At 34.5% G+C, this 144,179-nt stretch overlaps 3 protein-coding genes and 1 long non-coding RNA gene across 5 annotated transcripts; 1 reads left to right on the forward strand and 3 right to left on the reverse strand.

The window, feature by feature from the left end:
- Window positions 1–710: 710 nt before the first annotated feature.
- Window positions 711–75,327, reverse strand: LOC145327013 (uncharacterized). The gene is made up of 16 exons (XM_080170489.1): window positions 75,276–75,327; window positions 26,493–26,703; window positions 25,903–25,955; window positions 25,517–25,560; window positions 21,513–21,568; window positions 19,982–20,046; window positions 19,328–19,360; window positions 18,906–18,964; window positions 18,408–18,460; window positions 17,170–17,232; window positions 7,622–7,668; window positions 7,147–7,209; window positions 6,748–6,810; window positions 3,602–3,696; window positions 1,755–1,815; window positions 711–858 (listed from the first exon to the last, which is right to left on the reverse strand). Exons 2-15 carry the CDS (start codon window positions 26,539–26,541, stop codon window positions 1,794–1,796), a joined length of 765 nt encoding a protein of 254 aa, XP_080026615.1. The 5' UTR covers window positions 26,542–26,703; window positions 75,276–75,327; the 3' UTR covers window positions 711–858; window positions 1,755–1,793.
- LOC145327011 (uncharacterized) lies at window positions 51,892–54,697 on the reverse strand. Its single transcript, XM_080170488.1, has 4 exons — window positions 54,314–54,697; window positions 52,966–53,993; window positions 52,379–52,695; window positions 51,892–52,126 (listed from the first exon to the last, which is right to left on the reverse strand). Exons 1-4 carry the CDS (start codon window positions 54,414–54,416, stop codon window positions 52,072–52,074), a joined length of 1,503 nt encoding a protein of 500 aa, XP_080026614.1. The 5' UTR covers window positions 54,417–54,697; the 3' UTR covers window positions 51,892–52,071.
- A 4,287-nt stretch (window positions 75,328–79,614) lies between the features above and the next one.
- LOC145325599 (uncharacterized) lies at window positions 79,615–82,281 on the reverse strand. Of its 2 annotated transcripts, none has more exons than XR_013881526.1 (4): window positions 82,233–82,281; window positions 82,009–82,089; window positions 81,068–81,696; window positions 79,615–80,709 (listed from the first exon to the last, which is right to left on the reverse strand). It is a non-coding gene; the product is annotated as an uncharacterized LOC145325599 (long non-coding RNA). The 2 variants fall into 2 exon arrangements; XR_013881527.1 differs by having other exon boundaries at window positions 82,016–82,089; window positions 82,233–82,279.
- Window positions 82,282–134,018: 51,737 nt separating this feature from the next.
- Window positions 134,019–142,544, forward strand: LOC145326624 (uncharacterized). Its single transcript, XM_080169994.1, has 11 exons — window positions 134,019–134,105; window positions 134,194–134,266; window positions 134,844–134,886; window positions 135,105–135,151; window positions 135,252–135,384; window positions 137,969–138,039; window positions 138,406–138,497; window positions 138,726–138,838; window positions 139,576–139,685; window positions 140,334–140,441; window positions 142,437–142,544. Exons 2-11 carry the CDS (start codon window positions 134,243–134,245, stop codon window positions 142,542–142,544), a joined length of 849 nt encoding a protein of 282 aa, XP_080026120.1. The 5' UTR covers window positions 134,019–134,105; window positions 134,194–134,242.
- The last annotated feature ends 1,635 nt before the right edge of the window (window positions 142,545–144,179 follow it).

Raw genomic sequence — 144,179 nt, forward strand, 5'->3', positions numbered from 1 at the left:
GAAAGACAAACAGTAGTAAGCATTTTTTGTCTGTTGTAAAAGATCTTGCTAACCACTTAACCAATATAGTCCAACTTTGCAGTGAAGCTTTTTATAGGTCCAAGGATGGTTTTAGGCTGTTTTATCTTTATAAAAAGCCTATGTATGGTTTTAGTCTATTTTTCTGCCCTTCCATATCCCTACTAATTTAGAGGCTCTAGATGCTAGGGGCGCTAGTCCAAGGAAGGTTTATAACTATTTTGGGGGAGGGTACCTTCCAAGAGAAATCACCAAAAAAATCGAAATTTTTATTACGCAGAGATAGGTAACGTATTATTTTTTTAAATACATTTAAAGTGCCACTAGATGCCTCTAGGGGCGTTCCGTCCTAGCCCTTATAATAAAGTAACAGAATCTATGTGTGTTTTTCTGTGCCGAAAGATATCCCTAAAACTGACCCGATATGATTCTCCATTACAAAATTGCTTCTCAAAGGTCCTCTTTATGACTTTTTGGGGGAAGAGTACCACCATCCTCCTACGAGGAATCGCCCCAGAAAAGAAATGCAAAAATATTTTAAAGTGTCGCTAGCGACCGCCACTAATGTAGAAAACATTTTATAAAAAAAAAATATTTAAAATTTAAAATAGGACTTTTCTGGCATAGAAAACATTTCAAAAAGCAGCTAGAAGCCTCTAGGGGCATAACCGCTTGTTTTTAGAACAAAAAGATTTTACTGGTATCCTCTTTATTGTTGATATATAACTTACAGTCTAGTTATAAATAATAATAATTTAGTACAATATTTTATATTAAATAATATATAAATAATTATAAATTAAGTCCACTGGAAAAACTTGGTAGGAATGCATTCAACTTCTGAAATTAATAAATTTTAGTAGCAAAGCTTCTCTATAATTTACTCTAAGTGTCCGACAGTCAATCAATAATGCTGTGAGGGAAACTTGATTTTCTCGGCTGCTATTTATGATGGACAGCAAAATTTTCTGATAATTATTACCTGTACCAATGATCATCCAGAATATAATTTACTTGGTCCTTCTGGTATGGTACTTTATAAGTATTGTACTATACCTGTATTCCTGATTACATAACCTGTAACATACCTCTGGGTATCATGGCACCTTTCTAAATATTGTCCTATACCCGTATTCCTGATTACCTAACCTGTAACCTACCTCTGGGTATCATGACACCTTTCTAAATATTGTTCCATACCTGTATTCCTGATTACCTATCCTGAACTCTACCACTGGGTATCATGGCACATTTCTAAGTATTGTTCTATACCTGTATTCCTGATTACCTAACCTGTAACCTACCTCTGGGTATCATTGCACCTTTCTAAGTATTGTCCTATACCTGTATTCCTGATTACCTAACCTGTAACCTACCTCTGGGTATCATTGCACCTTTCTAAGTATTGTCCTATACCTGTATTACTGATTACCTAACCTGTAACCTACCTCTGGGTATCATTGCACCTTTCTAAGTATTGTCCTATACCTGTATTCCTGATTACCTAACCTGTAACCTACCTCTGGGTATCATGGCACCTTTCTAAGTATTGTACTATACCTGTATTCCTGATTACCTAACCTGTAACCTACCTCTGGGTATCATGGCACCTTTCTAAATATTGTCCTATACCTGTATTCCTGATTACCTAACCTGTAACCTACCTCTGGGTATCATGGCACCTTTCTAAATATTGTCCTATACCTGTATTCCTGATTACCTAACCTGTAACCTACCTCTGGGTATGGCACCTTTCACCATTCTTCATAATTATTCTACAACAACTCAAACTGAACCCTGAAGTAAAAAGATCTCTTAAAGAAGTTGTATCAACTTTTTTGCTTTTTATTTAAGATAGCTAGCCGGTCCTTTCAGTAAGTAGTAGATGTAAAATTTTTCATAGAATTCAGATATGCAATCGGTTTTTTTGTAGACCTCTTATTTTTTAAGTAATTTAAGTTTTTAAAAAAAATAATTAAGTCGGTTTTAAGGTACTAAAACGCAACAAAATAAAAGAAGAAAATGGCCAGTATGAACAAAAATAGTAAGATCTTTAATTTGACACCTTACTTTTAAAATTCTGTTGAGTAATTATTGAAAAAATCTATTTTTTTAACCTCGGTTTAATAAAAACTTTAGACCTAAATATTTTCTCAAACAGACATAAAAAACATGGGTTCATATATACCTTTAGAATCAGAAAAATATTACGAATCTATTCTAAGCAAAATTGAAAAAGTTTTATAAAACTATAATAAAAAAAATAAGTTTATTTTAAGAATCATAATTTTCGGCTTTAAAGGGTTAGCTTGAACCAAACCTGAACAAAACCTAAACAAAAGACAATGCAATGTAGCAGATATTTTTTAAACACAAGAAACAATAATGTATTTTAACTGCATTGTTTTGAAGTTTATAAACAGACTGATGCATATTTGTTCATAATTTTTCATTCTTTACATGTTCTTTAATATCACTATATTTATTGTAGTATCTATTGTATATATTGTATGAACGTTCTCCTTTTTTTCTGGCAATTCTATAGGTTAATTTTATAGATTAAGCTTCCCGATTCGTCAATTTTTGCGATTTGTGATTGGCTAGTTTAGTAGTTACAATTCTTAAAATAACCTTTTTATTTTTTCTATTTTTTATTACAATTTTTTTAAACTTTTTCAATTTTGCTTACAATGGATTCATATTATTTTTCTCATTCTAATGGTATATATGAACCCATATTTTTTATGTCTGTATGAGAAAATATTTAGGTTTAATGTTTTGATTAAACCGAGGTTAAAAAAATAGATTTTTTCAACAATTACTCAACAGAATTTTAAAAGTAAGGTGTCAAATTAAAGATCTTACTATTTTTGTTTATACTGGCTATTTTCTTTTTTTATTTTGTTGCGTTTTAGTACCTTAAAACCGACTTAATTATTTTTTTTTAAAACTTAAATTACTTAAAAAATAAGAGGTCTACAAAAGAACCGATTGCATATCTGAATTCTATGAAAAATTTTACATCTACTACTTACTGAAAGGACCGGCTAGCTATCTTAAATAAAAAGCAAAAAAGTTGATACAACTTCTTTTGAGAAAAGAATTGAGGTAGGTTTAAGATAGACAAAATTGCCCCTTTTGTATCAAAATTAAGATTAAAATCAATAGTGGAAAGTTGGGTCACTGCTAGTTTATAAAACCAAATCAATGTTTTTAAGCCAATTAATGAGAAAACGTGCCAAAAAAAAACTTTAGGGACAAGCATATTCAACCATCCAATGCCTCCTCCCTTCCTGGGTGAGATAATTTGTATTTAATTCTCAAAGTTTTGGTAGAGAATCATCATATAAAAGTAAAAGGATGTTTGAGTGTGTAGCTAAGAATCTCACAAACGCTAAACCGATATGGTTCTCATTTAAAATAAAGCTTCGCTTTGGTTCTGGTTAAGTTTATAACTATTTTGGGGAAGAACCCCCTCGAGATAAATCACCCCTAAAAGACATGAATACTTCCTCCCCACCTTTACTGAAGTGAACCAAGAGACCCCTAGGGGCGTAGCCAGTAGCATTTAGAATAAACATACCTTTTCTTATAGAACTTTGGTTTTGGTATGTCCATAAGTGGAGGAGGCTGGCGGGGGTGCCGGGGACCATGTATGTTGTTCACATCGGCTACAGGCTGAAATTAGATTTATAAGTTAATTATATTATAAAACTTTGGGTACTAGTGGGGTGTCGGGGACCATGTATGTTGATTTTTTAAGATAAGGTGATGCAACCAATAATATTCAGATTTGGGAGGGGGGGGGGAGATTGGAGTGGTGTCTTCACCCCTCTGGACACAACCCACTAGGGTCCTACCTCCTACACGGCCCTTGACAGGGAACTATACCTTCCTAAAACAGCTAATGGGGATGTGAAGTTAAAAAGTCACCCCTCCACCTCCTTAAAATAATGGGGGAGGTTAAGAAAAAATTTTCTGTCCAGCTATTGGTTTATAGAACCTAATAACATCCCAATACTAAGATTCCATGGAAAAAATTTTTTTTAGCTAAAAAGTTCGGACAATACTTGTCTGGAAAAAAATTCAATAAAGTACCCAAATTTTTACCCAACAAAAAGATAACAGGATAATAAAACTTTGGGTACCAGTGTAACATACAGTTTAATTTACATTACCTCTCTGGCTAAAAACAATATTAGTATAACAATAATGATGATCTCATAAGAGGCAAAAAAACATAAACATAGGATATTAGTTAGAAAAAACATTCTATTCAATTTTTAGTCATAGTCATTATTTTTATTTACAATATTATTTCCAGTTTGGCTTCGAAACCAATTGATATCCGCCGGATTAGAATTGTATTACAGTCAATTTTCTACGAATATCAAACAAAAAATCATGAAATTAATAACAGTTTTTTAGCCCGGGCCTTCAACCCCTTGGATCTAACAAAACTGGTGTTAACATATAATTTATCATTTTATTATCCGCGGCAAGATGTCTAAAATACGATGTGAAAATAACTATTCCCTGTCAATGGCTAAAAGTTTTGAGATTATGTCTACTGAACATCTAATACAGATTATTACGTTTGGGAGTAGGAAGATTTTTTCGTCAATTCTATTAGTCTTAAATAATTCTCAGGGATCTTAAGGGATAAGGCAACGAGTGATGATTTGAAGGGATAAGACAATGGGCGTTGAATTGATTTACATCACAAAATTAAAAGTATTTTTGTTAGGTAGTACTATCTTATATTTATCCTCTAATTTGATGTTATTCTTGAACGCAGCTAATCTATGAATGGATTCTCCATATAGAAAAACACCTCTAAAAAACCTTTTTAAAAGCGAAGCTTTTCTATAATTAGGGTCGGTCCTTCCGTCTGTACGCAACGGATAGCTTTTTTCGTTAACTTAGGCATGTTAGAATTGACCTATCAATATCAAACTTTGCATGGTGATTCCTGTAGTAGTTAGGTACGATTTTAAAATACGTCAATTTTAAACATGTTGATTTTTTACTTTTTTAACAACAAATTTTTATGTGATCTAATTATCCGATTGATCTGATTTTTGGTATACTGATTCCTGGGACAACAAAGTACAATATTATAAGCAAAGCTACTCTATAATCAAGTCCTAAAAATGTAAGTATGCCCATAAACATTATTCTGTATCAAACAGTTTTTCAACAAAGAAGTTGTATCAACTTTTTTTTTTATAGCTAGCCGGTCCTTTTAGTAAGTAGTAGATGTAAAATTTTTCATAGAATTCAGATATGCAATCGGTTTTTTTGTAGACCTCTTATTTTTTAAGTAATTTAAGTTTTTAAAAAAAAAAATTAAGTCGATTTTAAGGTACTAAAATGCAACAAAAAAAAGAAAGAAAATGGCCATTATGAACAAAAATAGTAAGATCTTTAATTTGACACCTTACTTTTTCAATTCTGTCAGGTAATTATTGAAAAAATCGATTTTTTTAAACCCACGAGAATAAAAACTTTGAACTCAATTTTATCATTTCACAAGTAAAAAAATATGGGTTCATATATACCTTTAGAATCAGAAAAATATTACAAATCCATTGTAAGCAAAATTGAAAAAAAAAGTTTACAATATAGTATATAAACTACAATAAAAGGAATTATATGAAAATATCATATTATATTGTACAGGCAACGTCTTAACTTTTGAATTGAGTATAAAAATGGGAAGGGGGTATAGAGGGGGTAAAGAGGGGGTAAAAAAGGGAAGACGATAGTGTTGCCAGAACAAAAAATACAATTGGCCATTTTTTATTTTTTTTATTTTTTTACTTTTTTTCAATTTTGCTTACAATGGATTCGTAATATTTTTCTGATTCTAAAGGTATATATGAACCCATGTTTTTTATGTCTGTTTGAGAAAATATTTAGGTCTAAAGTTTTTATTAAACCGAGGTTAAAAAAATAGATTTTTTCAATAATTAATCAACAGAATTTTAAAAGTAAGGTGTCAAATTAAAGATCTTACTATTTTTGTTCTTACTGGCCATTTTCTTCTTTTATTTTGTTGCGTTTTAGTACCTTAAAACCGACTTAATTATTTTTTTAAAAAACTTAAATTACTTAAAAAATAAGAGGTCTACAAAAAAACCGATTGCATATCTGAATTCTATGAAAAATTTTACATCTACTACTTACTAAAAGAACCGGCTAGCTATAAAAAAAAAAGTTGATACACCTTCTTTACTCACAATTTTGCTTTGACTCTTATACATTTATATTCTGATTATTCAGTTCTGACACTATACAAGTGTTAATGTTCGTTTGTCCTACCGTTTCAATGATTCGCTTTTATGGATGTTGTCATCCTTGTTTGAAGAAAATGAGGGATACCTATCCCATAGAAGAAAATTTCTCTTCTTCCAACTTTTCACTTTCTCATTATTTAACAACAAAATGTAAGTATTGGGTTTAACCGCCCAAATTCCCCCCTTCTTATCCTAATATTTCAAGTAGTAAGGGTTTTTATCTAAAGCTTAAGATCTCAATAACTACAGAACTATTTGGGTTCTCTTTTTTAGGTTGCCTAGAGGCAGGATCCAACACAATGTGCCAAATTTTTTAAAACAAAGTGAATTTCTAAGTAATAGCATTATGAACATGCGTTAAGCTTCAAATAGGTCCCGTGATGGTTTTAGGCTATTTCATATTAGATTCAAGTTTGTAAAAAAGTGTTACCATTCCAGTGCCGATTCCCATAAACAGATTCTGCCAATATCTCCAGGGGGAACGACACATTGCCTGAAATAAGAAAGAAATAGCAATTATTTTTCAAAGCTATGCTTTTCTATAATTAGTTTCTATACGTCACAGTTAGCTCTTTTTGTTTATTTAGGCGTGTTAGAATCAAACTTTGGATGAGGACAACAATGATAAGTAAGTACGATTTAGAAAGCATAGCAACTTTATAATCGTTACCAGAAAGTCCGTGCGTCCATTTCATCTGATTTTTAGAACAAATTCTAGGGTAGCATCTCTATTATCAAATTCGAAAATGTAAGTATGTCCTTAAATAGAAAGGTTTTCTTTTATTTTTTGCCCATCTGGTGGCTATTGGTAAGGGAAAGGTTTATTTACCTTTTGTGTTGGACATGGAAATTCTTTTAAACATTCCACAAATTCTCTATCACATTCGCATAACTATATATAATAAATAAATATAATCAGAAAATTTTATCCTTTTATAAAAGTAACAGGTTGTGTTTCTGTCTTTCTGTTTGTGACTTTGTCTATTGTTTTATACTTAAGATTCCCACTGACAACAGGCAAAAATCTCAGAGTACCACCTTGCGAATAAAACAGGTAGTAATTACTAGAGGATCTTAAGGGATAAGCCCATGTACCTTAAATTGATATACATCCCAAATAATAAGAAAAAATTTTTCCGTAGTCTAAAAGTATTGGTTAAAAATTTTGGAAACTTATAGTTTGGAAACAACTAATAAAAATTCCAAAAAGAGCCCAGCGAATAAGACAACGTGGTTATATAAAACATTTGGTACCAGTTTAATTTACAGTCCAATGTCCCCTCCCTCTCCTGTGACTATTATACCTGATGTCCACAACTGCCAGGACCATTGCTGCGCGAGTTTCCAGTAACTTAAAATAAAACATAAAATTAATTAAAAACAAGGATGACAACATCCATAAGAAGCGATCACTGTTAACAATTTTTAAAAAAAATATGGCGGTTAATCAGTTAACAACCAGTAGTTTGTGTACCATAAAGGCTCCTTTTTTAATGTTAATGCGAAAATATATTTAAAATGCAGGTGGTGCTTTCTCTCAAAGTACTTTAATATTAAAATGAATTAAAAATAAAGGGTGGTCGTTTTTCTAATGCCTAACCCCTGCATAGGGCACTAACCTAACCTGACCCAAAATCGTACAATAAACTACTATGAATAACAGAGGTGGATTCTTTAAAAAAAAAATTGACCTACTAATCGCTTAGTGGGGCAAAATTGTTTTCGTGAAAAATCCTCCAAAATCACATAAAAAATCTACAAAAATTAAATAAAATCTTATGTCCATAACCCTTCTATGATTTTGTTTATTTTTTGTAGATTTTTATTGTGATTTTGGTGGATTTATCACGAAAACAATTTTGCCCCACAAAGCGATTAGTGGGGCAAACTTTTTTAAGAATCAACCTCGGATATAAAAGGTGAAAAAAGTCAAAACCCTCTCATTTTTTAATATTACAAAATATATTATAAATTTTTATTGTTTCTTTATATTAACGTACAGTAATGCAATTTTATATCAATTACAAAAATCTAGTGAAAACTATACCTCGTTAAAATATTTGATTTTATCAAATAATTCGCCAAATTTTGTATTGATTATCAATTCTTTAGAATAATATTTGGTAAGATTTAGAAATTAAAAAGACACTCTACCAATATGATATTATCCTTATGATAAAGTAACATGATGTGTGTCTGTTTGTCTGTCTGTTCCGATGGATCTCGCTAACCGCTGAAACGATCGGGTTCTCCTTTACAGGGTAGCTTCTCATAGGTCCCGGGAAGGTTTATAACTATTTTTATAACTCCCCAGAGAAATGGACAAAAATAAAAAAACGCTGCCCTGCGGAAATTTTTGCAATGAACTAAAAACATAACTAACGCCATCTATCGGCGAAAAAAATATTTTTAATCAATAACTAATTTTAAAACATATTAAAAAAGACAAATTTTATGAGTCCCTAGAGGCCTTTAGGGGCGAAGCCACTAGTGTCAATATAAGTATTTTTAAAAAATTAAAATAAATTCCATTTCATTAAAATTCCTAATATAAGTGAAAAAATTCTACCAATAACCAAAAGAAAAAAATCAAGAACCAATGCATTTTTTTCTTTATTTAAAACGTAACATCTCCTTCAACTAAAAGGTACGGGGGGATAGTAGACATAACCTCCCCCCCCCCCGGTCCTGTAGTCTATATGCTAATCTATAAATTTTTGAAAATCCTAAAGTGTCCTTTGAAGATCAGAATTGCAAATTATTTGGGATAAAAAAGGATAAGACAATAGACGATAACTTTATATAAATCCCAAATTTTAATACACAAAATTACCCATCATTTTAGATTGAAATTAGTGTTTGAAACGTTTGCACACTCAACTTATTGAACCAACCAATCAAAATTCAATAAAAGTCTCCAAAGTTGTTAAACCAACTAAAAAGAAATGTTATCATAAAATTTTTAGTGTATTAAACAGCCAAATGTCCCCTTCCTCCTTGATAAAATATCCTTTTATAAGTACATTAATTAAAAAAAATTAATACTGTACATTAAGAGATATAAGTTTTCCGGAATTGTAATGTAGGGAGTAGATTTGAAATCTGCATCAAATTTTAAGGATTTTTTTATAAAATTCGTCTAAAAGCGGAAATACAAATTAAGTTAATTAATTTTGGCATCTGTGATTGGTGGATTTAAAAAATCTGCGCTCTGATTGGATGTCGTACATCATTCAACCAATTAGAGCGCAGGTAGTTTAAAATCCACCTATCCTATCGGTCAAAATTAATTAACTTAAAATGTATTTTCGCTTTTAGATAAAGAATTTTACAAAAAACGAATTTTATAAAAAATCCTTAAAATTTGATGCAGATTTCAAATCTACTCCCTATGTGGTATCCGCCGAGGATAAATGGCAGACACCGGAGTTCAATTAGATTACGGCAGTGTGACAGACGTGGACACCTTACTATAGAGAAGCTACGCTTCTCTAGCATTCACTAGATAATGATCAACATCTATTTCAGTTGTCACTTTATTGAAGGTTTAAAGGATACTAAAGCTATATACAACAAACAATGAATACATGGATAGGAATAAATAATCATAACATAAAAGCATTATAACACATATACAATAGTCAGTTTGGGCAATAATGATCCCCCATCCCTGGAAAGGGTGGGGGAGAATTAAGAATACAGTTAACCATAATAAACATGACAGATTCAATCATTAATTTTAAGCATAGGGAGGGGGTTGTCAGACCCCTTCCCCAGGACTCGGGGGAGGGCCATTGACCCTCCACCGAACCCCAGTTCAGGGGTGCCATAGGCATGGCTCACGGTTGCCGAATACCACAACTCTCCCCTCGGAAGGCTGGGAGAGGGTTTCCCTACCAGACTTCCGACAGTGGTTGAGGCCTTCGGTCCGCTCCTTAGGGCTAAGATATATACAAACGATAATGATTCAATGGAATCCTAGTGGTGAGTGTTTTCTCAGGGTTGATGGGCTCCCAACGTGGGATAGAAGGCAGAGGCTGGCTTTGGTTGGACACGTTGTTCGGCGCCGGCAGGTGTCAGGTTGGCAGGTGGCACCGTTGTTGCTGGAACGGTCAGCAGTGGGGCCTGCTGGTTGTTGTTGGCAGCGGCTGGGGCGCTGGCTGCCAGGTTGATCGTCTGGGCAGCGGCCTGTCCTCCTGAGGGGCCGCGGGGTCTGCCAGAGGGCGGTCCTGGCCTACCTGGGCGGTCATGCCCGCTATCAGCTGATTGCATAGACACCATTTCCTCGGCTGCTTCCCTGCCGATGGGAATGGCATCCCAGTCTACTGAAAAGTCCCGGGACTTGGCATGGGTGAGCCTGGCTCTAGCCAGAGCTTTCCTATACAAAGCTGGATGGTACAGGAACACTTGTGACATCGCATTCAGGGCTGCTCGGACGCCTCCTTGTGCTGCTGCCAGAGAAATGATGGTTAGGTCCCCCAGCAGTTTGAGGATCAACAACAGCAAGCACAGTATGGCTGCGCCATCTCCCCACTCGTGGATAGCTTGTCTAAATCCAGCCCAGACATCCAGGGCGGCCTCTCCTTCCTCCGCCAGTCGGTCAATGTTGTAGGACACTATCCCATGGTCTCCTGTGGCCGAACAGCTGCCTTGCTGAACGCAGGAGCCATAGGATAGGCCGGTCAGCATGGCGCTCTTGTATGCTGGGAACGCCAGCAGTTGTTGCCAGTCATTCAACTCAGCCTGCGAATACAAGCCCCCTGAACTGAAGTCATCTAAGGGCTCTGTCAACAATTGCTTAGGCGTATCCAGCGGGGGTGGCCTCTTCTTAGGAGCGGGGGTTAACTCTATCCAGCCTTCCTCCGCGTGCACAGTCAGGGGGTATGTGGAGGAGCAGGGGATCTTGGTGGCGTGCTCACTATATACTCGTGTCACAGCGTCTACAAATCCTGTGGGTTCTACTGGCACTTTGTCCCAACACTCCTTGTGTTCGCGGACAACGTATTTATGGCGTTGGCAGGTCAGCTGCAGCAGGATGTCTCCCCTCAGTACCGAGAACGTGCTCCCCTGGACACGCACCGGGTGGGCCGGGTCTAGTTGCTGGAGCTTCCAGCAGTTGGCCGCTACTTCTTCTGCTGCTGTGCTTTTCATGCGCGTTTCCAGGGTAAACCCAATATAACCTGCATGTATTTGGGCTTGTAAGGGGACGTCAACATCCCTAGCCGACACTCTGGGCAGCGCAGCCGCGGCTGGGTCAGCTGCCACGAACAACGCTGGATGGTTGGTGGCATGGGCCTCGAAGTCGCAGTTCACAATCGAGGTGGGGTTGGTCATGTTGATGAAAAACTGGGCCTGATGGTCAACCAGGTATGCATCCATCACTAGGCTGGGCTGGAGGCTGCGGATCAGCCTCAAGGGGCAATCTCTCCCCAGGTGGTCCCACACGTAGGTTGCTTCACCAGTGATGCAGGACAGCTCAGAATGGGGACACTCCAGGGTCAGGTGGTCAGATTGGGACTCCACCCGTCCATCCTCTACCACGTAGGTCTCTTCCTTGACCAGCAGCCGTCGTTCCTGGAGCACTAATTCATTGCGGTACAGCTGGCCCTCAAAGTGGACGTCCTCCCCTTCACAACCCACCCCCTCGGGGCTGTTGACGAGGGCGCCCACCATGTCGATGGTGAAGAACAGGGGATGGTTCAGCTGGAACGTCAGTGGCTGGGTCTTGCCTGGCAGCGTGTAGACTCGGTTCCTGGCCAGGTCTCGGCACGCTTCTGGGTCTATCTTGGTTGGCCTCATGAGGGTGGGGACCGAGGTCACCTTGAGGTGACCCCATACCCCACACCTGAATGTCCACTGGGACACGGTGAGCTGGCAACTGTACCCGGTTGTTTCCCTCACCTTGACCTGCTGCAGTACGTGCACTTCATGGCCCAGGGGCACCTCCTGGTGTAGGGGCTCCGTGTTACACATCTTTTCTTTATTGTAGGATGTGACATGGGTGGGGTTGGCACAGTCCCATCCCACCAGGACGTAGCTGGTTGTAGGCCACACGGCTGCCAGCAGGAGGCCCCACAGGACCATCCACCAATGGGAGAGGCTTCCAGGCAACCATCTACCTCGCACACGCGCCTGGGGATCTTCAGCTCTGGTCACGGCTGCTTCTTGTGGCTGGACACAGCTGGGCTGCTCCTGGCTAGATACAAGTTTCCATTGAGCGTTATCTTTGTGCGGCCGGGGCACCCCGATACCCTCCCCAATGACAGACTGGCAAGCGACTGGCGCTTGCCTGGGTGTCGGCTCCCCTAGCCCCAAGTGCTCCCTTCCCTTGTCCAAGGCATGCCCAGTGGCATGGGGCTGAAGTGCATGTGGCACAGGCTCGCCCTTACTCACTTCCCTCCCCTGCCCTAGGAACTCAGGTGCATGTGGCACAGGCAAGTACTTATTTTCCCAAATTTCAATCTCCCCAGCCTCTGGTGCAGGGGGCACAGGCAAGGCTGGGGTTTTACAATAGCTTGGATACAACACATTTAACAAATTCAACTTATCCTGGTGTTGGGCAGCTGGGTTCCTTCGGCTGGCAGGGGGCTCTGGATGGCATGTAGCTGGGCTCTCCCTGCAGGCTGGTGGCGCTGGCTGACTGGGGGTGACGGGTGTCACCCCTTTTTCTGGGACTGCTGGCTCGTTCCAGGACTCAGGTCTCTCGGTGGCGGCGACGGTTGTCGCCCCAGACATCAGGTTGGAGGCTGGCTCGTCCCAGGATCCAGGTATCTCGGTGGCGGCGACGGTTGTCGCCCCAGACATCAGGTTGGAGGCTGGCTCGTTCCAGGATCCAGGTATCTCGGTGGCGGCGACGGTTGTCGCCCCAGGCACCAGGTGGGAGGCGCTGGATAGCACCCCCCCGTCATCCCAGGTGGCGACGCCGGGTGGCGTCCCATACATCGATGCTGAGGCGCTGGCTAGCGCCTCCTGCCTCTCTCGTTCAGCGGCCGCCAGGGCCTCCCCGTACACCGTCTCAGGGACGCTGGATAGCGCCCCTCCACTCTTGCTGGGTAGGCTCAGTCGGGCAGGTTCCATCATGTTGAGGCTAAAAGGCTGGGGCCTCAGAATCTCTGGCTCGGCGATGTTGTTGGGTTGTATCAGCTCTGGCCCCAGGTGGTTGAGGCTGAAGCCTAGGCCAACCCGGTTGGGTTCAGCCGCGCCGCCCAGTACGTTGATCCTAGCGGAGACAGTCCCAAACTGCGGCATCCCATCGGCTCGGTCCGCAGCTTTGGGGGCGGCTGCTTGCTGCGGTGGTGCTGGGGGCTCCCTTCCATGTGGGCCACTCTGCTGGGCTTCCCTGGAGGGGCGCCCTTATCGGCGGTGCGCCTGCGGCTGGCTACCTGGGCCCAGTCAGCTCTACAGTCGGCCGCCGTGTGACCGTCATAGTGGCAACGCTCGCACTTGGCAGAACGGTCACGGCGTGGCTGGGTGCGTCTCTCCTCTAGGCTAACTTCCACAGGCGTTGGGCAGTCTCGAGCTCGGTGGCCTCTCCCCTGGCAGCGGAAGCAGCGACCTGGAACCTTGTCATCTGGAGCGACCTTCCCCATCTGGTGGAGACCCGGAGCCAAGGCGCCAATCTCCATTGGCTCCGAATCATCATACTGGGGCAACTGGATGCTGGCGGATCCAGTCAGCCCGTCAGTAGAGTCTACTAGGCACACACCTTCTTTCAGTTGCTTTGTGATCATGGTGACGGTAAACATGGCCTTACGAGTGTACTCAGGTACACTCGTAATTTCATGTCCCATCATGATGCGTTTTACATTGGCGTTACGAATTCCACGATTTAATTCGTCCACCAACAACTCAAGATCCTCATGGCTGTAGGCGTCCCGATACAGGGCACATTTAGTGGATATGTACGCCTGTATCGGTTCTGTCGAGTGTTGCTTGTAATCCCTAAACGCTTGTTTAAGCGTTTGGGATTCAAAAGCAGGACGAAATAGCATTTCACACTCGGCCTTGACCTGCTCGTAGGTCAAGGCTTGGCCTGCCTCACCAAACAGATGGGACGCCATTTCCGCCGCTTGCCCTACCAGTGACAGTAGGAGGGCGTTGCGGCGGTTGAGGAAATCATGAGGTGGCACGCGCTAAGCCGCCCATGACATCTCGAGTCTGCGGATATGTGACGACCAGGATTGCTTGGGCGGCCCTCTATACTCCGGCAGATTGCTCAGCATCAGCTTGCGGTACTCGGCTGGGGCCGGCTGAGGGTCATCCTGGAGCCATCCTGGGGCTTGCGGCTGGTCCATCGGGTCAACGGTTCAACGGCGGGGCACAAAGTTATACAGTACTAAAAAGGAATGGTTTGTCACTTGAGGCGTTCTAGCCTAACAGCCAACACTGTTTGTATCACTAGGTTGGTAGTTTAGTTGCAAAGGTATAACTTAGCTGTACTTATCACTAGTTAGGTGCTGAGGTTGTAGGGGTAGATAGATGTTGAGGGTCTGAACTGCTGTCAGGAACTGATTGGGTTTTCCTTTATCACACTGGAGCTAGAAGGAGAGAAGCTTGTAATTCTTTATTTGCTCAAAATACCCCTGTTAAATGCTATGGAGTAGCTCCGCTCCGGTGTGTGTGTGTGTGCGTGAAATCTCCTGGCCTTGCAACGCGCGTACGCACCGTCAAATCCGCGCACACGGGGAAAAACGCGCTCTTATCCCTCAACTCGCTCTCTCATTGGTCCGTTTGTCCGTTGAATTTATGATATTTTCCGCACTTTGTTGCGCTACCCGTGAATGGCGCTCTGTGTTCCCGGTCGCTAGCTCCACACTACAGACGGACTTAGGCTAGTGTGGGTAGGAAGGGGGAAGCGCGTGAGGGGACGGAGGTAACTCCGTCCCTTCCCCCTGTGAGGGAGGGGGTAACTGTGTGCTGGTGTAATAGTGCCTTTTCTTCTTAATCCTAGGCTTATCTATTATATCACCCTGATTGTATTTGCCTTCAATGGAGAGGGGCTCCTCCCTTTCCCTTGGAATAAGGGGTGTATTGTTGTTGTGCTGTAGGCTTGAGGTGATTTGATTGTATATCAGGGTCTTTATTATATTACATCTAGCTTCTATTTTTGTCCTTATCACAATTGCATAACAGATTTGTTTACTAACCCTGTTCTATTTTTAGCTGTTATCACAATACACAATAAATCCAAGCCTGTTCTATTTTTAGCTTTATCACAACACAACGATTTGTTTGCCAAGCTTTGCTCATAAATCTATTGTTTAGCCATCACACCAGGGTGGTAATCCCTGCAATGTGACATAATATCTGTTTTTCTAGATGGGTGGCTGCGTTGTAGCCTCTCAGGATACTTGGAGTTGACGTAGTTTTTCTCTGTTCTGGTGCACTACACTCGTATGTTGGCTCGCAGCTTGCAGCTATGTGGCGTGTTTCAGCCTATCGGCGGCAGGGAATGTCCCGTCCTGCTAGCGCCGCTGATCCAAATCCGGCTGATGGCGGCAGGGAATGTCCCGTCCTGCTAGCGCCACTGGTTCGGATCCTGCTATTTCTTGCAGTAAAGTTGGCCTATTTTCAGCCGTTTACACTTATTTGGCTTATTTCAGCCGGTCCGCAGGCCTGTTTCAGCCCTTTGGGCGCTCAATTCTCCGCTAGATATCGGCGCTGCTCGCGGTTCTTCGTCAAATTTCGCTGTCTCGCTTCCACAACTGCCGGATGCAGAGTTAAACTTTGCTATCCAGGGTGGGTAATTCAGGTTGCTTGCGTCAGTTTTGCCAGTTTCACTGCTGGGAGTACCTTAGCCTCAGATGCGCGTCTGCTCTACACTTGTGGTTCGCCGTAATCTCACACAGCTGTCACCAAAAGTTGTGGTATCCGCCGAGGATAAATGGCAGACACCGGAGTTCAATTAGATTACGGCAGTGTGACAGACGTGGACACCTTACTATAGAGAAGCTACGCTTCTCTAGCATTCACTAGATAATGATCAACATCTATTTCAGTTGTCACTTTATTGAAGGTTTAAAGGATACTAAAGCTATATACAACAAACAATGAATACATGGATAGGAATAAATAATCATAACATAAAAGCATTATAACACATATACAATAGTCAGTTTGGGCAATAATGATCCCCCATCCCTGGAAAGGGTGGGGGAGAATTAAGAATACAGTTAACCATAATAAACATGACAGATTCAATCATTAATTTTAAGCATAGGGAGGGGGTCGTCAGACCCCTTCCCCAGGACTCGGGGGAGGGCCATTGACCCTCCACCGAACCCCAGTTCAGGGGTGCCATAGGCATGGCTCACGGTTGCCGAATACCACACCTACATTAAAATTCCGGAAAACTTATATCTCTTACTGTACATACATATTTGAAAAGAATCCAAATTTCTGCAATGGAAAAAAAACTAAGTACTGTTGATGTAAGACGAATTTACATACGATCATCAGTGGATTTAAAATGAAATTTCTTAATTTTAATAAATCAATTTAACGTTAATAATTAAACATATTGTGATTAGATTGTTAGACTGTGTTTCAATTGATCAAATTAGGAGATTGACCATCTAAACTTTCTATAACTATTATCATATTTTTATCGCATCGTATTATAGACAGGTTTTCACGGATAGTAAAATTAAAAATTTAAAAACACTATTACTAGTTCTGTTAGGCCCGAGGGGCCGAAGTGTCTGGGAAACATTAAAACGTTTATTAATTATACTATTGTTATTTCTTTGTTCGTGAAAATTGTCTATAATACGAAATAATCAGTATAGGTCAGAACCGGTTCTAATCCAGCGGATATTATTCTGTTTGGAAGCCATACTGTATAAAAACTTACCACAGTAGGGAGCTCCATGGTTACAGCTCCATTTGAAGGAAACAAAATATGGCAGTTGAGAATCTAAACAAAAATTTTCATTAGAAAACAAAAAGTGCTTGATTTCCCTTAAAGTGTTTGTTAAGCACTGACCTCCCCCTCCCCCCCACCGCCATGTGAGGGCACGAGTGGTAGTTTTTATTTCCCGTGCCTAACCCCTGCGGGGCCTATACCTAACGCTGTGGGGCTAACCTATGTCCAACAAAACCTAAAATAACAAATGAAAATCTCCCCCCTTCCTTCTATTTTCAAATTATATTCTGTGATGCTCAGCTGGCTAAAATAACTATACCCCTTTACCCTATCCCTCACCTCCTACCGGATGAAAAAACTGACAAATAAATAAGGTCTATATTAGCAAGCTAAATTGACTAAAAATTTCCCCTGTCAAATGTCCACTATATCCTATGTCTATTTATTCACTTTATTTTTACTGCGCTAGTTAAGAACATAGTTGTTCTAGGTAACCCAATATTTAATAAAAAACCCATTAAGAACAATCTTTACTTGTACTTTAAGAGTTAAAACATATAAATGACTTAATTTTAAACCTTGTCGCTTCAGGCTAAAAACAATTATAGGTAACAAGTATAAATATCTTTAGTATACATATCCAGGGAGGAAGGGGACAATGGGTTGTTTTTTACACTAGTTCCAAATAGTAACGTTTTCTTATTCATTAGCCAACTTTGGGGACTTGATTTTTGATTGGTTGGTTAATTACGTTGAGGTCCAAACGTTTCAACCACTAATTATAATATATAGAAGTGATAACTTTGTGAAATATCATTGGAGATGTACATCAATTTATCGACCATTGTCTTATCCCTTTAGATCCCTGATAAATATCTTTACATGTTAAATACAGATTTAGTTTAACCAATAGTTTGGAATTTGGATTGTATACACTTTACCAGTGCAATTAACCAACAATTCCGTACTTTTCCCCAAAGTACCTATCGAGTTCTGAAAACCTCTTCGGGGATGTGGGCTAGCGGGGCCTTCAGTGCCCAATATTACCTAACCTAGCGTGGTCTAAAGCAATACATAGACAAATTTATTTCAAAGTTTCTTATTCTCGAAGGACAGTTCTGCAAGTCTTCCAAAAAATAGATAAAAAGAATTGAAAAAATATTCACTGATCCTTTAAAACTTTAAAATAATATTTTTTTCTTTAAATCTAAATATCGAAATTTTACCTATGAATTTACATTTTGCTTTGCCGTAACACCAGTCATGCATCTTACAACATCTGAAAATTAGAAATAAAATATGTAAAGGAATTTTGCGATTATATTTTCCCTTAGATCAAGTCTGATGTATGTATTCCCCCTTTGCTTATTTTTGACAAATTCTCAAAGTTCAAAGGAGTTGGGATAAAGGAAAATTGACAATTTTCTTCTTCAAACTTAAGGTGGGAGGTTATGTGCTCAACAATATACCATCTTTTGTATCCTAAGGAGTGTCTCTATCGTGACTGTAAAAGTAAGAAAAAGGGAAGCGGCTTGACCAATGACCAGGTGCATTACAAATTCATTACAAAACATAACCTGAAGTATTAAAAAAGGACGTGCAGTAAAAATGTTTGTCTAATATAATCAACTAGCGATTGCGCCTCTTGCATCTAGCTATAGATTTTCTCGAGCTCTTAAGCTTTATACAAAAACCTTACTACTTTATATTAAAGTTAAGTTTACCTGTCAATTCCATCTACAGTCTTTCCTGAACCCAGAAATCCACAGTAACAGCCATATCCCTATTTTAAACAGAATATATTTATATAGTGGTCACACCCCCAGCCTCTAGGGGCTCTGTATTGCGAAGAGGCAAAGAAAAATAACTTAAATATCAACATAGAATGGCCTAAAACCATCTTACCGCGTCATACTTTAATGACTTTAGACGTTTTCCCTGAAACTTCTCTCTCTTTTATTTTGGATATAAATTGAATATAAGGGAGATGAGTTTTTTCTCGTTTGTCAGGTTAGGTGAGGCAATTTTGGGTAGGGCTAGGGCACCGCAGGTACAGGCAACCCCACCTCTAACCCTCACCTCTTATTTTCAATTAATTTTTAAAATAGGAGAGGGGAAGTTAATGATATTATTGTATATTAATTACCTTGTAAATTAAGGGATTACAGCCAGTTCCACACTAAAAAATAAAACACTAGTTAATTCGCTTTATAAAATAGCCTAAAACCCCCTCAAGACATACGGACAGACGGACGTAAAGACAACTATAAAGAAAGAAATTTTATTTGAAATAAAATCTTTAAATTGAAATATGAACAAATCATAAATAATACCTTTGTGTTGTTGAAAAATATAAATTTATTGAAATTTAATTTTAAATTTTGGTAAAAAGTTAACATAATATTAAAAAAGTTTCAGCTAATAAAAGTTAACATTTGTAAAACTTTAACAATTTGATCAGAAAATATTTTATTGATAAATTTTACAGGTAGGCGAGAAAAATTGTCAGGGATGGAGGGGACATTGAGATGTTTGCTACACTAGTCCCTAATGTTTTATATTAACCCTTTCTTATTCTTGTATTGAATTATTATTGGTTGGTTCATTGAGTTGAGTTTCAACCACTAATTGTAATCTACAGAAGTGCCAATTTTGAGTATAATATTTGAGGATGTACATCAATTTATCAGCCATTGTCCTACCCCTTTAGATCCCTGATTACATTACATACAGAGGAGATTCAATTCCTTGCAATACTGCCCTATTGTTGGACGTATTCATCATTGTTTAAAAATGCCACCTTTATCATTTTATAAAGTTCCACCGCTCCACGTTTTGATGTGTTCTTGCTAAACTCTTCATCATCTGAAAATATACAGATTTAGAGACAATACCTTCGTTATTAATATTATCAATGTATGCCATCAAACAACCAAACTTTTGATTGCACGACGTTTGACTGTAAATTATAACTGTGCATGAGGCCTATTTTTGACCATTGCATATCCCCTCTTACAGTCCTAAATTTGATGCAATTTTAACGTCTTGAGTTATGAAGCAGTGTTAGGCCAAGATTCGAACCCACCATAAGATAGATAGATATCATGACTTTAATATGAATGTACAGCATATTGGGAAAATAAATGGTAATTTCCCCTAAAAGTTCACATCAAGCAGAACCCCCCCCCCCCTACCCCTATTTAAAATAAATTGAATTAAAATATGGGGGAAAGAATTTGTTTTTTTTTTCAGGAAACTATAAACCAGCGGTTCTTCCCTGCACCCATGAAACCTAACCTAATCTGACCTAAAGTGCAAAACAGGCACATGAAAAACTACCCCCCAACCCCATATTATCAATATCTTTCAATATAATGGTGGATGGAGGGGGTTTATATGCTCGACTAAACACTTTGAGAGAAACCGCCAGATAAGTCTTATATAAAATTACAAAACCTATACATATGCCAGAAATAGGAATTCTCATTAATTTTGTAATTAGTACTAAAGCAGACTTAACCAGGGTTAGGAATAGTTATTCTCGTATTTATTCGAAACCGATTTTACTATCCGGTGGATTAGAACCGGTTCAAATCCATACGAAAAAACTATGGTTAGCATCGTGTTATTTCCAGTTTTCTACGAATATAAAAATGTACAATTATAAGATTAAAACCAGTTTTTAGCCCTTGCCTTCGGTATCTCGGGGCCAAAAAAACTGGTTTTAATCTTATAATTGCACATTTTATATATGTGGAAAGCTATTTATAATATGATGCGATAAATAACTATTCCAGTATGGCTTCCAAACCGATTTATGTCCGCTGGGTTAGATTAAAAACTAGTTTTGTTAGCCGTGGCCCAGAACTGAGTAGCCCTGCAGGTTTAGGTTACTGGAGGTATAAGCTTCCTGCAGGGATTAGGTATATAGGGAAAAAAACTCCCCCCCTACCTTAATTTTAATTATTTCTATTTTAATTAAAGTGGAAAATTGTCTGTAATTCGATGCTATACATGAATTTTCAGTATGGCTCCAATCCGAGAACCGATTCCTATCCACCGGATATTAATCGGTTGTGAAGCCATACTGGAAAGTAACTTTACAAAGTGTCTCAAAAATCAGCCATGTGACGTCATAAAAACGAGGGAGATGAGAGGAGAAAATGGGAAGAAAACTCCTAAAAAAGAGATGGATAATCCATCATTTTTAAGACGTCACTGGATGAATTTTGAGAGACTTTGTAAAGTTACTACTGAAAAATATTTTTGTTTATAATCTTGGATAATTCAATCATCTTTTTTATCTTGAGAATGCTAGTCCCTGAACTTACCAAGAATCTCATTAAAAATTGGATCCAATTTGTCACTGTCTTCTTTTCTTGCAGGTCTAAACAAATTATATAATTATTAATTGCTAAGTATATACATTACGGATAGTACATACATTATACATAACTAGCGGCTGCGCTCCAAGAGGCCTCCAAGAGGAGGGAATTGAAATCGATAACCGAATTTTTATTGTAGGTTTAAAAAGTAAAATTAAAAATTTTTTCGGGGTGGGATATTTTTAGGGGCGATTTCTTTCAAAATAGTTATAAACCTTCCCATGACCTATGAAAAGCTACCCTGTGAAGGAGAACCATATCAGTTTAGCGGTTTAAGAGATCCTTCGGTAAAGGCAAAAAGATAGAAATCCTGTTAATTTATCATAAGGATTAATATCTATTCATTTTAAAGCAAAAGTAACATGACGTATATTTGTGTGTCTGTCTTTATTTAGCGAAGGATCTCGCTGACCGATGAAACGATATGGTTCTTCTTTCCCATAGGTCCAGAAAAGGTTTATAACTTTTTTCGGGTGGGTACCACCACAACATAGACATCCATGGTGGGGGTATAGTGGGGTGTCTACCCCCTCAAACTTTGAAACCCCTCATTTTACCCCATCAAAATTAAAAAATACATTAATTGAAATACAGGTATAGGAATGGTTTATTACTATTTTGGGAAGGGTACCACCACCATTCCAAGAGAATCGGCTATTGAAAAAAACTTAAGAGCGGATTTTATAACCCCCCTCCCCCATTTTCTCGAGTGCCCCTAGAGGCTTAAGGGGCGTTGTCGCTCGTATATATATAATATTTACAAATACAAAGTAAAACGATTTCTGTCTGTTCTTATGTACCTAATTAAAATAGTGTTTTCTTTTAGTAAAAATATTCAACTTAATATTTAGCCTGCAGTAATAATATTTACTTTAGTGATTGATATTTTCAATATTTTAGAAGGACAAACATCTCTATCTAATATTAAACCTATAACAGTAGGGTATGGGAGTGGATTGCTGTTTACTTAAGCTTGTATCATAATAATATCCACCAAAGAGCATTAAATCAGGGAGTAAGGGAGGGTACAATGGGCAATTAATTCAATTTAAGAGTTTTTGAAGAAAGGCCATGAAAACCAGAATAATCCCGAAAATATGGTGGAAATTGTAAAGTGATTGTTGATTAAATCTAGAAAACCATAAACTAAGAAAAAAGTTCCAAGAAAAAAGGCAATCATTTGAAAATAAGATTACCAGTATTACAGACTGACATAACCATTCTGTAATTAATTACTAGAAATATCTCCCTGGATCTCTTCAGATGACAGGGAAAGAGAAAAGAGATTTGGGGGCAAGTGATGTGAACACGGAAAAAAGGGGCAGGTAGGCGTGTAGCTGGATGGGCAAGTATATGACCCGCACGCCTTCCTGCCCCTTTTTATCCTGTTTATTTCCCCCACCTCCCTTCTCCATTTCCCTTTCTCGTCTACTTTTAAAAAGGAGTTGGGGATGAAGGGAGTGAAATATAGTATGGGAGGGGGGCCGTGTATTTATATTTGAACTACTCTCTGTCTGCAAAACTATATATATTCAAAACTAACATAGCGAGTAACGGCATTTCTTGCGCAAGTCCCCAAACTCAGTCAGAAACTGCTAAATTCTTGCACATTCCCTTTAAGCCAGTCCCCAAAGTCTGAGACTCCTAAAGATTGAATATTCGATCCATTGTCCCCTCCCTTACTCCCTGGCATTAAATGCTTCGAGCTTAGATGGGGAAGAGGGAAGGGCAGGTTTGGGATGGAAAATTTGTCGTCTATATAGCTTGTTAATGAGGACCTCATTTATTAATCAGTTCATACCAGTAATAGTGGAGGGGATGGGGGTAACGTTAGTATAGCAAGCTGCGAGTATACTCTATCAGAGTACATGAAAATCTGGTGCAACATCCAAGTATTAATATAGGTTATAAATATTAAAATTTAAGCAATTAACTGAAAATGGAAACCATATGTGTAATTTTGGTATTTCACTATATAGAAAAAATGAAAATAAGAATTTTTACTCAAGTTAACAAGAATCAAATCAAATTATCACAAATGTTTATAAATACTTTTATGTAAGAGGAGAAAATTGATGAAATATAAATAAAACATTCGTTGAAAAATATTATGTAACCCTTCAAAGCAGTGGCGTGCACAGCTATCCACCAGGGAAGTGTAAACCATTAGGGGGTGAAAAATCGCCCTTGCCAATTTTAATTTTGATAATTGACACCGATCCTACACCCCCTCCCTAAATAGATACAAATATTTTTATAAAAAACTATTTCTTCGAAAAAAATTCGTAGAAATTATTCATTTATGGTTTTTGACAGGGAGGGGGGGGGGGGAGGCATTGAAAAGTTTATGATACTAGTACCCAAAGTTTTATAATAACGTTTCTTATTCGTTGACTTGCCTATTTTGGGGACTTTTATTTAATTTTATTAATTGGTTCAGTGTCCAAATGTTGAAACCACTAATAATAATCTAAAGATGGGGTAAATTTGTGTATCATCATTGGGGATGTTCATCAATTTATAGGCCATTGTCCTATCCCTTTGATCCCTGGTTGTTGATTACCTTTAAAGTAAGAATAACAAATATTCTTTTAATATTATATATTTTTTTTCTCAATCATAAATGAAAATTTCTTGGACCAGAAGTTATTCTAGCGAAGCAAATTTCTTTTACCTTATTTACGTATTAGAAGTAAAAGTATTTTTATTGCTTACATAATATATAGAAATATTTTTAGAAGCACAGCCACTCTATAACTTTAGATTATTGACGGTCAATAAAAAGCTTGCCTGAAATCAACTTTTTAATTCACATGGCAATAAATTATAAAAATTAGACTTTTGATAGTGATGTATAATTGGACACCAATGGATATAAAATAAATTTGAATATATTGACAGGGGAATTTTTTTTGGTCAATTTAGGTTGCTAACATGGATCTCGTTTATTGGTCAGTTCTTTATCCAGTAGAAGGGTAAGGGGGTTGGATGGGGGTATTGCTATTTTAGCCAGCTGCGAGTATCAGTTTATTAGAGTACATGAAAATTTGGTGCAACATTCAAGTAATAATATATCCATTGGAACACCTTACTGATTTTTCTATATTGGTTTTCACATTTTTAATAAACTTCAATATTACTTGACACGTTTTAATGGACTTGTTGAAGCCTTTACCTTTTCACCCATTTAAGATTTACACCCCCCACAAATAAGGTATGGCCAACAAGCAAAATAAATCTAAAATAATATATGGGTGGAGGGGGTAAGGTGAACAAAATGATTTCCTACAAAGTGATACCCCCCCCCCCAAAAAAAAAAATAAAACACAAAAAACTGAGCTGAAATTACCAAACTTTTTAAAAATTAATTCATTAGTCACCCCCTTAAAAAATCTCAAGCTATGCGAATGTTGTTTTTTTTGCTGTTGTCCTTATGTACATAATCTTTCTTGTTATATTGGTATTATTGCATACTCTAAATATTTTCATAACAAAGTTTTTCTTTTTATGAAAAGAAATACTTAGCTTTAGTATATAAACATAAAAGTAGACTGTACAAAAAGGCATATGTATAATTTTGTATATATTTACTTGCACCTAATGAACCTACAGGCATATTAGGTAAGGGGGGTGATGGGGGTAAGTATAAAACCCACTTATAAAATTGAAAAAAAAACATTAAAGGCAGGAGGTATCCTCCCCCCAAAAAGTTTTTAAACCTTCCATGGACCTATAAATAGCTTCATTGTAAAGGAGAACCTATCAATCCAGAGGATAGCAAGATCCTTCGGTACAAACTTAGAGACATCTTGTTATTTTTATATGAGAATCTATTCTTTAATCTACCTATCCAATTATCTATTTTACTTCATATCTATTTATCGAATGATAATCTTTCCAAATTCCACTATCTATTATTCTATTTTCACATTTAATTCATATTTTCCTACCTTTTACTGTATTCTAGTGTTCTCTGCTGGCGATTATTTGAGTCCTAGAACCATAAAACATATTAATTGTATGTTTATCTCAAATAAAAAGAAATAATATTTACAAAAAACGAAAGAAAATGATAGTAAAACCACCTTTGAAAAATGGATGTTTTGAGAGGGTAAACTTGTCGTCAATTTAGGTTGCTAATTCCCCTTTCGTTTATTGGGATTGGATAAAGTAAGGGGATAGTAAAGATCGTTATTTTAGCTCGCAACAAGTTTTACTTTATTAGAGAACAGTAAAATATGGTGTAAGATCCAAGTAATAATAAATCCATTCTTTATAAAGACTTTAATATATTTAATTAAAACCTTTCTTGAAAATTTAGATAAAAAAGTTTTACCTGAATTTGTTTATGTTGTTGAATATCGCCAGGAAATACGACAGGAAAATAGCCTAAAACCAGATAAATTATTAACATATTTGTGATTGATTAATGACTAGAGGCCACCAGAGGTGGATTCTTAAAAGCGATTAAGCGATTAGTGGGGCAAATTTTTTTCAAGAATCCACCTCAGGGCTCTTCAATTTGGGTAAGTGGTGGGGAGGGGTGAGTAGTCGACCTCCACCCATTTTTTTTTGATGTGCTATCCTACTGAGGGGTTTTTAAAATAGTTTTAGAACCTTTCCAGAACTTATTAAAATCTTCATTGTAAAGAATAACCATGTTGGTCCAGCAGTTAGCAGGATCAGTTTCTATTGACAAACGGACATCCTGAAACTTATATGAAAGAATTTCATGCCAAATGTAATAAGTTTTAAGGTAACAAAAAAGCTACAGTTATATCGTACCTTATTATTGCATGAATCGTCATACAAGAATTACTATAAAAACAGCAACCCAAAAACTTTTGTGGGTGGTAATATCTTATTTCTTTTAACAATTTTTTTGGTAGGGGGGGTGGAGCGGGGATATTCATTAATCACTGTTACCTGAAATTAAAATGAGGAGTAGAGGAACAAGGTGAAACACATCCATCATGAGAAAGATTTAGTTTTATATTCTTTTAATATCTGTACAGTTCCATTAGGCATGCAGCTGATGAAATTGTGTAGAGGGCTAGTTTATTAGTCTTTTGGATGTTCTTATGTGTACCATACTTGATTGTGTTGAATACAGTGAAGGGTAGAAGGTTGTAGGCATCTGAAACAAACAAAGATATGATAATCAAAAAAAATGACTATTTTGAATTTGTAGTAATAAAGGCATACCATTTAATACAATAAGGTATTATACAGTAAAAGTATGGATCTGAAGAGATAAGCCATTCAATAATGTCTGATGTCAATCTGTACGCTGTCTGTCCGTCTGAAGCTTAATATATCAGTAACTGCTACACCGATTGGGCTCCACACTTCAGGAAATATAGCTACTGGTCCTGCGGTGGTTTTAAGCTTGTTCATGAAGGGGGGGGGGGGGGAGATAGGTTTTTGGGACACTAGTAATAAATAAATCAAAACCTCCAATTATGATAGCCAATATAACCCCTCAAGAATTGGACTGGTTTGTACAATCTAATCAAGATTCAAAATAAAAAATTAATGAATCAACGTATTTTAAAAACTTTTAGGAACTAATGTTATTTTCAGTACAATGTTTTCTTTAGATTTGTATTTGCTATGATAATAATTGATGTAGAATATACGTGGATATTATGACATGGGAAAAATTGTCGTCAACTTAGTTTGCTAACATGGAACTCACTTATTGGTCAGTTCGTTCATCCTGTAGGAGGGGAGGTTGAGAGGGTAAAGTGGGTCGATGGGGAATATCTTTATTTTAGCCAGCAGCGAGTTTTACTTTATTAGAGAACATGAAAATCTGATGGTGTAAGATCCAAATAATAAGGTAGCCATTATCCTAATTGCTAATTATTGGAACTATAAAAAACACTCAATTTGAAAAAAAATCTATAAAAAAAACAAATTACAATATACATGAAATATGTATTTATATTCTAATCATGCTCTAAACAGGGATGACAACATCCATAAAAGCGAAGCTGTGAAACCAAACGAACATAAACATTCGTAGAGTGTCAAATCTAATAAGCAGAATATCAATTTAAAGGTATTAACAAAATTGTAAATTAAACTTGTTGCAAAATGCTTAATTACAGGACTTGTTGCCCTAGGAATTATTGTTCCAAAAATCAGAGAATAGGATAATTATAAAAAGTCACAAAAAATTTTGTGTAAAAAAATCTGCATGTTTCAAAGGGACGTACGAACTTTCTGATAACGATTATAGAGTTGCTTTCTAGACCGGACATATTGTTAGAGGATTCACTATCCAAAGTTTGAAATTGATAGGACATTTCTGACATGCATACATTAACGAATAGACCTAACCGTTTAATACGGACGGACGGACGTAAACAACCTATTTACAGAAAAGCTTCATTTAAAAAAAGGAGTATTTAAAGTAAATAGTTTTAACTTTAGCTAATTTAGATTTATGACATAATACATGTAAAATACATTTTTTAAAACATGAAATTACAATTTTAAAAGTATACTCGGAAGTTTTATTTTTTCAAATCAAAATTCTTAAAAATTCTTTTAATATTGTAATCCTCATCATTATAAAATGTTTTTATCTGTCTGTTTGTAGCGTAAGATCTCAGAGAAGCTTTTTATAGGTCAATATGAGGTTTCTAACATGTTTGAGGAAGAGTCCCTTCACCCTCTCAAGAAGAGATATCACTAGACCCCACCACCACACGAATTAAAAACGGAAAAAAAGTTGAAGGTCGACTTAGCCGCTAATTTTCATGTAAAAGTAAAAAGATATCTATCTGTCTGTTTGTCTTATTATCTAGAAAACCGCAACCCCCCCCCCCTTAAAAAAATTCTTCTTTTTAAAACTGAAAGTGGAGGGTCGACTTGCCCTTTACTCCCATCTTCTTTTAAATGCCCCTAGAGGCCTAAATACTTTTTTTTAGTTCGATTAAGACTTAAATAAATGAAGCTTATAGAGTATCCCTTTTAAATTCATTTCTGACACGAAAGGAGAGTTAATTTGGCTTTTAAGTGGTAATTTAGATATTTAAAGCTTTTTAATAGCGTAGCCTTTTTGTTAGTGTCGGTTCGTCCGGATAGCTGTTATCGTTAATTTAGGCATGCCATAAACGTGGAATAATTATTTATTGCATCGTATTATGGACAGCTTTAAATAAAAAAATTATAAGATTAAAACTAAGCTGAGAAAACTGGTATTAATATAAAATTTTTTATTTCAATATTCGTGGAAAATTGTCTGTATACAATACTATACATGATTTTTCAGTATAGCTGGGAACTGGTTATAATCCAGCGAATATTAATCGGTTTCGAAGCCTTACTGGAATGATAATTCCTGTAACAATTGGGTATAATGTAGGAAGCATAGTAAATCAATAATCTTTACCATAAAGTCCTCATGTAATTTTAAACGTTTGGATTTTTTACCATTTAATAAACTTTTTCCTCGTGATATAATTATCCTATGCACTGGATTCCTGAGACAATAAACACAAATAAAGTGATACGCGAAGCATATCTTAATCTTTTATTGTAAGAACATTTGGGGAGTGTTAACCGCCTCCAAAAATATTAAAGGAATAAGGATAAAACAATGTCCGATAAATTGATGTACATCAATGTTAATACACAAACTTATATTTCTGTAGATTATAATTATTTAGATACTCAACTTATTAAACCAACCAATCAAAATGAATTAAAAGTGTCCAAATTTGTTAAACCAATAAATAAGAAAACGTTATTATAATTTCTTGCTTTCCATCCCATTCAAATTAGTTTCCTATTATATTTTAGAGAATCGTTAAAATTATCCTCCAGTTTGATATCCCTTTTTCAATGAGTGGATCTAATTATGGAAGAAAAAACATTTCTATCTTGAAAATTTTGAAAATTATCATAATTTCAAATTTTGCATTAATATGCAGTGCAGGTATATAGGGATAAGACAATGGATGGTTAATTTAATCCATTTCATTTTTTGTACACACTATTAGTTTCGATAAAGCATTCTTGTCATATTGAACCCCCCCTCCAAAAAAAGAAAGAAAAAACTGTATTTAAAAAAGATTTTAGATAAGGGTTTTTATTGGGTACTGGGTATCCATTTCTGGGTTAGGAAAAAACTAACCCTTACTCATTTCAATCAAAAAAAATAATGGGTGATGCAATGTGAGATAAAGCAGACGAAATTTATTTTTATTATTACAAAAATTAAAGTGAAAAAAACGTCCAGTTAAAGAATTCCTTTCCTATTATGGTATACTTGTGTTTATTTTAAGTTTTGTTCTTTGTTCTATACAACACTGTTTAATGTTCTAGGAGCTTTTTACAAATAGCGAATTATAAATATAATGTTCGTTAGTCCTTCTGTCATTTTAACAAATCATTAGGAACAGAAAACAAAATTCAATATCATCATTGTTTACGGGAGATTTCGTTGTTTAAAAACAAAATTGTGTTTATTTTAACTCCAGTATGGCTTGAAACAGATTGATAGCGGTTGGATTGGAACCGGTTCTCAGCCATACTAAAAAAATCATATATAGCACGTTCACAGACAAGTTTCTATGAATATTAAAATAAAAATCAGAAAATGAAAAATGGTTTTAAATTTTCAACTTAATATCCGCGGAAAGATGTCTATAATACGACGCGATAAATAACTATTCTTGTTTCCCATTTGCTAGGCTTCTACGGATAATGCAATACTTGTTTTATTAAAAGCGAAGCTTTTCTATAATTAGGGTCGGTCCGTCCGTACGTCTGTAACGGATAGCTTTTTTCGTTAATTTAGGCAAGTTAGAATTGTCCTATCGATTTCAAACTTTGCATGATGATTCCTGTAGTAGTTAGGTACGATTTAGAAAGCGTAGCAACTCTGTAATCGTTACTAGAATGTCCGTACGTCCATTTTAAACCTGTTCATTTTCAACTTTTTTAACAGCAAAATTTGTATCAGATAACATTATCCGATTGATCTGATTTTTTTAAAACTGATTCCTAAGACAACAAAGTTCAATAGTATAGGCGAAGCATCTCTATAATCAAGTCCTAAATATGTAAGTATGTCCATAAACATTATCCTGTATCTAGCAGTTTTTCAACAAATTTACTTATAATTTTGCTTCGACTCTTATATATTTATATTCTGATTATTCAGTTCCGACACTATACAAGTGTTAATGTCTGTTTGTCCTACCGTTCAGTGCTTCGCTTTTATGGATGTTGTCATCCTTGCTAAATCTATATTTGTGTAAAATCATTGCGCGTATAAAGTAGAGCTTTAGTTTGTCAACACTATCCATTTTAGTTGCTTTAGACCCCCGCCATTTTAAAAAGACGCAAAAAATTCTCCCCTAATATTTTTTATAGTTAAAAAATTAAAAATTTATATATTTGTATTGGGGGAGGGTCAGGTATAAGACAATGGACTATTAATCGATGTATAAGATTACACCTTCTGTAGATTAGAGTTACTGTTGGACGAGTTTGGGCACTGCTAAATTTATAACCCAATCAAGATTTAAAAGTCTTAAAAAGTTTCAAGCTAACATATTTATTAAACTTTGGGGACCAAGTCAATTTTAAAAATCTAGGGCTTCTAGTTTTGATAACCAACCAATCAAAATTCAATTCAAGTACCCAAAGTTTTTGAGCCAATCATTAAGATAACTTGGTTATAAAACCTTGGGTACAATTGTGGATTCTTCTAATTAAAGGGTTGGGAGAAGAAACGGCTAAAAACAAAGGTGCTGGGATATTACTATTTTTTTCTATTCTCGTCAAGGTCACTAATGTCAATCGATATCTAATTACTTGGATATTGTACCAGATTTTCATGTATTTTGATAAAGCGATGCTAGCAGCTGGCTAAAATTACGATATCATCCCTTCTTATTGGATACACGAACTAACCAATAAATGAAGTCCCTATTAGCAAGCACAATTGAAAAAACATTTTTCCCTGTCAATATATCCACATATATCCTATATCCATTATAATGTCAATGTTATTAATGCACTTTTTAAATTTCATATGTCAAAAGAGTTATATAGATTTATAATTACTTTTTTTGTACCGACTTTTTAGTTGTACAGCTACTACAACTATTCGTCTATGCGTTTGTCTGCTTTTGTATACCTTCCCAAAAACGTTGAAACACATTTACGAATAAATTAACTTTTTATTATATAATAAAATATTTAGAAAAAATGACTACTATCTATTTATCCCATCGTATTATAAACAGCATTCCAAGGATAGTAAAATAAAAAATGATAAGAATAATTCCATTTTTGTTGGTTCAAAAATGGCTCAGAAACCGATAATATCCGCAGAATTAGAATCGGTTCACAGCAATTCCACGAAACAAAAAAATAAGATAAAATCATAACATTAAAACCAGTTTTGTTAGACCGGGCCTTCAGCTCCTAGGGGCTAAAAAAACTTGTTATAATCTTATAATTTTCATTTTGATATCCGCGGAAAGCTGAGTATGATACGATGCGATAAATAACTATTATTGCTCAGAGGTTTTTATGTGCATAATTGTCCTTGTTTAAATGCACTTATTTTTAACATTTCTAATAAAAAAGTGAAAAAAAGTTTTGAAAGTAATGAAAAGGATTATTTCATACTTTAAAGAATTTTGACAAACAAACTCCTTCTTTTGTTAAGTTATTTTAAAAATGCACTTTTTATTTATTTTTAAAAAAGGTGAAAAGAGAACGGAAGTAAGAATAAAAAAGTTTATTTCTCGCATCGTATTATACACAGCTTTCCGCAAATATAGTATGTAATTGATATGTAATTGTACATTTTTATATTTGTAGAAAACTGAATATAATACGATGCTAGACATAGTTTTTTCGTATGGATGAGAACCGGTTCCTATCCACCGGATTCGAATGAATACGAGAAAAACATTTATCTATAATACAAAGTAGAATGATGTCTGTCCGTCTGTCTGTCCGTCCGTCCGTCCGTCCATCTGTCCGTCTGAAGCTTAAGATCTCGGTAACCACTGAACCGATTGGATCCTACTCTTCAGGGTATATACCTACTGGTCCTGTGGTGGTTTTAGGCTATTTTCCTGGTGGGTTGGACAACCCCCCCCCCCCCATAAAAAAATCCCCTCCCGTTTTTTTTGCAGAAGATTTCCTTGGTCCTGGCTAAAATAATGATTAACCCAATCAACACCTATACCCCATTCCCTTCCTTCCTACTGGTAAAATAAAAAATCTTGTTATTCAAAACATTAAATCAACCAATTATTATAGTGTCTCTTAAAAGTCATGGCTAAGGAATATTTATTCTCTCGGATCACTCCCTAAAATAACAACAATTATAAAGTCTAGAATAATAAATAGTATGATTAGGTCAATCTTTTATGGACTTACACAAGGACGTACTACATACACGCAAAAAGTGACAGTCGATAGAGCGGCATATTGTCTGATAGATGTAAATTTGATATTGTCTGATAGATGTCTACTTGAATTTGATTCCATAATCTAAAGTACAATCTAAAAAGCGAAACTTTTATTTAATTAGGCTCGGTCCGTCCGTAACTATTAGCTCTTTTCGTTATTTTGAACAGTTTAGAATTGTCCTATCGATTTCAAACATTGCATAATTATTTCTATAACAGTTAGGTACGACTTAGAAAGCGCAGCAACTCTGTAATCGTTACCAGAAAGTCCATTGAAAACATGCTGATTTCTTACTTTTTTGACAACAATTGTTTAAATACGGATTCCTATTACAACAAGGTTCGATGTTATGAGCGAAGCATCTCTATAACCAAGCCCTAAAAATATAAGTATGTCTTTAAACAGTATAATTAAGTAGTTTTGCAATAAATTTAGTTACAATTTTGTTATGACTTAGGCATTAATATTCTGGTTAATTAGTTCGTTTGTCCTTCCATTCCATAGGTTCAATTTTATGGATGTTGTCATTCTTGTTTTTATAAAAAGTGTAAATACCAGTTTACAATTACAAAGTTTTTCAATGGTTATAAATCAAATATATCTAGACTAACTGCAACGCCCCTAGAGGCCTCTAGTGGCACTTTAAATGTTTTTACTTTTATTTTAAATATGTCATTATTTTCTATGTTGCGTTCAAGTCTCTACGTAAAAATATATTTTTCGATTTTTTTGTGATTTCTCTTGGGAGGGTGGTAGTACCCTCCCCCAAAATAGTTAAAAAGCTTCCCGGCAAGAGATCGGATATTGGGCTGTTTATTACATTAGTCCCCAAATTTTTTTATAATAACAATTTCTTATTCGTTAACTTAATAACTTTGGAGACTTTTATTAAATTGTGATTGCTTGGTTTATGAAGTTGATTGTCCAAACGTTTTAACCACTATTTGTAATCTACAGAAGTAGTAATTTTGTGTATCATTAATAGGAATGTACATTGTACATTGTTTTATCGGATATTGTCTTATCCCTTTAGATCCCTGAATAACAATACTTTTGATCTACAAAGTATGACTTTAATAAATAAGAAGTAATCATTGCTATTGAATTTATCTTATCTAAATCTTAATCAAAATCTTAAAATTATCCTTTTCAAAGGCGTCCCTTTTAAAGCAAGGCTGTTATACAATTTATTTGTTGTTTTGTAATCAAAATTGAACGTTTAGAAAAGAGAGTAGGATATTTGTGTAGATCCCTTAGTTTAAATCGTGTAATGCTTCGCTTCTAGCATCAAGGGGTTATAAAGGAACACAGTAATAGTGTCTGACTGATTATGACGTAACAAAAAAAATTAGCCAATGAGAGGCCACTATATATTTTACCATTGGTCAATAACGGCCTCTCATTGGCTAATTTTTTTTGTTACGTCATAATCAGTCAGACACTATTACTGTGTTCAAATTAAAAATAATGAGATAGAATTAGACAGCTCTAGATTCAAATGTAGTTTTTTTTCTGGAAGCTAAATTATTCAGTGGCGTGCGAACCGAAGGGGGCATTTGGGGCAATTGCCCCCCCCCTAGCGACCAAAACGCCCCCCCCTGCCCCCCTAGCCACCGCCCCCCTGCCCCCCCCCCCCTAAATGTTGAAAAATGCCCCATTTTGCCCCCCCCTGGTCAACAAAAATGCCCCTTTTTGCCCCCTACCCTACAAAAAGCAAAACTATCCCAGTTTTCAAAAAAAAGATCAAGAAATACTCAAAAAAAATTTTTTGGCGCTTCGCGCCAAACAGACAGTTACTATTCATTTAACCTTACCAAATTTTTTAATTAGTGTAGAAATTAGGTTATAATCTTTTTTCACTGAACATAACAAACCAGGTAATAGGAAGTATTTTATTTGGTATAATAGAAACTTTTTACCAAAGAAATTTTGTACATCCCCAATGATGATACACAAAATTACCCCTTATATAGATTACAATTAGTGGATGAAATGTATGGAAACTCGACTTAATTAACCAACCAATCAAAATTCCATTAAAGTCCTTAAAGTTGTTGAGCCAACGAATAAGAAAATTTTATATGAATTATTTGGGATTAGTGTAATAAATAGCCCAAAAACCCCTCCTTCCCTGCATATTTGAAGAAAAAAAATTGCGCTTCGCGCACTTCCAAATGGTTTCTGTTTTTTATCACATGCATTGTATATTTCGTTTTTATTTCTATAAACAAATATTTATTCAAAAAGTTATTTTATATAAAAAAGAAACAGCGTTGATATTTATCTAAGCCTTTTTCTCAACACTGTATGTCTGTCTAAATGAAAAACTATATATGATGTCATAGTATTTTCAGGATAAGTTTATAATTTTTTTGTTTACATACCCTTACAAAAAGACATGTTTTTATGGCAATTTTCATTAAAAACCCTTAAAACTAACTACACTCTATATTCCTAACTTGATAAAATACGCCACTCTTTAATTGATTTTAGTTTTACATATTAGGTTAATTTTTGGTAAATTATTTCCAAAATGAGTGTTTTATCTCCTCCCCCCCCCCAAAATTTTTTTTAATGGGGTTATTCATCATTCCTGCTGAGATTTTATAACATCCCCTTCCACCCATAAAAAATGTTTTGTGGTGGGGGGGGGGGGGTAGGTTAAATTATATTCTGTACTTTTTTTTCGAAGATGCTTTCTAGCTCCCTTCCCTTTTGTCATTGCAGGGTGGGGAGAAGGGATGGGGGAGAAGAGATGGGGGGGGAGATGGGGGATATAAATGGGAAATAGGGATGGGGAAGAAGGGATAAGGACTAGAAGGCCCATAATCAAATAATTCCACCCCTTAAAACGCCCTTATTTAAAATTAGTATATATAATCAAAATGCCCCCCCCTAAATCAAAGTCATAATCAGTCAGACACTATTACTGTGTTCAAATTAAAAATAATGAGATAGAATTAGACAGCTCTAGATTCAAATGTAGTTTTTTTTCTGGAAGCTAAATTATTCAGTGGCGTGCGAACCGAAGGGGGCATTTGGGGCAATTGCCCCCCCCCTAGCGACCAAAACGCCCCCCCCCTGCCCCCCCCTAGCCACCGCCCCCCCTGCCCCCCCCCCCCCTAAATGTTGAAAAATGCCCCATTTTGCCCCCCCCTGGTCAACAAAAATGCCCCTTTTTGCCCCCTACCCTACAAAAAGCAAAACTATCCCAGTTTTCAAAAAAAAGATCAAGAAATACTCAAAAAAAATGTTTTGGCGCTTCGCGCCAATCAGACAGTTACTATTCATTTAACCTTACCAAATTTTTTAATTAGTGTAGAAATTAGGTTATAATCTTTTTTCACTGAACATAACAAACCAGGTAATAGGAAGTATTTTATTTGGTATAATATAAACTTTTTACCAAAGAAATTTTGTACATCCCCAATGATGATACACAAAATTACCCCTTATATAGATTACAATTAGTGGATGAAATGTATGGAAACTCGACTTAATTAACCAACCAATCAAAATTCCATTAAAGTCCTTAAAGTTGTTGAGCCAACGAATAAGAAAATTTTATATGAATTATTTGGGATTAGTGTAATAAATAGCCCAAAAACCCCTCCTTCCCTGCATATTTGAAGAAAAAAAATTGCGCTTCGCGCACTTCCAAATGGTTTCTGTTTTTTATCACATGCATTGTATATTTCGTTTTTATTTCTATAAACAAATATTTATTCAAAAAGTTATTTTATATAAAAAAGAAACAGCGTTGATATTTATCTAAGCCTTTTTCTCAACACTGTATGTCTGTCTAAATGAAAAACTATATATGATGTCATAGTATTTTCAGGATAAGTTTATCATTTTTTTGTTTACATACCCTTACAAAAAGACATGTTTTTTATGGCAATTTTCATTAAAAACCCTTAAAACTAACTACACTCTATATTCCTAACTTGATAAAATACGCCACTCTTTAATTGATTTTAGTTTAAAGGGGAGTAAATATTTTTAGGTGCACTTCACGCACCGCCCTTATAAATCCTTGGAAACACCAAAAATTTAAATGAAAAATTAACAGAGTTTTAAAGTGCCATTTAAAGAGGGTAGGATATGTTGATATAACTTTTTAGCTTCTCTATAATTCACTATGGCTGTCAGTACGTAAAGCTAAGGGGGAAATGTGATTTTTTCAACTGCAATTAAAGATAGAAGGCTAAAACTTAATGTTAACATTCCCATCATTATGGAGTATAATTAACTATTAAAAATTTATGGATGTCAGACTGCTTTTCAGGACGTTTTTGGCTATTTTTGTATCTTTTAAATTTCGGGTATAGTCCCTTTTGTGACATTGCCTCTTAAGGTGCATTTTGTCGTATTTTCACAGTAGCTTTTCCCCTATTTATAGCTCCTGCGGGGCCAATTGTCTAACCCTGCGGGGAAATCACCTGACCTAACTTAACCTAGAATAACCTATTAAAAGCTACTATGAAAATACAACGAAATGCCCCTTAAGAGGCATTGCCACAAAAGAGACTGTACCCCAAAGTTTTCCATATTTCTAAGAGATTTTTATATCTGTAGATGAAAGGACAAGTAATTTTTTTTTATTTTTTACATAGTTCTTTATATCTTTGGTTTTTATGGTATGATAAATTTTTTTGTGGATTATAATATTAAAAAAAATTTCGAGCATCCAGTATGTAATTTACTTTGACTGTCATCACACAATATGCAGGAAAAAGAATTTGTGACTTTTTCTACCTAAAATATATATTTATCTACTTGTCTGTATTCTTATTAATGATTTTTTGTGCTTTGCTACTTAAAGATGTTGTCATCCTTGTTGTCATACAATAAAGAAATATTGAACATTAGTTTTACATATTAGGTTAATTTTTGGTAAATTATTTCCAAAATGAGTGTTTTATCTCCTCCCCCCCCCCCAAATTTTTTTTAATGGGGTTATTCATCATTCCTGCTGAGATTTTATAACATCCCCTTCCACCCATAAAAAATGTTTTGTGGTGGGGGGGGGGTAGGTTAAATTATATTCTGTACTTTTTTTTCGAAGATGCTTTCTAGCTCCTTTCCCTTTTGTCATTGCAGGGTGGGGAGAAGGGATGGGGGAGAAGAGATGGGGGGGGGGAGATGGGGGATATAAATGGGAAATAGGGATGGGGAAGAAGGGATAAGGACTAGAAGGCCCATAATCAAATAATTCCACCCCTTAAAACGCCCTTATTTAAAATTAGTATATATAATCAAAATGCCCCCCCCTAAAGCAAAGTGCCCACTTTGATTTAGGGGGGGGCAAAATTTTACAAAATCTTCAAAATGCCCCCCCCTAGACGGAGTGCTTCGCACGCCACTGAAATTTATTCTATCATAAAAAACATGAAAATAGGATTATTTTTGATTTTTATATAATCCTATTATTTATTGCCATAATTTTCATTATTCGCGTTGAATTTCCACAACTTTACCAATGATAATAAACAAAATAACTCCTTTTTCATAGTATATTTATGGTTGAAAAGTTTGGACACTTTAAAATTGGAACCAACCAATCAAAATTAAATAAGAACCCAAAGTTTATTAACTAACTTTAATATAGCGTGTTTATAAAGATTTAGATATCAGAGGTGGATTCTTAAAAAAGTTTGCCCCACTAATCGCTTAGCGGGGCAAAATTGTTTTCGTGGTAAATCCACCAAAATCACATTAAAAATCTACAAAAAAATAAACAAAATTATAGTAGGGTTATGAACATAAGATTTTATTTAATTTTTGTAGATTTTTTATGTGATTTTGGAGGATTTTTTACGAAAATTTTTTGCCCCACTAAGCGATTAGTGGGGCAAATTTTTTTTAAAGAATCCACCTCAGTATAAATTACAGTCCAAAATCCTCTTCTTCCTGACTTTTACAAATTCCTTCTTGTCTCGTAAAATCAGTGTCTGTGCTATTTTTCAAATATTTTATCCCTATCTTTGAATTTAAAGAATTAATGTCTTAAATCATGTATGATTACTATAATCAAACAAATTTAATTTATGTTTTTTTAGGGTGATGTAGGAATAGTTAAATAAGCTAAATAACTAAAAAACATTTGAAAACATTTGAAGCACAATTATTTTAGAGTGTCTGATTCCATCTTGTCAAGAGGTCAATGGGCTGTTTATTACAATAGTCCTCAACGTTTTATAACGACGTTTTCTTATTCGTTGGCTTAATAACTTTGGGTACTTTTATGTAGTTTCTCTTGCTTGGTTTATTAAGTTAAGTGTCCAAACGTTTTAACCACTAATTATAATCTTAAGAAGGGATAATTTTATGTATCATCATTGGGGATGTACACAAATTTATCGGCAACTGTCTTATCCCATTAGATCCCTGTTATAAATTAGTTATTTATCTTACTTTGGTAAGAATCAAGGACGTCCAAGCTTTTTTTTGTATCTTAGAGGGGGGGTTATTCACGTCCTTTTGGACGTCTTAAAAAAGAAACCACACAGGAGTTTAAAAGTAATAGGACGATTTCAACCTGACTTATTTTGTATTTCTGAATTTAAGTGTGTTTTATGTGCGTGTGGTGCGTATGTGTGTGGGCGTGTGTTTGTGTGTGTGTGAGTGTGTGTATCTATAAGTACGTGTGTGTGTGTGCGTGAATGTATGTGTGTGTGTGTGAATTGTAAATATAATTAAACATGACAAGAGTTGACTAAAACAAATACAAATTATAAACAATCTCTCCCCCCTCAATCCACCTGCCCTACAACAATAATAACTACAACCATTATAATCCCATCTAACCCCCTCTCACCCCACTTAGTTTAGAAATAAATTGAAAATAATGTTTTTTATTTACCAATGCCTAACCCATGCAGGGTGCCCTAACGGAATGGGGCTATCCCACACCCAATGTAACATAACCTAACCTTTAAGTAATATAAAAAAAACTACCCCTATCTTACTTTCAATCAATTTCAAAATAAGGAAAGGGGGGGGGGGGGTTCTGTGCTCGACAATTCCCTTTGAGGATGATTTGTCAACTTTTTGACGTCAGCATCTAATGTTTCCATTTTTCCACTTTTTACAAAGTTGTAGAGTAGCTACGTTGTTAACAAATCTGTATATCAAATACCACATTGACAATTATGAATTATGTTTCACATATTATAATGGATTTAGAATACGTGGATATATTGAAAAAGACAAATTTGTCGTCAATTTAGGTTGTTAGCATGGACCTCATTTATTGGTCAATTCGTTCATCCAGTAGGGGATAGGGAAAACATGGTAGATTAGGGGGTATCGTATTTTAGCCGGATGGGTATATCACTTTATTACATGAAAAACTGGTGCTACATCCAAGTAATAATGTATCAATTCTCGAATAAGCTGTATTTGTTTATTTTGGAAATTATTCAGGAGGGAAGGGACAATTGAAGATGAATTTAATCCCTTATTTCATACACAAAACATTTACAAACTACCAAAGGTAGAATTACACAATTAGTAAATGGAGGAAAGACCAGTTAGGGAGGGGAAATTGGGCTGTTTATTACACTATTCCCAAAAGTTAAATGTTTTAATTAATTGGCTTAGCAACTTTGGGAACTTTTCTTTAATTTTGATTTGTTAATTTATTAAGTTTACTAGCGGCTACGCCCTTAGAGGCCTCTAGGGGCATTTTAGGAGAGTCGAATTTTATAACTTAATTTATTATTTTAGATTTAAAAAGAAAAAGTAAAAAAAAAATTTGGGGGGGGGATTTTTTTTTTGGGGGGGGAGCCGGGGTGCCCTCCAATTTTTTATTTTAGTTTAAAAAGATAAAAAAAAAAATTGTTTTCAACCAATAATTGTAATTATTGGTGATATACACCATCTAATGGTCATTGTCTTATCCCTTTAGTTCCCCGAGGGAAGACTAATTTATCGTTTAATTTGTCCTTTCCCTATCCTTCTATTCCTGGGAATCATTTGATCTATCTCATAATTGTGTTCAAAAGGATTTATTCTAAATTAGGATGTGCTGAATTTTAATTTCCAAATGTGTACGCAGTTTCCGCGGTGTTTCCTCATCCTATCTCAATATTTACTACTAGCTAAAAAAAGCTTCAAACTACCAAAAAAATAAGAATTTTGAAAATTAAAGTTTTGGATGTATAAATCGTTTATACGTTCAAAATTTTGAAAGTTTGAAGCTTTTTTAGCTAGTTTTAAATATTGAGATAGGATGAGGAAACACCGCGGAAACTGCGTACACATTTGGAAATTAAAATTCAGCACATCTAAATTAGTGGTTAATACCAGGGGTCTCAGGGGAAAAGACATTAAAAGAAAAAATGATTTACACCGGCGATTATAATAAACAAAAATAAGACCTTCTGTAGATTATAATTATTGGTGGAAAAGTTTGGACACTGCTGGTTTGAACTAACCAATTCATTAAAAGTCCCGGATTTTTTATGCTTTTTATGTATCAGAGAATGTGTTGACTGTTTAGTAGCGAAGCTACTCTATAATTTGAAATGTCCGCCTGTCCGTATGTATGAAACATTTTAGGGGAAATGTGATTTTCTCGGCTTCCATAAAAGATAAAAAGCTGTAACTTCTTGTCAATATGCCCATCAACATGGAGCATAATTAAGTATAAAACATCCGTAAATATAATTGGATCATATGAAGAAAATGAAGTCATTCCTAAAAAGGACAGAAATTCCCTTCCTTGGGTATAGGAAGGCTATTTACTTTCCTTTTTCTTACAAATTCTCTGTAAGGAAGGTGATTTCTGTCCACTATCTTACAAATTCTCACTAAAGGAAGGTGACCTCTGTCCACCATCTTACAAATTCTTCCTAATTCTTAGAAATTCTTCCTTTTCCTCACTATTACAACTATGCTTAATAAATCTACCTTATTTACCCAAATTCTTACTTATTCTCAGAAATTCTACCTTAATTAGACAAATTCTCCCTTATTCTAAGAAGACCTACCTTATTCAAGGAAATTCTTCCTTATTCTAAGAAAATCTACCTTATTCCCTCAAATTCTTCCTTATTCTAAGAAATACTTCCTAATTCTATGAAAATCTACCTTATTCTAAGACATTCTTCCTTATTCTAAGAAAATCTTCCTTATTCTAATAAGATCTACCTTATTCTAAGAAATACTTCCTAATTCTATGATAATCTACCTTATTCTAACAAATTCTCCCTTATTCTAAGAAGACCTACCTTATTCTAGGAAATTCTTCCTTATTCTAGGAAATTCTTCCTTATTCTAAGAAAATCTACCTTATTCCTTCAAATTCTTCCTTATTCTAAGAAATACTTCCTAATTCTATGAGAATCTACCTTATTCTAAGACATTCTTCCTTATTCTAAGAAAATCTACCTTATTCTAAGACATTCTTCCTTATTCTAAGAAATTCTTCCTTATTCTAATAAGATCTACCTTATTCTAAGAAATACTTCCTAATTCTATGAAAATCTACTTTATTCTAAGACATTCTTCCTTATTCTAAGAAAATCTACCTTATTCTAAGACATTCTTCCTTATTCTAAGAAATTCTACCTTATTCTTAGACATTCTTCCTTATTCTAAGAAATTCTTTCTTATTCTAATAAGATCTACCTTATTCTAAGAAATACTTCCTAATTCTATGAAAATCTACCTTATTATAAGACATTCTTCCTTATTCTAAGAAAATCTACCTTATTCTAAGACATTCTTCCTTATTCTAAGAAAATCTAGCTTATTCTAAGAACTTCTTCCTTTTCCTTACTAATTCTCTCTTATTTTCAGATAACCTAGCTTTTTCTAAGAAGTTCTTCCTTAATTCCCCTAATTCTTCCTTTTTCTCAGATAATTTTCCTAATTTATATTGGGATATCATAACTGAAATAGAGGTATAGAGAATATATAAATTCTGCCTTTTCCCCTTCCTTATTCTCTCAAAATCTTGGTTTTTCTCACATATATTTCCTTATGTTTATTGGGATATCAGAACAAGATGTGTAGGATAAGTTTGAGTTGTATCTTTTGACCTGAAATGTTTGTTTGTACTTTAGTAGGTGGAATGTTCATAAAGTACATTTTAATAGGAACCCCAGTCAGAAGTATGAAATTATCTTAAGAAATAATAGAAAATTCAGTATATTTTTTGGTTGTATCTTTTGACATTTAGTGTTTATGTTTTTATTCATAAAATTATTAATAATTAACATAATTTTGCAGAGAAATAAACCTAATAATAACAGGATAACAGAAAAAGACAAGTAGTCTTTACAATCTTTCTCTAGCCAACACATAAAATATTAGACCAAGACCAAAAAAGTAATAATTTCAAAACAAATTAAAATATTTTGTATATTTTACTGATAATTTTCTTCAATAACTATATGTTATTATCAATCCTTTTATAAAAAGTAACAGGATGTTTGTCTGAGCTCCCAAGAAAAATTGCCTAAAGAAAAAAATTTCCCCCCTAACCATCAGAAAAAAATCTTTTCCTTTTCAAAAATAAAATCCCAGGCTTAGAGTCAGACATTTTTATTTGATTAATTACCCAAAGTGTCCATAGAAGCCTCTAGTGGCGTAGCTGCTAGTCTCAACCAATGTAATGTTTTTTTTCTTCACATTCCTATTTATGTGGTACAAACTCTATAGAAAGTTGGCAACTTATTCTTTTCGTCGGTAAAATCAAACAGCTGATAATTATGAAATCAATTCAAGGGCAATTAGAGTGGGTCAATTTTCAATTTTTTTTTAAATTTTGAATTCACCACAATGGATTTATTATTACTTATATCTTACACGAAACATTTCATGTTCTTTAATAGAGTGAACTCTCTTGCGGGCTAAAATAACGATCTTCCCCACCCAATTCTTTACCCTATTCCCTCCCCTCCTAATGGAAAAATGGTACACCAAATAAAATCGAAGGGAAATTGCAACCTAAACTAACTAAAATACTATTAATCCACGTGAATAAATATAGAATTAATTGGAAGTTGAACCATAATTTTGTATCCTCTTAAAATATCATTGTTGTAGATGGTTAAAACATTATCTATCCCCTCTCCCCTTTACCCTATCTCTTTTCCTTCTTTATGGTGAATAAACTGACCAATAAACAGGTTAGCAACTTAATTTGGCGACAACTTTTCTATGTAACTCTATGTCAATAAGATAGGGTACTTATAGCTTTAAAAATCGAACCATCCTTATAAATATTGACCCAACTCGACCCAATTTGTTGCTTTTAAAGACCAATACTAAAATCTAAATACAAAAAGTTTTGACATTAAGAAATATTTTATTTTTTGGTATTAAGTAATATGAATATTAAGAAAAATTCATTATCCTTTATATCTTTTGAACATATATTTATAATTATAAAAATATCCGAAAATCAACAATTCTTTAGCTCTGATGTTGGTCATCACTCATCCCCTCACTAACCCATATGTTCTATTATTCATTTTCTTTTTCGTTTTAAATACTTCAATGAAAACCTCACATTATTATTTCATAGCTTGAATTCCAGAAAAATCCGTTTGGAACGTGTACCTACTCAATTTTGTCATATTGTCCGAAGCTCGATCGAAATAAAACGCGGAAAGACTCGGAACGAGTAAATCTGTTCCATCTAAAGTAACCCAGAAGTTTCGAGAATGGTAAATTTAAAGGATTTATAGGAACAGAATAAGTTCTTTGTCTTATGTGCTTCATTCGAATCGTTTAACAAATTTTCGTTCATCAATCTTAAATAAGCACATTTTCGATAGAAAATTTTCGATAAAAATTCACAGTTGAACGCTTATTCGTACAATTGAAACGTTCGTTTGTCGATTTTTTACGAAAACGTGCTTAATTTTGAATCTTAGGTAATTCTGATTTACATACCGGACGAGTTCTTATATTCTATATTGTCTTTTCCATTCTGATTCTAGAAATTCGTAAAATTTGCTAACTTTAAACTTCGGAAAAATGGCTGAATCGTATCGCAACCTTTACAACAGAGTGTTCAAACGAGACCACCAACCTTCAAAATGTCTTGTTTTTCATGGATTTTAACGATCATACGAAAAAACGCAACTTATATGCAGACGTCGAATTATTTTGATCTTGAATAACCAAACATCATCACCTTGCTTGGTGTAAAACCGAGTGACAAAAACTAATATATTTTATTTGCCTATGTGAACAAATCTCCGAATTGAAATGAAAAAATACTCTTTAGAAAATCACACACGGCTACAAACATTATAATTTTAAGATCTTCAGACACACATTCAACTACTCTGAATACAGAAATAAACAATTTATTTAGGTAGGCTGGTTCATAACTTTATTAAACTAGGAATGTAATCAAATATTTTTTGATACTAGTTAATAATTCGCGTAGTGCCACGTCTAGATGGCACGATAATCCTCCTCATGTCGATTGATATCTTGAAGCATGGTGGACAGCTCGGCAGCCTGTGCGGCAGCTGGCCTTTCAGCAACGGGGCGACAGTGACGCAGGTTACCCTCCACCCAACCATGGTGGTATAAGCACCTGGTCAGTGCCCTCTTTAACTCGATATTGTCAGTATTTGTAGCCCTACTGATCATTTCCTCCTTTATAAGATCCAAACGACTTTGCAAGGCATTGTATAACTCCTCGTTAGCGGTGAATGACATTTTAACTGTGTACTAGTGAGCAGTGTATATCTAACTCCCTACTCGGCAGGTAAAACTAGTTTCCTCAACTAGGTGTGGCGAACAAACAGTCAAGCCACACGGGCAAACACGGCTTAACTATTCAACCATATAATTATCTTCTAAAGACCACGTTTAGTTACAGGAAAAAAGAGATAAATAAATTATCTGAACAGAAACTATAACGGCCGGGAAAGAAGTAATATCTTAATTAATCTGATGAAATATAAATGTAATGATTTAAAAAACTGCCGTTATAACATGAATTTTTAGGATGTGTCGTTGGATGTGTGAACGGATCACCCCACAGTCGTTTACGAACGAAAAACATATCAAGGTTGCTGCTGAAGTAGCTAGTCTAAGACAACACTTCACTTCCAGAATGTACTTTTCAAATATTGCTGAAATTGATACCGAAACCCGCGGAAAACTGGCCATGAAAAAACATCGAATTATTTCTCGAAAAATTCTATAAATTTTACTATGAAAAAATTTCATAAAATAAATGACTAACTCATTCTTGTTGTTTCACTTATATTAATTTTCTTGAACATAATAAGTTATTACAAGTATTGGGATGACTATGACATATATAAAAAGGCTGTGATGACTGTATTGTTTTTGCACTGGTATAAAAACTTGTTTAAAAAACGCTTACTGATTGAAAATAATGCTTTTATACTGAATTGTACGTTATATCACAAGAAATTTTCGTAAAAAACCTTTATCATTAAGATATAGATTATTAACAAAGATCCAAAATGTACATGATTTGAATATAATAAGTTTCCAGATTTCTGACATAACTGATAAAACAGGTACTAGATTTAACACAGTATGAATTTTCAATGGCTAAGGTCCTTTGTTTCTTTCATGGTAATGTCATTAATTTAAAATAGAAAAAACCGACAACTTGTCGACGAAAATATCCGTCGATACATGTCGTGATTCGAATGGGTCGAAATATGTCATTCAAAACGGAATTATATCATTATCTGCCGCCGAAAAAATTTTTTTTTTTTTTTTAAAAACAAACTTACTATTCTAACCTTGAAAAGTCATGATAAAACACAAAGGACTTAACCTATAAGGTCGAATATTTACATAAAATAATAATTAAAACTCAACGGAAAAATCATTGATTTGGCTAAAACCAAGAACGAAAAGCGTCGGTGTTTCTTGTGAAACGTGTGTTGACGATTCCGTCGTCGACGAATCTCGCCGTTCGCTGTCCTCCTGTGAACGGAGAATTTATCACAATATTGTGAAAAAGCCCAGCTCTATTTGTGTGGCCGTTTATCACCGGCTGGCATGGGAATAATCTTTGTGCTGCCGACGTAGGCATGTCTTGGGGCCGCTGTGTTATAATGTCCTCGTGCCTGCTTGGGGACGGGCGCCGCGAGACTTGGGGATGGGAAGCCGACCTAGAATTTTGCGCCCCGCGATAAATTGGTTGACCGGAGTTCCGCGCAAAATCCGTTATTTGTGGATCGTCCTGCATTGTAATGCACCGCGACAAAGCCATTTGATATGGCTCCGTCATTTGTCGGTACATACGGGACATTTCAATCGACCGCCACTTCCCCTTATCCCTCAACGCCTCGTCCGACAAGCCGGCCTCGCACGCTGCGGAAACCCCAGACATTTTGCAGGATTTTCGGCCCACAGGGCCGAAATATCCTACTTGACGGCACAATTGCGTAATATCGTTCAAAAGAGTCTGTGGCGAAAGTTGATACCTGCCGTCAGCCACAATTTGTCTACCACCTGGCAGCCACATGGTAGAAGTTCTACAGAACAAGAAATTTTCATCCAGGATCCCTTCTCCCATAAACTGGAATCCACATCTGCGGTAATACTTCTTAATCAGTACCACGGGACACAAATCTCCGCCCTCTGAAGCCAACAGGTTTGTACATCCTTCATGCTCTTGATCATTCTTCCTCTTTGGGTAGATCACTCGCAGAACTTCCACCCCGCCTATTTGATCTTGGCTTATATGACAAGCCCTCACTTGATCAAGATCGGCGAGGCGAGTAAATGTGTGGAACTGCAAAATTATTGCCACCGTCGCTCGGAAAAAAGGCAGAGGAATGTCCCAGATGGAGTCATAGTCGTAAACTATCTTGCGCATGATTGCTGTGAGAACACCCTTAGGAATGGGCGTGGCTTTTCTGACGGGGGCGCGTTCCGTTGCTGCTCTTCTCACTGCTCCTTCCAATAGCCGCGACACACGTTGTGAAAACTCCGAAACAGGCTGATCTATTATATATGACCATGCCTTCAAACTTCCACAAACTTGTTTGAGAAAAGAGTAAGGCTTCCTTATATCCTCCAGATAATGGATGAAGTCCTGCAACACCCTTTCCTGGAACGTGGTTGCCGGTAGATTCCTCTTGCGTAAGTAGGCGAGAAACACCTCCACTACCTGTGAATGTACACTCGTGGTAGACTGGGCGCGGGACGACGTGTATAGTTTGGCATCTCGGCTCTTTGTCGGCGATAAGTTCAGGCCTCGTGCTGCCCTCATGATTCTCAGAGCTGGCCTTTGTGAAATCCGAGCAGGAAGACCCTCTCCGACTAAAAATATAGATTAAATTAACTATAAATCTAAGTAAAAAACGGACTTCTTACACGTTAAACACCTCTTATGGAAAACGTTATTCATCCAATTGGATGCAAAGAAAAACCTGCGTCGAAACCAATCATTGTACGTCAACAAAAAACTTTTTGTTCGTTGTATCATAGATCTGAGATTAAAAGCTATTAATCCTAAAGCCGAAAAAACATTTGATTCCTGTCTTGCTACCCGATTTTGTATCATATGAACAAATATACTTGCCTCTCATAGGTCTCTGTTGCCCTCTGGCCCGATAAGCTGGATCAAATCCGACGCGACCCATTTTAAACTGATTGCCGCAGATTCCTCTAATAAAAAGTCTGAAATGGGTATACAAATATGAGAAATCAAATAACAAATCTCCGAAAGACTAGTTTAATTTGTAAAAATTCAATATACACAAATATGAATCCATTCGGAATCTACTAAAAAAGGCCAAATATTAAAATTGTAAACCCATTTCTTGAAACAGCCACAAATATATATTAAATTTTCAAAGCGTATCACAGACTAGAATAATTTTCAGATTGCACTTTCATGGAAAGACCGAACGTTAATAAGATAGGGATGAATATAAAAATATTTATAACAAACCAAAAAGTCCAAAACAAGCAGGATTTCTCTAATAGGTATACATAATCTAATCTGCTCAAACAAACTAGCTGAATTTAGAATAATGTGTCTAAAATAAAATAAAAATGCTTTTCATGTTCCTATGCTTTTTTGGACTTGTATGGTTATTACAGAACTCTAGATTTACAAGTCAGATTAATACATAAATTAAAATAATTATATCTGCAAAGAAATGATATCATTTTATTGGGTACGAATGAAAAATATCTTTGAGTCCTACTACATCTTTCCGTCATGACGAAAAAATAAAAATTAACCTCCCCTTATGATCTAATACAGTCTTATCTGTATATTTACTCAAATTATTTCAATGAAATATCGTGGCCCAATAAATGAAACATTTCTATTAGCTGAAAATACACAACTCAGGTCTTAATTAATAAAGCTATCATAGAAAAATTACAATTCCCTTTAAACATACAATCTGCTGCTTCTGATGTAAAAAAGGTCTTAAACACAAAAATTCTTTTTATGAAAGACTTAAATTTTCCAGCTTCAATAAACTGCGACCAAAAACAAGCAGACTGCCAAAAGGGAATAACAAACACGATAGTGGCGGACGGTATACTCAAGATCTTATGTAATGCTGGAACTATAACTTTAACTGGAGGACATATGTACATGACACGCCTATTATCCAATTCTTGTATAAAAAAGTCAGTGCCTAATGCCGTTTTATCCGGCAACTTTGAATAAAACGCCGAACATTTTGTATTGGCCGCGCTGGCCATGAGATCGATTTCCGGCATAACCATAAATTTTTCACATATTAGATTATAATCCTCGAGGGCTACCGACCACTCGTCGGTGTTACTTACTTTAGATCCCTCGTCAGCGATTTTTAGCAACAACGTGCTCCTCCTTTGCCATACTGGCAAAAGGATAATGTCAAATTGTAGCTGGACTAACTTGATATTTATCACATGACGCTGCAGAATTTCTACTCTAGAGCCGCGGTTCAAAATACTAACTAAACCGCGATTGTCCGTACACCAAACCACTGTTTTGTGTCTGTTTTGCTGGAGAAATGATTCCTGTTCAAACATTTTCACAACTGCCAACAACTCTCGCAGTGTACTAGACTGCTGCATTTCGTCGTATTCAAATGGAAACTCTTTAATGAAACGAAGTTGCTCCGCTTCAAATACATAAGCTCTGGATTCGCTTGAATCAGAGACCATGATGGATTCTATCTGAGAGATGTCTAAAGGATCTACAGCTTCCAGCAAAACTGCCTGCTTCGCAGGTTGGATAATGTTGATGACAACATTACACTTGTTGACAGGTTGTCCGTTGAAACTGAAATAAAAAACAAGAATATTTAAGTGTATATTCATATTTAACTAAACGTCAAAATGCAACCGAAATTAAACAAAACATTCGTAAAATGCCAGAGGAAAAATAAGACATAAAAATTTTTAAAAAATGTTTCGAAAACTAAAAACTCGAATGTACACACCTTATTAGATAAACCTTCAACATCTCGAATTCTTGTAACATTCTATCGTTTATAGCTAAAGACCCGGACCACCCATGCTCCTGAACAGTCAATCCGAGTGTCTGCTGGCATGCTCTAGTCACCACTCTCATTATACTCCCATGAGAATGGAGAAGGTGACAACATACGCCAAGGATATGCGCTAATTCTTTGGCGTATATTACGCCAACCTTGTCAGCCTTTGAAATGGCAGCGTTAATGTCATTTGTGAGAATTATTATCTTCATTAGGGGAGCACTGATTCTCATAGAAATTGAGTCTAAATTAAAGCCCAGGTAACACAAAGAAGTAGTAGGCCCGACACATTTCGATAAGTTTAATGTCCAGCCTGTACTCTCGAACACAAATTTTATGAACTTAAGGCTAGCCAATCCTTTAATTTTAGACAGGGCTGAATTGAACGAGTCATCAACAAATGTTGACAAGTCTATGCCTCGAGCGTGGCAGAATCTTCGTATGGGGACTATCAGAGAATTCATTATGTATGTGGCTGGTCCTGACAAAAAATATTGCATTCTTATGGATCAAATTTTTAAAAAATATGTACAATTTAAATTCGACGCTCGATCATTTCTTAAGAAAAACACTACCAAAACGTAAAAAACACAAACTATACACTCGTTTTTTGGTTTTTGGTATGCATAAGGTTGTCAAATACATTTCATATTGTACTGATTAGGACAATAGACATCGCTATCCTTAGGCGTTTTAACGCTTGCGCATCGAAATAATACCATTGATTGAATTAGGAAATAAAACACAAACTAACCTGTGCCGAATGGCAGTGTTAAAAACTCATAGAACTCCCGCGTGCCAGAGGTGTTGACAACCGCAAAGCCGAATAAACCACGGAAATCTGGATGTAATGCCAAATGGCAATACATCGCTGAGATGTCCAACACGGACATCCAGCAGCCGGACGTGACTCTGGGAAGAACCATGGAAATATCCTCCATTTTCATAGAAACTTTTCTTAAACAGTCGTTCAGTGTACGTGACAAATCTAAACACTGACGTAATTTCACGTTACCCTCACTATCCAACTTTGACGCCACCGTCAAAGGGTTGACAAAATATGGTTTATAATCGACTTTCCTAACAATGTTCTCCTTGACCCATTTGTCTGTCTTTGCCTGAACGAATTGCATGTTTTGCAACGCGCTCATGTTGTTCCTAAGGTCTGTAGCCTCAGGAAGAGAAGTAACTATGTCCGGTTTATAACCGTCTTTTAATAATTCTAAAACGGAATCACTGGCGTTTAAAATCTGTGTATAAAATAACTGGGCCTTTGGATCATGGATCCCTCCTGCAACTGGACCGAAACCCAGATCTTGCAACCGGTCAATTTCTTTGTCAATAAAAGCCGCAAATTCTTGGTCAGATATGTCACTTAAAGAACTTGCGACTAAGTCACTGGTAACAATTTTAACAGAAGTATTGTCGTCGATTTCAATGTTACCATTGGAGTTAAAGTCAATAGTTTTTGTGTCAGGTACATTATCGTTATCGATTGGAGCGATAACATCGTCAATGAGGAGCTCCTCGGCTTTGGTAGATGGAAGTACTGCTATGGCCGGGGAACTCGAAGCCTCGCTTCAATCCTTCTTCTTAGGAGCTGTGCACTGGGAGGCTCTATGGCCTTGTTTCTGGCTGAAAATATAATTATCATTAAACCGGCTGAGTTTAACAACTAAAAAACTCTGTGCTAAATAGTAAGTTAAATTGCGAATATATATATATTTTTTTAAAAAACTAAACTATGTATTTTTCGAAAAGAAAAACTTCTTTGATTATCCATTGGCATATCCATTGATTGCCCGCGCAAAATCGAGAATTATCATTACAACTCATTCAAACTGGCAGCAGAAAAGAAAAAATATGTTAAAAAATTTAAACGCTTACCAATTGTGGCACGTGCCAGTGAAGCGTTTCGCAGATGGCCTGGCCTCTCGCTCTCTGTCCCGTCTGCGCTTCTCACTTTCTTCATGCTCCTTGCGCAAAGTATTTAATCTGGTGAGCCTCTCACCCTGCAGAACTTCACGATTATCGTTGCAGGCAAACTTGACAACCACCGAGGGGCTGTTTGTAAACGTCAAGCTCATGTAGAGACTCATGAACTTGAGCAGCTCGATGGCCATAAGCGAAAACTCCATACTGCGATGGACGGTGGCGTGGGCCTCAGGGGGCAAATACAAATTGTAAAGCTCGCGAACTGCATCCTAAATTATAGTTTAAAATCGTAACAAATTCTTATAACACTTAAACGGTATTTAAATCAAATATGGTGGTATACCACAACAACCTCAAATATTACTTTGTTTAGATAAACTGCTCTAGTGCTTATTAAGATCTATAGTATTAAAGATAACCACAAGTCCCACTACCACATAACTTGTGAAATTAAAAAATTATTCGAAAAAACTGTAAAAAAGGAGAGAAGACTAAGACTGTGAACGATACTCTTTGTCGAATAGTTGTAATAATGTTACCTCGATATAATTCTGAACAGACAATAGATCGAGGCCAGTCTTCTGCATCAACCTCAAATAACTGGAGTCACGGCAATTCTGCGCATTGACCTCAGTTATTTTTCCCAGTCTGGTTTGTTGCGTAACAGCATAATGTACTAGGCAGAAACCGGGCGGCTTCGTTTTTGTAGGCACGCCTGCGACAAGTCTTCTGCTTGGTAACGCGACCATCTGCCAACCTTGGGGAAACGGCGTAGCCTGTTGAAAATTGGCTGCTTGAGGCGCTTGCATGCCAGCCCTCTGCTGCTGTTGAACTTGCTGTTGCTGGACACCGCCAACACCATTGCTGGTCGATGGTTGGGAAGCACTGGTGCTCTGCTGGTTTTTCTGATTTCTGTCGCTGACTAGCATGCGAATCACGTCAATAAGAGCACTGTTTGGTACCTGACCCGAATTATCGACAGACAAGGGCCTGTCAGCTGCTGATCCTCGGTCATGACATGTACCGCGTGGAGGCATGACAGACTGAGCTGATTTTGTCGGCACTCTGGGTAGTTCCTCCGACCTATGGCGTATGCGTTCGCCGTTTTGCTGCGGTTGTGGCCTAGCTGCCGCGCCTCCTGCCATGTATGGTGCCGCATTTATGTTAACGTTACTAAAATTCATTGCCTGATTCTGAGATGGATAATGAACTGGGCCAGGCCGACACTGTGGTAGATGCTGAGGGTGATGCTGTGCTACTCTATTAACATGATCATGTTGACCATATCTGGCCCTTTCTTGTTGAATGTACGATTGAGGTGCTGGAATGAGAGGTGTGGAAGCACGAAACGGTCTGGCACCCATTGGTGCATCATCACCTAGCATGGCCAACAATTCCGCTGGATCTCTTCCGTTTCCATCATTCATTCGATCCGCCTCCGCAATTTCATCCATCATAGGAGCTGGTTGAGATTCATGGAACTGCGCATGAGCAGCGTCAATCTGATCCTCTTGATCATGGACACTTTCGTCACTGTCAACGGCAGGATCATCATCTACGTCCGCTGCTAAAAATTAAAAAGCTATTTCCATTATCGATTTTCATTTATACATTGCAAAAAGGCTATTTTGAACGGTTAAAACTAAACAAAACATGTCCAAAATGAAAAAACCATGAATGTAGTCGACAGAATTGTAATTCAGCTAAAGTAAATTTATATATTACTGTGTCTTAAACAAGTGTATGCACGAGTCGAAAAATTTTTTTTTTTTTTTTTAAAAAACAAGCATTGATGTAACGTATATAACCATAGGTCTATATCAAGATACGTGATTACAAGAAAAACTCTATACTTAATAGCCAATAATCTGTTAATTAAAATAATACCTGGAGATACAGGTTCGAAACCGTTTTCATCCTCAAATGCCGGCAATTCTTGGGCTATGTCACCCAAATGTGGCAGCTGCATTTCGTCCTCACCGTCGGCCATCTTATGTGTGAATATGCGCCGTACGAGATAGAAACAAAGGCTTATGATAAAAAATCTGAAAAATTATATATAATATAAGTCAAAAAATCTAGAATGAACTCATATAAAATTAAACAAAGCATTATAAATGAGAAACTATTGTTTAAAGGAAATAAATCGAATCGACATTAAAATTGACCCCTATAAAAATTTTTTAGATTAAATCTTATAACATAAAATTTGAAATTTGAATCATAAAACTATCTATTATTGCCCTATCAAAAACCACGTGCATAAAAAACCGACGATTTATGAAAAGAAAAAATATATAAAGAAATGCTATAAAATTAAAACATACTGATGAAAAAATTTAAGGGAGTGGGAGGGAGGGAAAAATAAATTTTTAGAAAAAACTTAAACGATTAATATCACAAGCGACTTTGTAGCATAAATCTATGTTTCAACTATCCTTTATTCTTTATTCTTTCACTTTTGTATTTAGATGTTGTTCGTTCAATGGTCAGATAAAGAATGAAGTAAAACAGCGAGCTTTCTCTCGGCCCCTGTAGTCCGAGTGTAAGTGTGTGTGTGCGTGTGTGTGTGTATGACTACTTGCTTTCGCGCTCAGCTTGACAACAACCACCCCTCGTGGTTTTAATCTAAACTTGTACCGTTCCGTCTCACAATCTGCCTACCGCAATTGAGAAACTTATCTGGCCTGTACCGCCATACGTAGAGTCCTCCTCTACTACCACTCAGTTAAGAGTATATAAACGTGCCTGTACATCATTGTCGGCCCCTGCCGCTTCATATAGCCTGTGTATCGTTTATAATGCACGAATACGCCGCAAGAGGTACTCCCTCTATATTACGTCTCTCTACTGCCATCTAACGGCCGTAGCTGACAACTAAGGTTAATTTAATTTTTTCTGTCTGCTAACTCTCCAGGCTTTCTATATCAGCCCTTTTACTTTTTATTCAATACTACGAGCGAATTTTTTCACATAATTCGCTTAAGATCTCTCAAACTGTGTCACTTTAGACTTCTCATATCGACTTTTTATCCTTGTCTTTCCACGTTTTATTCCGAACGACCTGGGCCGCTTGCCAAAATGCTCCTAGAGACACGTTTAATGTATTTTTTGAAATTCCACCATATTGCATAACAAATACCAATTTTCTTTTTCGTTTTAAATACTTCAATGAAAACCTCACATTATTATTTCATAGCTTGAATTCCAGAAAAATCCGTTTGGAACGTGTACCTACTCAATTTTGTCATATTGTCCGAAGCTCGATCGAAATAAAACGCGGAAAGACTCGGAACGAGTAAATCTGTTCCATCTAAAGTAACCCAGAAGTTTCGAGAATGGTAAATTTAAAGGATTTATAGGAACAGAATAAGTTCTTTGTCTTATGTGCTTCATTCGAATCGTTTAACAAATTTTCGTTCATCAATCTTAAATAAGCACATTTTCGATAGAAAATTTTCGATAAAAATTCACAGTTGAACGCTTATTCGTACAATTGAAACGTTCGTTTGTCGATTTTTTACGAAAACGTGCTTAATTTTGAATCTTAGGTAATTCTGATTTACATACCACTATCTAAACTGAAATATTTTATCCTTATAAAAAACCATTCTCGAAACTTAAATCTACTTTCTCATTTAAAAAGATTAATTCACTTTACATATACAATTAATATTATCGTTTCATAAAGGATTGCGAAACTAATGCTACAAAAAATAAATTTTTAGAAAAAACTTAAACGATTAATATCACAAGCGACTTTGTAGCATAAATCTATGTTTCAACTATCCTTTATTCTTTATTCTTTCACTTTTGTATTTAGATGTTGTTCGTTCAATGGTCAGATAAAGAATGAAGTAAAACAGCGAGCTTTCTCTCGGCCCCTGTAGTCCGAGTGTAAGTGTGTGTGTGCGTGTGTGTGTGTATGACTACTTGCTTTCGCGCTCAGCTTGACAACAACCACCCCTCGTGGTTTTAATCTAAACTTGTACCGTTCCGTCTCACAATCTGCCTACCGCAATTGAGAAACTTATCTGGCCTGTACCGCCATACGTAGAGTCCTCCTCTACTACCACTCAGTTAAGAGTATATAAACGTGCCTGTACATCATTGTCGGCCCCTGCCGCTTCATATAGCCTGTGTATCGTTTATAATGCACGAATACGCCGCAAGAGGTACTCCCTCTATATTACGTCTCTCTACTGCCATCTAACGGCCGTAGCTGACAACTAAGGTTAATTTAATTTTTTCTGTCTGCTAACTCTCCAGGCTTTCTATATCAGCCCTTTTACTTTTTATTCAATACTACGAGCGAATTTTTTCACATAATTCGCTTAAGATCTCTCAAACTGTGTCACTTTAGACTTCTCATATCGACTTTTTATCCTTGTCTTTCCACGTTTTATTCCGAACGACCTGGGCCGCTTGCCAAAATGCTCCTAGAGACACGTTTAATGTATTTTTTGAAATTCCACCATATTGCATAACAAATACCAATTCCGAAAATATACTATTAACAGGGATCAAAAGGGATAAGACAATTGCCGATAAGTTGATGTAAATCCTCAATGATTAAACATAAAATTATCCCTTCTGTAAGTTATAATTGGTGGTTAAATCGTTTACTATTAACAGGGATCCAAGGAATAAGACAATTGCCGATAAGTTGATGTAAATCCTCACTGATTAAACATAAAATTATCCCTTTTGTAAGTTATAATTAGTGGTTGAATTGAATCGTTAATGGACAGGACACTCATTTTAATGTACAAACCAATAAAATTCAATAAAAGTTTTAAGTCACTGAATAAGAAAACGTTATTATAAAACTTTGGGGACCAGTGCAGTGTAATAAACAGCTCAATATTCACTCCCTCCCTGGATTATTACAGAGTACACTAAGTTTTATTTTAACAATTTCTTATTTATGGGCTCAACAACTTTAGAGACTTTTTATTTAATTAATTAAGTAAATTGATTTATCATCCATTGTCCTATCCCTCTTAATTCCTGATTATAGGTTGATTTCTCTGTTTCGGCATGGGACAAGGACAACATATCACAGACAATTTATAAATATAGAATATGTAATATAAAAGTTTTTTAAAAATAATTAGATACCGCTGAACCGATATGGTTCACTTTTACACTGTAGCTTCTCATAGATCCTGAGAAGGTTTATAGCTATTTTGAGAAGGGTACCACCACCCACCTTGAAAAATATTACTCCTTTACAAAAAATTTTAATTTAAAATAAAAAAAAAAGAATGAAAAATGTGGGGATGAGTATTATCCCCCCCCCCACCAAAACAAAAAAAATTAACCCCCTTCCCTTCATTTTTTTCACTTTTTCATTTTAAACTACTATAGAAAATGGAGATATTAAATTCAATTCCCACCACCTAAAGTGCCCCTAAAAGTGTCTCTAGGAGCGTAGCCGCTAGTTTGAAATAAAACACTAACAATATAATTAATTATCCATTAAAATTCTTAAAATTCTAAATATACATAGTCTATGGTCTTATTTTAAATGTATGTCTGTGGGTTAGTGTTCGTTCATGAAAAATACACACCCTCCCTTACCATGTAGGCGGCCGTGCTGTGTCAAATTCTTGTCCAGGCTAGCCAAGCTGACGGACGTTTTTTTTTCTAATTTCTAAAAGCTACCTTTTTTATAAGAATATTTTTTTAATATTATATATAGAAGCAGTATGGTTCTTCATTACTGTTTAGCTTCTTATAAGACAAAGGAAGGTTTATAGCTATTTTGGGGGAGAGTACTAACACATTCTAAACAAATATCTCCCCTAGGAAAAATCTCCCCCCCCCCAAAAAAAAAAAAATTAGAAACCCACTAAAATTAAAGAGGTCTCTAGGGGCTAGTTTGTCATTAAATTAAAAACATTCTTATTTTTCACTCTTAAAAAAGCTAGCTTTTTTATTTGGATGAAAAAATCTGATCTACATAAAATTATTGCAACACAGACTGTTCTCATCTCCTGGTAGAATATGAAGAAAATAGTAAGGTTTTTCTGTCTGAAGCTTAAGATCCCAGGAATGGTTGGTCTAATTAGCAAGAATTAGCTAAATTATCTGAGACAAAGGAAGGATATGTGATGAGAAGGAAGACTTTGAGGGAATAAGGTAGATTTTCTTAGAATAAGGAAGAATGTCTTATAATAAGGTAGATTTTCATAGAATTAGGAAGTATTTCTTAGAATAAGGTAGATCTTATTGGAATAAGGAAGAATTTCTTAGAATAAGGTAGGCTATCTGAGAATAAGGAAGAACTAGGAGGTATTGGGTTAATTTTCTTATAATTAGGAAGATTAAGTGAGATTTAGGAAAAGATTTTCTTAGAATAAGGAAGAATGTCTTAGAATAAGGTAGATTTTCTTAGAATAAGGAAGAATGTCTTAGAATAAGGTAGATTTTCTTAGAATTAGGAAGAATGTCTTAGAATAAGGTAGATTTTCTTAGAAAAAGGAAGAATGTCTTATAATATGGTAGATTTTCATAGAATTAGGAAGTATTTCTTAGAATAAGGTAGATCTTATTAGAATAACTAAGAATTTCTTAGAATAAGGAAGAATGTCTTAGAATAAGGTAGATTTTCATAGAATTAGGAAGAATTTCTTAGAATAAGGAAAAATGTCTTAGAATAAGGTAGATTGTCATAGAATTAGGAAGTATTTCTTAGAATAAGGTAGATCTTATTAGAATAAGGAAGAATTTCTTAGAATAAGGTAGGCTATCTGAGAATAAGGAAGAACTAGGAGGTATTGGGTTAATTTTCTTATAATTAGGAAGATTAAGTGAGATTTAGGAAGAGATTTTCTTAGAATAAGGAAGATTGTCTTAGATTAAGGTAGATTTTCTTAGAATAAGGAAGAATGTCTTAGAATAAGGTAGATTTTCTTAGAATAAGGAAGAATGTCTTAGAATAAGGTAGATTTTCATAGAATTAGGAAGAATGTCTTAGAATAAGGTAGATTTTCTTAGAAAAAGGAAGAATGTCTTATAATATGGTAGATTTTCATAAAATTAGGAAGTATTTCTTAGAATAAGGTAGATCTTATAAGAATAACTAAGAATTTCTTAGAATAAGGAAGAATGTCTTAGAATAAGGTAGATTTTCTTAGAATAAGGAAGAATGTCTTATAATAAGGTAGATTTTCATAGAATTAGGAAGAATTTCTTAGAATAAGGAAGAATGTCTTAGAATAAGGTAGATTGTCATAGAATTAGGAAGTATTTCTTAGAATAAGGTAGATCTTATTAGAATAAGGAAGAATTTCTTAGAATAAGGTAGGCTATCTGAGAATAAGGAAGAACTTAGAGGTATTGGGTTAATTTTCTTAGAATTAGGAAGATAAAGTGAGATTTAGGAAGGTGATTTTTATCCTCTTTTTCAGATATGTGAGAAAAAGGAGAGTGATTTTTGTCCATATTTGAGATATCTGAGAAAAAGGAAGATGATTTCTGTCCTTTTTGGAAGGGAATTTCTGTCCTTTTTAGGAATGACTTCATTTCCTTCATATGATCCATATAATTTTTTATTTTATTTTTCTTTTTAAAACTATAATTAAAAATGGGGGATGGTAAACCCCTGAAAATATAAATTTTTATTTTAAAATCTAAAATAGAAAATTAAGTACCCCGCGATCGTGGCTTCACACGTAGCGCTTCTGTTTGTCGTAGAGGAGTTGATGGGTTCGAACCCCGGCTAAAGCCGTCAAAATGGTTCTTACTTCCACTATGTCAGATTCTCGTCTTTAATAGTTGGAATTAGAGATATGCCTTAGTTCAAAACAGAAGTAACTTATTAACATGCACAGTTAGAACTACAAGATAAAAGTCGTGCAAAGAGTTGGTTGTCTGATGGGTGTTACTTAACCTGATGCTCCGGGTGTTTAGACAGATAATGAAAGATATGGTTTCCCTTAGTTATCCTTGGTTGTTGGACCTGACGTTAAAGTGTCATGGACAACAGCCTCGCTCCTATGAGGTAATTGACGAGGTAAAGAGAGAGAGAGAGAGAGGAGAGAGAGAGAGAGAGAGAGAGAGAGAGAGAGAGAGAGAGAGAGAGAGAGAGAGAGAGATAGAGAGAGAGAGATTGAAGGAGAGAGAGAAGGAGAGAGAGAAGGAGAGAGAGAAGGAGAGAGAGAAGGAGATATATATATATATATATATAGAGAGAGAGAGAGAAAGAGATAGAGAGAGAGATTGAAAGAGAAAGCGAAAGTTATAGAATGAGAGGTACATAATAACTTTGTTAGTAGCTCCGCTTCTAAAACTGATTATTAATGAAAAGCTTCTCTTTTAAAAATTAGTATTCCAAGCAATAATGAGACAAACTTGTCTCGTATATACAGTGTGTACTTCATTGCTGACCGTTATATGTAGACCGATTTTATCATAATGAAAAAATATGCAATAACTATTAACTATTATCAGGGGCGTCATTTCATTTGGGGGGGGGGGGGGGAAGGGTAAAACCCCCAAGCTCATTTTTTTTTTTTTTGGGGGGGGGGGCAATCCTTTTATCATAGAGGTAATTTTTTTTATTTTTTTTTTTGGGGGGGGGGTAAAAATAGAAATTCGTTTGGGGGGGGGAGGAGGTGATCAGTAATAACCCTTTTACCCCCCCCCCCCCCCCTTGGACGTCTTTGACTATTATATCTATACGTAGTGCAGCAATAACACTAAATAATGTTTATTAATAGGCCAGAGTTGTTATATTATGCTTGCTGTTAACCCCCCCCCCCTCATCACTGTATATTTGAAATAAATTAAAAAAAGAGGGGGGGGGGGGTGTATTCCTAAAATGACCTAAAGTTATAACTCTTATTTTAATTTATTTAAAAATTGAGAAATAGAAAAAAGTTAGAAATAAATTGAAAATGTAAAAATTAAAAATAAGATATCAATAGTACAAATATAAAATATTTTTATAATTGTTCTTCAGTTGATTACAAAAAAAATTGTAAAAATCTTAGTGAAAAGTTAGATAAATCATTATTAATTGTTAATGACAGTTTTACAACGAAAAAAATGCAATTTCTCATAAAGAAAATATTTTCTATTTAATAATTTAACCAAGAGACAATTAATAACAATTATTTAATGATAAAATGGACAAAATTTAACAAAGAAACTTATGTCCACGAATAACGCAATCTCCTTATATAAATAGTAATACGATGTGTGTGTGTGTTTGTAGATTGGCAGATATAGTTCTCCTATACAGTAAAGATTCTTATATGTTCATGGAAGGTTTGTAACTATGTTTTTTTTTTGGGGGGGGGGGGGGTGGGGGAGGCCTCAAGCCGCTTAGAGAAATCGCCTCTGAAAAAAATATCCAACCCCCAAAGCGTTGGAAATTGTCATGTGTGACGTCATAAAAATACGTCTAAAGGGGATGGATGAGAAGAAAAATGGAAAAGGAACCCCCTAAAAAAGAGATTAATTTAGACGTAATTTTATGACGTCACACATGATACTTTCCAGTCCTTTCCGACCCCTTCTTAACACTCCTCCCACTAGTGCTCCTTGAGGCCTCTAGCAGCTAGTAGAAATTTTAGAGTATCTTCGCTACTATAACTATAAAGATACACAACAAAGGGTCGTTGGCAGAAATGTCACCAGGAGCCAAATAAAGAAAGATTTCATTTTTCTCTTTTTTGTTGATTTAATGCTTTTATTAAAGAGCGCAGCTACTCCTAGACAATTTTTAAATAACTTTGTTTCTGTTTTTTAAAAAAAGCTTAGTGTTTATCCCAATATTAACAGGATGTCTATTTGTCGGTTAGTTTGTGCGACTGTCGTCAAGATCTCGCCAACCAGTGGACCGACCTGACATGATTCTCCTTTACAGTGAAGCTTCTTATAGGCCAAACCTGTGTATTTAGGAAAGCTTTTTATTAGTCCTGTGGTAGTTTAAGACTATTTTTTCTCGGCAAAAACATTGCAGTAAGTATATAGTGTCAGCCGTCATGGGCGTCCAATATTTTTTTTTTTTGGGGGGGGGGGGTAAAATTTTTTAAGGGGGGTAAAATGGCGCGCGAAGCGCGCCGCAAATTTTTTTTACCCCTCCCAAAATTTTTACCCCGGGGATAAAATTTGCTTGGGGGGGGGGGGGGTAATTACCCCACCTGAAATCTGTTGGCAGGGGTAAAATGTTTTTACCCTCCAAAGTTTGTATTAAATATTTGGTATTAAAAATGCGCGCGAAGCACGCAAATTTATTTTTTGTTAGGGATTTTTTATTTTGAGGAAGGGTATTTACCCCCCCCCCCCCCAAATTGTTTGGAGGGTAAATACCCCCTCCTAAATGGTTAAATCTTAAATGGGGGGGGGGGGGGTAATCCCAACTTTACCCCCCCCCCCCCCTTGGACGTCTATGTCAGCCGTGACCACTTTTACAATATGTCATTTAGTCGACATAAACCAATGAAAATGTATGTCAAATCAGAGAGAAAGGTGACTATGGGCTGTTTATAACACTGGTCCCCATAGTTATATAATAACATTTTCTTATTCGTTGGCAAAACAACTTTGGGGACTTTAGTGAATTTTGATTGATAGTTTTATAAAGTTGAGTGTCCAAACTTTTTACCCACTAATTTTAATCTACAGAGGGGGTAATTTTGTTCATCATCATTGTGGACGTACTTTAATTTATTGGCAATTGTATTATCCCTTTAGATAACTGAGGTTAAATCCTTTTTTTAGTCGTGATATGATCATTGCTTTGCGCTGGCTTTAAAATTAATTATCCTTGTTTAAATTATCTAAAATTTTAACTACACTTTCATGAAACTTAGACAATTAAAGTAACAAGGATGATAACATCCATAAATAGCGAAGCACCAAAAAGTAAATTGATGGAAATACGCACAAAGTAATATATAGAGCTGAAGTTCAGTATATCGTAATAAAAATCGTACAAAATGATTTTACAATAAGAAAAAAAAATAATTTTTGACAAAATATGAAATGCTGAAAAAAGCATGATAATGATTTATCCTGGGAGGGAGGGGATATTGGAAATTAAGATGTACTGTTAACCAAAGTTTGATAAACATATACTATTTCATTCGGTGACTTTAATCTTGATTGAATGAGACAAACACAGGGGCGTCCAAGCTTTTTTATTTGGGGGGGGGGGGGGTAAAATTTTTTTTGAGGGGGGTAATCTTTATTTTTTTTTAATTCTTTTTAATTCGGTGGGGGGTAAAAATTGAAAATCCAAAATTTTGGGGGTGGGGGTAATCACCCCTTCACCCCCCCCCCCCTTGGACGTCTATGGACAAACAAGCAGTGTCCAAATTTTTCCATTGAATATTTAATCTAGAGAAGGGTAATTTTATACGTTAATTCATCGCCAATTTACTTTATACACAAGATCCCTTGCACACCTATAATAAAATAGCCTCAAACCTGACCGTATAGATTCAAACAGCAAACAAGCACACATACATTAGACATTCAGCAACTTTAGTGTTTAAGATTACCAAGGATCTTAAAGGACAAGACAATGGACGATAAATTGATATACATTCCCGAGGATGATAATAGTTATTTCATTCATTGTATTATAAACGGCTTTCCGCGGATATAGAATGTAATTGTACAATTATAAGATTAAAACCAGTTTTTTTAGCCACGAGGTGCCGAAGGCACGGGCAAAAAAAAAACAAGTTTTAATCTTATGATTGTACATTTTTATATTCGTAAGAAGCTGGATATAATACGATGCTAGACATAGTTTTTTTTCGTATGGATGAAAACCGGTTTCTATCCACCGGATTCGAATGAATACGAGAATAGTTATTTCTTTCATCGTATTATAAACCGCTTTCCGCGGATATAGAATGTACAATTATATTCGTAGAAAGCTGTATATAATACGATGCTAGACATAGTTTTTTCGTATGGATGAGAACCGGTTCCTATCCACCGGATTCGAATGAATACGAGAAACAAAATTACTATTCTGTAGAATTATATCAAACGTATGGATACTGCTAATTAATGAACCAACCAAACAAAATTTTATAAATGAAGCTAACAAATAAGAAAATTGTGGTTACAATAGTTATTTCTCGCATCGTATTATAGACAGCTTTCCGCGGATAAATAATGTACAATTATAAGATTAAAACTATTTTTTAATCCCGAGTTGCCGAAGGCACGGGCTAAAAAAAACTGGTTTTTATCTTATAATTGTATATTTTTATATTCGTAGAAAGCTGGATATAATATGATGCTAGACATTGTTTTTTCGTATGGATAAGAACCGGTTCCTATCCATGAATACGAGAATAGTTATTTCTCGCATCGTATTATAAACGGCTTTCCGCGGATATAGAAAGTACAAATGTGAGATTAAAACTATTTTTTTAGCCCCGAGGTGCCGGAGGCACCGGCTAAAAAAACTGGTTTTAATCTTATGATTGTACATTTCTATATTCGTAGAAAACTGGATATAATACGATGCTAGACATAGTTTTTTCGTATGGATGAGAACCGGTTCCTATCCACCGGATTCGAATGAATACGAGAAAACGTTTTATACTAGTTTAAAAAAAACAGCCAAGTGTCCCATCCCTCCCTAAAGATTACACTTATGTCCAGGATGACAATATTATTTTTAACATGTTTACGTGTTTTTGTGTGTGTGTGTGTGTTTATTTTATTTGTTTGTGTGCGTTTTAGTTATTTTATTAGTGCTTCTAATCTATAATTTACATTGTCTGTCCGTCCGCCTGTCCGACAGTCAGTCTGTAACGTTAGAATGTTAATTTTTTGGCTGATATTTAAAATAGACAACTGATATTTTTAGTGAAGATTCCTATGAAGCGAGCGAATCTAGTCTATACACTATTTTGTCCGCCTGGCTGTCGTTTAAATACATAAAAACTTATTCTTTGGAAAGGTTTCGTGATTATCTTTGATTTTTCTCTGTGTTCTCTTTATATCTTTTTTTTTTATATGACAAATGAACATCTACTCTATAACTCACTTTGTCTGTTTTGTCCTACGTTCTTTCACTAAATGACCAATGCCAATACATTCTTTACTCAATACTTTCTCTCATTTAGTTTTATTATTTAATTTTGCGTTTTTGATTGTAGCAAAATTTAAATATATTTTATAAATGTTTTGAATCACATTTTTATTACCATCACTGTATTTCTTTTCACTATATTTTAAGATTTTGTTCGCTTTAACACAGTATATTGTTACCCCCCTCCCCCCAAACCTTGTTTTTATAATAAATTAATTACTAGGGTGGGGGGAGAGGGGGGGTTGTTTCTCACCCTTCCTTAACCCATGCAGAACCTATACATGCGGTTTACTAACCCTGCGGGGCCACCCAGTGCTTAATATAGCCTAATATAACCTAAAGAAATAAAACAAAACAAAAAACCTTCCCTCGCCTTATTTTTTAAATAAGAGGGGGGAAGAAGGAGGTTATCATTGCTCAACCGGTAACAAAATTCAAATATTATTACTACTAACAAAATCATCCTTGTTTACAAGTGTACAGCTTAGTAGACATAAAGGTTCTTTTGGTCAAGTCAATATGATGAGGTGACACTTTAAAGTTATTGAATAGAGGGGTAGAGAGCTTCATGTAAACCAGCCCACAGGATGGAGACCCTGTCCCGATTTTGGATTGGTCTTTAAAAATCATCTAGAAGCGTCGGAAATATAAACACAGCTTAAGAACTGAAAGTAATTTGTAAACGAAAAGGGCCTCCACGAGTTGTCTGGATTATACATCTATACTTATACATTTATTGATGACACCATGAAAAAACCAGAAAAAAAATGGATTGGTTTAAAGATTAATTTTATAATAAGAAGATTATCAGAAAAGAGTTATCCTGAATACTAAAGTGAATACTAAACTATCCCTTCTTTTCAACTGATTGCAAAATTAGGGGTTGGGGGGAGGTGTTAGTGATTAACAGGAACTTATTAGGAAAGCACCAAACCCTCAATTAATTAATTTGCGCGTGGCCCTAATTTTCCAACCTAGTATGCATAACCTTGATGACTACTGGCGGACAAAAGATGACATGCATTTTTCTGCCAACAAAAATAACATTTCATTTCAATCATTACTTTTTTACGGAGATCAGCAGCCGCGGCTTAAATTATGTTTTCTGCTGCGAAAATGCAAATATAAACTTAGTTAGAAGCTACAGCCGCGTGCCAGAGACAGCCGCTGTTAAAAAATCAACCGAAATCACATCCGCAGTCTTGCATCAATAAATTTGAGCGGTTATCAAGCCCTTTAATTTATTAATTATTAGATCTGTTATCATTTAATTTTTTAATGAATCTGTATTTTGACAATAATAACTTATTAGATTTAGTTCATACTAGAGATGTTAAAAGTGGTATCTACTGCTAATATGTCTGGCGCTTTACACTACGGAGAGCAGAAAAAGTGCTATGGCTCGTTAACAGGCGCAACCGTATACTATGCATGTTAGGACTTCCAGGCAATATTGGCTGTTTTATGAATGTTGCTCAACCTAATATCCTATGATGGGTGTTAATAGTATTACACATGAGAACTAGGGTTCTCTAGATGATGTCTTGAAATCGCAGGATAACCCCACCCTAAAAAAGTAATTAACTAGGTATTAAATTTCATTCTAGGCAATATTGTTAAATTATCTAGAACTAGCGGCCGCCACTATAGGCCTCTAGGAGCACTTGTAGTGTGGGGAGAAGTCGACTTCCCCTTTTCAATTTTTGTTTTTAAAAAATCAAAAAAAAATCTAGGGATGATTGGTGATGGGATTAATGTTATTAATTAATGTACTCTCCTCCCTGTTCTAGATCAATATTTACCCAACAGATCTATAGTATAGATGTACGTACATGCAGTATGACCCACGATAAAGCTCTAAAAATCTCAGCTGTTAATTAATGTAAAAAAAATATTTTTATATCTACTTATGTGGAAATATATAGAGAACAAGGACATATACATTTTTTGATAATTCGTTGATAAATATGGGCTGCTGATGCTAAAAAATGGGTTATACTATATATTATACAGATAACTACCTCCCTTCCTTTTTCAATGACCTTTTTTGGTCTGTTTCTGAATTATTTTCTGCTACTTGGCTGTGTTAATATAAGCGACACCATTGGTTGATTTTCAATGACCCAATTGTTGGCACAAGGACACTGCGATGGGGAGATACAGTTATTTAACCCTTTCTCCCTCTAGTGTTTTACTCTAATATTTGCCTAAACTATTAGCTCCGCCCCTTGCCTCTAAAAGCTATTAAAGTCCATTAAAAATCTAGTTCTTTGTTGTCTGATTTTTATTGATTTATCAGTAAGTGTAATTGATTAATTGAAAATTATATACTCTAGTTTGAAATATTACGGCCCACCTGATTTTATAATAAATTTTCAAGTGTCCAAAAAAAAACAACAAGAACGCAACAATTAAGAGCAGGGTATTTGTTACAAAAAATCTTTTTGGTTTGATATATATGGCATTCTATCATCTATAATACAAAGAAGAACAATGTCTGTCTGTTTGTTTGTACCGAAGGATCTCGCTAACCGCTGAACCGATTGGGTTCTCCTTTACAGGGTAGCTTCTCATAGGTCCCGGGAAGGTTTATAACTATTTTCTTGGGGGGGTGGGACAACCCCAACCCCACAAAAAATTTCTTTTCGAAACTAAAATTAAAATAGTGGAATGGAAAACTCTCTCCCCCCCAAAAAAAATTCCCCCACCCCCAAATAAAATTTTTATATTTAATATTTCTTTTAAATCTAAAATACAGAAAATTAGGTTGATCAAACCTCTTGGGGCAAATCCTTAGAGGCTAGGTGTGAAGCCGCTAGTCCTATTATATAAAGTAGTAAGCGTTTTTTGTCTGTCCCGAAGGATCTCACTAACCGCTGAACCGATATTGTTCTCCTTTACAGTGATGCTTCTTAGGTCCTGGGAAGGTTTTAAACTATTTATGGGGAGGGTGTCTTCACCCCCTTCTCAAAAAAATATTTTTTTTACTCTTTTAAAACTCAAATTTAAAATGTTATGAGATCGACTTTTCCCACTCCTACCTTAAGTGCCACTAGAGGCTTCTAGGGGCGTAGCCGCTAGTATACTATAAATTAATAAGATTGTTTTGTTTGCCTGTTAAGATCTTGATATTTCACTGAGTGAATTGGGTTTTATCGTCTTCCTCCACTTTAACTAGGTAGCTTTTAGCTAATGAATTTGTGTCGGTGCATCCGGTAGTGCCATCAAGTAGTGAGATGAGTGTCTGTTTGTCTACAGGTGTATTCAGTGAGATTTGAAAAAAATGTAGTTTGATCTATTCGTTCATTTGTTCAGGCACAGTTCGTTCGAAGGTGCTTTGACTTTAGTGTCAGAACCTAAATTGGGACATAGTGCATTTCATAACCCTAGGTTAGGTAACTTCATTTCACTTTTAAATAAAATCTAAAATGCAGCAGTTTTTGAGAAAATTAGATTTGAAAATTTCTAGTTCAATTTTCATCCTCTATGAGTTACTGCATAATCAGGACAAGAAAAGCAAAGATTATTTATTCAAAATTTTAAACAACTTTGCTTTTATGAAGTCTTTTATAAAACCTCTCTATATATGATTTATTTAAGGCTGAATTTTCGTGACCTTAGCAAAGCAACTGATAAAAATGGCCCCGTATCAACTAACTTCAATAGTGGTTTTATGAAAAACATTATAAAAGCAAACTTGTTTAAAATTTTAAATTAATAATCTTTGCTTTTCTTGTCATGATTATGCGGTAACTCCTAGGGGATGAAAATTGAACTTAAAATTTTCAAATCTAATTTTCTCAAAAACGGCTGCGTTTTAGATTTTATAGAAAAGTGAAATGAAGTTACCTAACCTAGGGTAATGAAATGCACTATGTCCCAATTTAGGTTCTGACACAAAAGTCAAAGCACATTCAAACGAACTGTGTCAGGACGAATTATGAAGAAAAATATTGAATCATAGAGTTGCTACGCCACTAGCTACTTCAACAAAAACCTTGTGTTGATAATGATGACAAAACAAGTCATTTAGAAAGATAGATAGATAGAAAGACATTTTAGATAGATAGATCAAAATTTCAGTATTTAAAACATAAGAATTAAAAACACTTATTTGCTATTGTCATATGTTGAAGTTTTTGAGTTGTTATTGACGAAGTAAATTAGTAATCTATAATACAATGTAGCTTGATGTCTGTCCGTCCGTCCGTCTGAAGCTTAATATCTCGGTAACTACTGAACCGATTGGATTCTACTCATCAGGGAATATATCTACTGGTTTTGTGGTTTTTTAAAGCTATTTACTTGGGTGCTGGGATACCCCCCCCCCCCCTCCTCAAAAAAACCCAAAAAAACTCTCCCATTTTTTTCGGCAAGTTAATTAAAACATTGGTGCTGCAGCACCACCATCACAGTTTTTATATTTAAAATAAACTGCAATAAAAATTTTCTAAATCGCGGGACAATGTAATTTGTTGTCCTAGGAATCAATATTTCAAAAATCAGATCAATCGGATAATTCTATCACATAAAAATTAGTTGTTAAAAAAGTTAAAAATCAACATGATTAAAATGGACTTACGGACATTCTGGTAACAATTATAGAGTTCCTACGCTTTCTAAATCGTACCTAACTACTACAGGAATCATCATGCAAAGTTTGAAATCGATAGGACAATTCTAACATGCCTAAATTAACTAAAAGAGCTAACCGTAACAGACGGACGTACGGACGGACCGACCCTAAATATAGAAAAGCTTCGCTCTAAAAAAGAATGTAATTTAATTTTGACGAGGAAAAATAGGGTTTAAAAGTGCATTTACAATTAAAAAAAGATTATATCTTTAAAAATGCTGTAACATATTTGGATATATTTAAGCAATAATTTGTTAAACTCAAGAATATTAGGGTAATGGATGTTAAATAAACGTGGATATTATGACAGGAAAAAAAATTGTTTTCAGTTTGGCTTGCTAATATAGAACTAATTCATTGGACAGTTCTTTTAATTTTAAGGATATAGGTAAAGGGAATGGAAGAGGGGAGTCGTTATTTTTGCCCTCTGTGTGTTTCACTATATACCTCTAAAACAGCTATATATCATACAACCATTATTTATTTGAAAGGGAGGGAGGAGACATTAAACTGTAAATTTCACTGAACTTATCTAACGTTTTATCTTTTTTGTTGGCTAAAAAATTTAAAACTTTAGAATGGTTCCAAATTAATAGTGTCCAAGCTTTTTGACCAATAATTTTTATTAGCAGAAGGCTTTCTTTTTTCATGGGAATACTTATAAATTTTTAGTACCGTTAGATTCCTGAATTATATGTCAAATGGCAAAAATAATTCTCCAATATCATAAAAATATTCGGGTATAGTCCCTTTCGTTACAACGCCTCTTAAGGGGCGTTTCGTCGTATTTTCACAATGGCTTTTGAAAGGTTATTTTCGGTTAGGTTAGGTGATTTCCCTGCAGGGCTAGAGCCCCCCACAGGGGCTAGAATTAGGAGAAAAGCTACTCTGCAAAAACGAAGAAACGACTCGATAGAGGCGTTGCCACGAAAGAGACATTCCTAAATTTTCTGTTTTGTTACCATAAAATAAATTTTATTGGCCAAATTAACATTTGCTTTTGACATCAATATGTCTGTCTGTCAGTCTGTCAGTCTGTTGGGATATTTTCTTTTTTCCCTTTTTTGTCATCCTTGTTATACTCTGCTCAGGGATGGATAGGACATTTGACTGTATGGGGTGACCCATAGTGTAGTGGTTAGCGCACTACGCTGTGGTTGGGAGAAACTGAGTTCAAGTCCCCACATAGACTTTGCACTTGGTTGACAAATGCTGTCGCAATTTGTCAGATTATGATCACGCAACCTTCCCTAAGATGCCCTAGGGTTGTAAGGGGGGAGATTTGTAGGAAGTTAGGATTCTACAAATCAAGCAGCTCTAACCATGCTTTCCCTCATCCATGCTCCTCGTATGAGAGTGCCATTAATTAGGGTGGCTTAATATGGAACACCTGCCAAAACTCTAGGCCAGGGTGATGTAATAATTGAGTAGCTTCCATGAGAATTGCGGGTCAGCTTGTAATGTAGCATAGAATACAATCAGCTGTGCGCGAAGCTTACCAATCTAAGATTAGCCAAAGGATTCTCACTTCCAGACTCCGTGTGCATCTGAGTTCTAACTTCAGAGAATCATTTGACTGTTTTAATTACACTAGTACCCAAAGTTTTATAATCACGTTTTCTTATTCAAAGGCCTAAAAACTTTGGGTACTTTTTAACATTTTGATTGCTTGGTTCATTTACATGCATAGTTTCAACAAACAATTTTGATCTACAAAAGGGGTAATTTTGATTAACATCATTTGGGATGTACATCAATTTAGATGCTGTGAGTATTGGTGCAAAAAATATGACGTAACAAAAAAAATTAGCCAATGAGAGTCCACTATAAATTATACCATTGGTCAATAACGGCCTCTCATTGGCTAATTTTTTTTGTTACGTCATATTTTTTGCACCAATACTCACAGCATCATCAATTTAATTTATCGTTCATTGTCATATCCCTTATGATCCCTGGCTTCTGCTGAAAGTAATTTTCCTAATTAATCTTTTTACAACATAAGGCTTATAAATGAAATCGATAAAATCAATGTTTTATCTTTTTCAATAGCAATTATTTTAAATTAAAATTTAACTCTAAAAATAAGAAAACCGTAATTAAATTGATTTTAAACATGAACGTAATTCAAACTAATTAATTTCAAAATAGATTAAATTAAGATAAAGCTGAAATATGTGATAAGATACTGAAATGGTTCTGAGCCATACCGAAAAATCATGTATCGTATAATACTACTGAAAATTTTCCACGAAAAATGAAATGAGTATCTTAATATTAATATCAGCTTGTTATGATTGGCCTTCGGCCTCCCGGGGCTAACAAAATTGGAGTTTATCTCATAATATTTCATTTTACTAACTGCGGAAAGCTGTCTATAATAACTATCATTTTTGGTGGAGTTTTAAAAGGATACCACCAACCACAAAAAATTGTAAAAGAGGGAGTAACTCATATTTAGGTGTCTTAATGGTAAAATTAATTTTGGAGAAAAAAAGTTGTGTGAAAATTGTTATATTTGGGAACCCTGAAAAAAGAATAACGACAAGCAATGGTTTTATTAATTCATTGATAATACACCAGATTATTTGTACTCTAATAAAATGAAACTTGTAGCGGGTTAAATATTGATCCCACATCCCCCCTTTGTCCCATCCCCTCCCATTCTACTGGATTAACGTATTGACTAACAAATGATAGTGAAAATAGCAACCTAAATTAATGACAATAATTCCTCAGTCATAATATCCACGTATATTCTACATCCATTCGACTGAAGTGCACTTCAACTTTACAAACTGTGAATTATCATTCTGTTTTTACAACATCAACAACTTTGTTGTTTAAGTCTTAGGTTCCCTAGATATCTTGTCTGAAAAATGTTGAATAGTTTTTTATAAACTCAAATGCAACATTGCAATTCTTTACATGGTTCTCCTGTACAGTGAAGCTTTTTATACGTCTAGGAAAGGTTTATAACTATTGTTGGGGGAGAAATATCCCTTCCCAAAGTGAAAAATCTTTGAAGATGCTTTAAATTTAGAAGAAATTTATTATTGAAGTTCGTGGATAAATTTGTTCTTGTTGGATGTTTAAAACTTTTTCTTTCCTTAAAATGCCAAGGTTAAATGATGTAAAAATGATAAAGGAAGGATGACAACTATAAGTTGGAAAATGACAAACATTTATTTTCAATTATCATAAAACTTTTCGTCTAAAAGATAAATTTAATCTCTTTTTTTCCAACGATGCTATGTTGCAAAAAAATTTATATCTCATAAAAGGCTAAACCGATCGTTAAGGGTGGGTTTTAAGCTACATATTGGGTATGGAAGGGGGTAGTAGGCGACACCCCTAAAAAATCAACCATTCGAAGAAAAGTTTTTTTTCTCAAAAAAAAATTAAACTGGATCGATTGGTAAGTTAGGTTTTAGGCTATCAAATAAAAAATAATGAATGTGAGGGGGGGGGGGGGTTGAGGAGACACTGTGCTGTTTATTACACTAGTCCCCAAAGTTTTATAATAACGTTTATTTATTTAGGAACTTTTATTGAATTTTGATTTGTTGGTTCATTACGTTGTGTGAGTGTCAAAATGTTTCAACCACTAATTGTAATCTACAGAAGGGATGAATTAATTTAACATCATTTGGGTTGTACATCAATTTATAGACCATTGTCTAATACCCTTTATATCCCTGATGGGAGGGGGGGGGGGGGTCTTTATCAAGGAAGTAAAGTTTTATATTTACAAAACCTGTAAAAATTCAATAATTATTGATTATCAAAGCATGTATGGAGTTAAAAATTGATATCTAATCCTTAATTGACACAAATTTTAAATTTTAATTGCAATATTATCTATATATCTATTGCAATAATGATTGGTGCAAGGACTTTTTTTGTAGCGTAGCTTATATAAATTAACATAATGTGAGTCTGTGTGTACTATTTATAGTTTATAACTATTTTAGGGTATGATACCAACACTTTCCGAAGAGATATCGCGCCTAGAAAAAAAGACCACCTCAAAAAAAAATTAGAAGCCACTAGGGGCGTTTTTGGAACCAATTATTCTATAAATTTGATTATCATATTTAAATTTTATCATTTCGTAGTTATGATTAAATTAATTATCTCCTTTGCCGTGATAACTTGGACCCAATGACGTCAAAGGGTTAATGAGTGTCGCTGCACCCTCCCCCCACACCACTACTATTATTACATTTTAACGGTGAGATAAATTTTCTGCGGGCTGTTTGTTACAAAATTGTAACCCCATAAAATTGAAGTATTCACAATCTTGAAATTTTCACTCTGCCCCCCCTCATTACCTCAATAAGAATAAGAAGCTTTGACGTCCATTTTAGGAATAGATTTTGTTCTTGTTATCTACATTATATTGGAAACTTTGATTTTAAACCGCAATAAACTAAAATTTTTAACTTTAATTAGGTGTAACTAATACACCACTTTTTTCAATTAAACTAATTTTTTTTACATTTGTCACTAGATTTCAAACTTGTTGCTTCGCCTTTAGCTTGGGGGGGGGGGGGGGGGTTATGCAAAATAGCCTTGAAACCACCCAAAGACACAAATAAAGTTTCACAATAATTTTAATTAAAGAAAATTAAAGATAGTCAACCCCATCAAAAGAGATCCTATTTAAATAAGCTTAGGACAAATTTTAAAGGAGAGGAACAGTAGAGTTTGTGAAATACATTAGAGAGGGACATTGGATTGTAAATCATACTGATATTCAAACCTATATAAACATTTTCATTCATTTTGGTTACTTTCATTAAATATTGATTGGTTCATTCAAAATTGGTTCAAACTTTTCCACAGATAATATTAATCTACAGAAGAGGTAATTATGTTTATTATCATTAAAAATTTTCTTCTATTTAGTAGAGTTTCATACTCATAGTCAAGACTTACAATCTCTAAACAGTTTCAATTAAAGATTTTATGGCGTATTCCCCCTGTTAAGCAATAAGGAGGGGAAATTCAGTGATCATGAAGCACTTTAATAATAAGAAAGCAACAATTTTGTTTCTGCTGAATAACAATTTACTGTTTTTATTTCTACAAATATTGTGCTATTTGTCTTAGAGCCAAGAATATTGGAAAAAACTTACCTTTAAAAAACTAAAACTATTTAATATTGCACACACTGACAGATAACTTTCTAGAATTAATGGATAATTTTAAAAAATAATTCATTTTATTAACAAATTTTTATATCCTATTCTGTGGACAATATAAAAGATTCTATGTAAATAAGTCTTTCCTAAATTTAAAGTGTTTTTTTGGTCAGGCAAGTTATCGTTTACCCCCGAAACGAATGGCTTCTCTTTTTTTTATGGAAGCTTTCTGTAGGTCTTGGGATGGCTTAGGGTAGGTTATTTGAAACTAGAGGCTGATCCTCTAGGATTAAAGGATTAAATCTAAAAATCAAATAGCAAAATACCATCCTGGGACCTACGTGAAGCATTCCTAAAATCAGTAATTAATCATTTCAGTAGTTATTGAAATTTTATGCTCCAGTTAAGAAACCTTACTACTTTATATTATAGAATTTAAGACTTGAGTCTGTTTTAGGCTATTTATATAATTATATGAAAATCTTTGGCTTCTCATATAACATCAAAAGCATCCAAAAGACCCATCATTAGTTTTAAAAATCATCCATTCCTTTTGTGCACTTGTAGTGTACACAAATCTGTACACCTGTACATTAAATCTGTACACACATACACCTCTCACACTCACGCACAAGTGTACAAGTTCACTGTCCTGTGTCAACTAAGTATTTAAAAATAAAAAAAAGTAATAATAGTTTTAAGCCCAATTATTCCATGACGCGAAAATGCGTACTTTTCCCCCTTTTTTCAATACCCTTTACTCCCCCCCCCCCCCGTGTAATCAATGCGTATCTCCATTTTTCTGTATAAGTATAAATCTTTCTATCTATAATTATTTCATGCGTCAACGCGTCTGAGAGTGTGCGTGTGTGTGTCTCTGCGTCAAAATAACCCCATCACTTGAAATTCCAACGGAGGTACGCATTTGTTGCGTCAAGAGGGCTTGCGCTAGAAATGCGTCGGACTCAGTTGTTCAATATGTTGTCTAAGATAACCCCTTCCTTAATTTACTTCCCCTTTTCTAGCTGAAAGAATTCTTTTTTTTCCATGGGAAAATTTTTGTACAACTTTATAAAAGCGAAGAAGTTATATAAATAATTAGAGGATGTTAGTTATAACATTAATTCATATATCAAAAACAGAGTTTTGCTTTACGGATATTGTCATCCTTGTTATTATACTATTAAACACCAAATAAATCTTCAGATCTTGAGTAGTTTATCGAACTTAGTTTTGTTTTGTTACATATAAAAGAATGGCTACTCTTTAATTACAGCAAAAATGTTAGAACATTTGTAAATCATTGGTTATTTTGATATTTCAAGGTGTTTTATAGGTGTGCCAATGACACAAAAATTACCTTTTTTGATATTGAAATTAGTGGTTGAAACGTTTAAACACTCAACTTAAAAAAATAATCAAAATTCATTTAAAGTCCCCAAAGTTGTTTAGCAAAAAAATAAGATAACGTTTTTATAAAACTTTGGTGACTAGTGTAATAAATAGCCCATTGTCCCCTATCTCTCTGTGTTGCCATCCTTTTTTTACAATCAAATTTTTATGTATAAAAACTATACCCTTTTTGTAGTTTTAACAATGATGACAACATCCATAAAAGCAAAGGTATGAAACTAGAGGACTAATGAACATTAACACTCGTACAGTGTCAGTACTGAATAAGTTGAATATGAATGTATAAGTCAAACTAAATTTTAAATAAAGTTGTTGCAAAACTACTTAGATACATACAGGAACCCGGACATACTTACATTTTTAGGACTTTCGATTATGACATTGTACTCTGTTTTCCTAGGAATCACTATTCCAAAATCGAGATGAATTGGATAATAATATCATAAAAAAATTGTTTTAAAAATAAATATTTTAAAGCTATCTAAGAGCTATATGTTACGAACAGACAGACAGATTGACAGACCGAAATTATATAAAAGATTCGCTTTCAACAATTGGTGACCTTAAAAATACTTGGGCTAGCCCAGGAGTTATAAATTAAGCCTTGTTGCCAAAGTCTTACACATTCATTTTTTAAAATGGTTCCTATTGCTGAGATGTGAGGTGCGCGACATTAGTCTTTATAAAAGGGTAATGCCTTGACCCAAAACAGGAAATTCATAATCATGCAAAGTTAGAACCTTAGGCATTTGTCGTACAAACAAAGGGTTGGTTGTCAGTGGGATGTTCGGCCGAGGTTATCATATATATTACGTTATATCCATTTGAGGCTTAGGAAACCCTAACTCCCAGCTAGCCTAAATGTTTTACAGAATTTGGCTTAATATTATTTAATAAACTTTCTCCTATTCATTCGAATCCGGTGGATAGGAACCGGTTCTCATCCATACAAAAAAACAATGTCTAGCATCGTATTTTATGCAGCTTTCTACAAATATAAAAATGTGCAATCATAAGATTAAAACCAGTTTTTAACCGGTGCCTTCGGCACCTCGGGGCTCAAAAACTAGTTTTAATCTCATAATTGTACATTCTATATCCGCGGAAAGCTGTTTATAATACGATGCAAGAAATAACTATTAACATATTGTACAAGGTCTATAATAAGAATTGTTATCATATTCGAATATTCGAGGGGCCGAATGCGCTAAAAAAATTGATTTCATGATTTTTATTTTAGTATTCGTGAATTTTTTTGAATACTATGCTAAACTTGATTTTTCAGTATGGCTAATAACCGTTTCTAATCCAGCTGTTATTAATCGGTTTCGAAGCCATACTGAAAAATCTTTTTAAATCTATTGCTGCAAATATTTTATCGTACACTTTTGTGTATTTTGTCAGATTAATGTTTTTATTAATTATTTTCTGTCAGTAATTAGCTCGGATGCTATTAATACACTTTTTTCTATTATGCTTTGTTAAAAATTCTTTATATTAATTTAGGTTTCAAATATTTTTAATAATTTATTTTCTCGTATTCATTCGAATCCGGTGGATAGGAACCGGTTCTCATCCATACGAAAAAACCATGTCTAGCATCGTATTATATACAACTTTCTACGAATATAAAAATGTACAATCAAAAGATTAAAACCAGTTTTTTTAGCCGGTGCCTCCGGCACCTCGGGGCTAAAAAAACTAGTTTTAATCTTTTAATTGTACATTCTATATCCGCGGAAAGCCGTTTATAATACGATGCGAGAAATAACTATTAAGTAATTTTCAGTATGCCTTTAAATTTTTTATCTAATTTGTATTTTGAAAGTGAGAGGTGAAAAATTTAGATTCGTTTCACTTTACTCAAATATATAGTACATGTTTAAAAAATACGATATGCCAATACAGGGATGTCCAAGCTTTTTATTTAAAAAAAGTTAAATAAGGGGTTTCAATAATTTGAGTGGTGCAATTTAATGAATTATAAAAATATTTGAGGGGGTAAAATGATGGTAAATAGTTCACCCTTTGACGTCAATGGCACCTTGCATGCCAGCTTTACACCACCCTTGGTTGTTTGAGGGGGGTGTAGACCCTATCAAGTTTATAAGTTGTATAGGGGGCTGTATCCTACGCCTTTATTTTGCCATTGGGGTGAATGTTTTAAGAGAAAATGATTAACTTAATTTTTATTTTTTAGAAGCAAATCTACTCTATACTTAATTTTGTCAGTCCGTCAGTCAGTCAATCAGTCCGGAACGCAATGGGGGAAATGCTATTTTCTCTGCTGCTATTAAAGATAGACAGCTGAGATTTTTAGTGAAGATTCCTCTGACCGCATCTAATCTTTACATTATTTGTCATCTTTCTTTCGACCATGCTTTAAAAGATGTAAACGTTATTCTTTAAATGTTTCGTAATTTGTTTTTACAATTATGAGAACTGAACATCTGCTCTATAACTCGCTTTGTCTGTTTGTCCATTCTATGATTTTTTTGTGTTTTGCTACTTATGGGTGTTGTCACCCTCGTTTATTTTTGAACAGCCCCTTACACTTGATTTTGATGGATATTTTATCAGAAATGTATAGGGATAAGACAATGGCTGTTGAATTAATGTACATCTCCAATGATAATCAAGTTACCCCTTAGGTAGACTATAATCAGTGATAAAACATTTGGACACTCAACTCAATGACAAATCAAAATTCAATAAAAGTCTCTGAAATTGTTAAGTCAACGACTAAGAAAACGTTATTATAAAACTTTGGGGACTAGTGTAATAAACAGCCCAATGTCCCCTCCCTCCCTTATATTGTGTATATATTGTTTGGGAAAATTGAGCAAATAATTACACAATGGATATAAAATAAACGTGGATATATTGACAAGGGAAAAATTGCTAAGGTTGCTAACATGGACAAAAATGGTAGTGATTCATCAATGAATACAAAATCATAGTTTTCGTGTTTCAAAAAGCTATGGATTACTTCCTTCATGTCTACAGTAGTTTGTATTTTACAAAGACTTGAAGAAATCAATAAAGATTCAAGTTGTAAAGAAGGTACACGTTGGATTAAGTCATTAAATGTAACCACATCAACATTATTAAATTTTTCAAAATCCTTTAAAGCTATATAATCCATGAGTGATAGTCTTTCTTTCACTGTTACAAGTCCTCTATCAGAAATCAGTCCAGAAAGGTTGATATAAGCTATTTTGCATTCAGGATACTTTGTTGCTAACATCATTGTACGTTCCTTCAATACAAAGGTTTTACCTGTTCCATATTCTCCTTCTATGATGAGAAATGAAGCTGGGCTTTTAATTGCATTAATTTGTTCCGGAGATAGCATGTAGCAAAGATGTCTATATTCACTTGTGTCACCATCCACAACTTTCTTAATGATATTTCTGTCAGCTGGAGTTTCACCATCAATGCCAGAACTTTGATCTGTCAAGGCTTGTTCCATGGTTTGGCTGAACTCAAATGGATTATGAATCAGAGTTGTAAGCATGTTAGCATTTCTTGTCACAGTAAAACCTATTATTCCAACTAGAAGGTTCTGATATTCTTCATCAGTAAAAGTTTTTATTGGTGAAACAAATTGTTTAATGATATGATTTATCCATGGTTGTAAATCAACAACATCTTCCTGAGTTAATATAAACTGTATGCAGTATGCACAGGGTTCATTTTGATTACTGACTGCAAAATTTGGAGCAAAGGCAGCTTTTACAAAATTCCACTCTTCAGACAAATGTGAACTAAAAATTCTTCTAAATAAAGAAAAGTGCTTTTCTGTTTGTTTAGCTGCTTTTTTAATGACAGACAACTTTGGGCCACTTTTAACTTCAATGTTTATTACAAGTTTATGTTCAGCTAGCACAACCAAGGAATCCCACTCCATTGAAATTTCTTGTAAGTTAAATTTAAACCACTGATATATGTAAAAATTCTCTAGGTTTTCTTCAGGGATTATTTTAAGCCTTTTTTCATCCTCATTCTGTAGCACCTGAAATATGTGATCATTTTGAAACTTATAAAAAAGTAAAAGGATCTCTGTGTGTCTATTTGTACTAAAATATTAAAGAATTAATAAAGTTCTCCTATACAGTATAGCTTTTCATAGGTTCTGGGAAGGTTTATAGCTAATTTAGGGGAAGATACTATCACCTTCCCAAGATAAATCGCCTTAGAATAAAAAAATATATTTTCAAAATCTTCAGCAGTGATTATTGACTTTTCTCTCACCACCACACCCCACCCCCCAACAAAAATACCAATTCAAGGGCCCCTATAGGAGTGTAACTACTAGATAAGTATAAAGTATTACTTCAAAGTGCAGTTATGATTATAATAGACATTAATACCTTCTTAAACAGCCAAGATTTACCATCATCTTCTTTGAGATTGAATTTTGAAGTCTTGTGCTTTGCCACTCATAAAGCCAGGTCTTCTTTCTTTATAGTTGGTATTTCAAGTATTTCCATTAGCTCTTTCTCTTCGCAGTTAATATTAGCAAATTCATCTTTTCCTCTGATACTCCTACTTTTCTCTATTTTAGGTTGCAAGCAATTATCTGATTGGAAGCCTTCCAATACCAAAGCAGTTGCCTTTTTGTTTCTTATAGCAATTACTAATTGTTGGTGCAATCTGTCCTCATAGTACTTATCATAGAACTTGTCATTTAGTTCTGATTTTCCTGATATTATCCTTGGTGTTTCATTTTTTGACATAGATATTTGGTTGGGAATGGCAATAAGTCGTTCATCTTTGTCAAAATAAAACTTCCCAATTTGTTTTCTGATTTCATTAATTTTATCTTGGATAGTACATTTTTCTTGTACATTGCAAGAACCCAAGAAATGAATCGCCTGATTGACTAATTTGTATTTTGCCTCAAATTCTTTGGATTCCTGGACATCTTGTGGTCTTAACTGAACTATTCCCAATTTAACTCTACAAGTACATCTGGTTGGAAAGTCGTCTTTCTCCATATCTGAAAGTAAAATGAATATTTCAATCCTTATATAAGAATAATAGGATGTCTGTCTGTGTGTGTGTGTGTAATGAATTATCTTGCTAACTGCTAAACCGAATTATTTTTTCTATACAATGCAACTTCTAATATGTCCTGGGAATATTTATAACTATGTTTTGATATATATATTTGCAATAATGTACTTTTTAAATTACTAAAGAAAAGACAATGCATAACAAAAATAAAGGCATATTCTATGGGGCCTAAATTCAACTTTAAAATACACTTTTAAGAATGCTATCACTATTCTAACTTTAATAAAATAAGTACCTCATACTTTAAGCGTTGCTTTCTACTAATATAAGTTGTCTTTCAGTAGATGAATGTGCTATAAATGTTGGTTTATCAATCCTAAAGAAAGTATACAGTTTATTTTTGTATTAATAAATGTTAAATTAAATCAAAGCTCTGTATTAAATCTCAATGTTACAGTTAATATAAAATCTTATTTAAACCTAATTTTAAGAATATGTTAAAATTACTTAAATATTTACCTTTTTAAATTATATTAATCTGTTTGAAATGTTGTGGTAGATTCAGCTGCAAAACTAAATGTTATCTCTAAAAGTCAAACATATCCCTTATCTTTCCGTATGTAGTTATGAGTTATTAGTTTTTTAGAAATAGACAAGATTTTTGTTTAATAATTTTATTTTTATGAATAACCTTTTCAGCTTAATCATAACATTTAAATGATTTATATTCATTTATTCTCTTTTATATGAAATGAGAAGTTAAATTGTTGTAATAAAGAAACAGGATGTCTGTCTGTTTGTTTGTTCCCAAAGATCTCGCTAACCGCTGAACCGATATGCTTCTCCTTTACAGTGTAGCTTCTTATAGGTCCTGAGAAGTTACCACCACCTTCCCAAGAAAAAAGAATACCCCCTCCCCCCCAAAAAAAATTCAACTCCTCACCCCCCCCTTAAGTTTTCCTAGAGGCCAGGGGCGTAATTGCTATTATTATTATAAATTGAATAAATAGTGTACACTGCAGTATGTGTATTCCTTACATCTAATATAACATACAAGGATGATAACTACCGTATATAGTTTTCTAATATATAATACAAGACAACTTGAATTTTTTAATTAGACCAACCATTTTTAAATTCTTTCAACAAAGTAACTTCACTTTTAAAATCTACCAAATATTCTACCAATAAATAAAGAAAAAACTTATTAACACAAAAATATGCTATATAGTTAAAGACATAGTAAGGGAGACTTAGCTTTATGGTATGGTTAAAATCCTACACTATACAATGTGTATAAGTCAGACGTACGCACCATTCCTTGTTGTAGAGTAGCATATAAACAAATCTATTGATTGATAGTTTCAGTCTGAGACGTCCAAGCTATTTATTTTGAGGGAATCGAGTTAGGGGTTTCAAAGTTTTGAAGGGATAACCTAATGCAGCTAGTGGAAAAAATATCATATCATGCGTTATGTTGGAAGTATGAAGCAAATTTCAGATCTCAGTTTTCGCTATTTGATTTACTATTTTTCTCTATAAGATAAAAGCGATGCTTGCAAGATTATTTGATTTGCTATAATATTAAGATACATTTTCCTCAAATCGCGAAATTCGGGATCTGAAATTTGCGTCACCCTTCCAATTTAACGCATGACGGCGTATGATCGGGAGAAATGGCATTATTTTGTCCACTATCCTAATGCATTTTTAAATGTTTTTAGTGGGGTAAAATTTGGGCTTTCAAAAATTTGAGTGGGGTAAAAAGCCATTCACTCCCACCCTTGGACGTATATAATGACAGCAGACTGACATACAATCATAAGTTTAAGAGTAGTGATGCACAACAACAAAAATTAATTGTCCTTCGTTTGATAAATGACAATAAGCTCTCATCTTTTATTATAGAGCAAAGATACTTTATAATTCGTTGTCTCTTTAATATTATCAAAATATTATGAACTAGAAGTTACGCCCCTAGAGTCCTCTATAAGGGAAAGAGGGGGGTGGGGTTCTGGAACATTTTTTTTTCTAGGGACGATTTTCATTGGAAGGGTTGATGTGCTTTCCTTCAAAATAGTTTTAAACCTTTCCTGGACCTAAGAGAACTATAACAGTCCATCAGTTAGAGAGATTCTTCGCTACGCACAGACACACAAACAGAAAGACATCCTGTTACTTTCATATATAGATTGATAAACAAAAAATAAGGTTTAAAACGTAACAATGTCAACTCTTAGAAGCTAGTAAAAGTGGCTGACTCAGCTGACTGTAATTGACCAATGGTAAAATTTATAGTGGCCTCTCATTGGTTAATTTTTTTGACGTCATAATCTGAGTCAGCCACTTTTACTAGCTTCAACTCTTAAAGTCAGACTGAAAACCACTACATTTACTAAATATGGCAAATTCGACAAAATGATAAGGAAGGGGGGCGTTTCTGTGCTCGATATGCACTTTCGGGGAAAGTACACAGCTTATTGTTCATAGATATTGCTGCGCTACTTATTACCATTGTTGTATTTGTTTGTGAAATATGGTAATCAACAACTCTGATGATTCATTCCCCTTCCTTTTTATTGATATCTATAATACAAAGTAGAACGATGTTTGTCTGCCTGTTTGTTTGTTTGTAACGAAGGATCTCGCTGACCGCTGAACCGATCAGGTTCTCCTTAACAGGTCCCCGAGATTTTTTGCAATTAGATACAAACATATAACTAACATCATCTATCGGCGTAAAAAATATCTTTCATAATTAGCTGATTTTAAATTTTTTCTCATCCCTAGAGTCCTCTAGGGGCGTAGCCGCTAGATTGAAAATATGTTACACTTTAGTTCCTATAATTTATGTAAATTCCCTTTTCCAAACATAGCAACTTTAACAATCAAATCAATCATTTTATCTTGATATAAGTTTTAAGATTGACATTATATTCAATAATAGGCAATTACCCTCAATGTATATAATGAACCACTAAAAACCCCCTCATTACGACTTAAAACCTTTCCTTACCATCTTCCTAGTTTTTAAGGAGAATGCAAAAAATTTGTGTGTATCCCCCACCCTGCCCTCCCCACCCATCCTCCTTCATGTAAAATATTTTCATAGTTGCGGATATGGGGGGAGTATTGTGTGGTTCCGTAAAAAAATGGGGAACTAATATTTAAATGGGTTAAAATTAAAATCATATAACCAAAAATAAAGGTGTTCAATCAAGAAAGCAAAAGTTTTGCAAAAGTAACAAAACTTACTAAGCAGAATATAAATTTAAAGGTACAATAAAAAATGTATATAAACTGGCTGCAATGCACGAAGGACATACTAAAACTTGTAGGCCTTGATTATAGAGACACTTTGCTTAAGATATTGTACCTTGTTGTCCTAGTAATAAAAAGGATACAGATGTCGTCAAAAAGTTAAAACGCATGTTTTAAATGGACATACGAGGTCATCCGCCTACTAAAGTTTTTAATTGTATGTCCATATACGAATATCTCCATAATATTATTTTAGGTTTAACAATAATCCCTCCTTTTTAACAGATGTACTGAATTTTAGTTTCCGAAAGTGTTCCTAGCCTCCGCGTCTTATCTCAACATTTACTACTAGCTGAAAAAGCTTTAAACTTCCAAAAAAATCAAAATTTTGAATGTATAATGTATAAATCGTTTATGCATTATATAGCTTTTCCCTTTGACCAGAGTATCTTAACCCTTAACGGTCGGGGGGGGGGGGGGGGCCGCGTTGAACGCCCCCCCATCCGGTTTTTTCTATCTCATTTTCTGTGTGTGAAAGATAAAGAGCCCAAACTGCGTGACTTTTTAAGTTTGGGTATGACACATAACTGAGAGTTGGAATTTTTTTAAATATCTCCATCCTGGCGGGCACAGGATGCCAGCAAACCTGGCAGGGTCATCCAGGTAAAGAGCAAAAATATTTTTTTGACTTAAACAAAGCATTTTATCTTGCCAAAATACTAAAATATCCTCTAGTAGTACATCCTTATATGAAATACAGGTGTTCGAGTCAATTTCAGGTATGATCCTGCAGGTCCTGATCCTCCAGGTCTCCAGAAATCTTTAAAAGGCTCCTGTGGCCTCAATTTTTGACTTAGAGACTTCAAATTTTAAACTTAAGTTTTTCTTACATGTCTACATAACGTATTAAAATAAGATCCACAGCCGTTTTCCCGCCGACTGCCGACTGCAGCGGCTGGCAGCTGCCAAGTACAGCTGCGGCCGCTGAAATTTATATTTTGACATTTCAAATATAAAATTTACATAAAGATAAACATTTTCTGCAAAAAATTGTTCTTCTAGCTTCAAAAATAAGAAAATTACAGCCGTTTGAAATTAAGTAAAAAAGAACCTAAAAACAAAGGTTGTTAAATAAAAGGGTGAAGGAAGCAAAAATTGACTTTGACTTACTTAAGGTCGGAAATTCATCATAACACAGGGGACTTGTACAAAAAAATTAAGCCCTCTAGCTCTAATAGGAACTGAGATAATATGGGGGGGGCGTTGAACGCCCCCCCCCCCCGACTGATTAAGGTGCGGCAAGGGGCCCGACTGTTAAGGGTTAAAATAGGTTTCGCAATATTTGGGTTATCTGCTGTAGAGACACAACCCAATCTGTCCCGATTCTGTATCACTTTTGAAAAGTGCGATTCCTGTGACGTCATATAAAAAGGGAAGGGGGGAAGAAAATCTGTTGAAGAGATTTTCTTCCCCCCTTCCCTTTTTCTTTCCCAAAACGTATATGACATAACTGGAATCGCACTTTTCAAAGTGATACAAAATCAGGACAGATTGGGTTGTGTCTGCTGTAGACATTTGAAAATTATTGAAGAAATAGGCAATCCATTTTCAGCACATCTTTTAACACGATTATTTATCAGGGAGGAGGGGACATTGGACTGTAAAATACTCTGGTACCCAAACTCTTATAACTCCTTAATTATATTTTATTCTTTGGCTCAAAAACTTTGGGGGCTTTTAACAAATTTTTATTGGTTAGTTTCAATCTAGGATAGTGTCCAAACTTTTTTACCAATCATAGTTTTGTTTATTATTGTTGGGAATATAAATTAATTCATCATTTATTGTCTTATCCATAATGATTCCTAGTTTTATGCAAGTCCTATCAAAATTTTTTGAAACCATATCTATATGAAATAACCATGGTTTGACAGCCTCGCCTACAGCCTAGCGGCTGCAGCTGAGTATGGATTAAGGCTACTATGCCTTCGGATGTCTTCAATTTAGAAAGCGAAGCAACCCTATAATCTTGACCAGAAAGTCTGTAAGTTCATTTAAAACATGCTGATTTTTGAAAAATTTGACATTTTTTGTATGATATAATTATCCTATTCATCTGATTTTTAGAATACTGATTTCTAGGATATAAAAAGTATAATGTAATAAGCGAAGCGTCTCTATAATTAAGTCATAGAAAAGTAAGTATGCCCTTAAACAGTATCCTGTATTTAAGTAATTTTTGCAACAAATTTAATTAAAATTTTGTTAAAATTTATATATTCATATTCTCTTTATTCAGTTCGGACACTCTACAACTGTTAATGTTTGTTTGGCCTATCATTTCAAAGCTTAGATTTTATGGATGTTGTCATTCTTGTTGGAAGTTATTTTAATTATACTTGTTGATTATATTTATTTCAATAACTGTTGCATGAAAAAAGCATCCAGAGGGGTCTAATTATCTTAAAACACGGATAACAACATTCATAAAAGCTTAAAAGTTACCCAGGCAAGACAGACAGACAAACGAACATTAACAAATTAACAACTATTTGTCATTGAAGTTTTTACAAAAATTCCTTAAAAGTTTATCCCAAACTTATATAAATACAATATGAATTACTAGCGGATACGCCCCTAGAGGCCTCTAGTGGCACTTTAAATGTTTTTGTTTGTTAAAGTCTCTACGATAATTCTTTATGTACGATACCTCTTCATGTTACGTTGAAGTCTTCCATTTCTCTTGGGAGGGTGGTGATACCCTCCCCCAAAATAGTTATAACCTTCCCGGGACCCATGAGAATCTACCCTGTTAAGGAGAACCCGATCGGTTCAGCGGTTAGCGAGATCCTTCGGTACACACAGACACACAGACAAACAAACATCCTGTTACATTAGTATAAGGATACCTAATGGTGATGGTAATGATTATAGAGTTTCATTGCTTTCTAAATTGTACCTAACTATTACAGGAATTATCATACTAGGTTTAAAATGGATAGGACAATTAATGATAAGGGTAATCCGTAACAGACGTACGGACTGATTTTAATTTTAGACAAGCTTAGTTTTCAACGAAAAGAAATATTTTTTTTGTGGGGTTTCTTTGGTTGTTTAACTCCCCAAGAGCTCAAAACCACTACAGGACCAGGATTACTATGAGGGCAGACAGACAGACAGACATCGTACTACTTTGTATTAATTTTGTTTTAAAATTTTGTTCTTGCTTTATAATTTAAACAAAAAAAGTTGGAACAGTTTTGTAAAAGAAAAAAAGGATGACAACATACATATGTAGCGAAGCACAAAAATAAGTTCACAAATGTTCAAACGTACAAAATAAGTTTTGGAGCGGATGTTCAGAAGTCATGAAAAAGAGAGATAAAAAGTGGGGTTGAAAACCTTGAAAAAATAACAATATATTTATATTGTCTATCCATTGACATTGAGCCTATGTATACAACTAGCGCATACGCCCCCTAGAAGCCTCTAGGGGCACTTAATGTAGGAGGGAGAAAAGTCGACCTCATCTCATTTTAAATTTGAGTTTCAAAAGAGTAAAAAAATATTTTTTTTTTGGGGGGGGGGGGGTTGAAGACACCCTCCCCAAAAATAATTAAAAACCTTCCCAGTACCTATAAGAAGCTTCACTGTAAAGGAGAACAATATCAGTACAGCGGTTAGCGACATCCTTCGGGACAAAAAAAACGCTTACTACTTTATATTATAGGATATCAGGTAGGAAAGAGACATTGGGCTGTTTGTTACAATAGTCCCCAAGGTCTTATAATAACGTTTTCTTAATCGTTGGCTTAACAATCATGGGGACTATATTTGAATTTTGATTGGTTGGTTCATTTAGTTGAGTGTCCAAACATTTCAACCACTAATTGTAATCTACAGAAGGCCTAATTTTGTGTATCATCATTGGGGAAGTACATCAATTTATCGGCTATTGTCTCATCCCTTCAGATCTTTTGGTCAATATTAAAAATCAAAAGGATTACGGACGGACGGACATACAGACATATTGAATTATAGATTAGCTTTGCTACTAACAAAGCAACATGCTTATTACTCTTTACAGACTAAATACCACGAACTGTAAGGGATATTTCTTGTACAATTACCACAAAATGCTAGGGTTTTTAATAATTTTTTAATAGATTTTAAATATGGGGTAGGGCAGCTTTTTGTTTGTTTATTAAAAGCGAAGCTTTTTTTATAATTAGGGTCGGTCCGTCTGTCCGTCCGTACGTCCGTCCGTCCGTAACGGATAGCTTTTTTCGTTAATTTAGGCATGTTAAAATTGTCCTATCAATTTCAAGTTTTGCATGGTGATTCCAAGGTATAAGCGAAGTAACTCTATAATCAAGTCCTAAATATGTAAGTATGTCCATAAACATTATCCTGTATAAAGCAATTTTTCAACAAATTTACTTACAATTTTACTTCGACTTTTACACATTTATATTCTGATTAATCAGTTCTGACACAATATAAGTGTTCATGTCCGTTTGTCCTACCGTTTCAGTGCTTCGCTTTTATGGATGTTGTCATCCTTATTTGTAAGATTATATTGGCCAATTAGGCCCCGTAGATGTTCAGCATACAAAACTTTTTGGTTCAATTGTTTTGGCACTATCATTTTGGTGCCAATCAATCCAATGTCGATAACCCCAAAGTTTTGTAGCCAACGAATAAGATAAACTTTGAGTACACCAGTGTAATTTACAGTCCAATGTCCCGACCCTCCAGCTGTGAATCCCTGTAGCGTCGTCTAATTATAAATGTTTGTAAAAATAAATCTGAGTTACAGATGATATGGCACGCACACGCTTACACACACACACGCACTCACAAACACACACACACACACCAACACACACACACAAACACACTGACACACACTCCGACACACACACACGAACACATTTTTAAACCATGAGTAATTACAGACCTGTATACAGACGTGCGTTGATTTCAGGGATCTAAAGGGATAAGACAATGGGCGATGAATTAATGTACATCTCAAATAGTAGTTGAACAGTTTGAAAATATCCAATTAAATTTCAAAAAAAAGTTGCTAAAGTTTTTGAGTTGGGTTATGTTTAGTACGGTAGACAATGCTTATACAATATACATGTTTTTTTTTTGGGGGGGGGGGGTGTGCCCCCCCCACTCATTTTAAATTTTAGTTAAAAAAAATTAGAATTTTTTTTTGGGGGGGGGTTCCTTTTTTGGGGGGGTTAAGGGTGCCCCATCTCCCAAGAAAATAGTTATAAACCTTCCCGGGACCTATGAGAAGCTACCCTGTTAAGGAGAACCTGATCGGTTCCGCGGTTAGCGAGATCCTTTGGTACAGACACACAGATACACAGACACACAGATACACAGACACACTGATACACAGACACATAGATACATAGACACACAGATACACAGACACACAGATACACAGACACACAGACAAACAAACATCCTGTTACTTTAGTATAAGGATTATAAATCCTATGGCGTTCTACTTAAGAAATGTTCCCCAAGTACATATGTCCACCTGAACGTTGGTCACACTGGTACTTTGGTCCCTCAAGTACTTTTGTCTGTGCACCCTCAAAAACTCTGGGGACTTTTATCATATTTTGATTGGTTCTAAACTTTTAGAAATACTGAATGGATATTTGTGTTTATCATAATTGGGGTTGTAAATCATTTTATTATCAAGCCTTTTATTATTTATTTAAATTTAATGTATTTTATAAATTTTGGAAATACATACATTAAAAAACATAAGCATTTAACTTATGTAGGAGCCGATAAAGTCACATTTCTTTCATAGCATTAGGGACTGATGGACAAAGTAAGTTATAGAGTAGCTTCTGTACTAAAACATTCCCAAAATTGTATTAATTTCTTCCTTACTACTAAATCACCCTTTTTTGGCATTCTTTAATTTAAATGTAGGTGTATAAAAGATATTTAAATTGTACATAACATTTAAATTATTGGATATGCAAAGATTTCTGGTGATTTCCCACAAAGTGCCGGTTGAGCACTAGTACCCCCACCCCTTTTTTTGAAAGAAAGTCTGTTAGAGTTTTTGTGACGCATTGCCATTGTAACTTGGTAACAATGGATTTTTTTTATTACTTGGATCTTACACCAGATTATCATGTACTACAATAAAGTGAAACTTGTAGCAGGATGAATTAATGATCCCTTAAATTACCCCCTTTATTCCATCCCCTCCTACTGGATGATCGAACTGACCAATAATTAATGTCAGTGTTAGCAACCTAAATTAACGACAATTATTCCCCTGTCATAATATCCACGAATATTCCATATTTCTACATTTTAGTAACTTAAGGCCCTATTTATAGAAAAGTCTAGCTTTAGAAAAGTTGTTATAGAAAAAAATTTAAATCACTCTCTTTATTTTAAATGCACAAGTATCAGACAACAATGTGAATTTTTATTGAAAAAATATGCAACAATATTACAGATTTTCCAAACAGGCATTAATGGGATAGGCAAACATTTGCAGTTTAAGGTAATTTTTCTTGAAGTGGCTTGCTGAGCACAAGAACTCTCATCTTATTTTGAAATAAATTTTAAAAAGGGTAGGGGAAGGGGAGTATTTCGTTTTTTTGTTTATTACTATAGGTTCGGATAGGTTACTTTTTATTGGGTACTTGGTAGCCCCGCATAGTTAGGGCACCGCATTTATGAGCCCCACAGGGTTAGGGAGCTAGGCATGGGAGAAAAAAAACATTCCACCCTTATTTTCTATTTATTTCTGAATATTTTTATCCAAGTTTTGAAACTTACAGGACAATTTTAACATGACTAAAATAAAGATTTTAGCTACTTGTCTCTTTTCATGTCCTCTACTGATTGAAGTGATACTTGAAGCTTGCTAAATTAACTATACTTACTCTACCCCATTCCTTTCCGTCCTACTGAATGAAAAAACTGATCAATAAATAAGGTCCATAATGGCAACATAAATTAAAGACTTATTTTCCGCTGTCAATAGATCCACGTAAATTCTATATTCATTGATAGTACTGACTCGGGGCATATTTAGCGGTGTAACCAGATTTTACCAATTTTTTTTATCTCTTATTAACTTTTTGTGTTTATTTTCATGTCTACACAATTTAACACGTTTACCTAATTTGAAAGCAGCTGTGCTACTCTACAACTCTGTTGGTAAATTTTTGGTAGTACAAATATCATATTTTTCCCTTAAAGTCGTAAGCCGATCGAACTAAAAAACCGCATTCATTTATTTTGAAAGAATGATATAATATGTAATAGGGGGGCATTTTTTCACTCGTGTGTTTTTTTAGTTTAGGTTAGGTTAGGTCATATTTGTACAGGGTAACCCAGAAGAGTTACGGATCCGCTGATATAGGCCTCGCAGCATTATATGTACGGTAGGAACTTTGATGGAAACTTGAAAACAACTTTTTCCCTTTAAATTAAATGGCGAAATTTTGATTTCTTGTGTGTACTTTTTTTATAATAAATTTATAACTTCATTCTTTTGTTGTTTAAAATATGTTCCAGTTGGTCTTCTTATAGATGTTTTAATCCTTGTCTATTTGTTTGTTAAAAAAACTGACAAAAGTGAGAAAAAATGGCTGGCCGCAATGTTGGCGGCCACAGGCGGATTTCGTAAGTGTTGCTCACTTGCAGGGAATCAAAGGGATAACCCAATGACCGATAAATTCATAAACAATCACATTGATGAAAATTACCCTTATGTAAGTTACAATTAGTGGTTTAAACGTTAGGACACTCAACCTAATTAACAAACCTATAACAATAAATGTAAAGTCCCTTAAGTTGTTAAGCCAAAGTTGTTATTATAAAACTTTGGGGTCTAGTGCAATAAAGAGCCCAATGTCCCCTCCCTCCCTGGCTCACTTGACTCACCACCATTCAATCACAGGAGGGAATTTGAAGTAATTACAGTTTCAGGGATCTAAAGATAAGACAATGGCTGATAAATTGATGTACATCCCCAATGATGATACATGAAGTTACCCATTCTGTAGATTACATTAGTTTTTAAAACTCAAATGAATGAACCAAACAATCCAATAAAAGTCCCCAAAGTTTTATAGCCGACGAATAAGAAAAAGTTATTACAAAACTTAGAGGACAGGTGAAATAAACAGCTCCCTGTTACAGTTTAATTGCCTTATATATTTTTCGGCAGACTAGCAACTTTTTCGCTTCTAGCATCTAGTATTTGAGGGTGTAAAAAAACTATCCTAAAATTGTTATTTAAAATAAAATAGCATAAACACATTAGAATTGAAGATTTAATTTGTTTCTTGGTAACATATCTAATAACATATACAAACATGTAATGGGCTTTAATATACTGAAGTCTATTCAAGTTACCCACCGTGAGCATGGGATTAGAGCAATGACCGTAAAATAAATTGATGACAAATACTTGGCAGTAAAAATTGAATCGGCCAGTTGTCTTTTTGTCTTTCAGATGTAAGGTGCTTTCCAGCAAAGTGCTTGCCGAGCAATAAAATCCCACCCCTTTATTTTTTAATTAAATTAAATAAGGGGGAGGTATCTGTGGGGCTACCCAGTACCCAACAAAACCTAACCTACCCTCACATTGAACAAACAAACTAAAAACTATTCTACCTCCCATTAATTAGAATTTATTTGAAAACAGGGAGTTGTGAGGGTTCTCAACAGGGCACTTTGAGGGAAACCGACGATGTAGTCGTAGAATATGTAGAAGATATTTGCATGTAGTTTTAGAATGTACAAACTATTAATACCAAGAATTGGTCATTAACAAAATAGTACTTTTTTAACATTAAAAACATAGCTTGATTGTTGCAATGTTTTTTTTAAGTTGTACAGTGTCGCGCCTATAACATCTAGGGTAAGGACGAAGGGGATTTAAAACTAAATAATCTATATCAGCCAGGGAGGGAGGGGGCATTGGACTGCTTATTGCACTATTCCCCAAAGTCTTAAAATAACGTTTTCTTATTCGTTGGCTTAATAACCTTGGGGAGTGGGACTTTTATCGAATTTTGATTGGTTGATTCATTAAGTTGATTGTTCAAGCGTTTTGACCACTAATTTCAATCTACAGAAGGGGTAATTTTGTGTATCATCATTAGGATGTACATCAATTTATCGTCAATTGTCTTATCCCTAAAGTTCTCTGAGTCGTTATGGTGATCTTAAGCAGCTAATGAACATGAAATAAATAAGATTGCTTGCGATAATTTTTTTTTCTTTTCTAACTGTAAAGTAAATTTGTAAATATTTGGTTTGAAACTTTATATTCCGTAAAGAATTTGTTTTTTAGTTTACTTTGTAATTTTGATAATAGAGTTAATCTAGAGACACATCCTCTAAATCAGCCAGTCAGTGCATGGAAGTAAATCCGGGACCATTGCTTTGGTTGAAATTGTGTAGAGATTTTGTTAGGAAAGGGCATATTTGTTACATTTCGTTCGGCTAATTAGTTAGCTATAAATAGTCGCATTTCTTAAAAAAACTTTTTTGGGTGCATATATATATCGCATGATAATTTCTTTCCTAGTATAGTGTGAAGCACATGACAAAACATAGCGTGTGAAAAGATGATGAATACTAAGTTTGACGAATTTTTGGGTCAAATGGACCATGTAGATATATTATGTCTATTTTTTGAATTAGATATGCTAGTAGCAGCGCCATTAGCTTCTATGGGGGATGTCAAAGGTAGTTTTTTAGTAGCGAAGCTACTCTATAATTCACTTTGTCCGTCAGTCAGTCCGTCAGTCAGTCAGGCCGTAACGCTATGGGGGAAATGGGATTTACTCAGCTCCTATAAAAGATAGAATGCTGAAATTTTTTGACAACATTCCTATTAATAAGGAGCACAATTAACTATGAAACATCAATGGCGGTCGGACCGCTTTTTTAGCAGGTTTTAGGCTATTTTTGTATTTTTAACATTTTTCTCCATATCTTTGGTGTTTATGGTCCGATTTCCAAAACTTTTTCAGTTATAGAAATCAAAATTAAGTTTCCTGTCTTTTAAAGAAAACAACTATGACGGTCAGACTACCTTTAAACAGGTTTTAGGCTATTTTTGTATTTCACATTTTTGTCCATATCTTTGGTGTTTATGGTCCGATTTCCAAACAATTTTCAGTTATAGATATCAAAATTAAATTTCCTATCATATAAAGAAAACAACCATGACAGTCAGACTGCATTTTTGCAGGTTTTTGACTATTTTTAATTTTTTCCTTATTTTTCCATTTCTCTTATGTATATAGTCCGATTTTCCAATTTTTTTAAGTTAGGGATATAAAAATTAAATTTTCTGTCGTTTTAAGAAAACAACCGTATTCCCGTCATCCTTGTTTACTTATTTTTTCGTTGAAAAATGGAGATTTTGAGGGATTTTAGTAAGAGAGGTTTTTATCGTGTAGTGAGGGATCATTGTGCTTTAAATTACACTGGTACCCAAAGTTTTATAACCATGTTATCTTATTCATTGGCTCAAAAAAGTTTGGGTACTTGTATTAAATTTTGATTGGTTGGTTCCAAACAATTAGTGTCAAAACTTTTCAACCAACAATTTAACTACTTTTTTTCATTGTCAATTAAAAGGATATATTTAGCTATGATTATTATATTTTACATTAAAAATACTACAATAATGATTTAAAATAAAAAATGACATTTTAAATAACCTTTGGTTTTAAAATTATCATCGATTTCTAATTATACAAATTAAGCATTGAAAGGTCAAAATGAAAATAAATTTAAAATCATATTTTAACTTTTGTTAAATCTAATAGTACTTTATTTTGATTAGTTTGTTCATTAAGTTGAATGTCCAAACGTTCCAACCACTAATTGTAATATAAATAAGTGGAAATTTTGTTTTTGTCATTGGGAATGTACATTAATCCATTGTCCATTATCTTATTCCTTCATTTTGGGTGGGTTAATCCACAAAGAGAGATTGAGTCTCTGCGAAAATAGCATAAAACCTGACAAGGACCAATTATAAATCTAAAATTCTAGACCTTTTGGAAAATTGGTTTTCGAGTTCTTACTGATCGAACATGTACAAATGCAAAAATCCATCAATTTTCTTTTATGTGCATAAATCAAGCTGTATATGAATAGAAATATATGTGTATAAGTCAATAATTCCAGGGAAATAAAGGGATAAGACAATTGCCGATAAATTGTTATACTGTACATCCCCAAAAAATTACCTCTTCTATAGATTAAAATTAGTGGTTGAAACGTTTGAACACTCAACTGAAATAATCAACTAATTAAAATTCACCAAAGTCCTCAAAGTTGTTCAGCTAACGAATAAGAAAACGTTAGGATAAAACTGTGGGGACTAGTATAATTAATAGATCATTGTTCCCTCTCTCTCTGATCAAATATATATTTGTTTAAGTCAATAATTCACAGTCTTTCTTTGGGATAAAGGGTTATAAATTATTGTACCTCCCAATCAATATATACAAAATTACCACTTTTGTATATAATTATCGCTAAAAAAGTGTTAAAAGTATTACTTTAAACAACCAAATCAAAACTTTAAAAAATATTTATTGTTCATTGTCCCCTACCTCCCTGGTCTTTCTATAGGCTTCATCAAGTCCGCGCGACTTTGTCCAAACTTATATTAGCAGTTGACAATCCAATTCACTTTCAACAATACTCGCACTCCGCTTTTTTTTCTCCAGGGAACAAGGTGACATTGGACTTATTTAGAATACTGATTGGTTGGTTCCAAACTAATAGTGTCCTAACTTTTCAACCAGAAATTTTAATCTATAGATAGAAGTGGTAACTTTGTATATCATCATTTAGGATGTAAAATAATTTGTTGTCCCTTTGATGTGTTCCCTTAAGATCTCTGGCTAATAAATGTATAAGTAAAGAGGTATAATCTAAATGTCCCAAATTTTCGTCTGCTTATCTGCTACATTTTTTTGATGAAATAAAACGCAACTTTGCTGTTGTGATAACCTGTTTTATTTGAAAGCACCCTTTTATTACAAAACCTTTGTTCAAACTGATTATGATGATAAGTGTCGCCCTGTTTATGGGCCAATGCAATCAGATTACCCTATTTATTTAATATCAGACATACAATCGGTTCGATACAGTGTTGGCTAGATCCGAACCTGAATCCTCTCCGACAGCAAGCGACTTATGTTGCATTGTCCTGTATATTTGCGAAAATATCTATGCAGATATAATATTTGCACGGATGTAATATAACACCTTCTTTCTATAGTGTATCATTTACATATAAAGGTTAACGATTTATTTCTGCAATATATGTATATAAAACAGGGATAAGAGAATAGAAAATAGGTTAGAATAAAAATAATAGTTTAAGCAGCTTATAGTGCCTTATGAAAAAATGACGTCATATAATACAAATAACTAATGATAGGCAAGTATAAGTGGTAATTGACCAATGATAGGTCAACTGCTTTGTTACTTTTATGCAAGATGAATGCAGTGACTTGTTTAATTTCTATTTTTGTGACGTCACATATGAAACTTTGCGTTGTCCCCATGACGATGTCATAAAAACCTATGCGTAGGTGTCTCTCCCAAGTTCCTTTGACTTTAAGACTTTTTTTTTAGATTAAAAGAATTACTTTCTTGTTATTAACATCACACAAAAAAGCCCTTTTTATCCAGTCATTGCAGTTAATAAAGAATATTGGTTTTGTACAGGGCACGACCGACTGTGGTAAAGGGCATGACCGACTGTGTATTTAAATGTCACCTAATAACCCGCAGCCGCGCAGCTTCGGTTAAGAATGCTTCAATAATACTTTAGACACTTCTTGATTGAACCAACTAATCAAATTATGATAAAAGTAACCATTGTTATTATCCAACGGATGTTAGAGTGTTTGTAAAACTTTGGATACATGTTTAATGGTTTTGTTTTCTGAATAGTTAGCTTAATAACTTTGGGGACTTTTAATGAATTTAGATTGGTTGGTTCATTAAGTTGAGTGTCCAAACGTTTTAACCACTATTTGTAATCTACACTAGTTGTAATTTTGTGCATCATCATTGAGGTTGTACTACAATATTTTATCTGTCATTGTCTTATCCTTTAAGATCCCCGATACACTATACATATTTATTGACAAGAAATATTATGTACCAGGGATCTGAAGAGATAAGACAATGGCCAATAAATTTATGTACATACCTAATGATGACACATAAAATTACCCCTTCTGTAGATAAAAATTAGTGGTTGATCCAATAAATCAATATTTACTAATGTTCCCAGAATTATTAAGCCAACGAATTAGAAAAACGTTGTTGTAAAACTTTGGAGACTAGTGTAATAAACAACCCATTGTCTTCTCTCTCTCTCTCTGATTATGTACAGATATAGATAACGAGCTAGATTTCAACTCAAAAGTTACAGATTATCATCTTGAAAATAAAAAGGTATGACACGATGATGCTATTAATCTTTCAAAAAATGAAGGATCTATCAAGGAGGGAGGAGTCATTGTACTGTATATTGTCATGGTACTCAATGTTGTATTTGGTTAAATTTGGTTGATTACAAGCTATTATTGGCCAACCTTTTATGCCTAAAATTCAATTTGAAGAAGGGCTTATTTTGACTATCATCATAAGGGCTGCATATCAATTGTCTTTTCCCGTAAGAACATTAAATATTTTCTTTTTACTGGTTTTTGTTTACTGTTCTTTTCATTTAAAATATTTGACTTAGACACAATTTTTAGGTGTAAAAGTTGAGGCCATAATGTTTTTCTTGCAATAAAATATCCCGCCCTGATTTGAATAGGAAATATATTTTGAAAGATTGATTGATAATATTTCTATTGAGATCATTCATAATCACAGGGATCTAAAGGGTTAAGACAATGGACGATAAATTGATATACATCCCCAATTATTATACACAAAATTGCCCCTTCTGTAGGTAGGTACAAATTATTTGTTGAAAAGTTTGGACACTATTTCCTAAGATTTTAGTCAACATATGAGTGTTTAGGGTAAAGTATGATTTTCATTTCAATCCCCCCTACCTCCGGAAAAAAAGGACTGTACAGCTGTTGCAAGCCGTTTTTTGTTCATTTTTTCTTATACAACAACTTTTTATTCTTGAAATACTCACCAATATGCTGCGTATTACTTTTAATATGCAAATATTATAAGAGTTAAAATGTACGCATACAAAGATTTGGGTTAAAACGATTTATCAAAAAAGCACATCACTTGCGGCTACGCATCCAGAGGCCCTTGAGTGGGAGTCCTTTTTTTACTATTTAGGAGATCTCTCTAGAGAGGTTGGTGGTACCCTTACCCAAACGAGTTTAAAACCTTCCTAGATCCTTGAAAGCTCCAGTGTAAAGGAAAAACACTTCAGCGTTTAGCGTTCGGTAAACACAAACAAACAAACTAACATCCTGATACCTTATTCTATACCTTATAACATAGTATCTTTTTGTCCTAGGAATTATTATTATTATTACAAAAATCAGATGAATAAGATGATTAAATCATACTTAATTGTTATAGAAATCATCCTTTTTAAAAACGATAGTACAATTCGGTGGGACCCTAATTATAGAAAAGCCTCGCTTTTAAAACTGTAGAAAACATTCATAAGCAGATCATTAACACAAGTCATCAAGAAATACTTAAAAAGAATCTCCAAAATTAGATTTTTTTAGTAAAAACTAGCTTTTTTATAATTCAGATTGGTACGTACGTCCGTCCTTATCGTTGATATTATGCAAGTTAGAAGTGTCCTATCAATTTCAAGCTTGGCCTAATGATACCTGTAACAATTTTGTGTTATTTAGAAAGCGTAGCAACTCTATATTTGTTTCTAGAAAGACCGTTCGTAAATTATTATGGCATTCATTTAATATAAAATATAATGATTCTTTTGACAACAATGTAAAATGATATAAGCGAAGAATATCTATAATAAAGTCCTAATAATGTAACTATGTCCTTCATAAATATTTTTGTTATAAAAATAGAAAAATTTCTAAATATAAGAGTTTCTTCTTAAATAGTGTGTGAAGCCTAAAAAAAACATTAAAATATGTAAAAAGGGTAATTATCTTATCTTAAATCTATTGTTTCTTATACTAGATTTTTCTTGTGTTTTATTGGACAATTTTTTTAAATACCATTTTTTATGGCGATCCGAAATTGTAAAAAAAAGTTACTTTTCTGTTGCTGTGGTTAATCAATAAAAATATTGAAAGCCGTGTAGCTGCGGCTGATATATAAAGTCGCCATTACTCGGAATGTTTTAGCAGCGGCGGTTTACTTGCAGCTGCTTTTTATATAATGTTTATTGCGTGTTTGGCAGCTGTCAGTGGTTCACATCGACTATAAGGCTTTAATACAAATGTAATGGCTGACACAATATTGACATGCTATTATAAAATACTAGCGGCTTCGCCCCTAGCCTCTAGGGGCTTTGCCCCAAGAGGTTTGATCAACCTAATTTTTCGTATTTTAGATTTTTTTTGGAGGAGGGATATTTTTAATTTTTTTGGGGGGTTGGGGGTGTACCACACCTCAAGAAAATAGTTATAAACCTTCCCGGGGGCTATGAGAAGCTTCCCTGTAAAGGAGAACCCGATCGGTTCAGTAGTTAGCAAGATCCTTCGGTACAAACAAACAAACAGACAGACATCGTTCTACTTTGTATTATAGCTATTTGGTTGCCTATATTTTCATCGACTTATAACTTTAATTAAAAGAAGTCATAAGACATAATAATGACACTATATCTACATATACTATATTGACAAAATAACGCCATGATTTTTTAATTATACATTCAATCTTTTGCAAGTGGGCTAAGACAAGGACCTACCTAATATAATAAATAAATATTGGAAAAGAATTAAATTAATGAAAGCATGTATTTTATAATTCACAATATAATCAAGTAAAAATCTATTGAAAAATCATTTATCTGTAATTTTCCTTATCTTATTGAATTGATTGAATCATAATTGAAATTTAAAATTTTTGAAAAGAACGTGTATATCATTATCAAACAATAATTACATTTTAATAAGCATTTACACAAACTTGAAAATTAATGTATTTTTATTGTCAGCATAACTACTCTACAATTCATAAATACTAACTAACTTTTACGGGTACCTAGCCAACGAAGTCTTAAGAATCTGGGAGGGAGAGGACATTGGAATGTAAATTACACTGGTACCCAAAGTTTTATAAACATGTTGTCTTATTCATTTGGTCAAAAAACTTTGGATATTGAATATTGATTAGCTGGTCCAAAACTTGTAATGTCCAAACTTTTTAACCAATGGATTTAATCTACAGGAGGGTTATTCTTGTTTATTATCATTAGAGACCTTTGTGCTTTGTTATCCTTGATTTTTTTGTTGTCTAGATTAGCTGTCAAAGAGTTGATATTATACACAATTGCTTTTAATAGCGTATGTAATAATTTCAGTCAGGGATCTAAAGAGATAAGACAATGACCGATAAATTGATGTATATATTTCCAATGTTAAAACACAAAATTAACACTTCTGTAGATTGAATTAGTGGTTAAAACGTTTAGACAACTTAATAAACCAACTAATCAAAATTAATTAAAAGTCCCCATAGTTCTTTGGCTAACGAATAAGAAAACGTTATTGTAAAACTTTGGGGACTAGTGCAATGAACAGCCCATTGTCCCCTCTCTCCCTGAATAATTACAGTAGCTCTAAAATGAACAAATGAACAATAACACTTGTAGCAACTTGAAAAGTAGAATATTAATTTAAAAGTCTAATCGAAGTTGTATGTAAATTTGTTGCAAATTTGATATTTTCTTCTAAGAGAGCGTTTTTTAATAGCAAAACTCTATAATTTACTTTGACTGTCCCTCATTCCGTCCACTTTGAAATGTGATTTTCTCTTCTGCTATTTAAGATTGACTACTGATTTTTTGGTGAATATACCAATGAGCATCCTGTATACAAATTACTTGGTCCGTTGATCTAACAGTTATTTTTTTTTAGTAGCGAAGCTACTCTATAATTCACTTTGTCCGTCAGTCCGTCCGTCCGTAAAGCTATGGGGGAAATGGGATTTACTCAGCTCCTATAAAAAATAGAATGCTGAAATTTTTTGACAACATTCCCATTATTCAGGAGCACAATTGACTATAAAACATCATTTGCGGTCGGACCGATTTTTAGCAGGTTTTAGGATATTTTTATATTTTTCACATTTTTTTCATATCTTTGGTGTTTATGGTCTGATTTTCAAAATTTTTTCAGTTATAGATATCAAAATTAAATTTCCTGTCGTTTAAAGAAAACAACCATGAAGGTCAGACTGTCTTTTTGCAGTTGGCTATTTTTAAAGTTTTCACGTATTTTTCCATATCTTTTCAAAATTTTTTCAGTTATAGATATCAAAATTAAATTTCCTGTCATTTAAAAATCTTTAGCGGTCAGACTGCCTTGTAGCAGGTTTTTGGCTATTTTTATATGTTTTACATATTTCCCCATATCTTTGGTGTTTTTGGTCCAATTTTCAAACCTTTTTGGGATATCAGTTTCAAAATAATTCTTCCCTTTGTTATGAGCACTTAAAATTTACTTGTACGTATTCTCATCCACGATTTTTTAGATTCGATTCGATTAGATATTTATTTTATGACACACATAACAAGTAAAAATAATAACAGTATTATAATACAGGTATTAAATATTCATATACAAACAAAAAAAATTGAATATGAATAAAATATTAAGGACAGATCAAATAATAATTATATACAGTGTCAAAGGACTAAACAATCTCGTGAGAGGTAATATTGGATAGCCTTTGCAATAGATGATATACAAGTTTAAAGAAAAAAAAATAGGAATATGAAACAACAACAGAAATTAACTAAAAGGATTATATTTCATTCCAATGTGAAAATGAGGGAGTGAGGAAGGGTGTATGTGAGAGGACTAGAACATTAGATATTAAATTTTTTAAAAGATAAAATTGATAATAGATGAAGTATGGAGTTAAAGCTATTACTTAATTTAAATTTCTCAAAAGACATGAGCGGCATAAAATTCTATTACATGTGGTTACAATTCTATTTATTAGGCACTTTTTAAGCTTGCTTATAAATTGCTTTTTAGTCAAACTATTTCTTATATTGTCAGTATCATTAAAATTATTCCATAGAGTTGGTAAGGAACAGTAAGGTAGTCTTTCAACTAGAGAAATGCGAGAAGCAGGTATAGTTAGATTATCATCATTTCTAAGATTATAATTGGCAATTAAATCACCCCTACGGGGCCACATGTTGTTAAAAGACCTAGGCAATAGATCGTTTTTGTATTCATACATAAGCTTAAGTTTAAAAAAGATACACAAAGAGTCAAAAGGTAGAATTTGAAGATTTTTAAAGATCAGACCAGAGTGACCATAATATGTTGCTTGTTTTATACATCTTACAGCCATTTTTTGCTTTATTTTGATGGCATTAAGAATTGAAGGCGATGCACAAGTATATATTTGAATTCCATAAACCAAATGGCAGTGAAAAATAGAAAAATACAAAGATTTCATAGCACTTTCTGTTAAAAGGCTTTGACATTTCCTTAAGCAAAAGAGAGATTTAGATAGTTTTTTGTTTAATTCTTTTATATGAAATTTAAAATTTAGGGCTGGATCTAGGTAAATGCCCAAAAACTTGATTGCAGGGATTTCACTTTCATGGTTTACAAAGTCAATTTTATGTTTAAGTAATGGATTTTTTGTGCTTCGCTACTTATGGATGTTGTTTTCCTTGTTTTTTTAAAATAATTATTATCTTGAATTATAATACCACTGTACACCTGCTCCTTAAATCACTTTATCTTTTCGTCAATGATATTTTATACCACCTATGGTGTTGTTTTCTTTACTGCTAAAATGAAATACTTTTGATAATTCTTGAATATAATTATATAAATGGATGTAGAATATACATGGATATTATGACAGAGAAAAATTGTTGTCAATTTAGCTTACTGACATGGACATCATTTATTGGTCAGTTCGTTCATCCAGTATGAAGGGGGCGGGGGGCGAGGTACAGGGCCAGCTATAGTCCTTTCCATGACATCGCTCCATATGGGGCGATGATTTTCTATAGCTCCTTCAAGGAGCTATAGCATAGCCTCTTATCATATGGAGCGATGTGATAGCCCCTTTTAAGGAGCGTTCATATCGCCTCTTATGATAAGAGGCTATGCTATAGCTCCTTCATGGCCTCTTAATAGCTCCTTTGAAGGGGCGTTAATATCGCCTCTTATGATAAGAGGCTATACTATAGCCCCATGATGGCTCCTTCATAGCCTCTCCATCGCCCCTCCATAGTCCTTTACCTCCAGTGCCCCTTCATCGCTCCTTCATCGCCCCTACATCGCTCCTTCATCTCTCCTTCTTGAAATTTATATTAAATTGTACTTTGATGGCCCCTACATCGCCCCTACATCGCCCCTACATCGCTCCTTCATCTCTAATTCTTGAATTTTATATTACATTGTACTTTGATGGCCCCTACATCGCTCCTCCATCGCCCCTACATCGCTCATACATCGCCCCTACATCGCTCCTTCATCTCTCCTTCTTGAAATTTATATTACATTGTACTTTGATGGCCCCTACATCGCTCCTCCATCGCCCCTTCATCGCTCCTCCATCGCCCCTACATCGCTCCTTCATCTCTCCTTCTTGAAATTTATATTACATTGTACTTTGATGGCCCCTACATCGCTCCTCCATGGCCCCTTCATCGCTCCTACATCGCCCCTACATCGCTCCTTCATCTCTCCTTCTTGAAATTTATATTACATTGTACTTTGATGGCCCCTACATCGCTCCTCCATCGCCCCTTCATCGCTCCTACATCGCCCCTACATCGCTCCTTCATCTCTCCTTCTTGATATTTATATTACATTGTACTTTGATGGCCCCTACATCGCTCCTCCATCGCCCCTACATCGCTCCTCCATGGCCCCTACATCGCTCCTTCATCTCTCCTTCTTGAAATTTATATTACATTGTACTTACTTTGATGGCCCTTACATCGCTCCTCCATCGCCCCTGCATCGCTCCTCCATCGCCCCTACATCGCTCCTCCATCGCCCCTACATCGCTCCTCCATGGCCCCTACATCGCTCCTCCATCCCCTTACATCGCTCCTTCATCTCTCCTTCTTGATATTTATATTACATTGTACTTTGATGGCCCCTACATCGCTCCTCCATCGCCCCTACATCGCTCCTCCATGGCCCCTACATCGCTCCTTCATCTCTCCTTCTTGAAATTTATATTACATTGTACTTACTTTGATGGCCCTTACATCGCTCCTCCATCGCCCCTTCATCGCTCCTCCATCGCCCCTACATCGCTCCTCCATCGCCCCTACATCGCTCCTCCATGGCCCCTACATCGCTCCTCCATCCCCTTACATCGCTCCTCCATCGCCCCTACATCGCTCCTATATCGCTCCTACATCGCCCCTACATCGCTCCTTCATCTCTCCTTCTTGAAATTTATATTACATTGTACTTACTTTGATGGCCCCTACATCGCTCCTCCATTGCCCCTATATCGCTCCTACATCGCCCCTACATCGCTCCTTCATCTTTCCTTCTTGAAATTTATATTACATTGTACTTACTTTGATGGCCCCTACATCGCTCCTCCATCGCCCCTTCATTGCTCCTCCATCGCCCCTACATCGCTCCTCCATCGCTCCTACATCGCCCCTACATCGCTCCTTCATCTCTCCTTCTTGAAATTTATATTACATTGTACTTTGATGGCCCCTACATCGCTCCTCCATCGCCCCTTCATCGCTCCTACAACGCCCCTACATCGCCCCTATATCGCTCCTATATCGCCCCTACATCGCTCCTTCATCTCTCCTTCTTGAAATTTATATTACATTGTACTTACTTTGATGGCCCCTACATCGCTCCTCCATCGCCCCTACATCGCTCCTCCATCGCCCCTACATCGCTCCTCCATTGCCCCTACATCGCTCCTCCATCGCCCCTATATCGCTCCTACATCGCCCCTACATCGCTCCTTCATCTCTCCTTCTTGAAATTTATATTACATTGTACTTACTTTGATGGCCCCTACATCGCTCCTCCATCGCCCCTATATCGCTCCTACATCGCCCCTACATCGCTCCTTCATCTCTCCTTCTTGAAATTTATATTACATTGTACTTACTTTGATGGCCCCTACATTGCTCCTCCATCGCCCCTACATCGCTCCTCCATCGCCCCTACATCGCTCCTCCATCGCCCCTACATCGCTCCTCCATCGCCCCTATATCGCTCCTACATCGCCCCTACATCGCTCCTTCATCTCTCCTTCTTGAAATTTATATTACATTGTACTTACTTTGATGGCCCCTACATCGCTCCTCCATCGCTCCTTCATCTCTCCTTCTTGAAATTTATATTACATTGTACTTACTTTGATGGCCCCTACATCGCTCCTCCATCGCCCCTACATCGCTCCTACATCGCTCCTTCATCTCTCCTTCTTGAAATTTATATTACATTGTACTTTGATGGCCCCTACATCGCTCCTCCATCGCTCCTTCATCTCTCCTTCTTGAAATTTATATTACATTGTACATACTTTGATGGCCCCTACATCGCTCCTCCATCGCCCCTACATCGCTCCTTCATCTCTCCTTCTTGAAATTTATATTACATTGTACTTTGATGGCCCCTACATCGCTCCTCCATCGCCCCTTCATCGCTCCTTCATCGCCCCTACATTTTTCCTTCATCTCTCCTTCTTGAAATTTATATTACATTGTACTTTGATGGCCCCTACATCGCTCCTTCATCGCCCCTAAATCTCTCCTTCTTGAAATTTATATTACATTGTACTTACTTTGCTGGCCCATACATCGCTCCTTTTCCAAATTTATATTACATTCTACTTTGATGGCTCCTACATCGATCCTTTTCCAAATTTATATTACTTTGTACTTTGATGGCCCCTACATCGCTCCTTTGCGCCTTTAAATAAAAAATTATATAAAAAACGAATTTTATAAAAAATCCTTAAAATTTTATGCAGATTTCAAATCGATTATATTCATTAAAATTCTTTCAAACTTATATAGCTTATTAAACATACCTGCTTCCATGCACTCTCAATGTTCTGTGTATGGGCCCCTAAACATAAGACAAAATTAATATGTAAGAATTTTAATGCACTTATTCAAATGAGATTAACTATCATAGAAATGTTGTGAGGTTTTGTATAATTTTACCATAATCTCCAAATTTTTAAAAACAATTACAAACAAAGATGGCAACATCCATAAGTAGTGAAGCACTAAAAATTTATAGAAGGACAAAGCGACAAAAAAAATTATAGGGAATATGTTCATTTGATAGAAGTGCAATAATAATAATAAGAAATTACAAAACCTTTCTGATATATATTATATACCTAGATAAAAAAATATTTTCAATGTCTTTTATGCATGATCGACAGCCTGAAGGACAAACTAAGTTATACACTTTACCAAACAATTTCCCTTGCATATCTTCAATGACATTTCCCCTATTAGCATTACGGACAGACTGTAAGACAGACAAAGTGAATAATAGAGTAGTTTAGCTACTAATAAATCTTACCTGTCACCGGATCTATAAAATTTTAAATATACCTAACTAAAATAAATATTAACTACTTAACAAACCATTAAAATGGAAATTTGAAGAAGGAGCGATGTAGGGGTGATGGAGGAGCGATGTAGGGGCCATCAAGTTGCAATGTAATAAAAATTTGGAGATGGAGCAATGGAGGGGCGATGGAGGGGCGATGGAGAGGTGATTGAGTGGCAATGTAGGGGTCATCTAAGTGGAATGTAATATAAATTTGGAGGAGCAATGAAGGGGCGATGGAGGAGCGATGTAGGGGATGTAGGGGCCATAAAAGTACAATGTAATATAAATTTGGAGAAGGAGCTATGAAGGGGCGATGGAGGAGCGATGTAGGAGCGATGTAGGGGCGATGGAGGAGCGATGTAGGGGCCATCAAAGTACAATGTAATATAAATTTCAAGAAGGAGAGATGAAGGAGCGATGTAGGGGCGATGTAGGAGCGATATAGGGGCGATGTAGGAGCGATGAAGGGGCGATGGAGGAGCGATGTAGGGGCGATGGAGGAGCGATGTAGGGGCGATGGAGGAGCGATGTAGGGGCGATGTAGGAGCGATGAAGGGGCGATGGAGGAGCGATGTAGGGGCGATGTAGGAGCGATGAAGGGGCGATGGAGGAGCGATGTAGGGGCCATCAAAGTAAGTACAATGTAATATAAATTTCAAGAAGGAGAGATGAAGGAGCGATGTAGGGGCGATGTAGGAGCGATGAAGGGGCGATGGAGGAGCGATGTAGGGGCCATCAAAGTACAATGTAATATAAATTTCAAGAAGGAGAGATGAAGGAGCGATGTAGGGGCGATGTAGGGGCGATGTAGGAGTGATGTAGGGGCGATGGAGGAGCGATGTAGGGGCCATCAAAGTAAGTACAATGTAATATAAATTATAAGAAGGAGAGATGAAGGAGCGATGTAGGGGCGATGTAGGAGCGCTGAAGGGTCGATGTAGGAGCGATGAAGGGGCGATGGAGGAGCAATGAAGGGGTGATGGAGGAGCGATGTAGGGGATGTAGGGGCCATAAAAGTACAATGTAATATAAATTTGGAGAAGGAGCGATGAAGGGGTGATGGAGGAGCGATGTAGGAGCGATGTAGGGGCGATGGAGGAGCGATGTAGGGGTCATCAAAGTACAATGTAATATAAATTTCAAGAAGGAGAGATGAAGGAGCGATGTAGGGGCGATGGAGGAGCGATGAAGGGGCGATGGAGGAGCGATGTAGGGGCCATCAAAGTACAATGTAATATAAATTTCAAGAAGGAGAGATGAAGGAGCGATGTAGGGGCGATGTAGGAGCGATGAAGGGGCGATGGAGGAGCGATGTAGGGGCCATCAAAGTACAATGTAATATAAATTTCAAGAAGGAGAGATGAAGGAGCGATGTAGGGGCGATGTAGGAGCGATGTAGGGGCGATGGAGGAGCGATGTAGGGGTCATCAAAGTACAATGTAATATAAATTTCAAGAAGGAGAGATGAAGGAGCGATGTAGGGGCGATGTAGGAGCGATGAAGGGGCGATGGAGGAGCGATGTAGGGGCGATGTAGGAGCGATGAAGGGGCGATGGAGGAGCGATGTAGGGGCGATGTAGGAGCGATGAAGGGGCGATGGAGGAGCGATGTAGGGGCCATCAAAGTAAGTACAATGTAATATAAATTTCAAGAAGGAGAGATGAAGGAGTGATGTAGGGGCGATGTAGGAGCGATGTAGGGGCGATGGAGGAGCGATGTAGGGGTCATCAAAGTACAATGTAATATAAATTTCAAGAAGGAGAGATGAAGGAGCGATGTAGGGGCGATGTAGGAGCGATGAAGGGGCGATGGAGGAGCGATGTAGGGGCCATCAAAGTACAATGTAATATAAATTTCAAGAAGGAGAGATGAAGGAGCAATGTAGGAGCGATGAAGGGGCGATGAAGGAGCGATGTACGGGGCGATGGAGGAGCGATGTAGGGGCGATGGAGGAGCGATGAAGGGGCGATGGAGGAGCGATGTAGGGGCCATCAAAGTACAATGTAATGTAAATTTCAAGAAGGAGAGATGAAGGAGCGATGTAGGGGCGATGGAGGAGCGATGAAGGGGCGATGGAGGAGCGATGTAGGGGCCATCAAAGTACAATGTAATGTAAATTTCAAGAAGGAGAGATGAAGGAGCGATGTAGGAGCGATGAAGGGGCGATGGAGGAGCGATGGAGGAGCGATGTAGGGGCCATCAAAGTACCATGTAATAAAAATTTCAAGAAGGAGAGATGAAGGAGCGATGTAGGAGTGATGAAGGGGCGATGGAGGAGCGATGTAGGGGCCATCAAAGTACAATGTAGTATAAATTTCAAGATGGAGAGATGAAGGAGCGATGTAGGAGCGATGAAGGGGCGATGGAGGAGCGATGTAGGGGCCATCAAAGTAAGTACAATGTAATATAAATTTCAAGAAGGAGAGATGAAGGAGCGATGTAGGGGCCATCAAGGAACTCAGATATATATATAAAATCGTGAAGGGGCCATGAAGAGGCGATATTTTATTAAATAGCCCCTTGGGATAAGAGGACATATCATTACCTCTTTAGAAGGAGCGATTATGGAGCGATAAAGGATCATTTAATCGCCTCTTAGGGCAAGGGGCTATCAAATCGCTCCTTTCAAGGAGTCATAACATCGCCTCTTGTTATAAGGGGCTATTAAATCGCTCCTTTCAAGGAGCCAATACATCGCCCCTTGTCATAAGAGGCGATCAATTAAAATCATCGCCCCATATGGAGCGATGTCATGGAAAGGACTATACCCAAAGTTTCTAATAATCTGGTGTAGGATCCATCCATGTGATAATAAATCCATTAGTATGTACCACCCTATGATCTTAATTGCTTCTATTCAGTATCGATATATCAAGGCCACAACGCAGGATACATACAAAGTATGCAGTATTTTAATATCGCACAGAACATGGATAGAATTCAAATTATGGGCATAGCAAAAAGTTTAAAACCAGGGATCTTAAGCAATAAGAAAATGGCTGATAAATTAATGTACATCCCCAACAATGATACACAAAATCACCCTTACTGTAGATTATCATTAGTGGTTGAAACAATTGGACACTCAACTTAATGGACAAACAATCAAAATTCAATAAAAGTCTACAAAGTAATTAAGCCAACGTTATTTGAAAACTTTATAATAAAAGTTTGGTTACTAGTGTAATAAACAGCCCAATGTCCCCTACCTCCCCGGTCTCTGGCCAACATGGGTCAGCGGAGGATGTTACAGCCTCGTGACTTCAGCGGCGATTGTATACATGGTTCCGAGTGGCTGCGGCTGAGGTTGACCTAGGAATGCTAAGATAACTAAACCTCATATTTATCCTCAAGTAAAAATCTCGTGTGTCCCAATTTAAGTGGAACCCTCCCCTATAATAGTTATAAACCTTTAAGGACCTATCACCTATGATAAGCTTCACATTAAAGGAAAACTATATCGGTTCAGCGGTTAGTAAGATCCTACGGTACAGACAGACAGACATACAGAGATATTTTTACTTTATTATAAGGAATTCTATTTCTGAGTGCATTATCCTGATTCATTACGTTAGTCCCCTAATTTTAAGCTCCAATGCATATAGTTTGGTTAGGTTAGGTTACCATTGAGATATTCTAAAGATAAAATTGTCGACTTGTAAAACAAGAACAATTATGCCCAAAGGTAAACCGCAGATAAACTTTACTCATGTAATGTCATTAAATTAACCCATTACTAGACATTCCATTTAAATTTAATCTGTAATACAAAGTAGAACGATGTTTGTTTGTCTGTCTGTTTATTTGTAGCGAAGGATTTCGCTAACCGCTGAACCGATCGGGTTCTCCTTTACAGGGTAGCTTCGCATAGGTCTCGGGAAGGTTATAACTATTTTCTTGGGGGGTGGGACACCCCTTACCCCCCAAAAAATGAAAAATACCCCCCCTCTATATTTTTTTTATTTGAAAAAAAAGCTCCTAGAGGCTAGGGGTGAAGCCGCTAGTTTGTCTTAAAGTATTAGTTTTTTCTGTGTGTTCATTAATATCCACTGAGTTTAATTATCTTTTCAAAAACAAATAGGCTAAAGCAATTTTTGCAAATGTTTTAACCCAAGTGTAAGAAAATAGCTACGCTATTTATAAGTGAAGGTTAACATAAGAAAATAAACAAAAGCGGAATGATCTCGCAGTTTTCAACATGTTTTGTTCACCTATGTTTTATATTTACTGGGTGTCCAACAAAATACAACTAATTTTTTTATATTCGCAACTCCACTCCCAGCATCTTGGGACTCTGTATTCGAAGGGTAAGACAATGATAAAATAGCCTAAAACCATCCTGGGACCCATGTAAAGCTTTTCTACAAATGAAAACTTAATCGGTTCAGTGGATTTATAAATCTCAAGCTTCAAACGACAAGACACTCTTGAGGTTGGGAGAGAGGAGGGGTTGAATTTGCCTCATCCATTTAAGATTGTTGTTTTAAAAAGGAAAAAGAAAAAAAAATAAGCAATGAAAAGTAATAAATAATAATTTGAATATTTTTTGCATTTCCTGAAGTTTCTCTGAGTTAAAAGTTTGATATACTGCATAATTCAACTACAAAACAAGGATGACAACATCCATTAAAGCGAAGCACTGAAACGGTAGGACAAACGGACATTAACATTTGTATAGTGTCAGAGAACTGAATAATCAGAATATAAATGTTATAAGAGTCGAACCAAAATTGTAAGTAAATTTGTTAAAAAACTGCTGGATACAGGATAATGTTTATGGACATACATTTTTAGGACTTGATTATAGAGTTGCTTCGCTTATAACATTATACTTTGTTGTCCCAGAATTAATATACCAAAAATCAGATCAATCGCATGATTAGATCACATGAAAATTTGTTGTTAAAAAAGTAAAAAAATCGACATGTTTAAAATGGACGTACGGACATTCTGGTAATAATTATAGAGTTGCTACGCTTTCTAAATCGTACCTATCTACTAAAGGAATCACCATTAAAGTTTGAAATTGATAGGACAATTCTAACATGCCTAAATTAACGAAAAAATCTATCCGTTACAGACGTACGGACGAATGGACGGACGGACCGACCCTAATTATAGAAAAGCTTCGCTTTTAGAAACATAGAAGGATGGAGATATTCAAAATTATCCAACTCAGTTATAGCCCTCTATCTTTCACACAAGGAAATGAGATATAAAAAACCGGAGAGGGGAGGGCATTCAACCCCCCCCCCCTCCACCCCGACCTTTAAGTTTTAAAAATTGCTCATTTTTCTTGAGAGGGTTGTGGTACCCTCCCCCAAATAGCTAAAAACCTTCCCAGTACCTAGTAGAAGCTACATTGTAAAGGAGAACCAAATCGGTTCAGAGGTTAGCTATATCCTTCGGTACAGACAGACAGAGTTCATCTTATTTTATTTTAAGGATATTTCGTACATTTATAATACAAAAAAGAACGATGTCTGTCTGTTTGTTTGTAGCGAAGGATCTCGCTAACCGCTGAACCGATCGGGTTCTCCTTTACAGGGTAGCTTCTCATGGGGTCCCGAGAAGGTTTATAACTATTTTCTTGGATTTATTTTTAAAAATCTAAATTACGAAAAATTGGTTTGATCAAACCTCTTGGGGCAAAGCCCCTAGAGGCTAGGGGAGAAACCGTTAGTATTATAGACTATTATAGACAGTATTGCGAGGACATTAAAATTAAAAAAATATTAAATTATTTCCAGTTTTTTAGTCACAAGGGGCCGTCTGATTTTTTAGTATGGCTTGGAACCAGTTCTAATCCAGCGGATGATAAGCGGTTTCGAAGCCATAATAGAAATATGAAAGGATAGAATTGATTCTAATGTTGCATATTCTATGTTTGAAAGCAGGGAGGGAGTGGACATTGGGCTGTTTATTATATTAGTCCCCAAAGTTTTATAGTAGCGTTTCTTATTCTTTGGCTAAACAACTTGGGGCACTTTTATCGAATTTTGATTGGATGGTTCCATAAGTTGAGTGTCCAAACGTTTGAAGCACTAATTGTATTATAAAAAAGGGGTAATTTTTTGCACCATCATTGGAATGTACATCAATTTATAGGCCATTGTCTTATCCCTTTAGATCTCTGGTTTGAAAATTGAAGATCAAAGAGAAGGATTGAGAAAATATTACTGGATTTACATTGGATTCAATAGCAAAAGTGGTTTATTAGAGGACATTCTGTTATTTACGCAATTTAGGTTTAATAAATAAGTAGTAGAGCTGCCCTAAATTTTCTTACCCAATATTTGTAATGCATTTATGTAATTAATTGATTATTGCTGCTAATTTTAAAATAGTATTTTGCATCCCAATGACTTTGTTAGGATTTTAGATGATGGGAAACCATAGACATAACATCCAGGGAAGGAGGGGAACATTGGGCTGTTCATTACACTAGTCCCCAAAGTTTTATATCAATGTTTTCTTTTCGTTGGCATAACAACTTTTATTAAATTGTGATTGATTAGTTCATTTAGTTGCGTCTCCAATCGTTTCTACCAGTAATTGTAATATACAGGAGGGATAATTTTGTGCATTATAATTGGGGATATATCTTAGAAAGGAAATATAACATAAAATTTTAAAGAATAAGAATATACCTTTAAGCTAAAGAGGAAAGTACGAAAAATTTAAAAGGCAAATACATTAATTAATATTTCAATCATATTTGATGATGTATTTAGCTTTCTTAACCTTGTTAAATTTATTACACGCCAGGCTGAACTTTCGTGACCTTAGCAAAGCAACTGATAAAAATGGCAATTGATTAACTTCCTTCAGGAGTGGTTTTATGAAAAACTTTATGAAAGCAAAGTTGTTCAAAATTTTAAATAAATAATCTTTGCTTTTCTTGTCATGATTATGCGGCATCTCCTAGGGGGTGAAAATTGAACTTGAAATTTTTAAATCTAATTTTCACAAGAAGATCCCGCTGAAATATTTTGGTTTTAACTGGAATCATCATGGTTTTATATCTAATTTCACCATACATAGGTCCCAGAGCTCGGCACTTACTTTTGTCTTGATTCAATTGTAGCTTGGCGTGACCTAACATCCAGGGAAGGAGGGGAACATTGGGCTGTTCATTACACTAGTCCCTAAAGTTTAATATCAAATGTTTTCTTATTCGTTGGCATAACAACTATTATTGAATTGTGATTGATTGGTTCATTTAGATGAGTATCCATTCGTTTCAGCCACTAATTCTAATCTACAGGCGGGGAAATTTTGTACATCATAAATGGGGATACATGATAGGAAGGAAATATAACAAAAATTTTAAAGAATAAGAATATATCTTTAAGCTAAAGAGGAAAGTACGAAAAATTTAAAAGGCAAATACCTTAATTAATATTTTAATCATATTTGATGATGTATTTACTATTTAGCTTTCTTAACCATGTTAAACTTATTACCATAAAGTTGACATATAATAGTTATTTCTCGCATCGTATTATAAACAGCTTTCCGCGGATATAAAATTTACAATTATAAGGTTAAAACCAGTTTTTTTAGCCCCAAGGTACATTTTTATATTCGTAGAAAGCTGGATATAATACGATGCTAGACATAGTTGTTTCGTATGGATGAGAACCGGTTCCTATCCACCGGATTCGAATGAATACGAGAATAGTTATTTCTCGTATCGTATTATAAACGGCTTTCCGCGGATATAGAATGTACAATTATAAGATTAAAACTAGTTTTTTTAGCCCCGAGGTGCCGGAGGCACCGGCTAAAAAAACTGGTTTTAATCTTATGATTGTACATTTCTATATTCGTAGAAAACTGGATATAATACGATGCTAGACATAGTTTTTTCGTATTCATGAGAACCGGTTCCTATCCACTGGATTCAAATGAATACGAGAAAAAAAATTATTATGAAAATATAAAAGTGAAATTTATCTTAACTTTTTAAGGCAAAAGAAACTAAATTTGGAGACAGCGCATAGTCATAAAAAATACGTCTAATATCCATCCCTTTTTGCCGCTTCTCCCCTGAACCTTCTTTTTTAGACGTATTTTCATGACGTCACAAATGACACTTTACGCTGTCCCCTAAAGGGAAATGTCTGCTAGAGATTCATTTTAAGTTGGACTGATTATTGTGTCTGATTGTCTGAGGTAATAATCATTCCCATACAAAGGGAAAGGTAGGTTGCGGGTAAAATCCATAAAAGTGTGTGTTTTAAGGCTTGAAAATAGTAGTAGAACCATAATATTCACCAGATATGTGTATTTTTTATTGTAAAGAACTACAATAGACAATTTCTATTTTAAAATCTAATATAATTTTTTATCGTTCTACTACTGTTTTTAACTTAAAACACACAACCTTTACGGATTTTACCCGCAACCTACCTTTCTTTTGGTAGTGCGAATGGGGCGCTTGTCCAAAATTTGGTTTATGGAGATCGCTCTTCTATGAGTACTACTTAAAATTGGCTTTCAATAAAAATACCCATAGACATTCTCAAGATCAGTGTCAGTGAAGAATGCTTTTCCTTTTACTCCCACAATTATAATACAAATTTAGTTGAACTCGTGGCAGTCCAAATAAATACCCATGCATGGTATTATAGTGCTTTAAACTAAGAGTAAATGGTTGGTTATGGTCTTAGATCAATGTAATATAAGTATATCAAGTATAAAAAGGAAGGAAATCAGATTAATTAAGTGTATTTATATCAGCTAAGTATAAATATTACAGGATTGGAAAGAATAAACATAAGTAGTGTAGGATGAGAGTGTGCCTGAGTACAAGTCATCTAATTGTGCATATTGTTAGGCCTCTAACATAAGAAATATGCACAATTCATGCCAAGTACAAAGGAACCTAAATTTAAACTTATACAATGCATGCTAAATTAACTAAGTCATTACCTTTAAGCCAGGAGAGAAGAAGAGAGAACTATTCAGTTCAAGAGTTAATGAATAACTGAGCTAAATTTGTGATTAAAAGCTATAAAGATAACTAATTACCCGGATTTAGCGTTCTGTCTGTTCAAGACAGTGTCTGTATGTTAAGCGAGTGCATAAATAGATCAATGGCTTTAGGTATTGACTAGTTTACATAAAAGTTACATGGTTATTTTAACTAGGGTTGGGCCGTATATCAGATACCGGATATTGAAACTATCCGGCCGGATATCCGGCAATATAATCTTTTATATTTTACAATAAAAATCATGTTTTTTTAAATCTTAAATTGCTGTAATTTTTTATTATTGAAGCTAGAAGAACAATTTTTTTCTGACTATGTTTATCTTTATGTAAATTTTATATTATAAATCTGAAAACATAAATTTTTGCGGTGGCAGCAGTACTTGGCAGCTGCCAGCCGCAAACCGACGGTTGGCAGATAAACGGCAACTGATTTTATGAAATTGTAATATGTCATGAAGATATATAAAAAAGCCTAAGTTTAAAATTTGAAATCTTTAAGTAAAAATTTGCTGTCACAGGAACCGTTTAAAGATTTCTGGAGACCTGGAGGTTCAGGACTTACAGGATTATACCTGGAACCTGAAATCAACTTGAACACCTATATTACATATGAGGATGTACGACTACAGGGTATTTTAGTATTAGATAACATGAAATGCTTTGTTTAAGTAAAAAAATATTTTTACTTTTTACCTGAATGACCTTACCAGATTTGTTGGCATCCTGTGCCCGCCAGGAAGGAGGTATTAAAAAAATTTCAACTCTCAGTTATGTGTCATACCCATATTTCGAAAGTCACTCAGTTATAGCCCTCTACCTTTTATACACAGAAAATGGGATAGAAAAAAACAGAGGGGGGGGGGGTGGCAGGCATTCAAGGCCACCTCCTCGCCCATCCTCCAACTGTTAGGGGTTGATATTACAGATTGAGGGTAGTAATAGTTAATCAGATTTATTTGCTAAGAAGAAAGATCATTTAATAGTAACTTAATTTTAAAGTTTTAACCTTAATTTTATTTTCCTATTATATAAAGTAGTAAGCTTTTTTTGTCTGTAGCGAAGGATCTTGCTAACCGCTGAACCGATATGGTTTTCCTTTAGAATGAAGCTTCTTATAGGTTCCAGGGTGGTTTTAGGCTGTTTAATTTTTATACAAAAGTCGTTGTAAGGTTTTAAGTTATATTTCTGCACTTTCATGTCCCTTCTAATATTCCTAGATACTAGGGACGCACCAGTATAAAACACCAGTTTATGAAGAAATGTTTTTTGCGGGTATAGTCCCTTTCGTGGCAACGCCCCTTAAGGAGCCATTATTCGTATTATTCTCCTATTTCTAGCCCCTCGCGGGGGACTCTAACCTTGCGGGGCCAATTGCCTAATCCTGCGGGGCAATCACCTAACCAAGTATAACCTAACCTAACCTAAAATAACCTATTAAAAGCAATTTTAAAAATACAACGAATCGCCCCTTAAGTTGCGTTGCCACGAAAGGGACTATATCCTTTTTTTATACTTTAATATGTAGTAATTTAGCCGGTTATCCGGCCGGATATCCGGTAATTTGGCCGGATAACCGAATAATTGCCGGATACCGGCGTTGGCCGGATATCCGGCCGGATACCGGATATCCGGCATTTGAAATCAGCCGGATATCCGGTATCCGGCCAAAAAAATATCTGGCTTAACCCTAATTTTAACAGTGAATACATAATTTAATATAAACATATAACATTGGTTAATCACATACAAGTTACCATAGATTTGCCTACAATATCCATATATGGAAGTATATTGTTAATAAATAGGCCTAATAATGCATAAAAATTGCCTAAAGATTGACTATTATAACGATAGCTTATTCCCTGAAGTTAGTGGGATAATTAGAGAGATCTGTCAATCAAAACTAAGAGTATATCTCTGTTGTACATATTTATGATAAAGGTTGGATAAATTAATCTAGGAGCGAAGCTTTTCTTTAAAGATATTTGTCCGTACGTTCAATTCATTTGAAACTTAGATCTCGCATCTACACTTTCCCTTTGTATGTATATGATTATTACCTCAGACAATCAGACACAATAATCCGTCCAACTTAAAATGAATCTCTAGCAGACATAGACAATGTTTATAAATTATGTTTACCCAAAATATGCTTAAATCCCCAGAGAGAGAAAAAGGGGACAATAGGATTTTTATTACACTAGTCTCCAAAGTTTTAAAATATCGTTTTCTTATTTGTTGGCTGAACAACTCTTGGGACTTTAGTGAACTTTAATTGGTTGCTTCAGTAAGATGAGTGCTCAAACGTTCTAACCTATATTTTTAATCTACAGAAAGGGTAAATTTGTGTATCATCATTGGAAATGTATATCAATTTATAGGACATTGTCTTATCACTTTAGATATCTGTTAAATCCTAGAATGCTCGCGACAAAATGTTTGGACAATAATGTAATCGGATTGCTCCTTCACTGTACTTCTATTGGTCCAATTAGGATGCACCCTAGGGATCTAAAGGGATAAGACATTTGCCGATAAATTGATGTACATCCTCAATGATGATAAACAAAATTACCCCTTCTGTAGATTAAAATTCGGGGTTGAAAGGTTTGAACACTCAACTTAATAAACCAACCAATCAAAATTCACTAAGTCCCCAAAGTTGTTGATTCAACGAATAAGAAAACGTTATCATAAATCTTTGGGGAATAGTGTAATAAACAGCCCATTGTCCCCTCTCTTTTGGTCCAATAGACTTTGTATATTTAATCAAATCAAATCAATCAAATCAAATCAAATCAAATTTATTATTAACCGCAGATCCACAACATTCCACTGATCTTGGACAATTTTCCGCCATCAGGGCATAAATAAATAAATATCATATATATTATATATTTATAATTACAATTGTTTAAAAAACATGATGGTTTATTTTTATTACCCATCCATATATCATTATAATTGTTAAAAACATTGTTAAATAATCAATTTTGCGAATAATGCCCTGTCAAGATAACCAGGTACAGAAACTTAGCCCTAAGGCTGGTGCACGCCCTTGATGGTGCTAGGGCGCTATCGCTGGCCAATTATCTCAACTAAATTGAATTTATGTTAACCCGGCCCTCTGTCCAAAATATCTTGGCAATACCATGTCTAACTTGGATTTTATTACTTTTATCGTTTAGTAGCGCAGCTACTCTAGAATTAGTGTCCTTACGTCTTTTTTAATATCACAAGGTGATCGTCTTTTCCCTTGCGAGGTTTTGTGATTTATTATAGATTTAATTTAGTTCTAACTTATATTTAAAAAAAAATAACACTGCACTGATAAGCGGGCAGTCGTACGGACATACAGGCGAATTGACACCCTACTACTTTGTAATATTGTAATATCATAAGGAAAATCTACGTATATATATGTGCTACATAACCGAATACCGTTGCTAAATTTTGCCCGCGCATTTTGATCGCATTCTTAAAATTTTATTTTTAAAAGCGAAGCTTTTCTATAATTAGGGTCGGTCTGTCCGTCCATCCGTCCGTACGTCCGTCCGAGATAGTTAGCTTTTATTTGTTAATTTAGGCATGTTAGAATTGTCCTATCGATTTCAAACTTTGTTTGGTGATTCCTGTAGTAGTTAGGTACGATTTAGAAAGCGCAGCAACTCTATAATCGTTACCAGAATGTCCGTACGTCCATTTTAAACATGTTGATTTTTTTACTTTTTTAATAACAACTTTTTATGTGTTAAAATTATCGATCTGATTTTTTGATTACTGATTCCTATTACAATAAGGTTCAATATTATGAGCGAAGCATCAAGTATTAAAAATGTCAGTATGTCCTTAAACAGAATTCTGTATTTTAAGAAGTTTTGCAACAAATTTACGTATAATTTTGTCAAACCTTATATTTTCATGTTTTGTATATTCAGTTCTGACACTCAACAAAAGTTAATGTTCGTCTGTCATATCGTTTCAGAGCTTCGCTTTTATGGATGTTGTCATCCTTGTCTTTAATATACATGTTTTAGAGACATCTTCAGATTTAAAAGACTTAGCTAAAAAAGTATGTTTACGTAAAAACACGGAATTGTTAATAGCTCGCAGCTATTCTATATAGTGTCCCTATAAAACTGTAAGAAATAATTGCACATCTTCTGTAAGTTTATTGTATTACCTTAAGCAATCTAAACGTTGAATTTTTCATCAATCTTAACATAAAGGATACAAATAATGGATATATAATTACTTGGATGTTACCCCAGATTTTTATATTATCTAATGAAATGAAACACGTAACGGGCTGAAATAATGATACACCCTTTACCCTTTCCTTTCTTCTGGATTAACAAACTGACCAAATGCGTACTATGTTAGCAACCTAAATTGACGACAATTTTTTACCTTGTCATATTATCCTGTATATTCAATATCCCTTATACAAATATTAAGAAATTTCATTACGAACTAAACTGGTTTTTACCTGTTTCTAGTCCCTGCGGGGCCAATTTTTTAATTAAATCGGTCCAGCGGTTAGCGAGATCTATGCATTGGAATGTTTGTGCTTGTTTAAATATTTTGCTAACTATAGTTGTCATGCAGCCTAATTAACTACATGTCATGAAAAATGACAAAATATGAAGTCATCCCCCCCCCCTCCCCCCACCCAAACATTATATAAATTGCAGGGAAGCGTGCGCTGCGCATTGCAAAGAATTTGATGGGCGAACCTAAAGCAAAGTTGTCCCGACGTTTTAAAATCTTGCCCATTTTGAAATGAAATTTTCATAACAATTTTATTTCATACCTTTAAAATTATAACACATTTCTACAAAAGAAATTTATCATAACTCAATGATTGAAATTAATTTTTGAATTTAACATAGTTATTTATTGTATTGTATTCAGGACAACTTTCCGCGGATATAACAATAAGAGTAAAACCAGTTATGTTAGCCAAAGGTTCATGCTAAAAAAACTTGTATCTTATCATATTTTTATTTTGATATTTGTGGAAAATTGTCTACAAAACAATGCTTTCTATGATTTTTTAGCATGGCTGAAAAATTGTTTAAATCCTAAGGATATTGATATGTTTCAAAATGATACTGGAAAAAATCTTCAATATGTGTGATATTGAGAAAATTAGAAAGTCACAAAATCTGGTTTAATCATTAATTCTCTGTCTGAAAAAAAGTACACAAATTCTGTTAACCAAACTGGTGATGTGCCAATTACAATTTTTTACCTGAATCATGACAAATTTTTACCCGCGGCATTAGATTAATTGGTAATTTGTTGGTTTCCTGTTGGAAAGTTGTCTGGTTTAAGTCTGGACCACACTGCATCAAATGGTACCTACCGCTGCTATGTTAAAAAGCCTGAGAAAAATTGAATTTTATAAAAAAAGAAGAGTTTTTTCAAGTTCATCAAACATATGGCATATTTTGACAGATATGGAACTTTATGATGAACTGCTGAAAGGATATGGTTCTTCTTTACAGTGTAACTTCTCAAAGGTCCTGGGAAGGTTATAACTATTTTGGGGGAGATTACCACTACCATCTCAAGAAAAATTGCCTTTAGAAAAAAATGCAAATTGATAAAGAATTGAGCTCACCTCAAACTCAAGTGCCCCAAGAGACATCTAGGGGTGTAGTTGCTAGAATTATATAAATTGCAGATATTCATCCTAGCATTAACCTGTCATTTTCCTATTGGGTGTATTGAGTATACCAATATTGGGTTAAAGAAGAGAAAATATCACCTCTAATTTCCTTTCCTTTCAACTTCTGTCATACATTATGGGTGTACACTGTACCAAGACATTTTAATATTTAGGACAAGGACGGAGAAAGAAATAATAATATAAGTAGTGCGATGATGTTAAGTTTGGTATTGATAAGTATGAATGGGGACAGAGGAAAGTGTCATGTGTAATTTAAAAAAAATACGTCTAAAAAGGAAGAATGAGTGAAAAAATGCCAAAGAAAACTCCTAAAGAAGAGATGGATAATAGATGTATTTTTATGACGGTACACATGACACTTTCTGCTGTCCCCTATGAATGCTATCTTAAAATTTATGTGTCTATGGACAAAATTGTTTATATCTTGATTAAGCTTTGGGAAGGAATTTTCTCTTTTTTATAATTTCTACTGTACTATTCAAGACATTTTTTTGCTCATTCTTTTGAACAGTTTTTGTTTGTGTTTTCTTTTTTTTGTAGAATAGTTTACAAAACCATTTGTGAAAGTGATAAAAGAATAGCTTGGAGTTTCTTTATTTGTTAAAGTATCTAAGTTATTGGGTAAATGTCCCACATTGTATAACTTTTCTCAAGTAATTTAATTTTCTCCTGAGTGGAACAGTTTTATCTTAAGACATTATATGTTGTTTTCTAACAAAGTTTTTCTATTAACAGTTTGTTAAACTCATTTATTACCTAATTGATAATGTTAATAAATAACTTTTCATTTTCAGACAATCATAAATTTGTTCTTATGAATAAAGAATATTCTTGATGGATTTCTAAAATAGCTCAATTAAGCCATCATGGAGTATGTTGCAGGAGTCCAAATTAAGTGATAGCATCATGTACATGACTATTGAGTATTGATTATCTAAACTTACGCAATAATCTCCCTTCTTACACAACTAGAAGGAAGTTGTGTGATTTTATTGTGAATGAGAACTTTGAGTAAACATGTGAAGATTTTAACTCTTACTTTCGTAACTCATTGTGCTAACACTGAGCTTCAACATACTCACCAGGTTGTACTTATGCTCATATTGTCTTTTATTTCTAGAAATCTAATGTTCGGAATAAATCATCAATATTTAAATATTTGATATAACTTACTTTGTCTGTCCCTCCTTAAGCCTATGCAGCCTAAAGTTGAAATAGGTATTATTCAGTTGCTGTATAAGTCACACTCCTGAGTCATGTGTAAAGATTCCCAAAAAGTTAAAGATAAACATCTATTTTATAACTCCTTTGGCTGCTTTGTATATTTGGATACTTATGCATTTTTCATTGATCAACCCCCCCCCCCCCCTCCCCATATAAATTTAATTTAATAAAAGGAATCTCCCCAGCCCCCATTCTAGAGGCAATTAGATTAACATGTAGTAGTTAAAAGTCCGCCCGTAATAAAGTTCGCGTATGAAAGTCATGTCCTAAATATGTTCATATCATGCCAACATAATTAGATAATAATAAACATAAAGGTTAACAAAAAGAAGTGAAGCTTTTTAACAATTGTTTTTTTACGATGATACTCAAAATTAGCACTTTTGTAGATTGCAATTAGTGGTTAAAACTTTTAAATACTCAACTTAATGAATCATAAAAGAAAAAATTTAATAAAAGCCACAAAAGTTGCTAGACCAACAAAACAGTAAACATGATTATAAAACTTAGGGGACTAGTGTAATAAACAGCCCCTTATCCGCCTCCCCCTCTCTGACTGATTATATTATTCATTTTTCTAGTATCTGTAATTAAATTTTTTATTTTTGTATTTTTAAAAGCGAAGCTTTTCTATAATTAGGGTCGGTCCGTACGTCCGTCCGTACGTCCGTCCGTCCGTCCAAGATAGATAGCTTTTATTCGTTAATTTAGGCATGTTAGAATTGTCCTATCGATTTCAAACTTTGCCTGATGATTCCTGTAGTAGTTGGGTACGATTAAGAAAGCGTAGCAACTCTATAATCATTACCAGAATGTCCGTATGTCCATTTGAAACATGTTGATTTTTCTACTTTTTTAACAACGAATTTTTATGTGATCTAATTATCCGCTTGATCTGATTTTTGGTATATTGATTCCTGGAACAACAAAGAACAATATTATAAGCAAAGCAACTCTATAATCAAGTCCTAAAAATGTAAGTATGTCCATAAACATAATCCTGTATCAAGCAGTTTTTCAACAAATTTACTTACAATTTTGCTCCGACTCTTATACTTTTATATTCTAATTATTCAGTTTAGACACGATACAAGTGTTAATGTCCGTTTGTCCTACCGTTTCAGTGCTTCGCTTTTATGGATGTTGTCATCCTTGTTATAATATGCCCTAAACTGATAAAAACCTATAAAATACGCAATAAGAATAATATTTTAAACATAATTGCCCAAAATAGATAGAAGTTTAGATTTAAGGAAAAAAGTAATTAATAAGATAGGCGGATAAATGTAGAATATACGTGGATATTATGACAGAGAAAGCATTGTCGTCAATTTAGGTTGCTATTATGCGTCTCTTGATTGGCCAATTCGTTAATCCAGTAGGAGGGGAGGGAATGGGGTTAGGTAGGGGAAAGTATCATTATATCAGTCCGCTGCGTATTACACTTTATTAGAGAACATGAAAATCTGGTCTAAGATCCAAGTAATAATATTATACATTACAAGATATGAATTTATGATTATTGAGTGTTTTTCTAATAATCATGATTGATCATTTATCTGATTTGCATAAAAGAGAGAAGACTGACAGTCCAAATGCTTTAATGCTTTGGAATAAAAGATCTTCACAAAAAAAAACTAGTATAAGAGGTATTGTTTTATGGACGATTGACGGACGGAAAAAGTGATTTTCAGAGTGCATTATTCATTTTCTAAGACAATTGTATTTCGCTCAATATTTGTCCTTTATGACTGAAGGCAACTTTTGAAAGATAAGATAATATACAATTTTATTCATTATAAAAATTGGTACAAATTAGCGTGCAGAAGGGGGGGAGGAAGGAGTTGAGTTTCAACACTCCTTAATTAAATTTAAATTGTAAAGGTATGACTAGATCTTATTTCACCCCTTCAAGAATTACATCCCCCCGACTTGGTAAAACCCTATTCACACAACCATTGAAAGTATCATACATCTTGAGAGTTTTAAGAAATTTTCACCCAACCTGAATAAGGGAAAAACCTCTAGAGTCATAGGGCGAAGCCTATACTTTATAGACAACTAGCTGCCACCCCCCAAGAAAATAGCTTTAAACCATTACAGGACCAGTAGATATATTCTCTGAAGAGTAGAGCCCAATCGGTTTAGTGGTTACTGAGATCTTAAGATTCAGACAGACGGACTGACAGATGGACAGACAGACAGACAGACGGACAGACAGACGGAGAGACAGACAGACAGACAGACAGACAGACAGACAGACAGACAGACAGACAGACAGACAGACAGACAGACAGACAGACACACACACAGACAGACACACAGACAGTCAGACAGACAGACATCGTACTTCTTTGTATTATAGATTGATTATAATTAAAGCATAATCAAGAATTTGGATTAGTCCATCTTGTAGTTTCCAGCAAAACAAGAGAGAGAAAAGTGTGTGTGTGTGTGGGAGGTGGGGTGGTTTTTAAAAGGGCTCGGCAGCCGCGTGTCAGCAAAGTGTAAGCCTTAGTGAATTCATCATGTTATAGTTCTGAATGTCTAAATCTGTTCCTAAACAGACATTCCATCTTTTCAAAAAAATGATTTTGACACATATGCAGGTTTAAATTTGAGGCTCCTGCGTGGCTGCTTTCAAAATTAAAACTATTAAATTAAACTCTGTATGGAGTGTACATTTATATAACCTGTAAATAAATCTTATATAGGACAGTAATCCATATTTTATTTAATATAAACATAGTCATGGATCTAAAGGGACAAGATATTGGCATAAATTGATATACATTCCGATTGATAATACACAAAATTACCCCTCCTGTAGATTATAATTAATGTTTTCAACGTTAGAACACTCAACTTAATGAACCAACCGATTAAAATTTATAAAAGTCTCCAAAGTCAATAAGCAAACGAATAAGAAAACTTATTAAATAACTTTGGGGACTCCCAATGTCCCCCCCTCCCTCCCTGAAATGAAAAAGTTGTAATATTTACATAACAAAGAATACAAGGATGAGAATATACAGAAGTAGCTTAAGCAAAAAAAATTCTCTTAAGAGAAAATAATTTATTTCTTTGAAGACGGTGCGTTCCCTCAAAGAGGCTATCAAGATTTAACCCCCCCGGCCCCCTCCCCTTAATTTAAAATTAAAGATAAGGGAAAGAGGGTAGTTTTTAACCCATGACTAACCCCTGCGGGGTATCCTAACCCTGTGGGGCCTGTACCTGCGGTATTCTATCCCTGCTACGCCCAGTACATCATGTAACCAAACCTTACCCAACCTAAAGTAACAAACAAACAAACAAAAACTACCCCTCCTGTTTTTGAAGTTCAAAGTTAAGAGGGAGGGATCTAGTGCCCGACAGTTCACATCAAGTGAAATGCCCAATTTATTATTTCAAATTTTTCCCATCAACTAGAGTCCAGGAATGACTCCACCTATTTTTTCAACAGACTTCAAAATTCAAATCTCCACCCATACTCAATCAAGGACAAACATAAATCCACAACCTTTTTCCTCCCCCTCCCACTCCTCCCACTTCTTTGTTTTTTCTTCTTTCTCCTCTTTCAACTGAACTTACTTGGTCAAAACTCCGCCTATTTTCTAACCATCCAAAAAAATTCTTTAATACAAAATTTGCCCCGCCCTTTGATTAACTCAAACGAGGCCAAAGATTATTCACTACTCCTCCTCTAAAACATTAATGTTTTAATCCTTTGTTTCAAACTTCTCTAGTTGTCATTTTATTTTCTGATGATAAGTTTCAAAATAATTTGTGACATTGTTCTATATAAATGTATGTTTAATATCTTTGATCATTTTTGCTGTTATCTTATGTCTCATACCAATATTTTTTTAGACAAAATGAATTGAAAATGATTGCTAAAATCGAAATATATCTTCATGTCTTAGAATAGTGTATTTTTTTAAAAATTGGTTGAAAAGCATACTAACTTTAAAACATAATGATTCTGAAAGCTACATACCTACTGTCATAATTATTCTGTCATATTTCTTAAAATCAACACTCCCAGGGTATCATGTTAAATCAACAAAGAAACATTTCTTTAATTATATGATTATTGTCGCAAAGTTCTAGCTGTAAAACTAATGTAATAGAATATTACGACAGGGAAAAATGTCGTTAATTTAGGTTAGTAACATGAACATCACTTATTGGCCAGTTTGTTCATCCAGTAAGAGTGGAGGGGATTGGGTAAAGTGGGTGGAAGGGGGTTGGTAAAACCACCGCCCCATCCCCCCTTGAAACAACCCTCATTTACAAAACTCTGCATGGTAAATCAAATTCCTCCAAAGAGTCCCACTTTGTAGGTAAATGACACATTACATATATTGCAGCTACGACCCCTTTATTCTCTATTTGTATGTAGTAAAGTTTGTATAAATTTATGATATGAAATTATATTATAACTTATTACAAAAGTTAATGTCTGTCTTCTATATCAGGAACCTGAAGGGATAAGACAATGGCTGATGAATTTATGTACATCCCCAATGATGATATACAATATTACCCCTTCTGTAGATTACAATTAGTTGTTTAAACGTTTAGACATTCAACTAAATGAGCCAACTAATCAAAATTCAATAGTAGTCCCCGAGGTTGTTAAGCCAACGAATAATAAAACGTTATTATAAAACTTTGGGGACTAGTGTAATAAACAGCCCAATGTCCCCTCCTTCCCTGCTTCTGTATAGTTATATACAGTTTATGAAGAAAACTTAGTTCTATATGAGAACTTATTCTGTAGTGAACAGGAATAAGGCAATGGATGAGAAAATACATTACATTTCCTATTATAAAAAACAAAATTACCTCTTCTCTAGATTGGAATTATTGGTTGAAAAGTTTAGACAGTAGTATTTAAGAAACAACGAATAAAAATTATAGTACCCAAAATTTTTGAGCCAACTAACTTTTTTTTTTTTGGGGGGGGGCAAGGCTACTCTATAATTCACTTTGTATGATAAAAATATTGAAATACGCTATATCAGTACAAAACAATATAGAAAATAGTTGTTTATTGTTCATGACAATTTCAGGTTCCAGGTATTATCCTGCAGGTCCCGATCTTCCAGGTCATCAATCTTTAAATGGCTCCTTTGAACCCAACAGTTAAAACAAAAATTGTTATCTCTGTGTAGTGATTGTTGTTGTTTTGGTCGTAGTTTTACTTGTTAATCAATAATTTAAAAATTAAGTTACAAACCTGCCAACAACCATGCAATAATGGTGATTTAAACTAATAAGTTTAAATAATATTAACTTTATTACTGTAGCGGCGGGACAGACCGACTGATAGAGTAGCTGTGCTCCTTTGAAAAATTATTTGCTTGTTTAATTGTTCATTATGCTTATTATTGTAATTTTATTTTACATTGGATTTATACAAATATCATTACCTTATGATAGCTTCAATTTTGTCATTTAAAAATTGTTATCTATAATACAAAGTAGAATGATGTCTGTCTGTCCGTCTGTCCGTCCATTCGTCTGAAGCTTGAGATCACGGTAACCACTGAACCGATTGGATTCTACTCCTCAGGGTATATACCTATTGGTCCTGTGGTGGTTTTAAGCTATTTTCTTGGGGGGTGGGACACCCCAACCCCCCAACAAAAATTTCATATTTTTTTCTAATTTTAATGTTTTTTTTATGTTTTATATTATAAAACGCTAATGGCAAAGAAAATTTAAAAAACAATAAAAAAAAGAAAAATATCGAAGGTTTAAAAAAAAAAAAAAATCAATATAAGTAAATATAAAAAGTTATAAAGAGTTATTAAATGTTATAAAGAGTTATAAAAAGTTATGAAATACAGAAAATATCTAAAAAAATGTATTTTTTTTTAAAATTCTCCTCTGAACCTTCAGGAAAAAATTCCCTAAAGGCTAGGGGCGTAGCCGCTAGTTAACTATAATTTGGTACTTTTCCATTATATTGGAAAGACAATTTATACATATTGATTGCCTATATTGGAACTTAAATATTGTGTTGCAAAGGATTACAATACTTCTTTCAGGTATATAAAGGGATAAGACAACGGCCAAAATTTTTTGTACACCCCAAATAATGATGCACAAAATAACTCCTTCTGTAGATTACATTTAGTGGTTGAAACGTTTGTACACTAAACTAAATGAACTAAATGAAAAAAATAAGGTCCCCAAGGTTGTTAAGCCAACGAATAAGACTTTTCCAAAGGCTTTGGGGACTAAAAGCCCAATTTCCCCTCCCTCCCCGATTGATCATTATGTGTTGAACTAAAATCAAAATTCAAACATAGTGAACCTCTTTAACCTACTTTCTCAAAACAAGGATGACAACATCCATAAAAGCGAAGCTCTAAAACAGTAAGACTAACGTAAATTAACGCTTGTAGAGTGTCAGAACTGAAAAATCAGAATACAAATGAACAAAAGTAGATGCAAATTTGTTAAACACAAGATAATTTTTAAGGACATACTAAAACTTTTAGGACTTGAATATAGAGATGCTTCGCCTATAACATTGTACTTTGTTGTGCCAGGAATCATTTTTCCAAAACTTAGAAAAATTGAATGATTTTATCACATAAAAATTTTATATTAAAAAAGTTAAAACACAACATGCTTAAAATGGACGTACGGACGTTCTGGTAACGAGTATAGAGTTGCTCCTATTAGAGGAATCATCATGCAAAGTTTAAAATCGATAGGACAATTCTAACATGCCTAAATTAACGGAAAAAGCTATCCGTTCCGGACGTACAGGCGGACGGACCGACCCTAATTATAGAAAGGCTTCGCTTTTAAAAACCACCTATTATTTTTTTTTATGGAAGTTCAGGTTATGTAAAGATTAGGACAGTCAAGCCAAAAAAAAAATACTTGTCCTTTCTCATTTAGGTCTTTAGTACAGTTAAGGAATTTATGAAAAATAGACACTTTGTAAAGTTAGGGCTCACAGAAAGTATTTGTTTCACTTTAAAGGAGCTGTGAGGTTTATTTTGCGTTCTACTAAGCTATTTCGGCATGTAAAAAAATATTTCTTTTATGCATATATTGGTTAAATAATCAATTGCTTTGAGTTGTCATAGTAACAAAACTATAGCAGCAAAGTTTCTCTTCAATTAACTAATATTTTAAGGTAAAAAAACTGCAATGATTTTGGATATTTTGTGTCTATAAATTTAAATTATACAGGCTAATAATTTTTCCCCTATATCTTTTCTTGCTATGTTAACCTTAGTAAGATCTTATTATAAGTAAATCTATGCCCCTAGAGGCCTCTAGTCGCTCATAAAATGATTTTTTTCAATCTATGTTAAGATCAGCTGTTTGCCAAAAATATCTTAACAGCCGCTAGGCGGCGCTGATTATATATATATTTTTTTGGTGATTTCTCTTAGGAGGTTGGTGGTACCCTAACTCAAAATAGTTATAAAAACCTACCCAGGACCTTTGAGAAGCTACACTGTATAGGAGAACCATTCGGTTAAGTGGTTAGCGAGATCCTTCGGTACAAACAAGAGACAGACAAAGAGCCTGTTACTTTATTATACGGATAAGGTTAAATTTCCAAGGATAACAATTCACTTGCTTTAGAGGAAAAAAAACTTTTTGAAACCAATTTATTGGTTCATATGAAAACCTTTCCATTCTCTTGCTGTTTCAGAGATCTTATTCAATAAAAGCAAAAAAATCAGCTTATTCTACACTTTTTTACTCTACTACAATGTACAATCCAATATAATATATTGATAATAATTACGTATTAAAAATAGGAATAATCTAGAGACATTCTCTCAAATTAGCCAATAAGTAATCCGTGGAGAAACAAACTGGCCATATTATTGGTTAGAAAGTGTATATGCTTTAGTGAGAAAGGTTATTTTTTTCATTTCATTCGAATAATAAGTCAGATATAAATTGTTGCAAACCTTTGCTGTGTTAAATCATGTTGTGTAAAAATTTCTCGCTTGTGAAATGTGAAGAATCTGACTAAACATGTATTATACGTCAGCTATGATTAGTTGATATTTCTATAGATAGAGCTAGCTTTTGGGAAATTATATCCTTGAAAAATTTAGTCACTGGTATTATTAGAATATTAGAAATAATTGTGTATAGCGAACATAGCTAAAGGTGTTTGGCTGCTAGGATTACCTTGTTAATTTTTTTTTGTGAGATGGACCATCTAGATATGTTATGTCTATTGTATTGAACGGTAATGAAAGCCATTGAATAGCATAAAAAAAACTATTAATGACTATAATGATTATCATATGAAATTGGTCAATTTAAAAATTAGTTTCAATATTTCCTTTAGTCCACCTACAGTAAATGGTATGTAATGCAGGATATAATATTAAAAGGTATTTCTTAAATAAATAAAATATCAATATGTGCTTAATATCAGGGACATAGGGATGGAAAAATGGATCTAAAATTCAAATTTCTGAATGTCTTGGACTTTGGGTATTAGAATCAATGCATCTTTTCTTAATTTGGCTAATTTTAGAGACTTTGGGGATTAGCGCATATAATGCCGCTACAAAATTATACTACAGTAGATGAAACTTACTAAATATAATCAACACAAAGAATAGCAGATGATAATTTTAATATAAACATGAACATATAAATCAAAACCAAAGTACAAGTAGATTAAGACAAAAATTCTACTGATACTTCTGTAATTAACCATTCTAATCAATACTTTCTGAAATAAAACTCTAAATTTTAATGCATTTAAAAAAAAATTATAAGTTCTAAAGTCATACAAATTAGATATAATTTTATTTCTACGCTTTCTAATTATCCAAATATAATAAACATTGCTGTAGCTAAATTTTTAAAATTTTCTAGATAATCTGGATTTGCAGATATTAAGTTAGATACTTTTGTGATCATAGGCGTCCAAGGGGGGGGGGTAATGGGCCATTTGGCACCCCCAAAATTTTTTGAACAATACCCCCCCCAAAAAAAAATTACCCCTACCTTGGGGGTGCCGTAGGCACCCCCAACGATTTTGGGGGGGGTATTTACCCCCCCCAAACCATTTTGGGGGGGGGGTAATTACCCCCCCCCAAAATAAATGTTCTTTAAAAAAAATTTTTTGGTGGGGGTATTTACCCCCCCCAAATTGAATGTTCTTAAAAAAAAAATTTTACTGAAAATTTTTTTTTGGGGGGGAGGGAGTAATCCCCGCCCCCCCCCCTAAACCGTCCCAGGGATCTATGATGTAATTGTAAAGCACTGAAGATTCCATAAAATAGATACCTAACTAAATTAAATATTTCATTAAATAATGAAAAAGAATTTCTATAGGCGATTTCTTTTAGGAGGATGTCAGGGTGTCTCAAAACTAGTTATAAAACTTACCAGGACCTATAAGACGCTTCACTTTAAAGTATAATCATATTGGTTCATTGGTTAGTGAGTTAATTATTGTATTTTTATGTTCTAAAGAATGAGATACTACTATATATTTGAATAGTAGTGGCGCCCTTAGCATCTAAGAACTCGTGTTTTCTAAAGGGTAAAAAGGGAGGAGAAAAATAGCCTAAAACCACTCAAAGGATTGACCTATAATAGTGTGGAACCATCATGGGATCTATGTGAAGCTTTCCTAAAAAGGAGAACTCAGTATTAAAAGTAATGAAATCTGAAGCTATAGTCAAATAAAACTTACTTACTACTTTATGTTATAGGATAGTACTTATTAACTTAATAGATTAGGTAGGTGCTTTTTTTACATAATTAAATTACCCCCCCCAAAAATTTTACCCCCGGGGTAAATTAGTTTGGGGGGGTAATTACCCCCCCCAACAGATTTGGGGGGAGTATTTACCCCCCCCAACAGACTTTAGGGGGGGTAATTACCCCCCCCAATCAAATTTTACCCCCGGGGTAAAAATTTTGGGGGGGGTAAAAAATAATTTCGGCGCGCTTCGCGCGCCATTTTACCCCCCCCCAAACACGAATTACCCCCCCCCTAAAATTTTTTACCCCCCACAAAAAAAAAAGCTTGGACGCCCCTGTTTGTGATTAATATAGTAGTAATCTGTGCTGTCAGAAATAAAACCCCAAATTATGAACTATATTTTTTGAATTTTGAGTTATATTTTCATTTAAACAAATGATTTTTTGTTGATTGTCCAAATCAAATAAACATTGCTGCAGCTAAATTGTTAAAATTTTCTTAGATAAATCTGCTTTAAAGATATTGAGTTAGGTCTCTTCACATTGATTTAACTGCCCAATGTCCCATCCCCATTACTTGGGATAAATATTATTAACATCCTAATATTTAGGACTAAAGATAGTTGCACTGTGTATCTTCATATGGCAGTCATATGTATCTCTTCATCGATTTGCCACAAATCCAACTGTTACTACAACAAAGTAAGATTTTTAGACTGAGCCCTAAAAGGTTCCTAGAGAAATTATTAATGGATTTTAAACTGATTAATAAAATTTATTTTACATTTAGGCATAAGAGTTTGCAGGATGTATCAACACTTAGCATTAATGTTTGTAATATGGAACAATGGAACTACTCACGGGTTAGTAGTTTCCAGTATGGCTTTGAAACCAATCAGTATCCCCTGGATTAGCCATACTAAAAAGTCAAGTATAGCATGGTGGTACAGACAATTTTACATGAATATTAAAATAAAAGATCATTGTATTGAATTCATTAAATTTTTGTTAGCTTTAGCCTTCGGCCTATTCCGTCAACAAAACTGGTTTTAATCTTATGATTTTTTTTATTTCAATATCCACGTAAGCTGTCTTTAACACAATGCGATAAATAACGATTAGTATTCTGTTGGAAAAAAACTTGCAGCAGAAATTAATAGTTATTTAGCGCATTGAATTATAGACTGTTTTTGCAGATAATTATGAAAAATTCCTGTTTTGTTAGTCTGGAAGGGCCTAAGGCCCATGCTTACAAAACGTTTATTAATCATATGATTTTTATTTTAATGTTTTTGGAGAATTGTCTGTAATACGATGCTATACATAATATTTTAGTATGGCTGAGAACTGGTTCCAATCAATCGGATATATATCAGTTTCATAGCCACACTGGAAAATTTTTTACAATCCAATATCATTAATCAAAAATAACATGTATAGGCTCTAAATGTTGGATATCAATGGGAATCTTTGTTGTATAAGGGTAAGATGAATTTTGATAAATTTAATCTTAATTTGTGAAATTTAGAAATTCCATGAATTATTTAACAATCTTTTTCTTAAAGATGTACTAGAAATAGAAATTGCTTGCGAAAAAATCACATGTATGCTTTCCTTACTTTTAATTTTTATCTTAATCTAAATAAACTAGTTATAGGGAAATATTGAATCATAATTGAGGGGTTGGCACATTTTTTCTAGGAAAAAGAACCAACATGTCAGATACTGTTTCATGGAAAGGCCTTCAAGTAAGATTCATAAAATTTTATATAGATATGAAATTGGAAAAAAATAAGAATTTCATATTCGTTAGAAATGTTAGTACTTTTTAAACATTTATTATAAAAGGAAAACATTTCATTTGATGAAATCTACAATACTATCTACAATCCTGACTACTCCAAATTTGAACATTGGCCAGATTCCCCATTTGACTTCATACCATCAAGAATTTTACCCTATGGTGCCTGTGTTAAGATAGGTATTCAAGATACATGTGATTGCAAATTATTTGTTAAAAACAAGTATTACAACATCCATAATAGCAAAGCAATGAAATGGTAGGACAAATGAACATTAAAGGGAGTGTGAACGTAAAAATTTCTCATCTGATTATCAAATCTTAACATTTACTAAGCACATTTCACTACACTGATCAACCAAAAATGTCCTATTCACAAAAATATCCAGAAATAATGCCTTGATTTTATGGTATTTTGAGAGGGAAAAAGGAAAAAACAGGGAAAATCTGAACGTTTTTGTTTCTTATAATGTTTGTAGGGATATTTAACTTGTCATATATAGTTGAAACAATTTACTTACTGTTAAGGATTTATTTTATGCTATAAAATTGCCAATTCGTTTTTTTATAACGTAGTAATTAGATAATAAAGACATATTTTAAATTTGTATTATTGACAAAAAAAATACCTCACTGTCTACAAAGGGTTGAATCTCATAGGTTATATAAAAAAATAATATCCTTTTTTATTGTGTTGAACAATAAATAACCCACTTTGGAGAATTAGTTTACACTTTTATCAGACTGTTTATAAAGAAATATTGCGTCTTTATTATTTACAAATTTGTAATTAAAGGTGGGCGAGAGATGGGCCATTTAAAGTTAATTGGATACTAATAAAAAACCTGTTTCTTGCTTTGTTATTGTATTTGGTTTTCAATAAAAAAATATTGCTTATTTTATCAATTTCTAAGTAACTATACATTGGATTAAAGCAAGGATTATGTTAAAAGCCAGCTTAACTGTTAAGAAAAATCTAGAACTATGTGAAAAAGTTTAATTTTAGCTATAATGGGAGAAAAAAGCAATTTAATGCACATTTTATATAATACGGAAAATTTCTTCCTTTCCCCGTACCTTATAAAAATCGTCGGAAAAAGCCGTTTTTTAAGCAAACAAAAGCGCGTTTTGCTCTTTCTGTGAGATATTATGAATGAGACAATGTTAAGATTTGATATTAAGATGAGAAAAATTTACGTTCACAGTCCCTTTAACACTTAAAGAGTGTCAGAACTGAATAAGGAGAAATATATAAAGAAGTTGTATCAACTTTTTTGCTTTTTATTTAAGATAGCTAGCCGGTTCTTTTAGTAAGTAGTAGATGTAAAATTTTTCATAGAATTCAGATATGCAATCGGTTTTTTTGTAGACCTCTTATTTTTTAAGTAATTTAAGTTTTTTAAAAAAATAATTAAGTCGGTTTTAAGGTACTAAAACGCAACAAAATAAAAGAAGAAAATGGCCAGTATGAACAAAAATAGTAAGATCTTTAATTTGACACCTTACTTTTAAAATTCTGTTGAGTAATTATTGAAAAAATCTATGTTTTTAACCTCGGTTTAATAAAAACTTTAGACCTAAATATTTTCTCAAACAGACATAAAAAACATGGGTTCATATATACCTTTAGAATCAGAAAAATATTACGAATCTATTCTAAGCAAAATTGAAAAAGTTTTATAAAACTATAATAAAAAAAATAAGTTTATTTTAAGAATCATAATTTTCGGCTTTAAAGGGTTAGCTTGAACCAAACCTGAAAAAAACCTAAACAAAAGACAATGCAATGTAGCAGATATTTTTTAAACACAAGAAACAATAATGTATTTTTAACTGCATTGTTTTGAAGTTTATAAACAGACTGATGCATATTTGTTCATAATTTTTCATTCTTTACATGTTCTTTAATATCACTATATTTATTGTAGTATCTATTGTATATATTGTATGAACGTTCTCCTTTTTTTCTGGCAATTCTATAGGTTAATTTTATAGATTAAGCTTCCCGATTCGTCAATTTTTGCGATTTGTGATTGGCTAGTTTAGTAGTTACAATTCTTAAAATAACTTTTTTATTTTTTCTATTTTTTATTACAATTTTTTTTAACTTTTTCAATTTTGCTTACAATGGATTCATATTATTTTTCTCATTCTAATGGTATATATGAACCCATATTTTTTATGTCTGTATGAGAAAATATTTAGGTTTAATGTTTTGATTAAACCGAGGTTAAAAAAATAGATTTTTTCAACAATTACTCAACAGAATTTTAAAAGTAAGGTGTCAAATTAAAGATCTTACTATTTTTGTTTATACTGGCTATTTTCTTCTTTTATTTTGTTGCGTTTTAGTACCTTAAAACCGACTTAATTATTTTTTTAAAAAACTTAAACTACTTAAAAAATAAGAGGTCTACAAAAAAACCGATTGCATATCTGAATTCTATGAAAAATTTTACATCTACTACTTACTGAAAGGACCGGCTAGCTATCTTAAATAAAAAGCAAAAAAGTTGATACAACTTCTTTAAACAAAACTATAAGTAAATTTGTTGCAAAACTGCTTAAACACAGGATACTGTTTAAGGACATACTTACATTTTTAGGACTTGATTATAGAGAAGCTTTACATATATCATTGTACTTTATTGTTCCAGGAATCAGTATTACAAAAATCAGATGAATAGGATAATTATATGACTGTTATAGGTGTCATCATGCAAAGTTTAAAAATCATTCTAAGAAATATAAACTTTAATTTTAGTTAACTACAGCAATCCCATAGTCCTTATCACCAAACAAAGAATAAAAATCTTTGTAACTGACAGATTTCAGGTAGCTATTCTGCAACAGTATAGTTTTTAAAGAAAGCCTGCAGGAAATATACCAGTTAAAATGCTAAGAGACTGCAACAAGGAGACCTTAAATTTGAAGCTTCCAACTTCAATAAAAAAAAGTTACAGGCATTCTAAAATGACAATTGAGGGAGGTAAAATTTTTTAAAGTATTTCCAGCCCTCATATAAGAAATTTTAATATTAAATCATAAAAACTGGAAAGCCTAAAATAAACTTATAATTTTGTCTACTTGTTGCAGTTTATTCAGCCATTTGGGTGCTGTATTTCCTGCAGGCTTCCTTTAAGAATAAATTATTCAAACCCAAAAACAACTACATGAAACTCATCACAATACTAATTTTAGAACACAGAATTTGGAATCAACAATGAAGCACTGGTGGGTGATCCCATCACTGTGGACTATTCTCCAGATGCATCAGAGGCTAAAGGTTTCAGGTATAACCATTTCTTACCAGGGGAAATCGCCCAAGAAAAAAATTACTATAAGATATTTTAAAGGTGGGCTAGTTGCAACACTTTATGACTTTTTGGGTTCCCTTTCCACAAGGTTGCTGAAAATTTTTATTTTTAATACTAAAATTGAAAGGGGGGGGGGGGAGGGGACGGGGTGGAGGGTGACTTCCCCTACCTCGATGGGCGTAGCTGATAGTTTTGGATATTTAGTTTGGAGATTGAGCAATATGAGGAAATGGAAGGAGAAGAGTGTGCCAAATATGGAAGTTATCTTGATTACAGACAATGCATCCAGAACTACCTGTATGAAAACTTTATGAAAGGTATATGGATATGATTGACGGTTTTATTTTCTTAAATATCTTTGATCGTTTGAGAAGCATATTATTGAAACTATTATGAATTGAATTTGATGAAAAATCTATCCTAACGAAGTTTCTATCCCTACGAAATTGCTACCCATTACCATGTATCATTGTATATGTACCATTGAAAAAATGGATATAGGATATACGTGGATATATTGACAGGGGAAAATTTAGCTTACTCATATGGACCTCATTTATTCATTAATTCGTTCATTCAGTAGGAGGATAGGGAGAGGTTGGAGGGGGGGGGGGGGGTGGTGTATCGTTAGTTTAGCCAGTTGCGAGTATTACTTTATCAAGGGACATGAAAATCTGGTGCAACATCCAATTAATATTATATCTATTATTAAAAGAAATATAAGTGAAATTTTTAATGTATGTGAATGTATGGAATATTATGCAAGATGAAATAAAATGACATAAACAAAGTTTTATTGTTGTTAACATATAATATTTTAGGTCCTAGGAAAAAACCAGGAGTAACAAACGTCAGAGTAGATACTTAACCTAACCTAACTTCTTTTAAAAGTTTTTTAAAACAATAAACCTCTGAGGGGGCTTATTTGTAAAATTCATATCTTAACCTAACATAACCTGTACAGAAATACTTAATGTTTTAGATACTCACGCATATGTCAACTCGAACATTTGTCACTCGTGCGTTTATCCTGGAACCAGGTATTATAATTTAGGATTTGGCTGTACACCTCCTTGGATGTACCTACCAAACAAATGTGTGCAAACATTGGACAGGAATTCAACTGGAAAATCAGCTAGAGAACTTCTAAATTATCTTGCATTGGTAAATCCTGTATAAAATCTGTCTATAATACAAAGTAGAATGATGTCTGTCCGTCTGAAGCTTAAGATCTCGGTAACCACCAAACCGAAAATATACATCCTCCCCTCTCAAATGTTTGAAATATTTTTTTGTAAACAAAAAACAAATAAGTAGAGAGGGGGAGCCCCCACAACAGCAAAGGGCATATAATCCAGGGGAAAAAATTCCCCCCTCCTCACCCAAATTTTTGAGAAACTTTTCTCCTGAGCTGGATCTTTAAATAATTTAGTGGTGCGCCAGATCGGGGCACGCAAGAGGTGGTCCATATTGGCGCACCTTATCTCAATCTTTAAATCAAAATGGCATAGGCGATCAGGCGTTTAGTGTAACCACCATTACTTCTTGGAGCAAACCCGCTTGTTTTAAAAACAGCAATATGCAATGATCAGAAATTTCATTACAATTTTTGGGTATAGTCAATTTCGTGGACACGCCTCTTAAGAGGCGTTTCGTCATATTTTCACAGTAGCTTTTGATAGTTTACTGTAGGTTAGGTGATTGACCCGCAGGGGCTAGAAATAGGAGAAAAGCTACTGTGAAAATATGACGAAACGCTCCTTAAGAGGCGTTGCCACGAAAGGGACTATACCCCAATTTTTTCCTGTATAGACACTAAACAAAGGAGGAGAAGTTCACATAGATGAATGCAAACGATCATGTTTACGAACAACAATCAAATCTAAACAACAAATACAGAAAATGATAAATCCAGCTCAGGTAAACTCTACCCAAGAATTTGAGTGAATAACAAATTTAATACTGGGAACCAGGTACCACTCACGAAATATATTGGCCACTTTATACTAATACTATACACGGTGTTTCAGAAAAAACTTCGTTTTCCGTTTTTCTGACACAACCAGAAGGAATACAGAAAAAATGATTATATGTCCTTATTCTCTGTAAAAAAGTACATCAAATTTATAACAGGTGTTTTTCATCATCTCTAAAAGTACGGCCTCTATGATAGGTACATTGTTTCCAAAAATGCTTTATGTGAAAAATGTTGTACAAGAAAAAATGAAATAATTCTTCTATTATGTATAAAAAAATCGTAGAATTTCAATATTAATTTTAAAAAAGGTACAAGAAAAGTACTTTAATGAGTTTTAAAGGTGAAATGCTTTTTAGCTCCTCACAAAAGCATTTTTAAGAAACTGCAATTTGTCATTTTTTCACATTTCTTGATTGTGATGCATTTGCAATAAAAGAATCTTCTTTAATAACGTAGGTTATAGTAAAAAGAAAAAACTCCTTTTTATTTGACAAAAAAATCTCTAAAGACAAAAAAGTTATTGAAGTTTGAATTTTGTTTATTAAAGTATTTAATAACAAATTATGGTTAAATTATGTTACATTAATGTTAAACTAGCGGCTACGCCCCTAGAGGCCTCTAGTGGCACTTTAAATGTTTTTGTTTGTTAAATTTAATTTTTTATGTACGATACCACCTTATTTGACGTTGAAGTCTCCTCTAAGGGGGGGATTTTTTTTGTTTTTGGGGGGGTTAGGGGTGTCCCACCCCTCAAGAAAATATCTTAAAACCACCACAGGATCAGTAGGTATAATCCCTGAAGAGTAGAGCCCAATCGGTTCAGCGGTTACCGAGATCTTAAGCTTCAGACGGACAGACAGACGGACAGACGGACAGACAGACATCGTTCTACTTTGTATTATAGATATGATGTTATGTTACTTAACCTAATATCCTTGGGTGAGTATCGCATCCCATTACACGTGGATGATGCTCTGGATTCTCTAGATGATCACTTAAAATCGAAGGAGAATACCGCCCTTACGTTGTTATGGTAATATATCACTTATGTGATCTAGTTATGGAGCTGTGTAAGTTTTCTGATCCAATAAACATTAATTTTTGTTATTTTGATACCTATTGAGGAAAAAAAAATTAGACATGTAGATTAAGATATATAAGTTGGAAAGAATTTATATGTTAGAGAGAGATTTGAAATCGGCATCAAATTTTACGGATTTTTATAAAATTCGTTTTTTGTATAATTCTTTATCTAAAAGCGGAAATACAATTTAAGTTTATTAATTTTGACATCTGTGATTTGTGGATTGAAAATTATCTGCGCTCTGATTGGAGAAGCTTAAGTGTCGCACATCATTCAACCAATTAAAGCGCAGGTAGTTTCCAATCCACCTATCCTATTGTCAAAATTTATGAACTTGAATTGTATTTCCGCTTTTAGATAAAGAATTATACAAAAAACGAATTTTATAAAAAAATCCTTAAAATTTGATGCAGATTTCAAATCTCCCTCTAATATTAAAATTCCTTCCAACTTATATATCCTAATGTAGGTTTAATAAATGAACTATATAATAGATTATAGTATGTTTGATTTCATGGGCTGCTGCCACTTTTACCACTAGCAGAAATATAGCCACTGTGTTTTTGACAAAAAGTGGGTGTGTTTTTCATGTTTGATACAAAAAGTTGATAAAGATAATAGTTAATATATATTAAAACCTGTCAATTATCTCATACCGGAGAGGCTGACATCAAACTCTTTGATTGTCCAGAAATTCTGACTGTGTATGGTAATAGATTGCACCTGTTTTCTTGTCAAAGTTTTTGCCCATCTTCAACTGTTAATGTTGTGCATATGACATAGCAGCAGAAGAAACCTTTTTAAAATCTTTAGTTCTCCTAAACATCTTAAGAATATTATATTTTCTTTTTAGGGGAGCCAGTTGACACTAACATTGAAAGACAGAGTGGTTTATACAGCTGAGAGGTTGAGCTACAGTTTCTTTGATGTTCTTGTGGATATAGGAACAATATTTTATTGATATTGAATATCACTTATTTCTTATCATTTATTGATAAAACAAATATATTAAATTAAGACAATATCACTCAAAATATTATTTAATTCAGGAAATATGTATTAATGTTTGGTTTATCACTAAATGCATTCTTTAGTTGAAACCTTGGCTCGGCATCCGCGCGTTAGCGTTCTGTAAGCCGTATAGAAATTAAACTTTTACAATTTAAAAAATCAGCTAAATCTAAACTTCTAAACCGGGCAAAAAATGGCACTACCACTTTTCAAAAAAGTTTCAGAGCATCCTAATTGTTCTAAATTTGAGGATTTGTCGCGGGAGCCGAGCTCTGGCTTAAGCAATTACAAATAAGTCAATGAATATTGTGATTTAATAAAGGAAGTTCCTTGGGTCTGTGGTTTGGACTATCAGCATTGGATTTGGCATCCAGCATTGGGACAGGTAAAGTAATAAATCTATAATTATAGATGTATAACCCAGATAACTACATGGATCCAGTGTTGGGGACTTTTTTCGTCTACTAACAAATTGCTTTCTGCTCTTTTGTAGCGACATATCGTTTTTTTACTTTTTGTAAAGAAAGATTTATAACTTTTTTATTTTTAACTATGATTCTCTTATCTTGTTTTCTTAATATTTTTTCATGAAGAATTTCCTATTTACATAAATAATGAATTGATATTAGATGCATTATTAGCTATGGATCGTATTTTTCTTAAAGTTTTACCCAAGGAAATTTTGCCATGGCTTGTCATCCGCGCGTATTTCTCAAATTAAAACCCGTTAGGATGCTTTGAAAAGAGGGATTGTAATATTTCGATCAGGGTTAGACTTTCAGACGGCTGAGGCGCGGCCTTCGAGCCATGTATATTATTGTTCTAAAATTTGGTTAGCCTATTGATTGGCTATCTAGAGTTCTAAATATATTATTTCAGGCCTTACAGAATTAAGACCAGCGCTTAAGAAATAAAAATCAACTTTCTACTGAAAGGGAAAAAATATTGACAAAAATGTAAAATGTAAATAAAATGTAATAATTCAATATTTGAATGTAATTTTCCATAAGTGATTATTTTTTAATCAATAAATCTATAAAATTATAACTGTTAATTTATATTAGAATATTGGGTATTGAACAGCTTCTTTAAATTGGTTAGTCTGTTATTTAAAACTTTTTTTATGTTTTAACATACATTTGATAATAGTTATTTATAGCTTCGTCTTAATATATTAATTTATCTTTTCTGATAGGTTGGTTACAAATTAGTAGTGTCCAAACTTATCAACCTCTTCAATTTTGCTCTTCATAATGGGTACTCTTGTTTTTCGTCATTGGAAATGTATATTAAATTATCGTACATTGTCCTATCCCTTTAGATCCCAGCATATTGTAAATAAATGCTGTATCATTTCTTTTTACAAAACTTTGTCATGAATTCTATCAAAAATGGAAATATACACAAAATAATATACGAAAACGTTTTATATCAACATGTTAAGCATTATAAAAAGAATATCTGAAATTTTGTACGTTTTTCTGTAAATGAGAATGTTATTTATCACATCGTATTAAAGACAGCTTTCTGCGGATATTAAAATAAAATGAAGTCTCTTGCTAACAAAACTGGTATTAATTCTATG

Source organism: Acartia tonsa, chromosome 8 (genome assembly GCF_053477335.1).
Source record: "Acartia tonsa isolate MP-2025a chromosome 8, ASM5347733v1, whole genome shotgun sequence".
Lineage (NCBI taxonomy): Eukaryota > Metazoa > Arthropoda > Copepoda > Calanoida > Acartiidae > Acartia > Acartia tonsa.

What these genes read in the sequence shown, in the direction of transcription:
- LOC145327013 (XM_080170489.1), bottom strand. Translation starts at nt 26,541, where the DNA reads ATGATGGATGTGTTTCACCTTGTTCCTCTACTCCTCATTTTAATTTCA. An exon ending in GTAATCCCTTAATTTACAAG is followed by an intron (nt 18,965 to 19,327) that starts GTAATTAATATA and finishes TGTTTAAAATAG; the next exon opens with GGATATGGCTGTTACTGTGG. An exon ending in TTCCATGTCCAACACAAAAG is followed by an intron (nt 6,811 to 7,146) that starts GTAAATAAACCT and finishes TTCTTATTTCAG; the next exon opens with GCAATGTGTCGTTCCCCCTG.
- LOC145327011 (XM_080170488.1), bottom strand. Translation starts at nt 54,416, where the DNA reads ATGGCCGACGGTGAGGACGAAATGCAGCTGCCACATTTGGGTGACATA. An exon ending in TTTCGAACCTGTATCTCCAG is followed by an intron (nt 53,994 to 54,313) that starts GTATTATTTTAA and finishes TTTAATTTTTAG; the next exon opens with CAGCGGACGTAGATGATGAT. An exon ending in CTGTTCAGAATTATATCGAG is followed by an intron (nt 52,696 to 52,965) that starts GTAACATTATTA and finishes ACTATAATTTAG; the next exon opens with GATGCAGTTCGCGAGCTTTA.
- LOC145326624 (XM_080169994.1), top strand. Translation starts at nt 134,243, where the DNA reads ATGGAACAATGGAACTACTCACGG. An exon ending in TTTCATGGAAAGGCCTTCAA is followed by an intron (nt 135,152 to 135,251) that starts GTAAGATTCATA and finishes TTATTATAAAAG; the next exon opens with GAAAACATTTCATTTGATGA. An exon ending in AAATGATAAATCCAGCTCAG is followed by an intron (nt 140,442 to 142,436) that starts GTAAACTCTACC and finishes TTTTCTTTTTAG; the next exon opens with GGGAGCCAGTTGACACTAAC.